Source organism: Osmerus mordax, chromosome 2 (assembly GCF_038355195.1).
Source record: "Osmerus mordax isolate fOsmMor3 chromosome 2, fOsmMor3.pri, whole genome shotgun sequence".
In the NCBI taxonomy this organism is placed as follows: domain Eukaryota; kingdom Metazoa; phylum Chordata; class Actinopteri; order Osmeriformes; family Osmeridae; genus Osmerus; species Osmerus mordax.
Window position 1 is genome coordinate 18,527,473 of NC_090051.1, and position 122,677 is coordinate 18,650,149.

The 122,677-nt window shown below is 51.8% G+C and overlaps 2 protein-coding genes across 5 annotated transcripts; both read right to left on the reverse strand.

Annotated features, from left to right (window-relative positions):
- Positions 1 to 20,595: 20,595 nt before the first annotated feature.
- On the reverse strand, positions 20,596 to 94,673 carry pard3bb (par-3 family cell polarity regulator beta b). Of its 4 annotated transcripts, none has more exons than XM_067257623.1 (11): positions 94,535 to 94,673; positions 89,301 to 89,424; positions 86,734 to 86,892; positions 82,310 to 82,354; positions 74,951 to 75,163; positions 70,863 to 71,076; positions 58,007 to 58,120; positions 57,603 to 57,890; positions 50,009 to 50,126; positions 27,744 to 27,823; positions 20,596 to 21,253 (listed from the first exon to the last, which is right to left on the reverse strand). In XM_067257623.1, the coding sequence occupies exons 2-11, from the start codon at positions 89,332 to 89,334 to the stop codon at positions 20,905 to 20,907; spliced, it is 1,614 nt and encodes a 537-aa protein (XP_067113724.1). In that variant the 5' UTR covers positions 89,335 to 89,424; positions 94,535 to 94,673; the 3' UTR covers positions 20,596 to 20,904. The 4 variants fall into 4 exon arrangements, with proteins under 4 accessions (XP_067113724.1, XP_067113732.1, XP_067113715.1 ...); XM_067257631.1 differs by having other exon boundaries at positions 27,744 to 27,820; positions 50,009 to 50,129; XM_067257614.1 differs by having other exon boundaries at positions 50,009 to 50,129.
- Positions 91,590 to 121,637, reverse strand: LOC136967400 (partitioning defective 3 homolog B-like). Its single transcript, XM_067261165.1, is given in 11 exon segments — positions 91,590 to 91,618; positions 94,535 to 94,625; positions 94,627 to 94,698; positions 98,081 to 98,266; positions 106,367 to 106,495; positions 106,808 to 106,947; positions 109,214 to 109,599; positions 110,502 to 110,627; positions 113,326 to 113,412; positions 119,131 to 119,210; positions 121,593 to 121,637. Coding segments are annotated over 11 exon segments (1,371 nt in total).
- Positions 121,638 to 122,677: the final 1,040 nt, after the last annotated feature.

Sequence of the window (122,677 nt, forward strand, 5' to 3'; positions counted from 1 at the left end):
TGACACCGCCTTGGAGTCGTTTACTCTGCTCTCTCCATTCTTCTCCTCTGTAATCTCTGCAGGATCGACTGTCTCCCCCCCCTCCCCTAATGACAGGACGAGGTCCAGGCAGACCCTATGGACGAAGGCACGACTGTTTACTGTAAACCTCACTGTCCAGGAGGTACTGTCCTGCACCCACACAAGGAGTGATTGTCTCAAAAGTCACGAACGATGGTAACTAAAGTCAATATTTCTAACCACCAGCGACCACCAGTAAACACAACCCTGTACATCACTATTGTGAATTAGAACTGGTACACTCTTCTGACCTGGAGTCTTCAAGATTTTACTGGCTTTCATTATACATTTTTCTAGAACATTCTACTGGAACACTCAACGGGCTTAACTGGTTGGACTGACTGGCAGATTCTTCTGGCTTCACTGGTTAGATTCTTCTGGCAGTTGCAACAGGCTTAAATGTTTCTATTGTACTAGATTAGCTGTGGTGGTTGTGTTCCACTGGCAGATTCTACTGGCTTTCCTGGCAGGGCAGAGAAGATTCTAGTCCAGGGCGGAAATGATGAGCGGAAAGAAAGGCCGACTGAACTGGATGAATTATGGCCCAATCAGGATCCACCATACGGGAACTGTACGCCCCTACTCCAATCAGAGCGGGACATGATTTATCTGATCCTGAGGTGATGTGATTGAAGAGAGCTACTGTAAGACTTGTCCAGGTGGGCTGGAGATGTGCTGAGACTGAGATGGACCTGATGTGCTTCTCCACCTGCGTAGTCACTGTCACACAGTGTTGAGTTATATTGGGGAAGCCAATCGAGGTTTCTATAGGGTAAGGCCTGTGTGTCACCTGGCTGATAGTGGCTCAGGTCTTATCTGCTAAAGTCATCTCTATTGAGATACAGACCCCCAGCACAGGACACACACACACGCACATACAGATACACACGCCCTCCCCCACACACACACTAATTGACAGAAACATACACACACACATAGGAGGCAGGTTAATGAGCTACAGTGGTTTCTAGTGAATGAATCACTACACCACAGTATGGTCTTAATGGAGCAGGGTAATCGGTACTTGCTCTCTCTCTATTAAGAGTAAGAGAGAGAGATAGAGAGAGAGAAAGAGAGAGAATTAAGAGTAAGAGAGAGAGAATTAAGAGTAAGAGAGAGAGAGAGAATTAAGAGTAAGAGTAAGAGAGAGAGAGAGAGAGGGGGAGAGAGAGAGAGGACACGTGTGAGAACGTGCGACACACAAACCACAAACTACACAACAGTAATAGAACGGCAGCAGGTATGAATGAGTCCACGTCTAGACTGTCGATGGAGACTGCCCATGTGCGATGTGTGCAGCGCTGCCTAAAAATGAATGACCTATAGATGTGGAGATCAGTCCTGGCCCATGGCCCCAGTCCTCCAGGCCATGTCTGAGCCAGGCTAACCAAGGGTGGGGGGTCAGGAGAACTGGAGTCGCCCCCCAGGAAAATCCCATTTCCTCTGGCAGAAGGAGTTAGCACCTGGAGCCTGGAACACCCGCTCCCAGACAGATTACCATAATAATCTCACATGAGGAAATGACTACACGCTCATGCAGAGTGTGTAGGTGTGGCTGTGTGTGTGTGTGTGTGTGCCCGTTTAAGTGAATGTGCATGCATCCAACTATGTATATAGGTGTCTGAAGGTGTGTGTCTGTATGCATGTATATGTGTATGTGTGTGTGCATGGGTGTGTCTGTGTGTGTCTGGGATGAGGAAACGAGAGATGGAGAAGGGAAATGAGGAGGGCTGCAGGTCTCAAATTTGATTTCGCGGTGGCATGTCAGTCACAGGGGTGTGGTGGGGGATGGGGGGGGGGCACGTCTCCTCGGCCGCTGGGCGATGTGCTCGGCCGATTATCGCAGCCTAATTGATTGAGAAGCGTTGGCCTGACGGACGGCGTCTGAACGCACGGGTGGTGGGGGGGCAACAGCTGTTCATTTCCCAGGCCCCCCCCCCCCATCCCCCTCGCCTCCCCCCCCCGATCCCTCGTGAGACGCGCAGCCTGGACCCCCTGCCAATCATCCTGGCCTAGATACCCTCTCACTGTACAACACAGGACAACACCCACCACCCAGGGTGAAATATGGTCCAAGGACAAATGTGAGCCTGGGGGGGGGTGTCTCTCAGTGTTTGGGTGGGGGGTCGGGGGGAGAGGGGGTCGGACGGGGCGGGTCACCATAGACAGAGGACTTTGTTAAGAATGCATTTTTAGAGGAGTTACTCACTCTGATTTAATGTGTTTGGTCAAGTGGATGTTTGCGCATCAGCGATAATGAAGTCCAGATGATCATAAGATACTTTGACATGAGGGATAATGTTCATTTGTAATCTGTGTGCCACTTCCACGGGAATGGACACACTCACGATAATAATGATGATAACTTATATCATGATTAGATCATCTGTATAGAAGGAGGACTTGCTCCGCTTCGTCAACACAATAATGTATGTCAACAAACAAACAACAAACAAACACAAAAATAGCCCCGACACACAGGAATGATAGACATTGATCTGTGGTTCAGAGAACTGCCGTTATCCCAGGCAATATCAGGCGCGTGCTGGAGACCATGACACACTCACCAATATCCCGACTGCACAGGTGACCAGCAGACTTTGGAGGTGATCGTGTGTGTGTTGAGAGGGTGGGAGGTCGTCCGGATGCTAGAATGATTGATACAAAGAGAGGCCCATACCTAACCCCTGCACACACAGCCCCCAGGCAGAATACCTTGACCTTTAGACTTACACCCCCCCCACACACACACACACACCTGGCCTCTGTAGAAGGACTCGGGGCAAACCGTTATACCTGGCCGATCCCATACACAAACTGTCACACACACATTCACACACAGACACACACATTCACACACAGACACACACTGTCCATTCAGGCCCTTGCCACACCACCTTGACATTTCGGTAAACCAAACACAAAAACCAACACCTGACCTCTATAAACACAAACACTGTTTGCACACACACACACACACACACACACACACACACACACACGTCCGTCCCTTCACCCCCATCCCCACGGAGCCCCAGCTCTCCTGCCCTGGGCCCCCCCAGCGCCCTCCACCTCACCTTGCTCTGGCTGTTTGCTCACCTCTCTGCAAACACTCCACTCTGGGTCCCTGCAAAACACACTCCGCATCACTGATTCTCACTAAACGCTGAAACACACACACACACACACACAGACAGGTGACACACACACACGCACAAACTTACTCCTGCACGTAAGCCCACATACACATGGATGCACACATACACACACAGACTTTTCTCTATTCCCTTCCTTCTCCAACTGCCAGCGGACCCTTCTCTCTCTCTCTTCCGCCATCCTGCCCACCCCCCCACCCCTCCCTCCCAGATTCCATTTAAACCTTCATTTCTTTTCTCCTGTGTGAGAGCGGAGTATAATAGGTCAATTAAAGACATAAAGGATCTTTGATGTTCTAGAGGCAGGTTGTGAATGGACAACCGAACAATCACCCAGGGGATGAACCAACCAGAGGAGAGCGTTGAATAGAACCCTCCCTTTCATCTCCCTGCATTACTGAGGGATCATTGATTGAAGTTTCCATGGTAATGATCATGTTGAAGTGTGTGTAGGCTACACACAGGGATGCATGCACAGAGAGCTTAGGCAAAGTGAGAAGTGTGTTATTCTTTTGGTGAATAAATAACCCAGTCATCTTAGCCTGGACCCTTCCCTACTGCAGCTTGGAGATCTCTCTCCTTCTCCGCTTCTATTGTTCAAACACTCAAACGGCAGTTTGAAGTAAATGACGTCTGCTTTAGCTTTTGAAAAAGTGAAAGCACGAAAACAGCCGTTTCCGTAAAAACATCACTCTTTATCCCTTAGCCTTTCACTCGCAAAACCATTCACTGTCTATCTCTCTCACACACAAACAAACACACACAGACACACACCCTGACAGGTAGTTGATACATCTTTTTTTTTTTAAAGAGGCAGATTTACGGTGTGAAGGGGGGTGCGGTGAGTTGATGAGCAGAGGGAAGCAGCAGCCCGGTGTTACTCCATCTCCTTCTCTCGCTGCTTTATGGCAGCAGATAGCAGGAGCACAAGGCTCTCAGCGCGGCACAATGGATTTAATGAAGCGCCTCCACACACACACAACTCAATTCTTTACTGCTGCAGTAACACCACACACTTTTACTACAGCGCCATAAAAAAACACAGACAATAGACAAATGGCCGGTAGTAAATGATGACGGCCTGTTACGTTGGAGAACCATCCTGCCCTGCCTCCCCCCTCTTCCTCCAGAACACACCAGCCCCAGCCTATAGTCCCTGTCCCAGCCCGTGTCCTAGCTCCATCCCTAGCCCCTCAGCCCCGACTGCAGCCCCAGCCAAACCCCCCCCCTCTCCTGGGGTCTCTCCTCGGAGCTGCCCCCCTGTGGCTGGTCCACTCCGTCAGGCTTAATGGCTTGTGACTGGTTGGCATACCAGGGTTGTGAGCTCCTCCAGTTAAACATGGGCTTATCTGCCTCTCCCATCTCCTCTGGCCTGGCCTGGCCTGACCGACCCCTATTAGTTTCATCAAGATAGGCGGCTCCAGTCAAAGCAAAGGCAAGGAGTTGGTTACGTACCATTAAAGCCCATTTACAGTACGGGTGGAAAGTGTAACTTGCTTTAGTTTGGATCAGCTTGCTACAAAGAGAGCCTGCCGTGGCGGACTCGGAGCCAAGCTCAATAGATGCAGCTCTGCCAGGTATTTCAAAACTTTCTCTCTCTCTCCTTCCTCTCCTTCTTTTTCCTCTTTCTCTTTGTGAGGGGTCACACTCAAACAAGCATGGTGGGGGAAAGGAGGAGGGCTGTTGAAATGAGAAACATTTAAAAGGACTTCTCCCCAATGACTCCCCGCCCCTTGAAACCACCTCCACCCCTCGCACCCTCAACATAGAGAATAGAAACTTGACTAGAACCTTTCAACGATCCCATTCCTCCCCTCTCCTCCCCTCTCCCCTCCTATCTTTGTCAGGCAGATTCCATCATGTCCTCTTTATAGGAGGTGCTGCTGGATTTCAATGTCAAACTAATTTGCGAAATGCTTCTTTAATTTGACTAATTCATCAAATGCCTTTCTTTGTCTATTCTAATGACTAACAGTAACAAACAAACATCCACATTCGCACTCTCAAACATGTACCCACACACACACACACACACACACACACACACACAAACCAATCTCTCTGCCCCCCAATCCTCCCAACCCCCATCCCCCAGACATTTTATTTATGCACAAATCTTCCATATCGGATGGCGGCTGTGTGTCGACTGTATTTAAACGGCTGTTAATTGATGCCCATGTTCTTTGTCTCCTAATGGAAACCCCATCTCATTATTCTACCAATCAGGAAAGAGACCAGAGCCCTGCTGCCGGGTAAACTAATGAACGAGGAGGAGATGCCCTCTCTCTCTCTCTCTCTCTCTCTCTCTCTCTCTCTCTCTCTCTCTCTCTCTCTCTCTCTCCATCACTCGGCCTACACTGCTCTGACAGTGTTATGGCCTCTGCATGCATACACAGAATGGATGGCTGTCCAGTCTGTCACATCCTCTACTGTTGCCTGGCAATGCATGGATTATTTTACTGCCACAAACCAGAAATAGATGTCATGATGCACCATGGGAGCATGTTTTCTAGCATCTTCTACCTGCCTGAGAAAGGAGGAAGTGGTGTAGAACGGAATTGAATGTCCCATTAAATTTTCCAAATCTAAGATGGATCTCTCTCTCTCTCTCTCTCTCTCTCTCTCTCTCTCTCTCTCTCTCTCTCTCTCTCTCTCTCTCTCTCTCTCTCTCTCTCTCTCTCTCTCTCTCTCTCTCTCTCTCTCTCTCTCTCTCTCTCTCTCTCTCTCTCTCTCTCTCTCTCTCTCTCTCTCTCTCTCTCTCTCTCTCTCTCTCTCTCTCTCTCTCTCTCTCGTCTCTCGCTCTCTCTCTGTGTGTAGAAGGCTGCTCTAGGATGTGGAGATGAGGTTGCTTGCGGAGCCCAACGAGTCAATTACAGCAGTCTCGGAAAATGTCAAGTCTGCCCATTCTGCTTCCTTTCTAGGCCTTAACCAGCTACAGGTATTGACCTACTAGACATAGAAATAGAGAGAGACAGACAGAGAGAGAGATGAAAAAAGAGATAAAAGAAACAGCGTTGTGAGGTTTTTGCGAGAGGACACAGAAAAACGTAGAGCTCAAGCAGCAGACAATTGATCTGCTCTGAAAGAATCCCATCTGGGTAAACAAACACAAACAAACAAATTAGGAGAGAAGGACTTTGCTCCCGAGCTGCACATCTTATCTCCCTCTTCTCGGGAAAGAGGGGGTAACGAAGGAGTGCGAAATATAGATAGAGACAGAGAGAGTGTGAGTGAGAAAGGAAGAGAGAGAGTGTGTGAGCGAGAAAGAAAGAGATAGAGAGAAAAAATGCAGGGGACCCGGTGAATAGATTCCTTCATCTTTCCACTAAGAGGATTGTGGGAGCATCACAACATGAGAAATGAGAGGGTAAATGTTTCTGGTATTACCTGTGAATATGAACGGGCACTGTGGCTGCTGCTTGCATGGAAGGAATCAACAACAGCAGCTTCACCTGTAATCAGCTTAAAGACTCTTGGATTCTACAGCAGCCCCCCCCCACACACACACACACCATTTTCACTAACATTCGGGTGTCTGGGATAATGTGCCAAAGATAAAAGTGCGTTGCATGAGTGAGTTTAGGTATGACAAGTACAGTACGGAAGATGTGTGTGAGGTATGTGTTACATGTGTGAGGTGAGTGTGGGGTGTACCTTATGTTTGGTAGGTGTATGTTGTTTGGGAGGTGTGTGTTAAGTGCAGGGCTCGAAATTAACGTTGTCTCGTCGTCCCAAGGACGATGTAAAAGATGTCAGGGACAGTACAACACAGACTAGATGTCAGGGACAGTTCAACACAGACTAGATGTCAGGGACAGTACAACACAGACTAGATGTCAGGGACAGTACAACACAGACTAGATGTCAGGGACAGTACAACACAGACTAGATGTCAGGGACAGTACAACACAGACTAGATGTCAGGGACAGTACAACACAGACTAGATGTCAGGGACAGTTCAACACAGACTAGATGTCAGGGACAGTACAACACAGACTAGATGTCAGGGACAGTACAACACAGACTAGATGTCAGGGACAGTTCAACACAGACTAGATGTCAGGGACAGTACAACACAGACTTTAGGATGACAGCGGGACAATAGACCATAACAATATCAAATGCATACACCAGTGGTTCAACACGTGGCGGGTGAAACACATCCTCACATTTAGCTCTAAAAGGTTTTTTTCTAAAGTACCTACATATTTTTTTCAAAACTTGTTCAAAAATATTTTCATTTTTACAAAATAATGTACATTTTGGGACAGGTCAAGTTCAGTTTGGGACATTTCATTTTGCACTTTGGGACGGTACTGGACAGTTAGATTTTTTTTTTGTGAGCCCTGGTTAGGTATGTGATAGGTTTGTGTGAAGTGTGTATTAGGGTTGTGTAAGATGTGTGTGAGCTATGTGTGAACTGTCTTTGCCATGTTTGTGATGTGTGTGTTATGTTTTGTGAGGCTTGTGTTAGGTGTATGTAAAGTGTGTTCGTTTTGTGAGGTGGCCCGTCTCAAGGCGGAGCGAGGAAGCCTCCCCTGCTGTCAACAGACCTGGTATAACTCCACTCCAGCGGCCCCACATGAAACAATAAACAACCCTTGCACTCCACACAGTCACACCTCAGGAATGCCAAACACCCAACTCTGTCTCAGAAAGACTCCATTGTCCCGGATGGGGAACCCAACACCTCAACCTCTAACACTTATCTTCACCCAACACTGGCATAGGGAGGGACCCCACCTCACTGGGCCAAAACCCACTGAGAACCCTTTCACTGAGGCACTCTAAAGGCTGCTGGGAGCACACTGGCCTGAACTGAGCCTCCAATTGTGCATCTGTGGAGAAGTCTGTCTCTGAGTGCATCCGTGTGTGTCGATTTTTTTTGTGTGTGTGTGTGTGTGTGTGGAGAAGTCAGGTCCTCAATGGCCACATTCAGGACGTCTATGAAGGCTTGTCGTATCCTAGAGAGTTGGCATGTGGAGAAAGTGTGTGTGTGTGTGTGTGTGGATGAGGATGTAGATAAGAGGTGCCATTGAAGAGACTTTTTCCCTCAGCCTTGTTGGCTGTTTGTCAGCAGGGTCAGAGATCCTGTTTGTTTGAATGTGTTGAGGCTGTTCTCTACTCAGTCTTTACACACAACACTTAGCGAAACAAAGGCTCACACTATGACAGACAGGCAACGAGATAGAGGAAGCAAAGAGCTAGATAAACACAGAGATCTCAAGTAGAATAAAGAAGGGCTTTGGAAGTCTTTTTTTCCTTCTAATCTTACTGGATTTAGCAACCCCTCGTGCAAACACCCAATGAGATGAAAGCATAGACACTAGAGAGACCTTTCAGGCCTTCCCTCTGCCAGAACGAGGACCCAGAGGTCAACTCCAAATAGACCAGAAGGCCTTAGTATCAAAGTCAGCCAAGTCACGTTCTCCGCCCCTCGCGCAGGAGAAAGGGTTTGAACCTTACAGCTCCGTGGTGCCTTGATCCCGCGACCCCCCCGGTCTCTTCACAGCCAGGGCACACATGTGCTGACTCACACTAAAAAAGAGGTCATTCCTAAGTCCTTGGAGGACTTTAGTTCTTTAGGTCCAGGTCAATCTGAATGACCTTTAACACACATCAATCAAGAAGTTGACCGGCCTGTTGGACTGGTCTATAGAGAGAGCTGTCCAGGGTCTTTATCTGTGTATGTCCTCTGGAAAGGTGAGAGACTGTTTTTAACTGGAGGAGAAATAAATACCTATTGTCACCCATTACCACCTTGGTGCTGTGGGAACCAGCACCAGAACAGTTATTTCCTGTACTTACAGGTCAGATTTAGATATAATGTGAAAGAGAGAGAGGGAGAGAGAGAGAAAGAGGGAGCACATGAGAGTCATGGAGAGAGAGAGAAAGATCCATGTTGCCCAAAAATAACATTCACATTCCTTACTTAAAGCTATATTCTCCTTCCATAAAACACACATGGATACATTCTGTTTGTTGTTGCAATGTTCGTTGTTATGTTTGTCTCCTACAGTGGTATGAGCTGTATCAGGGACAGACATCGCCCTCTCTCCCACTAACTATCTGATACAAGCTTCTATATCAGGATCCAGGTAATATTCTCTCCCACTCCCTCCCTCTCGCTGAGGTGAACACACTGGTATGTACATGGACCAAAATAGACCTGGGTCTGTAGAACCTGAGATATCAAACTCCATGCACCAAGTGGCTGTTACAGATAGCTTGCATTACAGAGGTAGATGGTTCCATTCCCACAGACAGCACTTCTAACAACGTTGTATAGAATGTCTGGGCTGAAGGATGAATGCATAAAAAGCAACGTCACAGTTCACCATCCTATAAGTGTCTCCACTTCTCCATGATTCATTATATGACTGGTTACAGTTGGTTACAATGAGACATTTCCTACTGTCGAATCAAGCTGGGAGAGGACTGGTCGAGCGCCTAATTAGCATTAAGATGGTTGTGAGGCTGACGTTCTTCGGGCTCATTATTATTCATGAGCTGTTGCCATGATACAGCCAGGCCAACCAGGGAGCAGCAAGCTGCCTTCAACCTCATCTGCCCTTCCTGGTTAACAGTAACATACACACATACACACACACACGCTAGACCCACACACATGCACACACATGCACACAAGCCGCAGGTTTTGGCAACAACATTCACCTCTCCTCCTCAAATCAGATTAGCAGTGATTAGTTTATGCAGATTAGTGTGTCCCAGCATACAGATGTTGGGATAAGGTGCAAGTGTGTGTGTGGGTGTGGAGCAGATGGGTAGAAATGCAGTCTCTTTATGAAATAATGGAAATCTATGTGTGTGTCAGCTGTAGACTGTAACGAGGTTAGAGTCTTCAATCAGGTGATGAGCCCAATAACCTGGAGATGGAACGATCGATCGGAGAGAACACACACACACACACTCACACACACACTCAAAGGGAGACAGGAAGTGGGTCAGGATGGAGAATCACTCTCCAGTCACGTCCGTTTAAAGATCAAACTCCTCATTCGTGGTGTAAGTAGGCTGTTTATCATAAGCGAGGGAGAGGGAGCACACACACACACACACACACACCAACACACACTCTACCCTGTGTAGGTACAGATGTGGTTCAGCTGCTGTTAAGCAAACCTTGTCCTCTAACCGTACCTAGTGGAGGACCAGGTGTGTGTACGCATGCATCCACAGGCTCTGTGTGTGTGTGTGTTATTTCAGGCTGCCCAGTGAAGCAACTCTGACACAGGTGATAATGAGTCCTGCTGGACCAATCCATGGCTCACCAGAGGTAAGGGAGGAAGGGGCAACCTGCCCAGACAGGTTACGGGCCGCTGCACACACCCCTACCCTGCAGCACAGCCAATCATCACCTGTGAAAGACCTGCGTGTGTGCGTGTATGCGTGTGTGTGATTTCTCCAGCATGGCCACCAGCCTGTCAGTGAGCCCCAGCAGAGCTCACCGGCTGGTGGTCCTGAATCAGGCCTGTCTATGCTGGCACTAGACTGGCTCAGGAAACAGGAAATGAGAGGATTTGGGCCGTGTCGCCACCGTGTGTGTTAATGTGTGTGTGACCAACGGCAGATTTCAGCTCACTCCACAGATGGGCTTGCGTAGCTCATAGTTCCCTTTCAGACCTTTGGGTGGCTTGGGTCAGTTTGTATGTGTGGAGAGGGGGGGGGTAATAGTGCTGGTGGTGGTGGGGGGTGGGGTCAGGGAGAAAGGGCTGAGTGTGTCAGAGAAAGGCTCCCGTCTACTGCCCAGCAGGGAGTAACTCTAGCAAGCGAGAGACACTCAGGTAGTGGGGAGGGAGGAAGGGGGGGGGGGGGGGTGGAGGGGGGTGCAAGCAGTTGAGTGAGGTGGAGAAAGAGGGGGGTGGATGAAGGTGGGAGGGGGAGGTTGAAATTGAAGGAGTGGGAGGAAGAGTGCTGAGAAAATGAGAAAAGCAGAGGCAGAGAGGGAGGGAGGAAAAGGGGGGAGAGGGTTAAATGGAGGGTGAGGAAAAGGGTAAAGAGGAGAGGGAGAACGAGGGAGCAGGGAGAGGCAATGAGGGAGAGAAAGAGAGCTAGTGAGACAGAAAGAGAGAGAGAGAGAGAGAGAGAGAGAGAGAGAGAGAGAGAGAGAGAGAGAGAGAGAGAGAGGGAGGGAGCGCGAGAGGGAGCGCGAGAGGGAGCGCGAGAGAGAATGTGGGTGGTATGACCAGAGTGTCTGCTACAGTCATTATCTGCTGGTTGGGGAGAGGGAGAGAACGAGAGACCAGGAGCTAAACAGAGCTCGGGCATCATTGACAGCCTCACACATGGAAAAAGTCGGATAAACTGAGAAGGAGAAAGAAGCAGAGCCCAGTTAGATAAATCCATTGAACCCTGAGATCATTACCACAGACAAACTCAGTGTCTCTCCTTGAAAAAAGGGAGTCAGGTGGCTGAGCGGTTAGGGAGTCGGGCTAGTAATCTGAAGGTTACCGGTTCGATTCCTGGCTGTGCCAAATAACGTTGTGTCCTTGGGCAAGGCACTTCACCCTGCTTGCCTCAGAGGGAATGTCCCTGTACTTACTGTAAGTCGCTCTGGATAAGAGCGACTGCTAAATGACTAAATGTAAAACACTGTCTCTTCCACACAATGTAGGCAGCTGTGAGCAGTAGAGGAAGCAGGCTGGGAGGGCCGTGTAGAGGATTGGTGAAGACTGAGGGGTGTCTAGAGAAACTAGAGAAAAACAAACACCACCCCAGAGTTTATTTGGACTTTGCTTCTCAATTAGGTGTAATTGGCCGTTTTAACGAGGGTGACATTTCTCAGGCTTAACGACCCTCTGAAAGGTGAGGGTGTTCCTACACGATCTAGGGGAGAGTGTGTGCAGGAGTGAGAGAAAAACAAGTGTGTTTGTGCATGCTTCTGAGAGTGTATGCGCGTGTGGACATGTATGTATGTGTGTGTGTGTGTGTGTGTGTGTGTGTGTGTGTATCTTTCAGCCATTTCCTCCGGTGTGCACCTCTCTCTGGCTTCCTTCGCCACGGTTTGTTTAAAAAATTCTCTGTCTGGAACGTTTCAAGGGTTTGTGGGTAATGGGTCCTCTAGTAAATGGTGCACCCTGGACTGGGGGTGTTGAGGAATGTTCCGGGCTTCAGGGAAGGGGGAGGCCTCCATCAGAAACTTATAAGCAGAAAGAGCTAGTCTGGGATGATGAAACCCTAGCCTGGGCCAGGTGAGAACCATTCCTCTCCTGCTCCGCCTGGATGCAGACTGGGTCCTGAGGGACGCGTGAACAGGGAGGCTGCAGAGCCTAGCTTAGCACAGGCGAGCCGTTCGGGGGCTGTAAAACAGGAGTGCTCACCACATCGTAACTACCTGGGCAAGGCTTGTTAAAACAGACTCAAACTGGATAGGACGAAATGTTTCCACATGTCGTCCCGCAGACAGGCATTCCACAGTGTGAAGGGACATTGTCCTGGGCCTGCCTTGGGTCTTCAGACCCGATGCTTTCCAACGTCTCTCCCCCTGCATTCACCAGCGTCTGCCGAGGGAGATGACTTGCCGACGCAACAAATCAATACACCGACATCCGCCAAGGTGAATCCTGATGTCATTTTCCACAACAACTCGAATGGTTTATCCCTTCAATCACTAGCAGCTGACTCTGGAACTGACCAGAGCTCCAACCCTGCGAGGTCCTAATCCCTGCTACAGTAAGCTCCAGCTCCGCTCGACCGCGACTGAGACATTCACCTCGCACTCTTCACCATAATCACTCACACGCCCAGGCCCTAGGGACCATGTCGGTCTAATGTGCAGCGTGGGCTTAGCGTGTGGTAAGCATGACAGTCGGTGTGCAGCGGCCCTGCGCTGGGCCATACGTGTGGTGTGTATGTAAGGAAGAGTGATCGCAGGTCCTGTTTTTAGGCTACACGTCAGCTTTGTTTAGGTTGCCTGTGACATTCAAGGGGGTTAGATTCCTGCCTCTGCTTTCTCTCTCTGTTCCTTTTTCCCCCGTTCTCCGTACCACTCAGTACCTTTCTTCTTTCCCTTTCTCTGTGCTTCCTCTCTCTCTCTCTCCTTCCCTTTCTTCATCGTTCACCCTCTGTACCACTTTGTATCTGTCTTCTTTCCCTCTCCTCTTCCTGTTTCTCCCTCCCCCTCTCTCTGTCTCTGACTCGGAGCTAAGCAGTGAGGAAAAGGAAGATGAATGGCTTCCACACAATTGAGATCTTGGGGGAGGAGGTCTTTCAAGTGTCCCTCTGTCGGGATGTCCCCTTGGTCCTCCTAGGAGCTGGTCTACTGGGACACCCCTCATTATGCTGGGAAAGCATAATCTATCCTAGTCAACAGTCCACTACATAGTACGTCCTAAAGGGTGGAAAAGTTGAACGTTTCCACTCTCCCAAACACAAGGAGGCTAACCCAGGAGGCACCACACTAGCGTAAGCAGAGAGATAAAGAAACTCGTCATCACCATGCAGCAGGATGTGAAGTGGACAATATCCTGTCCTCTCATTCAACAGTGTAAAATGAGCGTCGCTGAGGAGGTGAGAACAGCTTTTAGGTGTCCACTCAATTCATAATGTGTTTGCTCTGTGACGCTACATCCATTTAGCTGTTGTCGGCGAAGCAAAATGTGTGTGTTTTCTGGAGTGGAATGTTCCTGATCCATTGCGTATCTGGCAGTGGGTCGTCTCATCTTGGATTACTGGGGCCTGAGGTTTGTACACACTGGATACATGGCAATACCGTGGACCCTGCTGGGTGAGGCAGACACTGGGTAGGGCTGGGCACCAGATCCCATGGAGTGGTCCTTAGTGGACTTAACAACTAGGCAGGGAGAGATACAGCTAATCCTGATCCTCTCTCCAACTCTGCAGTCCTGCCAGTCCTTCCAGGGACAGACCCTGAGTCCATGTGCGGGGGATGAGAGAGGCTTTGAGGCTGGCCTGTCCACCAGCTCTCTCTGCCAGGACGGGCCACGGATCCTCATCTAGCTAGCCAGTAGGCTCCACCACCATCCCATGTTCACCCCTCGACAGCATGCCTGTCTCACGTCCACCCACGGGGGTCGCTGGGTGATGTGTCGCCGCTGTGTTAGCTCGGTGAGTTTAAGGCAAAAGTAGTGGAGGTCACCCCGAGCAAAAGCCTGGTTTATCGAACCCCCTCTGTTACACTGACACTGCTACCTCCCCCCCTTTCTTCCACACACACACACACACACACACACACACACACACACACACACACACACACACACACACACACACACACACACACACACACACACACACACACACACACACAACGGGATGAGAGGGCCGTGTGGTTTCTATGACAACCGTTGGTTTGAAAGATGGTGGCTGCCCCTCCCCCCCCCCACCCCCCTCCTACCCCGCCTTCTCTGAGTAGCAGGAATTAGGAGGGGGTGTCGGGGGTGACTATCCTCACGCGTTTAAGCTGAAGAGGATTTGAATTTATACACTCTGTTAACAAGCCGGATAACTCTCTACAACACAGAGGATTATAGAGCAGAGAGCTGGAGAGTGATGAGTGCTGGAGGAGAGAGTCACACACACACAATGTACAGGGACACCGTGCCTACACACACACGCACACGCACACACACACACACAGACACACAAAAATGCATGCGCTCTCACAGACATACACACAGAAAGTCACCAAGCGTACGGTCACAAATGCAGGTATGATTCCACTCGAGTACGACGGAGGTCAGGTCTCTCTCCATCTCTCTCTCCCTCCCTCCCCCTCTCCGTCTCATCTCTCCTTCTCTCATCCCTCGCTCGCTGCGTCTCTCTCATTTCACACAGATTGCGCCAGCATTCCGTATATCTCGTTATGAACGCGACTGGATTTCGGTCGCAATCATCCGCCTTATTTATTTCTTTATTTATTTCCATTATCACGTTTCGCCACAAAACAACACATGGCAGTAATCTGGGTAGTACATTACTGCCGGCGGAAAATCCCCTTTCTCCACGTCCCCGGCCCACCACCCATCCCTGGAATGCCCTGGATGTGCCAGGGCTGCAAGCTGCCAGCTCACACAGAGGTATTCATGCCGCCTCTATCAGCCAGGAGCAGGGCCACAGTCTCGCTCTCACATCACCCCACTCCTCTCCACTTCAGACAGACACTTCAGTGGGTTAGGATTACACTTTCAACTTTCTCCCCTAATCCAGGCCCATTTGAACATGAGCAGTCAGCACATACAGTACTGTGGGAGGGAGAAACCCCTCTTCAGAGGGAGGTTTCTCCTGACTCCCCGTCTCTCTCCGTGTGAATGAGCAATAAGGTGGTTTGGGGTCCTGAGACACCAGTCTGTCCTTAGCTAGAAGGAGTCAGGTGGCTGAGCGGTGAGGGAGTCGGGCTAGTAATCCGAAGGTTGCCAGTTCAATTCCCGGTCATGCCAACTGACGTTGTGTGAAGGAGTCGGGCTAATAATCCGAAGGTTGCCAGTTCAATTCCCGGTCATGCCAACTGACGTTGTGTGAGGGAGTCGGGCTAATAATCCGAAGGTTGCCAGTTCAATTCCCGGTCATGCCAACTGACGTTGTGTCCTTGGGCAAGGCACTTCACCCTACTTGCCTTGGGGGGGAATGTCCCTGTACTTGCTGTAAGTCGCTCTGGATAAGAGCGTCTGCTAAATGACTAAATGTAAATGTAAGTTAGCAGCAAGAAGTGCTAACAGCATGGCAGGGTACCAGTAGGGCTGGGGCCGGGGCTAGGGCTGGGGCAGTACATGTCAAGACATGTACAGTCTCCTCTCTAACTGAGCCTCTGCAAGCCTCCTGTACAGCAGAGGTTCTGAACATAATGACAAACCAAAAATCCAACTAGGGCCAGAACAATCAGTAAACACGCAAGGTCTCCACCTGGCTTTGGGTTCAGACAATTCTAAAGTTCTTATTACCCTAAAAGGGTAATAGCGTTCTACGGTTCTGAGGTTCTAGGTCTGTGGTGTTATCATGTCATCAGGTTCACTATGTTTATGTGGCTCAGTCAGAAGCCATAGAAAACCACTGTTGATTCCTGGAGGTTTACGTCTATGTCAGCTGGGTTAAGAGGACTTGGCAAGATTGAGTTTGTGTGCGTGTGTGTGTGTGTGTGTGCGTGGTGTCTGCGCGTGTGTGTTGGGGACCCTTCGTGTGAACCTGCATCATGAGACTCCTGGCAAGCCGCCTGGTCAGCGGAAGTCGGAGCCAGAGCAGGCCAGAGGAATGTAGGCCGAGTCAGGGAGACAAAGCCAGGCTGTGTCCTCCTCTCTCCCTGCAGCTCCCTGGGTCTGCCCGGGAGGAGAGAAGACCCAAGAAGCTCTGGGTGACTCCTGGGCTGTGGAGCTTCTTGGGTCTGTGTGTGTGTGTGTGTGTGTGTGTGTGTGTGTGTGTGTGTGTGTGTGTGTGTGTGTGTGTGTGTGTGTGGGGGGGGGGGGGGGGGCAAGAGAGAGTGAGTGCATGTACATGTCTGTATGCATATGTGTGCTGTGTGTGTGTGTGTGTGTGTAAGCAGGGGTCAGTAGTGGGTATGGAAGGACTGAGGCTGGAGGGGAAACAGCTGCCTCTATGTTCCCAGGCATCATTACTGTGGTACAAGGAGATAGGAAATGGAATTTACTCACACACACACACACACACACACCAGGGTTTAATAGCAGCCCTTTTGCTGTCCTAATACACTGTCTATGACCTTCTCAGGATGCGAAACTATACCCCCCGACCACCCCCCCGACCGTACACTCTAGAATGTTGTGGTCAGCACTAGTTCCCACCTCTGAGAGTCTCTCGCTCTGGTCTCCCTGTGTGGCTATGGCTCCTTCCCAAGACCCTCATTCCACTCCTTTTCCAGAACATCTTCTCTCAGTGAAACACACACTTTTATTAACAGTAGTAAATGAAATGAGGGGTATGAAGATGTCTTATTGCACAGTTCTGTTGCGCTTATACAAAGTAATATACAGAATAATTTAATACAGAAGCATTAGGATTCCTCTCCGGGGTTGAAAGCAACAGTATTATGGGGTGTGTACGACTGTAGCCATGACTACTGCAACATGGTTAGAAATAAGTTGTTTTTGCTCCGGCTGCAACTCATAATCCTGTTCACTGACACACCAGTCCTAACTCAGGTCATCTCTCCAGAGCTGACATCAGCACCCCGTGTGTGTGCCTGGGTTCATTGTCATGTGTGTGTATGTTGTGTATGTTGTGTGTGTGTGTGTGTGTGTGTGTGTGTGTGTGTGTGTGTGTGTGTGTGTGTGTGTGTGTGTGTGAATGGGGTCAGAGAGGTCTCATGAGCTCTGAATTACACCCTGTCACATAAATCTGTCCCAGAATCCTCCACTCTGCACTTCCTGTCCCAACTAAGATCTAATGAAGGATCTAACAGCTCACTTAACAGCCTCCCTGTAGATGCTAAAGGCAGTAACAGCACAAGAGGCAGTAACAACTCACTAAATAGACTCTCTGTAGATGCTAAAGGCAGTAACAGCTCACTAAACAGTCTCTCTGGTAGAGTAGACATTATGTTTCCTTTGTGTAGATGGTACAAGGGCACCGAGAGGTACGTGGAGCTTTCCAGCTTCACATTCACACGCTATAAACTTAAATTAAGAGTCTTTGCACTATAAACACCATAAATTATAACACTGTGAAACTGGTACCCACTAACCCCAGTCACTAAAAAGGAATTTCCTGACAACGCTGGCACGTTAGCATTAGACATGCTACAGAGAAGCCTAATGGAAAATCTACAGTATTGTTTCACTTCAACAAGATAATTTCAATAAAAAGGCAAAAGGCTAAAGTTAACTTTCCACAAAGTTACACAAACAATGACTAATCCATATGAGGGAGATGGTTGGCTAACATCTCCGAACGTGTCTCCCCGTGACAAGATGGCGGTTAGCGAGCAGAAACCTTCAGCTTCTGATGGAGAAGCATAATTACAATGACTTCCAATACTAATTAAAAATCTCTCTAATAATAACTCCCAATAATTACATATCCCAAACGAGGCTGCAGGACTAATTACACAGCCAGTCAGTCTCCTGCCTCAACAGCTCTGAGAGGAAGAACCACAACAACACGGACAAAAACACTAGAGGTGGAGAAACCAAACGACAAATAATAGTCTCTTGCTCAACACGAGGCAGTGACTCATTTGACCTCAACATCCTGTCTAAAGAAAATACTATATTTCCCTTGCTATTTAAGAGAACAATTTCCACTGTTGTATTATTATCCTCAACATTTCTTTAGTATCTATTAATCGTAATCCTTTTTACATGTGTAAATAGATAAATTCTTATATTTAATTCAGGCTATGGCTTCGGCAACAATAATACTAGTTAATTCCAATCATTAATTCCAATCAAGCATTATTGTATTGAAAGATCTTTGAGTATCACACAGCTCGTGTTTACCTTTCAAGCAGTAGAAGCACCGGTCCACTCAGCAGCGTGCATGTGCCTCCATGAGGAGGCCTCCTCCAGGGACTCGAGACGCAGGACGAATGACTCAGCCGACCTTCAGAAGCTCAGCAACCAACCAAGGGTTGTTCTGACGCACTTCTCTCCTTCCTCTTCTTTGTGTCTTCATGTTCTTGGTCTTCAGTACTGTATCCACGGCGGCAAGGTGCGGCCAATGTCAGAGGAGCATCATACCAACCACAGCAACGCCGTAACCACCTTTTATTTCGAGCAGAAAGTAGATATTAGTATCAATATGATAAACTATGCATCATAAAAACTATTCAATGTATCCTAAATATACTTTCAATTTTGTGCTTAAAATGTGTTTTCTGAACATACAGTGTAGAGGTGGTAGTCTTCTCTTTAAGACAGGCTTCTTCAGCATGACTCAGGAGAATCACTTAATTTCTCTCTTCTTCCTACTTCCTCCCCAGGCCGGCTCCCTATTGGCTCAAAGGGTTGCGTTATGCTAATTAAGCGCTAAGTGATAACGCAGCCCCTGCCCTGTCTCATTAAGAACAGTCCAAGTCCAACGCTCAGCTGCAAAACTCCATCACTGAGTCAGTCTCTGGGACACCAACCCACAGTCATATCTCAGCCTGCTAATTGATAATTACTTAAACATAATTTGGACCTCTATCTGTTATCGTGAAAGTACAATTTATCTTGGGCTCGATAGATTAAATTGAGTTGAGAATGTTAATTTATCACCTTGGAGGGGACGTTCCAAAAACCAAGTCTGGGTCTTATATGTAATTAACCCTGAGAGACAGACAGTAACAGCCCACCTTTAATAACATGACGACACCATCACAGTATGTTTTACCAGGAGTATTTAATGCAAAATATGTTATAAAAACATTAATACAAATTGAAAATACAAGCGTATTATTAATGTTACATACATGAGATCAATCTAAATTCATTGTTGATTTTTTGGAATACATAGTTCTAAAGTGGAGGAGTGGTGTGTTGCTATGGGGACAGAGAGGCTACAGAGAGATGACGTCCTTCACGTCCTGGTCTCTGAGCAGATGGAGAACCAGGAGTACCGTCAGATAAGAACGTCTGTGCAACTAACGTAGTCTACAGACACTAGCATCGCCAGCCTAGAATACATAGGACAAAGCTGTAAAATACACTGCATATAAGGCGTAAAAACACAATCTCATGGAATGTTCACATCTTCATCAATCTCAACCAAGCTCCCTCTTGTGTCTTCTCTTTTTCATCCCCTCTTCAACCACCTTCTTCTCCTTCCCTCTCCTCCTCATCTTCCCTCTCCTTCCCTCAACCATGCCCTTGCCTCTTCTCATCAACCTCGTCACTCTACGCCAATCATCTCTTCCCTTGGCCCTCCTGTCTAAGCGTCTATTCAGGGTCCTGGTCGGGTCTGAGCTGGACTGGGTGGTCCTGGCCAGCCTTCAGACTTTAGTACCTGTTACGGCTCTGATAAAAAGAGAGGTCATCAGCTGGGCCAGCGCACACTGGGTCAGCGTGGGTCTGTGGTCTAAAAAGAAACCGACAGAATCTAGAATAAAGGGAGAAACGCGTCGAGCAAAGCCAGGCAGCAAGCCAGTGAGCAAGTGAGCAAGTCATTTAGCCAAGTCAGTCAGTCAGTCAGTCAATCAATCAGTCAGCCATTTGTAAAGTCAGTTGGCCAGTCAGTCAGTCAGCCATTATGGATCATTCTGTTCGAGCTCTTGTGTTCTCTCTATTAATAACAGTAATAACAGACATGCAGTTAATATACTGAATATACAGTATATATTCATCATATGGGATTTTATCTTCTTCTATGATCAACCTAATAACAAGCAGTGGTGAATCATTAAAAGCCTTCATGACACCAGGGAGAGGAGGCAGCCAGACCAGAGGCTGCAGCCTCTGCCTCAGCCTCCAGGCTGCTCTACTCTACACTGCTCTGATCTGGAGGGACAATCATCCTTGCTTTACTTCTTCCTTCATTCATAAGACAATGTGGAATGCCATTATATAATATATATATATGTATTTATATAAAAAAACATGTGGTTCTTCATTCATAGTGTGGTTCAGCCAGTCGTAGTGGACATAACCCTGTTTGGCAAACGTAGGGGGATGTGCAGATAGCGTGAGACCCTGCAGGTGAGGGTGTTCTGCAGACGCCTTGGCTGCAGGAGATGGACTGCGGGGTGGTCTGGACGCCTGCAGCTCTTGCGGTTCTGCAGCGCTACACGGCTGCAGTCATGGGGTTCTTCTGGCGCGGGTCGGGGTGTCGCCCGTCCGGAGCGTAGGCGTAGTGCTCCGAGCTGGGGGGGCCGTAGGGGGCCCTCACCCCCCGGGTCATGGTGTCGTAGCGGGGGGCCCGGTGGGGCATGGTCGGGGAGGGTGGGACATCCTGGCGCAGAGGCCCCCTCTGCTGAGGGGGTGGGGGGTGGTAGTAGCCCTGCTCGGCCTGGCGGGGGTAGCTGGGGTAGGCTGGGGAGGGCTGGGGGCCCGGGTGGGGGCCGGGGTAGGGGCCAGGGTCACGGTGGCCAGCCCAGGGCTGCATGGGGTAGTCAGGCTCCATGGGACCACGCCTGTGGAGGGAGGGGACACAACCACATGCAGAGTTAGCCTCCCCCTGATCGCCATCATCTCATTTTCATACATGTGAAGACATGCTATTCCCAAGTTAAGTGAGGCGAATTGGATCCTTGTTCCCCATTCCATATCTTCCTAAACACGCGCGTGCGTAGAGCACGCGCACGCACCCACCCACACCCTACGTACATGATCCTTGTGACCACATAGCAACACCCTATAAGTGACATGTGACAGTCTGAAAGAGGCAGCAGGAGCTGGCCTATCGTTTGCAGGGCCCATAACTCCTTCTCCCTCTGTGTGTGACACATTGTGTACAAGGTTTCCACTGGGCCGTGACATGGATATATCTGTTAACGGGACAGGGGCTGTGTTACTGTGTGCTGGGGCGAGGGTTGTCTCCGGTTTCCCCTGCTGAGCGTCGGAAACACACACTGATACCTCCAGCAGGCACTCCGGGCCGGGGGCGGGGCCTGCGGTCGGCTCCTGTCGCCCAACGCCGGGGCCCCCGTGGACGTTGGGCCAGGGGCGGAGCCAGGGCCGGGAGGGGCAGAGGTCGGTATTCTAAACTTCACCAGCATGTAGCTTGTCTGTTTCTAGAGGTGGCCTCCCAAACGGATGAGCAGGCGTCTGATTGGCGGGACACTTAGTCTGCCTGTCTGCCTGTCTGTCTGCCTGTCTTTCTGTCACTCCTTCTGTCGGTCTGCCAGCCTGTATGTCTGCCTACCTGTGCGTCTGAAAGTTTGCCAATATGTCTTTCTGTCTGTCTGCCTGTCTGTCTGTCTGTCTGCCTCTCTGTCTGTTTGTCTGAATTAGGAATGAGTCATATGAGGGCACAGATAAAGCGAGTGGCAGGGGAGAGAGGGAGGGAGGGAAGATGAGGAGGTCAGATGAGGCGGAGGTGTGGGAGGTGGAGGGAACAGAGAGAGATGAGGGAGAAGGGGGGTGTGAAGGGCAGAGACATCATTACAGCAGCAGATAATGGGTCCAGGTGGACCTCCAGTCTCTGGAGCTGCCTCTCCCCACCTGGGCTATTAACCAGCAGCAAGGACACTACCATACCCACACCCTGCCTTCCCTCTCCCTACACCTCACCATATGTCTCCCCACTGTACACCCTACCATCCATACATCCCACCATATCTCTCCCTACACCCTACCACCCCTACAGCCGTGTTAGGCAACACCATCAGCCCTACTGGGATGTCAGGAATGTCCCCTCCAGGAACTCAATCAGCTCAGAGCAGCAGCTGGGGATTATGGGGAATGAGCCTGGAAGCCATTATTGCCCCCCCCCCCCCCCCCCCCACACACACACACACACACCCGGTGGGGCTAAATGGACCAGCTGTAGAGTGCAGGGTGCAGAGGGAGAGGGCACACACTGCAGGGTGAATGAGAGGGGTCAGCTGGAACCGACTCTGGTCCTGTATTTACATTCACCAGTGATGGGGCACACAGGGCCTCCTGCTTCTGCACCTGCCTCTGAGAGAGAGGAAATACCAAGGAGTTCCTTGTTTAGGGCCTCTCCACCCCTCTCCCACCCACCCCCCCCCTTCTCTCTATCTTCACGCCTAACAGCTGTATACAGCTGTCTGATCAGCTCACTAAAGGCCCAGAGAGGACACACACACACACACTCACGAACAAATCGGACCAATCCCCAATCCGAGGCAGTGGTTGTCAACAAACGCATCGTCATCATTGCGCTGCAGAAGTGCAGGTGGTGGCTGGGAGTGATGCGCATGTGGAGCTCGGCGGGTCTCTGCATCCCTCCATCACTCTGGAGCCCGGAGGTAATCAATCTTCCCGCAGTTTGAGAACGAATCACCGCGCCGGGGCTACAGAGCAGCCCCTACGTGACACGGAGCATTAGAGCCTCGTGAAAAGCAATGACAGCCATTTCCTGGTTATATTGTTTCAATAAACAAGACACGCAGACGTGAAAAGCTTTCCAAAAGACAACCCCCAAACTTTTGGGCGGCAGAGAGGGAGAGAGAGGGAGAGAGGGGGGAGAGAGGAGAGATGAGGAAAGTGAAGTATTTGAGGAGAGTGACAGAGAATGGTGACAGGAAGGAGACGGCGAGAGAAATAAGAGATTGAGTAGAAATAGAAAGAGAGAGGGGGAGAGAGAGAGAGTGGGGAAGAGAGAGGGATAGAGAGAGAGAGGGGGGAAGAGAGAGAGAGAGAGAGAGGGGGGAAGAGAGAAAGGGGGGAAGAGAGAAAAAGAGAGGGGGGAAGAGAGAGAGGGGAAGAGAGAGAGAGAGAGAGGGGGAGGAGAGAAAAAGAGAGGGGGGAAGAGAGAGAGGGGAAGAGAGATTTAGGTGAGGGTGAAAAGGGAGGGCAGAGCTTGAGAAGAGAGGTACCCCACTTTCATCTCAAGCTCTTAACTCGTTTACTAGTTTATGAGTCTGGTGCTAAGTGAGTTTCAGCTCTATATGAGATGTCATCAGAGCTGTGTAATCACAGCCCACACCAAACCACAATCGGTCCAGAGAGACACATAACGATGGGAGGAGAGAAGAAACGATTTCATCCTCTGTTAGGAGGATGGAGGGATGAGGAAGACGTGTAGATAGACAGAGAGAGCGTGAGAGAGAGACCACGCCAGAGAGAGAGAGAGACAGCGAGAGACCCAGAAAAAGAGAGAACAAGAGAAAAAGAGGCTAGGTTAAACACACACAGAGAGAGAGAGAGACAGAGATAGAGAGAGAGAGAGAGAGAGAGAGAGAGAAAGAGGGAGTGAGACCAAGACAGGGAGAGATGCCTACAAAAGAGCGAGTGCAGGAGAAAGAGATGCTAGGTGAGAGACAGAGCCAGGGAGGAGGAGAAGGGGGAGAGGGTTGCAGGACTGTTGCTTCAGCTGTCCAGGGACACAGAGCGGTGGGTCACAAACACACACTGGTGAACTTCGACCCCTGATCGCTGACAGTCACGTGACACCCCTCAGTTCCCACACAGCACTACAGGAAGGTTGCCCCCTAGCCCCTAACCAGGCCACCCCACCCAACCTGGCTGATGTGACAACCTAGCATTCATAACACAGTGCTGCTGATTGCGCTCTCAACCTACCTAGACCTGAATTGTGTGCCATGCAGGAGTGCTGTCTAATGACTACTCTGTATGTTCAGTGGGCAGCTCTGATTGGCTGAGAGACTGTCAGTGGGCTGGTCTTTATCTCACAGCTGATCATCTCATGACTCCGCACACACACACACACGCGAGTACACGCACACAAGGAAAAACGGCTTAGCGTCGAGTGTTTCTCAGTTGGAGCCTGTCAAACGTGATATATCTACTTAGTTATCATGAGACAGAATCCAGTAATCCAATAAGATAACGCAGTTATATTTATTTATGTGGGTGGTAGAGGAAGGGAAACGTAGGGATGGAGAAGAGGGAGAAGAGAGAGGGGGATCAAGGAGAGAGTGAAAGAGAGTGAGAAAAGGAGAGAGAAGTGAGAGGTGCTGGAGAGAGGGAGTGGGTGAGAAGGGCCACACCAGCACAGATGGTGGGTGACGGTTGCCAGGGTAACATGGAGCCGACAGAACAATGGCGATATGGCATGAGACTTCCTGTGTGCTCACACAGAAAACCATTTCACCAGGAAGCACCGCGCCAGCCTGGGAAACGTTGATTCGGGGGGTAATGTGGCCCGTCTTCAACAGACAGGGCCCAGTCGATTGGCTTATGCAACAGTACTGTTTGGATCATTTGAAGAGAGGAAAGGGAGAGCTTTAGACAAAAGAGACAACAGAGACGACAGTCTGAGGATGGTGGAAGACCTCTTAGATAATCTAAACCAGACATGATCCAATATCACACCTGGCAGTGATATGTCCAGACAGGAGGTGTCTACATGAGAATACTTGGGGGAGAGCCTCTCCAGTAAAGAGAAGGGAGGGTGAGGGCTTGTGTTCCCAGGGTGACTGGAGGGTTGGTGACAGGCTGTGAACAACCTAGTGGTTCTCCCTCCATCCCAGCTCAGTTTGTTGGTCAACAAGTCCTTCAACAGACCCCCCCACACACACACACACACAGCCCCTTGATGCCCCCTGAAAACCCTCAGTCTGGACTGTGGACAATGAAGAGATTGTTGTGGATGTGGAGAGGTCTGGGAAAGACCTGAGAGGATGGGGGGTCTCTGGAAGAGGGAGGGAAGAGGGAGGGAGAGCATATACCTCCAGCAGAGATAAGAGACAGAGAGATTATACGGGGGGGGGTTAGAAAACAAGAGAGAGAGAGAAGAGTGAGAGAAGAAGAATGAGAGAGTGAGGAGAGAAAAAGGAGAGAGAGAGAGAGAGAGGGGAGACAGAAAGAAGGAAAGAAAGAGAGGCTATCTGGGCATTAATCACTCCATTATCACTAAGGAGGAAGTGAAAGGCCTGCCAGGTCCAGACACAGGCTCTGACTCGCTCTGATAATCCAATCATGTAGAGGATGAGGTGACTGGACGTTCTGATTGGCTAAACCCGGGTTGGGCCTGTGCTTGAGGTGACCTCCTGATTTATTCTGCTAATGGCTGTAATGAGCTACATATGGAGAGGCGGGGCCAGCGGCTCTACACACACTCTGCACTCCAACCTGCACTGCTGGTGACCGCAGAACACACACACTCCACTTGTATGCACACACACACTCAAGCACATGTGTTTATGCGCACACACACACGCACACACACACACACAGGGTGACCGTGGGGTACAGGGTAAAGGAGGGGACAGGGGTTGGCCAGAGAGCTGGCCCGGCTACAGCCGAGCCTGTTTGTGTGAGCGTAATAATAACACACAGGCCTGTAATGGCTCTGGGATGGAGCGCAGAGGTAATCTGGAAGGAAATGGGAGTGAGAGAGGACCCTGGAGGCTTTTAGGGCTGCGCTCGCCTCCGCAAACACCGGGCTGGGGGAGGAGGGGCCGAGGAGGAACGCAGGGCTGTGGTAATACAGTATTGACGCTGTGGGGAGATCATCATGATCATCATCATCGAGGCTTGCACGGTCATGTTTTAATTTGAGAGACGTCAAGACGTGCTCTCTCTCTCTCTCTCTCTCTGGGAGCCCTTAGCCAGTCAGCTCTGACCAAGCAGAGCCGTATTTATAGGCTGGTCAGGAGGTAGGTGGTGTGGGTTTCACAACGTCAGGTGGTGCTTGTGTTTTTATAAGGTCAGGAGATAGCTGTCCGATGTGGACGTGTTCCTGAGGTGCTATCTCTAAACTGTGCTCTCACTCTCCTCTGGTTCCACAGATGCCAGAGACAGACCTGGAAGACATCACTGCCGCAGCATCTGCCAAAGACATCCTGAGAGAGAGAGACAGAGAGAGAGACATAGACAGAAACACAGAGAAAGAGAGAGAGAGAAGGAAAGAGACAAGAGAAGATAGAGAGAGAGGGAGTGAGAGAGATGAGATAAAATATAGGAGAGGAGAGGGAGAGAGCAAGAGAGCAAGAGAGGGAGAGAGGGAGAGAGAGAGAGAGAGAGAGAGAGAGAGAGGGAGAGAGAGAGAGGGAGAGAGAGCAAGAGAAGGAGGAGGGAGGGAGGGGAGATTGAGCGAGGCGAGCGTGAACTCCCTGTTAGCTCAGGCCGGGCTGGGAAGCTGGCTGTAAAGTTGTCTAATGTCCTAAACTGCTGTTGATGTTCACACCCCAGCTAGCAGATTTAACACACAGTTGCTGTTTGTTTGTTTGTTTGTTTGGCTGGTTGGGGTGAGCAGCCTGCGTGCTGATTGGCTGGATCCAGAAAACACACAGAGGACAGAGACAGAGGTCCGGGGCTGATAGGGGGACGGGGGGGGACGGGGGTGGAGAGGGAGACTTGAGGAGAGATCGAGAAAGGGGGAGAGAGGTAGAGAGGTCGAGATGAGGGAGAGAGAAGATACAAAAACATTTTAAAAAGCAGAGAGGGAGATGGAGTGCTCAGGAGGGTCTGCTTCAGCAGAGTCTGGAGGCCCGGGCTGGAGGGATGACAGGAGAGGGGCCAGAGATCAGGTTACACCTCCCCGCCTCGGTCCCCTGTCTCTGGGGAGAGGATCAGGTGAATTCTCAGGCGCTGGGGCCCTCTGACTGCAGCCCCTCCAGATTTAATTATAAGCTTTAAAGAGGATTACTCAGCACTGAGAGACCTGCAGCCTCCACCGTCTCCCTCTCTGTGGCTGCTGCTGCTGCCGCTTAGTCACACTGCATGTACCGGAGGAGAGGGGGAGGGAGGGAGGGATCGGGATGGAAAGATGACAGGGTGGAAGAGGGAGAGGAGTCGAGGGCAAAGGAGGTGAAAGGGAGGAAAGGAGAAAGGAGGTGATGGGAGGAGGTGAAAGGAGAGGAGCGGGGGGAGAGGAGGTGAAAGGGAGGAGAGGAGAAAGGAGGTGATGGGAGGAGGTGAAAGGAGAGGAGCGGGGGGAGAGGAGGTGAAACTGGGAAAAGAGGGGAGGGGAGTTGAGGGGAGGAGGGGAAAGGCGAGAAGAGGGGAGGAGAGAGGGGAGGGTCATGATACCTGGGCAGGGAGGCGTACTGGCGTTCCACCTCTTCATAGCGAGGAGTCAGGCGGTGGTCTGGAGCTCTCACTGGGACCTGCTACAGAGCAGAGAGAGGGAGAGAGAGAGAGAGGGAGAGAGAGGGAGAGAGAGGGAGGGAGAGAGAGGGTCAGTAAGGGGATACAGGGGGGGGGGGGGGGGGGGGGAGGGAGCCAGATATACAGACATGATGTCAGTGCTGATGAGGCAGTGCTCCAGTAGATGGTACGGTGCATCACGGTGTACCCTACACATGACTGTCAGTCAGCACACTGGCCCCAGTTCAGCGTCAGCTAGCCAGGAATAACTACCAGGCCCAAAAAAGTGTGTGTGTGAGAGAGAGAGAGAGAGAGAGAGGGAGAGAGATACAGGAGATAGACAGAGACGCAGAGAGAGCGAGAAGAGAGAAAGAGACAGAACAAGAGAGGGAAAGACTGAGAAAGATGGAAAGAGAGAGTGTTTGTGTGTAGGGCTGTGTGGGTGAATGGGGTTGTTAAGGACTTACAGAGACTATTTATTAGGGGTTTAGAATCGAGGCGTCGTGAGGTGAGCATTACGGAGGTCTCCATCCTAGATTATGTTACAGCAAACAGGATGGCGCCCCTTAACACCCCCTCTAACACACACACACAGCTTGTCTCACATCCCGCCCCCCCCCCCCCCCCCCACACACACAACACACACACACATCTAACCCCTGTCTCCAGCCAGAGGAAGGCACTGATTAAGAAGGCCCTTCCATGAGCAGACAGAGCTATATCTATCTAGACTAGAGCTTATCACACCCTGGTCACCACATCTTTGACTCTGCCCATTCTGTTTACACCAGTGCTCCCCATGCCATTACACACACACAAACACACACATGCTCACACTCACACATGCTCACACACACACAGCCACTCAGCATCCTAAAGACTCCTTTTCACTGTAAAGGGGATAGAGGATGAGAGAAGTTTAAGAAAGAGGGAGAGAGATCAGCAACTTCCCCACACACAGGCTGAAGAAACTCAATAAATTATAAATACTGACATCTAATCCATGAAGAAATTATTCCAGTAGATTTAGCGGTTCTTGACAGATGAAGGTTTGAACCATTATGGAAAACTAGCTCCAATTTTCCGAGGGCGATAGGAGGGAGAGAGGGTGCCATCACTTTCAATGAGCTGGCTTTAAATCTACTCTTCTTCTCTCTCTCTCTCTCTCTCTCTCTCTCTCTCTCTCTCTCTCTCTCTCTCTCTCTCTCTCTCTCTCTCTCTGTCTCTCTCTCTGTCTCTCTCTCTGTCTCTCTCGTTCCTGCTGTACCTCTCCCCAGCTCTCTCAGCAAGGCGAAACGCCTGCAGGAATATAGGGAACATTTTTCCTCTGATTCATCTTAATGGCCTCAATTCCTCAAAGAAGCAGAGAGACTCAAATCAGAGCAAGGAGAGAGAGAGAGAGAGCGAGAGAGAGAGAGAGAGCAGAGAGACTTACATCACATCAGATGGAGAGAGCTGAGAGACTCGGAGAGACTGAGAGAGAGAGCAGAGAGACTTGCATCAGAGCAGAAAGCGGAGAAGACTTAGATGAGAGAGATCAGTCTGTCTGTCTGTACCTTGCTGATTAGTGTTAAGCCTACAGTTATCTGTGTGTTGTGATTGATATAGGTGAGAAGAGAGAGATAGTGAGTATTGATGTCCTCAACTAAAGAGATACAGGTATGTGTGTTTGTGAGTGTGTGTAGGTGTAAGAGTGTGTGTGTGTGTGAGTGTGTGTGAGCAGAGCTGCAGAGTGTGGGCCTGGTGCCTCATACATATGGATCAACAGCAGATTACATCAATGGAGGTTACTGTGTGCAGGAGGCTGAGTGAACACAAACAGATGTGTGTGTGTGTTTGAGAGAGAGAGAGAGAGAGAGAGAGAGAGAGAAAGAGAGAGAGAATGAATGATAATACGTGTGCGTGTGTGTGTGTGTGTGTGTAAGGGAGAGATAATAAGTGAGTGAGTGAGAATGTTTGTTTGAGGGAGTGGGGGGCAGGTTGGGTGAGGGGTATGGGGGTGTTGGCCTGCAGGTTTTACCCCCCACCCCCTGACCCCCCCTCCAGTGTTGACATTAGCCCAGTGTTCATTAGCCATGCTTGATGAGGAAACGAAGGGAAAACAAATATATCTATCTGACCGTCATCCCTCTACCCCCCCCCCCCCCCACCGGCCTCACCCCCAGCCTCCCCCCGGCCTCCCCACCTTTCCCGGTTCAGAAATTATCGAGTGTATGCTGAAGGTGTGTGGACGCGCGGGCTTGGAAATGCTACTTGTTAAATGTTAATAACGTATAAATGAGTTTATTCATGGGGAACCTTTACAGCCTGCTACCCCCCCCCCCCACTTCCACAACCCCCCCACCCCGACTAATCTCTGCTTCCTCCCACAGGGGCATGCTGGGAAATGAGAACCATGAACAGCCAATCACACAATTCACAAATGACCTACAGTTCATCCCTGGTGAGGGGAAATGGTGTGTGTGTTTATGTGCTACATTAGAGGAGCAGTGACTGGTGGCTAGGTAGGCCAGGGCACCGTAGGCTGCTGTTGGAGCCGTCTATTAATCACACACTGGAAGACTGGGGGAACTACACATCATTCATTCAGACACCAGTGGAAGGGCTAGCTGGAGCTAGGTCTCCCTGCCTCTTACCCTGCCTGCTATCCTGCCTCTTACCCTGCCTGCTATCCTGCCTCTTACCCTGCCTGCTATCCTGCCTCTTACCCTGGCTCCAACCCTGGTTCCCCCCCTGCCTCTTACCCTGCCTGCTATACTGCCTCTTACCCTGGCTCCAACCCTGGTTCCTCCCCTGCCTGCTATCCTGCCTCTTACCCTGGCTCCAACCCTCTTCTAACCTAACTCCTCCACCTGGCTGGGGGGTCTGAAACGGAGGAGAGTGGAGAAGAGCAGGGCCCTGTGGTGTTGTCAGTGTCCAGGCAGGGGTTGATAGCAGGGGGAGGAAGGGAGAGCGAGGGAGCGAGGGAGGGAGGAAGGTACACGGTGGGGGAGGACAGAGGGACAAGGCAGGCCTCTCACCCTGCTAGCCTGACAACAGGACCGGGTGCTCAGTATGACAGGAAACCCTCTCTGTCTCTCCCTCTCTGTCTCTCCCTCTCTGTCTCTCTCTCTCCCTCTCTCTCTCTGTCTGTCTCTGTCTCTCTCTCTCTCTCTCTCTCTCTCTTTCACACACACACACACACACAGGAGCAGCGTAGGGCGCTAGGCTCCTACCGGGGTAATGGCCTACAGAAAACCATTTCACGGCGTGCCGAGCAAAAGAGAGGGGGCAATGAGGAGCAAGTCAGCCAGAAGAGAGGGATACAGAGACGGGCGCGCACACGCACACACACACACACTCCTCTACCTCTTCACAGTATACCCTTGAATTTACCCATAAAGCCCTACACACCACCACTATATACACACACACATACATACACACCAATAGATATAAGGCCCACAGCCTTCCCAGATATAAAGACACCAGTGTGTCAGGTGTCTCGTGTGTGGTACGAGCCCGTAGCATGGAGGGGTCCATCAGAAGAGAGGTGTCCTGGGATGTGTCCTGGGATGTGTCCTGGGATGTGTCCTAGGATGTGTCCTGGGATGTGTCCTAGGATGTGTCCTGGGATGTGTCCTGGGATGTGTCCTAGGATGTGACCTGGGATGTGTCCTGGGATGTGTCCTGGGATGTGTCCTAGGATGTGTCCGGGGATGTGTCCGGGGATGTGCCCTGGGATGTGTCCTGGGATGTGTCCTGGGATGTGTCCTGGGATGTGCCCTGGGATGTGTCCTGGGAGGTGTCCTGGGAGGTGTCCTGGGAGGTGTCCTGGGATGTGTCCTGGGAGGTGTCCTGGGAGGTGTCCTGGGATGTGTCCTGGGATGTGTCCTGGGAGGTGTCCTGGGATGTGCCCTGGGAGGTGTCCTGGGATGTGCCCTGGGAGGTGTCCTGGGAGGTGTCCTGGGAGGTGTCCTGGGATGTGTCCTGGGAGGTGTCCTGGGATGTGTCCTGGGAGGTGTCCTGGGATGTGTCCTGGGATGTGTCTGAGTGTTCCAGGCAGCCCATACTTCACAGCAGCCATCGCAGCAACAATGACAGGAGAGAGACCTGCCGTATTATTAATATCAGCTCTGATGAATGGGTCTCATTAATCTATCTGGCCACAGCCTGGTAGAACATTGCTGGCCCGCCGGGGACATGCACATAAAGTACAGTCAGGAATATGCAGCAGTGACAAAATACAGCTACCCACCCCCCACCCCCCACCCAGACCAGGGCTTTTCCAATTTATTTAAAACCTTCTGCTTCTCCCCCCCCCCCCCTCCCCCCCCTAAAAAACGATGACTGCCATGACAAATTAAGAGCTGAGTTTGGGGCATTTCAGCTGACTTCAGTGTTTGGTCAGGGAGGGTGGAGGTGGAGCTGGGGGCCCTTAGTCCTGGAGGTCCGGGGGCCTTACCGACTCTCTCTCCCCTGGGACCCTGCCACCTCTCTCCCCTGGGCCCTGCCACCTCTCTCCCCTGGGCCCTGCCACCTCTCTCCCCTGGGCCCTGCCACCTCTCTCCCCTGGGCCCTGGCACCTCTCTCCCCTGGGCCCTGGCACCTCTCTCCCCTGGGCCCTGCCACCTCTCTCCCCTGGGCCCTGCCACCTCTCTCCCCTGGGCCCTGCCTCCTCTCTCCCCTGGGCCCTGCCACCTCTCTCCCCTGGGCCCTGCCACCTCTCTCCCCTGGGCCCTGCCACCTCTCTCCCCTTGGCCCTGCCACCTCTCTCCCCTGGGCCCTGCCACCTCTCTCCCCTGGGCCCTGCCACCTCTCTCCCCTGGGCCCTGCCTCCTCTCTCCCCTGGGCCCTGCCACCTCTCTCCCCTGGGCCCTGCCACCTCTCTCCCCAGGGCCCTGGCACCTCTCTATCCTGATGGCTCTCACTGGGTCCGGGAGAAGGAGGTAGCTGCAGTCAGTTTCAGTCATCACCCGGTGGTGACAAGGAACCTGGTCAGGGAATAGAAGACTCCGTACACAGCACTAGGTCTGTCGTGTAATACTTACGCACTTCCTCCTACCACTGTTTACCACATCTCTACTAAACGATAAAAATGTGAGCACACACATTTGTATGTAAAAACAGTTCCCTGTCAACTGTGCAACAAGACCTTTACCTTGACAGCAGATTTTTTGCCAAGGCCACACACACACACACACACACACACACAAACACACACACACACACGCACACACAAGACCCCGCCCGGCAGAAACCGCAACCTCTTCAGACTTTTAATTGAGTGAAACAATAGTGCTGGCGATGCAGAAGTGATATGACTTATAGATTATAAGAACCTTTCCCTCCAACATCGATTCCTGAGGGAAGAAGGAAGGAGGGAGGGAGAGAGAGGGAGGGAGGGAGAATTGAACGGTCCTCTGAAGAATCCTCCAATTTAATTAAGAAGAGGACAAGGCAGCAGTAATGCAAGACTGAGTGGTTGTTAGAGCATAGCTGGACTGGACCATAAAATGTAAACAGTGTGTGTATGTGTGGTTGTATGTGTGTGTGTGTGCAGTGTGTGTTCTAGCAACTGTAACATGGGAATGTAACACTCCATAGCCCTGGATATAACATTTCCTTATTTAGAAGATTGCAAGCATGAGCACAGACACACACACACACACACACACACAGACACACACACTCAACCTGTACCATGTCTGGGTCTCTAACGACCAGATGGAGTTAAACAGGTGTGGTAACTCTTACTGACCTTTGTGTGACCAGTCCCTCTGCCTGATCTGCAGGTAGCATTCCTCATGCCTGGTCACACACACACACACACACACACACACAATGCTGATCTCTGGTCCCAGGGTTAGGGACGGGGCCAGTCCACTGTGGTCCAACCATCACATGTCAACTGACCTTTAAAAAGGAGATGGGATACATTCACCTCGCTCTCTCTTTCATAATGGAAGATGCACCTTTAGGTGCATCTAAGAGGCATCCTCTTAACCTCTTATCACACACACATGCAAAAATGCACATACACACTGGTTGCACACACACATAGGATATGCGCGCGCGCGCACACACACACACATTCTTTGTTAACGTCCAACAGCCAGTGATGTCATAGACCACTCAGCTCAACATGAGAGAGAAAACAAGCTCATTCATTATTGTCCTTCTCCATCCCTCCATCCTTCTCTCTCTCTCTCTCTGAGTCTGACTGCAGTAATTGGTGCTGTTGGTGAAAAGCCATCCGTTTCCTCTGCTAATTAGCGCAGGCTCTTAACGAAGTGCCACGGCCTGGCTGTGTTCACTGCTCCCTACTGGCTGCTGGCTGGGAGCCACGGTGACCGCCCATAGACTCCCCGCACGCCACACAATCATCCATCTGATAGAGTTAATTTTTCATAATTTCCTTTAATGAGGCTGCATTGATTTGAGCTGGGCCATAGGCGCTGATAGTTGGATAGGCAGCAGGGAGGACGGCTGACTCCTTAGTCCTACTAAGTCCCTGAGCGATAGGAGCTATACTGACTCCTTAGTCCTACTAAGTCCCTGAGTGATGGGAGCTATACTGACTCCTTAGTCCTACTAAGTCCCTGAGTGATGGGAGCTATACTGACTCCTTAGTCCTACTAAGTCCCTGAGTGATGGGAGCTATACTGACTCCTTAGTCCTACTAAGTCCCTGAGTGATGGGAGCTATACTGACTCCTTAGTCCTACTAAGTCCCTGAGTGATGGGAGCTATACTGACTCCTTAGTCCTACTAAGTCCCTGTAATATAGGAGATACATACTGACTGTCATGTTTATACTAACTCCCACACTATTTATATTAAAGTCAAGTCCATTTTGTCATATTCAAATACAAAATGAGGACCACAGAACTGTTGCAAATCCCCAGGAGGGACTGTACATGATGTTGGTGATAACATACTCCTGTGGGAGCACAGCATCATATAGCTGGAAGAACAGAAATGTGTAAGAGTCACTTGCTAAGACTTAAATGTCATGGGTTGCCTACACATCTTTACTGGCCAGTCAGTCTGTCTACTATCTGCTTACCCACCAGTCTGCCAGCTTCCTACCTGTCTGAATGCCTGCCTGTCTGTCTGCTTCCTACCTGTCTGACTGCCTGCCTGTCTGTGTGCTTCCTGCCTGCCTGTCTGCCTACCTTTTGTGTTTTCCATCTGAGAGTCATCACTTTGAAAGTCTAGGAACAACTGACAGTTTTTCTTGTCATACGGATGGTTTACTCCTCTGGTTCCCTACCTCGTTCTATTTCACCCTCTCTCCATCTCCTCTCCTCCTCATCTCTCAGTACTCTCTGCTGTGCCAGTCAGCATGACTTTTGTCAGCATGACTTTTGTCATTGCTGACACCATCCTAATTACCCTGAACATAACAGCTTTATAAATTATCCTCCGTTAGGACCCCCCCCGCCCCCCCCACAGAACTGCACGATACTGCAGAGGCGCAAATCCAAGCTTCACAATTCAAAGTCGCTCTTAATGCTTAATTCCAAATGTCAAATAACATCAGCGTCCTTGCAGAGGAATAATAAAAAGCTCAGAAATGTCACATGCTCCAAACCTCCAACATCTCAGCGCAATTAACCACAGAGAAGGTCAATCTGTGAGCGTACGCACGCCGCTCTTAATGACTCGGGCCATCTTCACATATTAAACCCCCGAACGGCATCTCAATATCTGTTTTATTTATCCCCACGCATTGAAATGGCAGCGTTTGTACATGGTGGGGGATTGTAAATGTTATCTGGGAGCCGGGCGTGCGACCATGCCCTGACTGGCAAGACACAGAGAGAGAGGCTGGCTGACCTAGTCTCATTGTGACTGTTCATACGTGCTTATGTTCTTACGTTAAGACTCTCCTGGAATATATAAATAATAAAAAAGACACAAATAAAAAGGATGAGGCTTTCTCCGGGGCGCTGACATTCTCAAAAAGTTGGGCGATTGTCCCTCCCCCCTCCCTCTCCCCCGCTCTTCCTTGGAATTCACCTTCCTTTGTTCTCCTAATCCCCGCCAGGAACTTTTAAGTCGGGAAGTTTGGGAAGGGAGGAACGCAGGGAGTGAGGGCTGGAGACGGGAGAGAATAGAGTCTAGCTGGGTGGCAGACGGGGGCTTAGAGCGAGGAACCATTCCCAGTTCCGTTACCCCCCCCCCCACACACACACACACCCCTGCCCTCTCTCTCTCTGTAGCCCACCCCCCTCCCCCCAGCTCTTATCAGGCCTACCTTGAGGACGTTCAAGGGCAGGCTGAGCCAGGGAGCGGAGGAGGAACAGAGAGCTGCAAGAGTTTAATGCTGACATGCGGGGAGTGTCTAATCCCATTCAGCTCTGCTGCCTATCTCTCTCTCTCTCTCCCTACCTACCTGCCTGCCTGCCTGCCGCCTTCTCCCTCAACGCTTATGTCCTCCGGAGTGTGCTCTGGTTCAAAACAAGTGCACATTTCACCGAGCCCCCGTATCTCCCTGGCTATCGGTGGGTATCTCACGCTTTGACTCCTCTGGGTGAGGGAGGAGGGATGCCTGGGCTGATCTCTCCGTCGCTGCTGATAGGGCATTGGCACGTTGAGAGATGGGAGTGTCTTGCCCTGGTCCTGATAAATCTCAGCTGTGGTGAGCCCTGCAGGGCGCTGATGGTTATATGATCTATATGTGTGTGTCGCAGTTGGGCGTGTGTGTGTGTGAGAGAGGCAGAGTTATATTTGTATATGTGTGTGTGTGGGTGGTTGTGTCAAATCATACTTGTTTGTGTGTGTGTGTGTGTGTGTGCATATCTGTATGAGGACGAGTCATACTTGTTTGTGTGTGTGCGTGAGAACGTGTCATACCTGTGTGTGTGTGTGTGAGAGAACGTGTCATACCTGTGTGTGTGTGTGTGTGTGTGAGAGAACGTGTCATACCTGTGTGTGTGTGTGTGTGTGTGTGTGTGAGAGGCAGCAGGGAGCAGCTGGCCTCTCTGGCAGGTTAGATGGATGTGTAATGTGATGGAAGCGACACTGCTCTCTCTCCCTCCAGGAGATGATTGCTAGAGAACGCCGCCTGCTTTCAGTCCAGCCTCCACAACTCCTCCCTCTACCTCGCTTAACCTCTTATCTCCTCTCATCATCTCCCTCTGCCTCTCGTCTTTCTTCTCCCACCCCCCTCACCCCTCCTTTCCTTTCCTCCCTTCCCCTTCCCCCCCCCCTACTCTCCTGACATTTAGGTAAAGGGCGTGGCCAGCATATTAGATTACAGAAGGTCAATGTGAACCAAAAGGTCTGAGAGCACCACAAACCTAACCTGTTATTCTACAGTGTAAAGGCAGATGGGCCTAATCTCGTTAAAGGACAAAGAATACAGTCTTCCTTTAGATGCACCTCTATAGCAACCGATATAAATATAGAGATATAACACTGCCTTGATATGTCATCTGTGGGCTGTCATATGACAGCATGGCAACAGAGAGGTATTGAGGTGCTGAGGTAAACTGGGGTAAGTGATACTAAGAACACTCATTACACAAGATTATAATCAAGAGCACCAAGCCCGGGTACATTACTGTCCATCACTCTGACTGCTCGGATAGAATGCGAGTGTGTGCGTGTGTTTGTGTGTGAGATCAAAAGAGAGAGAGAAATACGCTTAAAAAGTGGATGAAAACGATGAAAAAAACAAAACAGTTGGTTATTGTGTTCAATTACATGCTTTAAAGGGAGCCGGAATCCAGTTGCTACGGTGAGTGTTACTCCTTCTCTGGCTCCAGATCTATAAACAACAGCAGTGTGCAGTCCAATCTCACACTCCTTAACTGATACAAACACTCTGACCCACATTCTGGAGCCTACACGACTGTTCAGAGGCCCGTTGGTAAAACGCAGGAACTCTACGGGGTCTCCAGCAGAGTGGGGCAGGGGCACCACTGGTCAGGCGAAAGTTCGCTGACCCCTGACCTACCGAGTCCCATTCTGAAGCAATAGCCCGCCTAGTCTAGATTCTGCCCACCCCAGAAGGCCAATTAGCAAGGCTTTTACTGGGGAGAGCGTCCAATCAGAACCCCTAGAGAGAGCAGCGTGTGTGAACACACAGATGGCAGTCACACAGAGAGGTATCAGATACAGGGAATGAGAGTCTAATGTCTCTTCCAAAATGTTCACAACACAGGCAGTGTTACAGACAGGAAGTTTTCAGGTTCAGTCCCAGAGGGGTGAGTCAGTGCTCACTAACACAGAGACAGGGCTGAGAGGAACATCCAGGGAGGGGGTCTGGGTCTCTGGAGGCTCCTGCCTCACTTCCTCCCTCCTGCCTCACCTCCACTCCTCCCTCCTGCCTCACCTCCCCTCCTGCTTCACCTCCCTTCCTGCCTCACCTCCACTCCTCCCTCACCTCCCCTTCTGCCTCAGCTCCCCTCCTCCCTCCTGCCTCACCTCCCCTCCTGCCTCAGCTCCCCTCCTCCCTCCTGCCTCACCTCCCCTCCTCCCTCACCTCCCCTCCTCCCTCCTGCCTCAACTCCCCTCCTGCTTCACCTCGCCTCCTCCCTCCTGCCTCAACTCTCCTCCTACCTCCTGCCTGACCTCCCCTCCTCCCTCCTGCCTCAGCTCCCCTCTTCCCTCCTGCCTCACCTCCCCTCCTCCCTCTCCTGGACTGATACGGACCATGATGATCATTTCAGTTGGAGAAATGACATTTCATCCATGAAATTTAGATGGGTAAAGTACACTCAGCCGAAGCCAAGCAACTGCTACTGCACACACACACACACACGAACACACAGACTGACACATACACACAGCACCCGAGATGACTGGTCACACCAGTACTCAGTGTTTAGCCGCAGCACACAGGGAATGTGTCAGCAGTTTCAATACGTTCATCAAAATGACACACTGTTGCGTAAGCCTAATATCTGTCTTCTCTCATAGCTGCTCTTCATATCTGTTTGAGGTGGGAGATTTGCTCAGAAGCAGGAGGCCCTGGCTTCTGGAAGATCCTCTGGACGAGCTCATCTGATTGGCTGTTATCTATTCTGGCCATGCCAGGGTGCTGAGGGGTGATAACACTGCTCTGCCCTCCACTCCTCTCTCACCTCCCCTCTTCTCCTCTCCTCTCACCTCCCCTTCTCTCCCCTCCATTCCTCTCCCCTCCACTCCTATCCTCCACCCTTCCCTCCCCCTTTCTCCTCTCCTCTCCCAGTCAAGGCTGTGTGTGAGAAGGTGATGAATGTGAGTACACACATTCTGTGTTTTAACAGTGTCCATTTACCATGCCGAAAGAGAAAGAACCTGTCCCAACCTTGACTTTCTGTCTGCAAGCATGTGTGTGATTGTGTACATGCGCGTGTGTGTGTGTGTTTGTGTATGAGAGATACATTACAAAAACCATCATGGGAGAGAACAGAGGATTGAGTTGTGATAAAAAAGACAACCGAGCGCAAGGCAGACAGACAGGTAGATTGACAGACAGACAGGTAGATTGACAGACAGACAGGCAGGTAGATTGACAGGCAGGTATATTGACAGACAGACAGACAGAAAGGCAGGTAGATAGACAGACAGGCAGCCAGATTGACAGACAGACAGGCAGGTAGATTGACAGACAGACAGGCAGGTAGATTGACAGACAGACAGGCAGGTAGATTGACAGACAGACAGGCAGGTAGATTGACAGACAGACAGGCAGGTAGATTGACAGAAAGACAGGCAGGCAGACAGGCAGAAGCAGACAGACAGGCAGTAGGACACACAGATCGTCAGAGAGCATACAGCAGCAGCCTTACAAAGCCTGTACCAATGATGACCATCCACTCTGCTGGAGATAAGCTCTCACAATGACCCAGACAGGGTGGTCAACATTCACTGCCAACACACCCGTTCACACGACAGAGACACGGAAGTAGAGAAATAGATTAATGTTAGAGCCTTTTCAACGGAACATGTAAGTCCAATAGTTCTCTCTTACTTATGTGTGTGTGTGTGGTGTGTGCGTGTGTGGGTGGGTGTGACCTTCCAGAGTGGAGCTGAGCAGTTTTATATTAGAAAGAACAAGGGCAGAAGATCTCCCGTGGACGGAATTCTCATTCCAAAGTGTCAGACTGATGTGTGTGTGTGTGTGACTGAGAGTAAGTAACCAAGCAAGGGGCTCAAGGCCTGACGGTATTTGACCAGTTTAAGATTGGTGGAGACATATAAGGAGGAGAACAGGAGTGGTGGAGAGAACAGGAGTGGAGGAGAGAACAGGAGTGGAGGAGAGAACAGGAGTGAAGGAGAGAACAGGAGTGGAGGAGAGAACAGGAGTGGAGGAGAGAACAGGAGTGGAGGAGAGAACAGGAGTGGAGGAGAGAACAGGAGTGGAGGAGAGAACAGGAGTGGTGGAGAGGACAGGAGTGGTGGAGAGGACAGGAGTGGAGGAGAGAACAGGAGTGGAGGAGAGAACAGGAGTGGAGGAGAGAACAGGAGTGGAGGAGAGAACAGGAGTGGTGGAGAGGACAGGAGTGGTGGAGAGGACAGGAGTGGTGGAGAGAACAGGAGTGGAGGAGAGAACAGGAGTGGTGGAGAGGACAGGAGTGGAGGAGAGAACAGGAGTGGAGGAGAGAACAGGAGTGGAGGAGAGAACAGGAGTGGTGGAGAGAACAGGAGTGGAGGAGAGAACAGGAGTGGAGGAGAGAACAGGAGTGGAGGAGAGAACAGGAGTGGAGGAGAGAACAGGAGTGGTGGAGAGGACAGGAGTGGTGGAGAGGACAGGAGTGGTGGAGAGGACAGGAGTGGTGGAGAGGACAGGAGTGGTGGAGAGGAGAACAGGAAGGGAGTGGAGGAGAGAGGAGAGCCAGGTGAGCTATCTGTAGATCTCATTATCCCTCAGTACTGGCTGACATTCTCCTTTACCACATGACCAGGCAGTTGGATGCCCATTATACCCTGGTGTCATATAAGACATGAGAGAGAGAGAGCAGGAGAGGGAGACAGATAGAAGATAGTTGTGTGTCTATATATAATATATATATATAGAGAGAGATAGAAAATAGACGCAGAAAGAGATATAAAAGATAAAAGGAAGCGTTGAGAGGGAAAGAAATGGATAGAGAGAAGGCGCAGACATTCAGAAACAGAAGAGAGAGGGAGGGGCAGGTGACGAGCAGCCACAGCGCGGCCATCAGGCCAACCAGGCACCAGCTAGACAAGCAAGGTCAAAGCCAGACACTAATCACATTAAAATTCCTCAATTACGACAGAACACATGTCTCACTCGCTCTCTCAACCCCCCTTCTCCCCATCCCTCTCTCCCCGTCTCTCTCTCCCTCTCCGAGGTCAGACAGTCATGTGATGTCGTTCTTTCCCTCCTGACCTGTCTGCAAGCATGACCTACAGGCCCCTCCTCTCTCACTCTCCATCTCTTTTTCCATTTCTTTCTCTCTCTCCCTCCCTCTCTTACCTCATGTCGGCTCTCTCCTCTCTCTGACTCATCTAATCTCCCTCTCCTTTCCCGGTTCCCAGGAGCCTCTGCAAGACTCCTCATCCACATATGACACTTCAGACATTACCCAGAATTCTTCATGGACATCCCCATTGCCCTGGTCTCACTCTCTCTCTCTCTCTCTCCCAGGTCTCTATTTTCCTAACAACCCTAGTTACTGTCACACAAAACATAGCCGGCACCGACACATTCTCAACTATAGCACTATATTTGGAAAGACCAAAATGGAAAGGCCGAGTGCAAAATGCAATCAGACTGTAGAGTACACATCTTTGTGTGGGTCTGTCACCACTGCCTCAGGGCTTGGCCAGGTCCGTGTGACCAAGGGCATTCATTCTGACATCTACAACCCCCCCCCCCCCTCCCCTCCTCCCCCGGGGCAGCAGGCCTCCAGCCCCGGTCCAAGCGCATCGTCTCCCAGCACGGGCGGTGAGGGAGCCGCCGCGGTCGGCGGTGTGGTCAGGGGGGGGGGGGGGGGGGGGGGGCGGCGGGGGCTCAGCCGTCACCCGCTCACGTCGTGTCATCGCCCCCGCCGCTCCCTCAGGAGACCCCCGGGTGACCGTGACGAGCAGTGTGTCCGCGGGAGACGGAGCCCGTTCTTCTGTAGCCAACGACAACACTGGAACGCTGTGCGGATTGGCTGCCTGTCTGTCCGTCCATCTGTTTAACTTCTCAGGGGTACCGAAGCAAGCCGACCGTTCAGCCATGGTGCGGAAAGGTGGGAAACTGGAGGAACGGAAGGGGAGGGCAGGAGGGGGTTGGAGGTGGTGAGCGCGAGTGAGGGCAGGGGTGTTGGGTGAGGGGCGTGGGAGCGGGAGGGAGGGGCTCGGACTAGGAGTGAAGCGTGTCCGTCGGCATGACTGCTGTTTTTGTTCTGATCTCGGAGGTGATCGCATCATGACTTCAGAACCACGGAACGTTAAGTGGGAATTACGGCAGTTGGTCGGGATCAGTGCCGGCTCAGTGGACTGCTGGAGCGGGCCACATTCCTGTCCTGTGAGGCGCGGTAACAGAACCACCTCGTTAAGACCCAGAACCGGGCCTCACACACACCCTGGAGGTCAGCACCTCTGTATCAACCATCACCATGGTGACATCATCCTCCTCCTACTGTTACACTCCCATTATCATTATTACACCGTTCTTTCTTAGAGTGCAGTTCCCACTTATACTACCAATCATACAGTACCAGTATCATTTTACAGTACCATTGAAGTGTTCTGAAAACATCCTCCCTCTGCAGATGAAAGTGTAACTCATGTGTTGGTGTGCGAGGCTGGCCCCAGCAGTCTCGTTGAGGACACTTTATTTATGCCTCCCTCTGCCCCTGTGGAGCTGCCAGATTAGAGAATCATTAATATGATGCATGTTTAATGCCTGCTCAGAGCACAGGGGCCGCCTGGCAGCAACCAGCAGTCGAATGGAGCCGTCCTTCTCTTTTAACACCCACCGGCTTTTACGACTGGGACACGCGCACCGTACGCCTGCTGGTCCTGTCCTGACACAAGCTGGGCTCGCTGGCCTTCCGCAGTGCTGTCTGTGTGTTAACCAGTCAGCGTGGAGGAGAAGAGATGAGCTCGATTATCCCCTGTCCTCTCCCTAAGAATAACAGACATAACGCCCCACCCAGCACAGGCAGCTGAGGAACAGCATAGCGGTTGTTTTGGTGGTGTAAGGAACCCTCTCCCTTCCTCCTCTGCTTCTCAGGATCAGCAGTTGCTGCTGCCGTTCAGGATGAGTCACAGGTGGCACCTCATGATCACGAGGTGTTCTCCGGCAGAACCCTGCTCTACTGCATCAGCGCTCGGGGCGGTGGTGTGTTTTTGTTGTTGTATGTGTGTGTGTGTGTGTGTGGTTATGTGTTTGAGAGCATGAATGTGCGTGTGGGAGGGTTGCGTGTATGGCCGTGTGTGCTTGGCTGTGTGTGTGTGTGTGTGTGCGTGTATAATGTTGTAACACATGGTGGTCAGGAGGATCATTCCCGTTTCGCTTCCTCATCGGCTGAGTCAAAACACAGGAACCAAAACCACGACACAGGTGCCATGGAAACGTCCAGAGTATCTGCATTTCCCCATAATGACACAGTTCATTAAGGCTCACAACAGGCTACTAGTTAAAAACTTTCTTAAATTACACATTTTCAACACTGAAAGTTTTTCCAAGACTCGACCTCTGACCTTCCATGACTCAGCAGACTACACAAGCAGGCTGATCTTCTGAAACAACAGCAGCATCTCATGGCAGCGTTCCATGTGAGGTGATGAAGGGCAGAACTGATGGAGTGGAGGCCTGGGGCACCACAGAGAGCTGCTAATACACACACACACACACACACACACACACACACACACACACACACGCACACACACACACACACACACACACCCTCTCCCAGCCCAGAGAGGTGATCTTAGCCTGGCTTAACTGCCCCAGCAGCAGCAGTGGAGGCTGGTTTTCCATGAGCGAGTCCCTGGTCAGGAAGGGTTAGCGTTTACACTCGCCTGGCGGCCATGTTCTAATATGTTTATAATCATCTGGAGCTGGCATGAGGAAAACACGGCTGGGTACGCCATGGAGATGTCGTTAGTGCACATGCTGAGGAGACCACAAAGACCTCGCTTCATTTTCTCTTTCTTTTCTTTCTTTCTTTCTTTTAGTTTCTCTGTTGGTCTTGACTGTTAATATTCTGTCTTGGTTTGTTCTTTCCCCCCCCCCCATTTCTTTCAGTTTCTCTTCCTCTCCAGCCCAGATGTTTATTCACCTTTCTCTTGCTCTCTCTCCCTCTCTCCCACACTCCCTCTCTCTATCCCTCCGGTCATCTCTCTGTCCCACAGACCCTGGTGCTAGATCTTCATCAGGTCATAGGTTCCTCCCAGCTCAATAAGGAAGCCTCGTTGAGTCCATCAACGTGAGAATCAGTGGGAGAACAAATTCTCCAGCCCTGTAATCTGATCAGGATGGAGAGGTGATGAAGAGGGCTGATTATCACCTCAGAGATCAGCCCTACAAAAAGCCCTTAGCTCCCATTGGCCACGGCAGCCAAGGGGACAAGGGTACCACCTTCCTATTGGCTACTGCAGCCTCTACCACCTTTCTTTTGGCTACTGTTGTTACCAGTACATTCCCAAAACGTGGCTTTCCTAATTACTGTTCTTTCTCCATAGGTCATCTACTCTTCAGAAGAGAATAATTTAGGTTGTTTTATTTATTAGGTTGTTTTTCAACAGCAATCTGCCCAGTAGTGAATAACCTACATGTTAAGTAGAGCATCATTCATATGTACCTTGTGTCAAAACTCTGTGCTACGGGCTGTGGTGTTCATTTGGATAAGGCTTTGCACAAAGCTGTAACTCAGTAAAGCATATTTCTTTGTTTGCAATATACCTATACAGTAGGCTAGTGATCCTTCAAGATAGCCACAGGGCCAAGGTGAACTCCACAGAGCTTAGAGAAAGGTTTCAGTGAATCGATACACACAATGTCTAAAGCGTGTTCATTCTACAAATACTGTAACCTTCAATACTACCCTGAGTACGGTAACCTTCCATGTTGTCCCTCAAGTGTTGTTCACCATTCACACAACAACATCCTTCCTGGAACCTATAACAAGATAGACCTCAGATAAAGACTACATAGTGACAAGCACACACGCGCGCAAACACACACTTGCATGCACACACACATCTCAGTAGGAACAGGACATAGCTGTTATTTTTTATATCCTCTCTGCATTTCCTAGCAACAAAGAGTCCATTGACTTACAACAAGGCTGCTCTTTTATTTCCACTGCTCTGGTTTGGGAGCACAGTTTCAATCGCCTCGCAGGTATTTGGTGTTTAAAAAAAACATTTTCCTAACGTTATTGTATTAGCCAATACTCAGCGCAGGGCTAGCTGTGGCACTGTGCTAACTGTTCTCAGACTGGGGCCAGGTAACCAGGCCCAGATGTTCAGAACGCCAGCCCAGGATCTGCCCAGTCCTGGCTCAACCCTGTCCCACGCCAGTTATAGGTACTGGGTCTCTCCCAGTGGGAAACCAAAATTGGATTTCAGCCTCCTTTGTTTTCTGTCTTCAAAGCATGGTCTCAATAGAAACCCAAAGCAGTCAATTGTGTCAGTTGGTTTCTACTGTGTTTAAATGGAGACCTTCAACTGCGTGTTTGGTGGAAAAGCAGAGTGTGTGTTACTCATGGGACAGTGTCCGTATTTAGACAGAGGGACCGGGAACGTCTCGTGCGTGTCAATGTTCCAGTCCTCCCTCCCTCCCTCTCTCTCCTTCCCACCCACCCTCCCTCCCTCCCTCTCTCTCCTTCCCACCCACCCTCCCTCCCTCCCTCCCTCCCTCTCCTTCCCACCCTCCCTCCCTCCCTCTCTCTCCTTCCCACCCACCCTCCCTCCCTCCCTCTCTCTCCTTCCCACCCTCCCTCCCTCTCTCTCTCTCCTTCCCACCCTCCCTCCCTCCCTCTCTCTCTCTCCTTCCCACCCTCCCTCCCTCCCTCCCTCTAGCCTTTGTACCGCAGGCTGAGTCAGAGCTGGTGCATTAAGACTGGCGTTCCTGTGAGACGCTCCAAACAGAGCTCTCTGACCCCCCCCCCTGTGTGCCCCCATTCAGATCCATTTCCCCTACTCACCTTCCCTCCTGACTCCCCATACTACCCTTGAGAACACCCCCCCCCCCCTCTACTCTACATAGGACCCTGGGGTCAGGCTCATGCAGATAACGTGTTGAATCAAAATGAAATTGTTAAATTTATGATTAAGATGGTGTGCTTCTGTGGAAGCTCTGCATCAGACTTTAGCTCAGCAGGTTGTTGCTGTGATGAGGATGATCCAGGGTGGAATCCCTTCCCAGAATGCTCCAAGAAGCAGTGGCTTCAGCTGCAGCATTCCTGAGGTAACAACGTTACGGGATCCTAAACACTGTCACAGGACCGATGGATCTGGGGACGGACTGGGACGCCACCATCTGCAGACCCAGAGTCCCACAGAGAGTAGGGGCGAGGAGAGAGGAGGAGAGAGTAAAGGGGCGAGGAGAGAGGAGGAGAGAGTAGGGGCGAGGAGAGAGGAGGAGAGAGTAAAGGGGCGAGGAGAGAGGAGGAGAGAGTAGGGGCGAGGAGAGAGGAGGAGAGAGTAAAGGGGCGAGGAGAGAGGAGGAGAGAGTAAAGGGGCGAGGAGAGAGGAGGAGAGAGTAGGGGCGAGGAGAGAGAACGAGAGAGTAAAGGGGCGAGGAGAGAGGAGGAGAGCAACAGTAAGAGCCATCTCTTGGTTTTCACAGACTATTTAGTCGGAATTCATTAGGGGTGAAAATAGACTGTTCTAATTGGTGAGTCTGCACCGCAGCAGCTGTGAGACGGAGGGCCTGTTGGACACAGATAACTACAGACAGACTGACAGACGGGCGGAGCACTGACACAGAAGCAGGTAAAAAGGCAGCCAGACATCGAGTCTGGGAGGAACACAGGCAGGCTCAGTCAGTCAGTATGCGTCAGCAGAGCTCTCAGTTCCACATCGGGCATCCACCACTCTCCAATCTCATCCCTGACATCATCCCCTCTGACACAGGGCCTGTCCAAACACACATCCTCCATAACCTGGTTAGACACTCTGCTTCATCCGGCCCCCCCTCAACATGCCTACAGCCAGTATGAAGTCATGTTGACTCCCCTGCAAGCATGGATCATCAACCCACCCCCCCCGCACACCCACCTACAACCCTAACTCCCTTAACGAGTCATCCACGTCATGAGAGTTCCATGATTGCAGCTGCTGTGTTCCGATGCTCACTGACGGAGACGACCTCCGGGATACTCCCTGCCCTGTGGTTCTCTCTGCACTTCTGAGTAACAGCTCCAGATGACTCAACTGAAGCCAACAGGAGCTGAGCGGGTTCTGGCCAGCTTAGGGACATCAAATCATGCAGCTGCTGCATCTCCACCTTTAAACACCATCATGTCTTCTGTCCACTGAAGATTCTCAGTGCCAGAGAGGAAGGGGTCTGTGAATGCTGGTGAAGCAGACCAGAAGAGACCTGAGGGAGATTCCTCTCTTCTCCCCTCCCCTCCCCTCCCCTCCCCTCCCCTCCCCTCCTCTCCTCTCCTCTCCTCTCCTCTCCTCTCCTCTCCTCTCCTCTCCTCTCCCCTCCCCTCCCCTCCCCTCCCCTCCCCTCCTCTCCTCTCCTCTCCTCTCCTCTCCTCTCCTCTCCCCTCCCCTCCCCTCCCCTCCCCTCCTCTCCTCTCCTCTCCTCTCCTCTCCTCTCCTCTCCTCTCCTCTCCTCTCCTCTCCTCTCCCCTCCCCTCCCCTCCCCTCCCCTCCCCTCCCCTCCCCTCCCCTCCCCTCCTCTATCCTCCCCTCCTCTCCCCTCCCAGCTGTCTCATATCACTGTGATGTGTTGTTACAAGGCCAGCATAATGAAACTACTGTCAGAGGATCTGTGCACTGGGGGAGGAAGAGGGGGGGGGGGGGGGGGGGGGGGGTGGTGAGGGTCGACCAGGCCAAGAGAGGAACCTTGGAGCTGATAAGAAGAAGAACATGGCCTGGCCTTGGCTTCCAGCAGAACAGCCCCTCCCTGACTCTTGTCCCCGCCCTGACCCAGGACAGACTGCCTGCTGTGACATCATCAGCAGAAGCCATCTTGTCTGGGAATCTCAGTTCTTCCACTCGTGGCATTCCATCCTTACTTAGGCAAGCAGAAACAACTAGAGCTCTGGAGACAGAGCTTCCATGTTGAGACAGAACTTCTCAGTGACTGCTCTGCTCTTCCAAAACGTCATCTTTATCAGTGACTGCTCTGCTCCTCCAAAACGTCATCTTTATCAGTGACTGCTCTGCTCTTCCAAAACGTCATCTTTATCAGTGACTGCTCTGCTCTTCCAAAACGTCATCTTTATCAGTGACTGCTCTGCTCTTCCAAAACGTCATCTTTATCAGTGACTGCTCTGCTCTTCCAAAACGTCACCTCTCTCAGTGACTGCTCTGCTCTTCCAAAACGTCATCTTTATCAGTGACTGCTCTGCTCTTCCAAAACGTCACCTCTCTCAGTGACTGCTCTGCTCTTCCAAAACGTCACCTCTCTCAGTGACTGCTCTGCTCTTCCAAAACGTCACCTCTCTCAGTGACTGCTCTGCTCCTCCAAAACGTCACCTCTCTCAGTGACTGCTCTGCTCCTCCAAGACGTCACCTCTCTCAGTGACTGCTCTGCTCCTCCAAGACGTCACCTCTCTCAGTGACTGCTCTGCTCCTCCAAGACGTCACCTCTCTCAGTGACTGCTCTGCTCCTCCAAGACGTCACCTCTCTCAGTGACTGCTCTGCTCCTCCAAGACGTCACCTCTCTCAGTGACTGCTCTGCTCCTCCAAGACGTCACCTCTCTCAGTGACTGCTCTGCTCCTCCAAGACAACAGGGAATCATCTCAACACTCCAGAAAACACACAGGTTTTGTGTGTGTGTGTGTCTGTCGGCAGAGAAGCTATTATAGTAGCCTGTTGATTTAGCTTTCCTTGCCTATGGGGAGCGCTTGCTGCTGACACTGACACACACACTCGCATGCATGCTCACACACACGCCAGCATTGCCTTTTGTCTTCATAGCCTCGTTGCTAAATTGTCTCAACACTAGATTACACTGGAGTCAGAATGACTAGCATGAAAAACAGTCATCCTATCCATCACAATGAGTAACCCCCCCCCCCCCCTCTCCCCCAAACAGGAAACAGATACCCCTCGGACTTCCTCTTGTCCTCCCTGATAACCACTGCCCTCTGTTCTCTGCCTCTCTGCCTCTAAAACAAACAGATAAATAATCACCCCTGCTCTAATTATTAAATGCGTCTTCCCTAATGAGCCTGCTCGTTAGCTGCAGTGATTGCTGTTTGCCAATGGTTTTAATTTGATCTTTATGTCCTCCCGTTACCCCCGCTGACTACTAATCGGCCTCTCTGTAGTAAACAAAGAAACTTTTTCTCATTTGGATGAGAGAGATGGGCCCTTCACTATTGATCTTCCACCACCACAGATGGGCCTGGTCGTGAAAAACACCTGGTATTGTCTAGAACCGCGCAGAGGTTAGATCTGAGAACAGCTAATCCTACAGCTGGACATGGCTCCCGGTAGTGAAACCTGAGTGGAGTGTTTTGATTAATGCGACGCCCTGTGCTTAACCAAACACAACACCCTCAGAACAAGCCCGGAAGAGGGTTAGCTCTCAAAAACCACGCGCACACACACGCGCAGATCCTTCTGGTCATCTGCGACAGAACCCACGGACGTGCGGGCTGGCGGGGAATGTTGTCATTCGCCCCAGCTAGCAGGGAGAGTTTGTTAAGAGTCTGAGACAGCAGGATATTCATCAGATTAAACATCCAGACAGAACACCGCCACAGACACCACTGGGCCGCTGGAAACACAAGCTGCTTTGAAGAGATATGTCGGAGCATAAACAGTTCCTTGGGCTACTGTGCAGATCCTACAGTCACAGAGAGAGTGATTCAGCTCTGCTACCTTGGAGAGGCCTTGGTGCCTTTGTGGCAGCGCGGCACAGATGGCGAGGGTTGGAAGAGAGGGTGATGGGGGGGGCAGGAGGGGGGCACAGTGGAGCTGATCAGGTTGATGTGCCATTCACCCAGTAAGGGTGATGGTTGTGAGACAGCGTGTGTGTGTGTGTGTCAGTAACTTTCCAGGAGTGTGTGTGGTAGTCACCCAGGGTTGGCTGTACAGTATTTGAGCGTGTGTGTGTGTGTGTGTGTGAGGGACTCACCCGGTGGGGGTCGTACTCCGGGCCTCGGCGCCGGGCCTCCAGCTCCTCATAGGCCGGTGCTGCTCCCTCCCTCCGAGCCTGCTGGTACTCCCTCCTCAACAGCTGGATACGGTCCACACTGCTGCCGACACACACACACACACACACACACACACACAGAGAGTGTGTTAGAGACAGATATTAAGGACATCATGAAACGTTTTTTTCATCCAGGGGTGTGATGACCAGCCCCCCTCCAGTCTCCTCCAGGCCCGTGTAGCTCTGCAGTACAGCACGGCAGACCCTCGCCTGGTCTCAAAACCCACCAATCACACGCTATATCTGAGACTCAACCAGCCAATGGGAGCACTCACCCTACATGTCTCAAACAGTGTGTTCTGGCACGTAGGCGTGGAAGTCTGACTGAGGAGATAAAACTGGGCCAGTCATCCGTCGCTGCCTCTCTCCCCGTTATAAACACACACGCACATAATCAATCTCCCTCTCTGTTTGCCATTGTCTCAAGACAAACATCAGCAGTCAGCGTGTCTGTCTGCCACAGGCACCAAGCGCACCAATCCCGGCAGGGTAGGCGCTGCAGTAGCACACAAACAACGCACAAGCATACACACACAGCCACACCCACGGTCACACACACAGACACACACACAGCCACACCCACGGCCACACACACATACACAGACACACACACAGCCACACACACACAGCCACACCCACGGTCACACACACTCACAGACACACACACACACAAAGAGAAAGAGACAGACAGAAAAACACACAGGAAACCGTGAAAGTCAATTAGATCTATGTGTCTCCCCCTGTGAGCATCCTGATAGCGTGGACGGTTGGTGAGAGCGTTGAGAAGCGACTACTGTGAGCTGTGTGTCTAGCAGCAGCTAGCTGGACGGCCGGTCAATGCAGCTGGCTCTGGCTCCAAGCTTCACACAGAGAGAGGATTAGATTAAGACAAAAACATTAGCCCGTCTTTTTTAAACCTCGTTAGAGGAGGACCCGAGTGCCAGACATTCCTGAGGGATGAGGCGGTGGGAACGGACTCGGCCCACACCGGCGACGCGCCAGCGACACGCCAAGGACATGCTAGGGAGTGAACGCAGGGCTCAGGGCCAGCGGAGCGTTACGGAGACGAGCTAGCGGAACGGAGACGAGCTAGCTAGCTCGCAGCCTGTCAGGAATCTGGACAGACTCTGACTCCTAGTGTTCCACACCAGGACCAGGGGCACAGCACTATGTCACGCAGACATGCCGGATTACCTCCATGCCTCCAGGGTCTAATGTCTATATTGGAGCCATCTATACTAGTCCCCTCACCAGGGCATGGGGGGGGAGGCATGGACGCTAGCATACGACATGTGAGGATGGAGAGAGAGACGGATGTGTACAGTAGCAGACAGGACAGATCTTCCCCCCCAATGGTATTCAATTCTACTGTATTCTCTGGTATTCTTTTTTCTAATTCAATTGTGTTGTGTTTTGATTCTATTCCGTTCTGTTATGTCATGTGTGCGTGCGCCAGACATGCTCTCATAGAGAGACAGAGTTGTGGCCGCTGCCGCCCTCTCTCTCTCTCTCTCTCCCTCATGCCTCCATTCCAGTGATGGAGGGCCAAAGACGAGCGGGTGTAAATGTGTGCCGGCATAGATCTTCCGCCCCTTTCCTCTCCCGCCCCCCCTCCCCCGACATCCCTCATGGCTAGTTTATGCAATTTATGAGCCCCCGTAAAAAAAAAAAAAGAAAGAGAGAAAGAGAAAAGGGCAACACACACACGTACTGTACATGCACACACAATCACACACACATACGTATCCACATACACACACAGAGGTATTGATTGGATCTGGGAAACAAGTGCTCCATCATAAAACTAAACTTCCATGACTTCACTGTTTAACAGCCAAGTGGCAATTAACAACAATAGAAGTGGGTTAGCGTAGCGCGTTAGCTTTGTTGTGTCAGCTGTATATCATCCCGTAGAACACTGATGGAAACAGCAGAAATGGGCAATGCTAATGCTAACTCCTGCGCTGCTGTTTCCACTCTCAAAGCTTCAGAAGATCCCTTTCCTGTTGTGAACTATTACAGCTGCAAAACAACACCCGTAAGAATGTCCAGCTATTTAAAATATGCAATCGAAATAGCGTCCCTAGATGTCGATACAAACACGCCCACACAATCCACCCACAGCAAGTCTGGAATCAATAACCTGCTGCGGGGAACCATCATTAAAGTAAAATATGTCTCAACAAGCCCTGCTTTTCATACAGTGGCCCCAGGCGGGTCACAGGTCTCTTAAAACCTGGTTAAGACTGCTGGGCTTGGACACTGTTGGACACATATGGAGAGTGGATGAGGACAGAGAGACGATGAGGAAAGAGGAAGCGTCCATGGTGGAGCGCTGAAGGCTTGGCTATGAGAGAGCAGCGGAGGATCGCGCTGGATCGCTGAGGAACCAGGAGGGGCATGTAGAACATGGCATGTAGAACAGGCTCTGCGTGGTGATCCCGACGGCTCCAGCATCCAGAACAGACTGGAGCTCCGGTGAGATCTCCATCTTCCGCCGGCATCTCCTGCAGCCTTTCTCTGGAACACACAGACGTGGGCTTGCAGTCGATCTTTGAGGGAGTCCAATAGGGAGTTGTAGTCTTTCTCTCCAGCGGGGTAGGAGTGTGTGCGTTCCCTGGTGTGTGCTTGAGAGAATGAGCGGGTCGTTATCAGCTGTGTAGTACATGTACTGGTGGTAGGCCTGACCACAAACAGCAGTCAATACGCAGCCGTCAAACACTGATACAATCTGTCTCTGCCGGCTGTCAGCGCACAGTTTGCCGCCTATGCGAAGCAACTGACTTAAAAGTGGAAGGTTTTTCTCTTTCGTGACGGTTTCCTCTCTCATTATCTCCCTTTCTGTATTCTCCCCATCTCTCTCTGGCTGGGAGTTTTGCTATGGTTGCTGGTTTCATCCCCTCTCTCCATTCTTTTCATATCTCTCCATCTGATTACTCCTCCGCTACTGTCTGCGGCGTGTTCCATCCCTTCATCCCTCCCTGCAAGACCCTCTCCAGCCCGCTGCGCTCTAATTGGTCGACGTTTTCTCTAATGAAATTTGACAACAAAAGATAGCTCCGTCTGACAGGTGGGCCGCCGCGCCGCTAACAGGAAGTGACACCGCTTTCTAAACGCCGTTTGCAATCGCGGCCGTAATTAGGGATGTTGCAGCCGCCATAACATCGTTTAGACAGGGTCGGCCGGGGGACGGTACCTCCGCGCAGGCGACGCCGTGGCCCCGATGACATGGCTGCTCTACTGATGAAACGCCAGCGACCACGTCGCCATCACGCACTCTCTCTCTGTCACATCTCTGTAACTACCTCGCCCATCTCGCCACGTTTCTCGTTTTCCCCTGAAAGCCTTAATTGTGCTTCTTAAATGAGAGAAGCCAGCCTCTTCAAGCGGTTCAGCTGGAGGAGCTAAAATTAGGGTGATGTGTTGAATACCAATCAGAGCTATTTAAGATGTTCCTCTGGAAGGGTTTGGTCGCTCCTGCTCTCAACCTCTCCCGACTCACAAAACCACAGTGCCACTCAGACCTGTTGCTAAGCTACCGGATGCAACAGTAGGGAACCATTAAAAGGATGGTTCCCCGTGTGTGTGTGTTTGTGCGCGTCTCGGTTGATGTGTGTGTCTCCCCGTGTGTGTGTGTGACGCGCGCGTACAAGCACGCACATACGTCCTTTGTGTGGAATATATTTTCAAGTTCTTGAGCAAATATGAGAGGCGGAAATCACAGAGGGAGAGGAGGTGGGGGGGAGAGAGACAGAGGGGAGGATGGAGGATGATGAAAGCGAGGGAACAGGAAGGGCCGAGGGAGACGAGTGCCACTTGTACTCTGCGCTCGAAATTAGCCCCAGTGAATCAGACCGACCGGGGGTCTCCGGAAGCCCTCCCCCTCCCCCTCCCGCTTTCCCTCATCCCCTGCTCTGGTCTGTGCCTCTCTCTCACCCTCCCGCTCATCCCCTGCTCTGGGGTCTGTGCCTCTCTCTCCCCCTCTCCCCCTGGTCCCTTCCACGCTCGCTCCTTATGATTATCCGTCCCTACATCAACCATCAAACTTTTTCTCTCTCTCTCCACCTCTGTGCTCTCACATTTAGACTTCCATTTGAACCCAGGTCCCCAGTCTGGCCACCTGCAGGAAGAGGAGGAAGAGGAGGAGGAAGACTAGAGGAACAGGTCTCAAGGAAAGCGCAGCACTTAGGCAGAACAGCTTGGCACACTTTAAAAGCAAGAGTGTGTATGTGTATGTGTGTACATGTGTAAATATGTATTTGTGTGTGTTCATGTGTGTGCGTGAATGTGTGTATGTGAGAGACAGAGAGAGAGAGAGAGAGAGAGAGAGAGAGAGAGAGAGAGAGAGAGGGAGGGAGGGAGACAGAGAGAGAGAGACAGAGAGAGAGACAGAGGGAGAGAGAGAGGGAGATAGAGATAGAGGGAGAGAGAGAGAGAGATAAAATGGGAGGGAGAGACAGAGAGGGAGGGAAAGAAAGCGAACGTACGCCGGGCGTCGTAGCACTCATTCAGCTCACAGAATGGCTGATTAATTAAGAGGGAGAAAAGCACTCCAGCGCTCACCCAACCAACACTAAAAGCTTTTCTTCCCCATCTATTGATTTCTATAATTATTTGGATGGCAGGCCCACTGGATTGCGAGAGAGCAGGAGAGAAGTCCAAACTACAGCTCCTCTCGATGGGAGAGAAGCTCTATTATCTATCTGAGGAGGTGCTCTGTGTGCTGCGAAAGAAAGGAACACAAGGAGAGAGAGGAGAGACGATAGGAGAAGAGGAGGGGAGGAGGAGAGGGACGGGGAACAGGTGACGAGAAGCTAGGAAAACAGGGGAGAGGAGCGGAGGGGAGAAGAGAGGCTAGCAGAGGGGAAAAGAAGAGAGAAAGGGAGAGCGGGGGAGCAGGCAGGCACACAGGGGAGAGGAGAGGAGGACTCGTGTTTTGTCCGCGTGATGTGGAGTGCCCTGGGTAGAGTGTGTTGTTCAGTCTTGTAGTTTGTGTAGGGCAGTGTTCATGGAGGGGAGCAGCTCTGTTGAATGGGCACCTCGTCATCCTGGCTCTACCTTTCCCTCTCTGAATGTTTCTTGTCTCTCTCTCCCCCCATCCCTCTCCTCTCTCTCCCCCTCCCTCTCTCCTCCTTCTCCCCCAATCCTCCCTATCCTCCCACCACCTCTCTCTCACCATCCCTCTCCTCTCTCCCCCCGCCCCTCTCTCCCAGGCCTCTCAGGGGACTCAATGATTACTTTCTAATTGGACGAGAGCGCCCTGGAGGTCGTGGTTGTTATAGTAACTTGTGGAAGCGCGCAGGGTCGGCCTCTTCAGTCATGGAGGGGCTGCACTTGGCCGTAGACGAAGGGCAGGGGGGGGGGGGCTCTTCAGAGAGCAGACCTGGGAGTGGGGGGGGCAACACAAGTACCCACTCTCCTCCACAAGGACCCCTCAAGAGCTGCCGCTCCTTTCATCCCTCCATCCCATCCGGCCGCCCCCAGCCTCCACCCTTCAGTCAGATGAAAGAGAGGAGCGGAGGAGAAGAGGTGCGTTTTGGGAGGGGGAGGGAGGGGGCTGGAGGGTCTAGCGTCCGGGCGATAAGAGGATGGAGGGAGGACGAGGAAGAATGGAGCTTTGTGGGGACTGTGGGACTGTGTGAGGGAGGGAGACACGGCAACAATGACAGGCTAGTCTTCCCCGTCGTCCTCTTCCTCATCCTCCTCTTCCTCATCCTCTCTGTCCAATGTCACAAGGGTGGTTTGGAAACCGTGCCACTCTGGAACCTTTGGACTCTCTCCTCAAAACATTTCCCTCGGCAGGGTTCTGTCAGAAAGTTGAACGTGAAAGTGTGTACTGTACAGGCAAATCCATTATGAATGCATATGATATGTAATAAATATCAAGTGTAGCTAGCGTGGCTATCTCCCCTCCAGATAGAGGGGCGACATTCATCACCACTTCCTGGAAACACAGCTCACAGAGCCTGGTGATGGAACGCTGCTCTCTGATTGGCTGGCGTTAATCGATAGCTGGTGGGACTGTGTCGAGTGTGTGTGCATTTGTATGCACGTGCGCGCGTGTGCACCTGTGTGTGTGTGTGTGTGTGTGCGCATGTGTCTTTGTGTGTGTGTGTGTTTGCAGGGGAGATAACCACCTTGGGGTGGTCTTGTCTCCCTCAGAGCAGCAGCAGAGAAATGAGGCCAGATTGGTGGATAGACAGACAGGAATATAGAGAGAGAATAAACACAGGAAACAGTAATATAGGAGAGGACAGTGTACACACAGGAAACAGTAATATAGGAGAGGACAGTGTACACACAGGAAACAGTAATATAGGAGAGGACAGTGTACACACAGGAAACAGTAATATAGGAGAGGACAGTGTACACACAGGAAACAGTAATATAGGAGAGGACAGTGTACACACAGGAAACAGTAATATAGGAGAGGACAGTGTACACACAGGAAACAGTAATATAGGAGAGGACAGTGTACACACAGGAAACAGTAACATAGGAGAGGACAGTGTACACACAGGAAACAGTAATATAGGAGAGGACAGTGTACACACAGGAAACAGTAATATAGGAGAGGACAGTGTACACACAGGAAACAGTAATATAGGAGAGGACAGTGTACACACAGGAAACAGTAATATAGGAGAGGACAGTGTACACACAGGAAACAGTAATATAGGAGAGGACAGTGTACACACAGGAAACAGTAATATAGGAGAGGACAGTGTACACACAGGAAACAGTAATATAGGAGAGGACAGTGTACACACAGGAAACAGTAATATAGGAGAGGACAGTGTACACACAGGAAACAGTAATATAGGAGAGGACAGTGTACACACAGGAAACAGTAATATAGGAGAGGACAGTGTACACACAGGAAACAGTAATATAGGAGAGGACAGTGTACACACAGGAAACAGTAATATAGGAGAGGACAGTGTACACACTGGAAACAGTAATATAGGAGAGGACAGTGTACACACAGGAAACAGTAATATAGGAGAGGACAGTGTACACACAGGAAACAGTAATATAGGAGAGGACAGTGTACACACAGGAAACAGTAATATAGGAGAGGACAGTGTACACACAGGAAACAGTAATATAGGAGAGGACAGTGTACACACAGGAAACAGTAATATAGGAGAGGACAGTGTACACACAGGAAACAGTAATATAGGAGAGGACAGTGTACACACAGGAAACAGTAATATAGGAGAGGACAGTGTACACACAGGAAACAGTAATATAGGAGAGGACAGTGTACACACAGGAAACAGTAATATAGGAGAGGACAGTGTACACACAGGAAACAGTAATATAGGAGGGGCCCCTGTCCACACAGGAGATGGTAATATAGATGTACAAAATACGAAGTACATACCAAAACACACACACACACACAGAGAACACATGCAGCCACACACGCTTCTGGATCATTTTGCTGCCAGTCCATTCGTTCAGATTCAAACTGCCCCATCTGATTGGCTCTGGAGGGAATGGCCAGACTCACCTGTCAGGGGAGACCGGGGCAGGGTGGGGCGGAGCCCTCTGCTTGTTGACCTTGGCGTACAGTCCGTCCAGGGCCTCCTCGGGGGCGGGGTGCAGGGCGTGGGCGCTGGCGGGGGGGCGCTGAGGGGAGGGAGTGCGGGCGGGGTAGGGCGAGCGGGGAGGAGACTGGTGGTCCCGGAAGTTGTTGATGCGTGCGTAGTTAGGGTCGCCGTCATCGTCCTCCACGTCAGGAGGAGGGCCGCGGCCCCGGGCCTGACGGTCTCGCAGCTCCGAGTGCTTGGCCTCGATCCTGACACACACACACACAGACACACACACAGACACACACACACACACAGTGTTGGTGTTCTGACAGAGAGAGCCGGGGTCAGGGCAAGGGGAGAGGCCAGCTGGCTGATCACCCACCTCTCTCTCTCCTCCTTCATCCTCTCCAGCTCCTCCTCGCTCAGCACCTCAGAACGCTGTCTCTGCAGCCCAGCCTTCACCTCCGCCTTCACCTCCGCCTTCTTCTTACCAAACCTGGAGGGACACACAGAGATATGAGAGGGAAGGAGAGCGAGAAGTCGAGAGAAAGAGAGAAAAGAGAGATGACTAGCTGACTAGGGCTGAAGATTCAGGAACATCATCATCAAAATGACACTAAATGTCAATGTAATTATCACCAGTCCACACTGTCATTCAGTGGCAGGGGAGTGTGTGTGAGTGTGTGTGTGTGTGTGGCAGTGATAGTGTGTATGATGAGTGTCGAGACCAATGTTGTGTTAACATGAATCATCTCCGCTTCGCAGGCCGAGTCATACACTCCATTCTGTTCTCACATCTCAAGTGTGTGTGTGTGTGTGTGTGCACAGATGGAGTCCGGCAGAGCAGAAGTTGTTGAACTCACTGTAACAATGTCAGATGAAACACAAGTTATGTCCCTCAGCCAAACACACCAGTGATAAGTCATAATATCACCACACACACACACATGAGCTAATCAGAACGATCAGAAAATAGATCTTACATTCACACAGTCTTCATCTACCAGTCCCCCATCTCCGAGCACAGCAGACAGTGTGAAGTCAGTCTGGCTGAGCAGACTACAGACACTAAGCAGTAGCAGTTCACTTCCCAGTTCACTTCCCAGTCCACTTCCCAGTCCACTTCCCAGCACTCTGCTGCTCAGCCCTCACGGGGGAACATCACATCTGATGGACTTGTTGTTGTACCAAGATAAACCCATCACTTGTAGTGCCGATGCTTGTCACCACAATTATTGCCGTTTTCTTCCTGTCAATCAAGACACTGACTTTTACATTGTGTGGGATGAACACATTCAAACCATTTTGGGGCATGCACCTGTGTGTGTGCGTGTGCACGCGCTAAGTGATCTCATGCTGCCGCGCTGCTGCGCGTGTTTGTCTTCTAGTGTTTTCCTCACAGCATGTTTCACTCATACTGTATCGGAGAACTGCACACACACTCACAGAGTTGTACATGGGTGTGTGTGTGTGTGTGCCTGCGTCACAGGAACAGATCCTTGGTTTCCCACTGTGACTGTCAGTGGGAGCTTCTCCATAGTTCCTCTCTTCATCTGCTCTCCCCCCCCCCCCCCCAGATCTCTCCAGACGGCAGCCTGACATCATGAGTCTGATGTCTGGTCCATCCTCACAGGTGGGGCCCCTCAATCACACAGTTCTACACCTGACAAAGGCCTGTGTGTGTGTGTGTGCGAGAGAGCATGGAAGTGTGTGTCTGTATGTATGTGACGTGCGCAAGCAGATCTGAGTCGTGTCTCTATCGACCCCTCTCTGCCATCAACGCCTCATCATCTCACACTGCAGTCACCGGGACACTGTTCATCACCCTGACGGACGTGGGCCTCAAGCCGGAACACGCAGTATGCCGCTGTGTCACACGCGGTCCAGTCACACGCGGTCCGGTCACACGCGGTCTGGTCACACAGTGCAGGCCTCCACACGTCACCTCTGACGGAGAGCCGGGTTCGAGAACCCCCTCTAGACGCCCGCTGAAGAAGACTCACTGTCAATAAACTGAAGAGAGTACCGAATACTGAATATTCCCCTGAATATCTCTCTCTCTCTCTCTCTCTCTCTCTCTCTCTCTCTCTCTCCCTCTCTCCCTCCCTCTCCCTCTCTATGTAACTTAATTACTATATTTATGTGGTTAGCGGGCTGCTATTTAATCCTGGCCTGGCTGCATTCTCGCCCAGCAGAGCTTGTCAGCCCTGTCATTAGTCCGGCTCCACCGCGGACAGGAGGGTCAGGTCCCACCGAGACTACCTGCACACTGCTAATGACGTTGTGTCCTTGGGCAAGGCACTTCACCCTACCTGCCTCGGGGGAATGTCCCTGTACCACTGTAAGTCGCTCTGGATAAGAGCGTCTGCTAAATGACTAAATGTAAATAACATAGGCTACTATACACCCCCTGGCCCCCTCTTAATTGATGAGGATCTGACCATTAGAGGCGTTTAAACCTACTAAACATATAATGACCCAACATCTGAACCTTGACCTTTACATGATTCATATTTATTTCATGTTTCACAGCCACTCCTGCATCAGCATGGGGCTCATAAAAGGCTGCATTATTAAAAGCAACATTCTGTGGTTGTTGTGAGAGGCAAAGAGCAACAACAATCTTCTATCTTCTGTGGTGCTGTCTGGGGACGGAGGCCTGTTTGAAATGCTTAATAGGGTTGGGGAGGCCTTCTTTCTTGCCAACACAGGGAGTGTATGAGTGCATGTGTGTGTGTGTGTATGTGTGTGTGTGTGTGCGTGTCAGGGGCAGAACTCCTCTCTTATTTCCTAATTAGAGCTACCTGCAGTGTACCAGCGATGCTGCTGTGTTTCCCTCTCTCATCCTCTCTCTCTTCCCTTCCCTTCTGTTCCCCTCTCCCTCACCCTTTTCTTTTCTCAGCCCCTCCCTCTTTTTTTTGTTTTACATCTCTTCCCCTCATTCCTCAACCCCGCCCCCCCCTCCCCCTCCCCCCAGTGGACTAGCCCGAGGGCCAATCCACACTGTGAGGTGAGAGAGGGGTTTCTACTAATTTAATCAGTTTTCCAACCTCCTGCTGTTAGTGTGTGTATTTCCGTGAGCGTGTCTCTCCTCGGTGTGACAAATCAGGACATCTCTCCGTCTAATACTGGCCTGTAGATCCCCCTGCAAACAGCTGTAGTAGCAGGCTTATGCCTTGAACCACTGTGTGTGTCTGTGTGTGTGTGTGTGTCTGTGTGTGTGTGTAAACAGCTGAAGTGAAAGGGTTAAGTCTCCAGCCTCCAGTGCACACACAGCCCAGAGTAGATCCCTAGTCTGAGATATAAGAGGGTCAACAGGCTGGCTGAGGCTACACAGATCCCTGCTGATGCAGGGGATGCCGTACAGTACACACACACGCGTGCGCGCACACACACACACACACACACAGAAGCAGTTCTTAACTCGACAGAAAGGGGGTGTAGAGAGAGTGAGCAAGGAAGACAGAGAGAAATAAAGACAGAGATAGGCAGAGAGAGAGCGAGAGAGAGCGAGACAGAGACAAAGTGTGAGAGAAAGACAGGCAGAAAGAAAGACAGGGAGAGAAACAGTGAGAGAGACAGAGATAGAGTGACAGAGGGAAAGGGTGAGATAGAGAGAAAGAGAGAGAGAGATAGTTAGATAAAGAGAGGGAGACAGAGAGGAAAGTAGTTGCGGAGGACACCTGCAGACCAGAGAGAAGCCTGGCTGGTTTCATTATCTCTCCCAGCAGACCCTCTATATTCATTACTGTCTGTCCTGGGAGTCTGGACACACACAGACACCACACACACACACACACACACATCACACAGCCATAGGCATGGACAGAAGGAGAGAGGAGGAGAATTGCAAAGAAAGAGAGAAAAGAAAGAATTTGCACACCAGGGAGACACGGACAAACTCGCCCTCACAGAGAGAAGAGAGGGAGGAGCCAAGAGGAAGGAGGAAGAACGTTCCAGGCTCGGGCGACGCAGGGCACGAGGAGGAGGAAGAGGAGGAGGAGAGATGTAGGGATACAAGAAGCCATGTGAAAGGAAGGAAGCGAGCGTCCGTTCTAATCAGGCAGGGAGATGGCAGCGGGGCGATGATGTCACAACGCCACCTTTGACCTCTCCCGCTGGCCGGAGAAATAATGAGACGGCATTGTCATGGCAACCGAATGGGTGCCAGTTCTGGAAAGCGAATGGACCAATCAGAGGACATGGGTGCGGAGTCTCGGGGGTGAAGATCCATCACCTGTGTCTTCACTAACCACCCCAGTTTAACCTTCACACATCCAGGGCCACGAGCCGAGCACCGTTAGCGAGCGGATGCACAACCTGATTAGCGTTCGGCCACGGGAAAACCCGCTTGGGGGAATAATCAACCAATTAGCATGTGACGTGCGTGCAAAAGAACGAGTGATTACTTGAAGGCCCTTCAGTCATAGGAGGAGCAGGTGGACAAGAGGAACGCATGAACGCCCCGAGAAACCAGTGCAGACGTCACTCGCGCTGTCGTTCTTTTCGCTTCTGTCCTCCTCCCTCCGCCTTCCCTGGCCACGCCTCCGCGGGATCTGATTGGGGCGACGGTGGCTGTGTGATTGACATGTGTGACATCAGTGGGTGACACCACAAAGACGTCCTTTCTCTGCACTTGACTGGCATCTGGCAGATCCCGCCCCCTCCAGCAGACTCTCTAATTATTACACAATGAGATGCGGCTCTGTCATAGTCGAGGTAGAACAGATGTTAACACCACAGATGTTAACCCTCTCTCCATCTTTCTCTGTTCCTATCTCTTTCTCTCTCTCACACTCTGTCTGTCTGTCTCTCTCTCTGTGTCTCTCTCTCTCTGTGTCTCTCTCTCTCTCTCTGTGTCTCTCTCTGTCTCTGTCTCTACCAGAAACATTCCCATCCAGCGAAGATCTCATCCAGTAAAGATCTCCCTCCTGAGCTATGAGGTAGCGAGGTCCAGAACTGACTGAGTCAACCTATTCTCGCCCTCACTTTGTCTCTGGCAGATGAAACAACGTTATTGATCTCCATTTCCTGGTCTTGTCAGCCATGACAGGTCAGAACCCTTCCTGGAAGAGGCCTGAGTCCTGTCCTCCAGCCAGAACACACACCGGTCCCTCCCTCTGGCCTCAAAGGAGAACACACTGATCACTCACACGGAGAGCTTCTGGCCAGGGCTGCTTCCGGACTCCCGTTGACCAATCAATGGCTTACCAGCCTTCATGTTGAACCCCAGCTCAGCTAGACCCAGAAGGACCAGGAGAGACCCACCAGAGACAGGGGGAGATCATTCAAGACTGGGGACGGCCAGGAGAGAGACCAACAAAGACCAGGGAAGACCACCAAAAGACCAGGAGAGATCACTTAAGACCAGGAAAGATTACTAAAGACCCGGAGAGACATCAAAGGGCCAGGAGAAACCAGCAGGACTGGGAGGAAGCAAGGCGAGCAACAGATTGATCCCAGGATGCTGGCTGTGGAGCAGGGCATTAGAGCAGTATAGATCTGAAGGTTAACACTCTGCCACTCCACACACAGTCTCCTCCTCTGTTCTCTAAGAGGTGCTTAACCTTTCTCTCTCGCCGTCTCTCCCTCACATATAGATACACAGACAGACACAAACACAAAGATGCACACACATGTGAAACGCACACACACACACACTCTCCCTTTCAGCGGCCTCAGAAATAATGGCAGGGGAAGCCAATCAATAGCTCTCTAGTAGATGACGGTCATTCAGGCCATAATTGCGTCCGAGGTGCATTTTCTACAGCAGGAGACATAACTGACCCTTTCATCTAGCAGCCCCCAGCCCGACAACAACTCCAACAGAACCGGAGGGGCTCCTAATAGCCCCCAGCATGAGGGGGCCCTCCCAGACCACACAATGGAGCACTTCACAAACAGATGTACTGCATTTGGCCAGTGGGAGGGAACTGAAAGGGGAATATGAAGGACAGGGGGCCTACAGTACACACACACAGGTGTAGATCCACACACACACACACAAACAAACATACACACAGGTGTAGATCCACACACACACATACAAACACACACACACATACACACAGGTGTAGATCCACACACACACATACAAACACACACACATACACACAGGTGTAGATCCACACACACACATACAAACACACACACAAGTGTACACCCACACACACACACCCACACACACACACACACAGGTGTAGACCCACACACGCACACAAACTCGCACACAGGTGTACACCCGCCCACCCACCCACACACAGACAGACAGGTGAGAGGAAAACAGGCTGTTTGCCCCATAGTTCAAGGCCTACGTTGTGTTCCTCTCTGCTCAGTCAGACAAGGTGGTGACAGCAGCAAGGCTGTTAGCTAACACTGTTACATCTGCGCCCGGCCGGCCGGCGCCGTCACAGGCCGCCCCCGCGCCACGCCACACCTCGGCGGCGGCGACGAGAACAGGGCGGGCGTCAGGAATACATTAGCGAGTCCTCGCACACCGTCACCAGCAAGGGGGTAATGGCAGATCGATCGCATCTCGCCGCCGCCGACAAACCTGCTAATTATGTACCGAGACTCGGTCCTGTCTGTCTGTCAGGCCGGAGGAATGGAGAACATCAGCGGGGGACGGGGACGACATGTTAAAGTTGAGAGGCTGGCAGAGTCAGGGATGTCTGTTCTGGCATGTGAATGTGTGCGCGTGTTTGCGTGCGTGTGCCTGGAAAAAAAAGGACACGAGTGAGAGAGAGAGAAGGAAAAAAAGAGATAGAGAGAACGACTAGAGAATGGCAGAGAGCGAAAGAGAGAGAGAGAATGTCCTTCTGTTCTGGCTGTGCGTGCGAGGTGCGTGTACCTCGGTGTGTGTGTTCTAGCGCGCGCGTGTGTGTGTGTGGGAGAGAAGAGGAACAGAACAGAGGGGGTGACGGCTTGAGAACAGCCAAACGGATGGCGGTGGTCTCTTGAGCTGAGCATTTGGTTCGGGACGGGGACCCAGGCCTTCTGGGCGGGCTTGTTCTGCGTCTGGAGGGCGGGGGATGGACATTCTGGTTAGGGCCTGGAGGGAGGGGCTGGCGGGGCAGACGGACATGGGTCTGGACAGACAGATATCCCAGAAGGCCTTGCCACCACTCTGGTGATGTCTGCCACAGACATACTGTGCTGCCCAGCCTCTCACATTCAGAGCTCGGCGACCATGTGGCTCCAGCTAAAGGCCAGCTCTCTGAGTCCTCACTCGTCTAGTGCTGTCTGGGTGGAGCGAGCAGGAGGCACGACAGGAGCCGGCCCGACTTGGAGCCCTGACGCACAGATGGAGAGACAGAGAGGGAGGGAGAGGGTAAGGGAGAGAGAGAGCCGTGACCAATCCGGTTTGATCGGCTCATCAATATGCATGAGGCTCCCGCCAACTGGAACGCGTCGACACACTGACAGATGATTGACGGGTCACGTTAACTTGCATCAAGCTCACAGTCACTTTAACAAGGACCCCCATTAAGGAGATATGATTGCATTGTTTCTTAAGATGCATACTATATGTGGCCTAATGCACAAGGATGTCGTTTTAGGAAGATCAAACAAACATCTATAAACAAACTCTGAGTGTCTGATCATACTGTAGTGGACTTCCTGACTAGCTGATTGAATGGTTGTCTGTCTCTGGAGGGAACAGACAAGACAGTCAGAAGGGCTAATAGCATCAATACTATCAATAGCCCTTTAGTCTAGACACCGTCTCTTATTGTTAAACATTGGCCATGTTGCCAATTAGACCAGGCCAGGCCAGACCAGACGGACACGGGGAGAGGACAGTCTCACACCTCAGGATGTCAGACAGACAGCATCATTAGTGCAGGGCCGGGGAGGTCACCGCGGCGACCATCACCATCCTCATTATCTGTGCTCCCTCGCCTGCTGGTTCTGGATCATCGCTCTGCTGCTCTACGAAGGCCAAGTCTCTGGCCCGGCGTGCACATTCCTGGAAGTGCAGGGTCAGACACTGTGTGTCAACGTGTGTGTATGTGTGCACGTGTATGTGAGCATTGCGTGTGTGTGTGTGTGATGTTCATCCCATAGCGTTAGAACGCCCAACTGTCATGGGGTTTTTGATTCTGTGTGGACCGGGTCGGGACCCCCTCACCCTGCAGTGGAACCTCACCCTCAGAACATGCGGGTCAGCCGACCCAGAACCAGAGAGCTTTCATCCCCACGTGGCTGCAGAGAAATGACTCTGAACTAATACTGGGCGATGGAGCTTCCCAGGGCCCCAGCCAAGCAGAGCGGAGATCAAAGCTACTCAAGAGTCCCCATCGTTTTGAATTTCTTCCTTTTTTAACAGTTGGCCGCAGATCTGTGAGCGAGGGACGCAAAGAGACTCTGGAAGACTCCGGAACTTCTCACTCAAGAGAGGAAGAAGTTCAACTTCAGGAGTTGGTGGGTTGTAAGCTAGCTAGACCTAGGAGGCTGGGGAGCGGTGAGGTCCCCAGCCTCAGGAGGTCCCCAGCCACGTCACGTGGCTGAGCGTCAGGTTGCTGAGCGGTTAGGGTATCGGGCTGGTAATCTGAAGGTTGCCGGTTCGATTCGAGGCCGTGTCAAATGACGTTGTGTCCTTGGGCAAGGCACTTCACCCTACTTGCTTCGGGGGGAATGTCTCTGTACTTACTGTAAGTCGCTCTGGATAAGAGCGTCTGCTAAATGACTAAAATGTAAATGTCTAATTTGAGCTGTTATCTAATCAGGGAGTGTGTGTGTTTGTATGAGTGGATGAGAGATGTGTGTGTGTGTGATGGTGATGAGGTACTGTAGTGATGAGAAAAAGGCAGACTGATCATTCGGTAGGGCTGAAGATATGATGCATTCTCTCGCACTCGCACTCTCTCTCATGGTCTCACTCTCAGCCTCGCCAGCACAATCAAGTGTTCACCTCCAGGTTCTGATGTTCAGAACATTATCTTAATCAGGATGGTTCTGTCTGGATCAGAGCAGGGTGATTGAAGTGCTATCAGAGCACAGCTCAGGTGATTCAGATGAAAAGAAAGAGAGGGCGAGAGACGGAGAGAGGGAGAGAAAAAGAGCAAGGGGTGTAATGAACGTCATTTAATCTTTCACCGCATATGGACTCCCAGAATGCACCCTGCACTACACTACCCCATCTCTACCAACACACTGCAGCCCCGACCGTTTCAAACAACACCGACAGCCCAGTGAGGTGTGTGTGTGTGTTGCCACAGTGCTGCTGTTGACTGAGTCAGTAGGGCAGTGATGGGTTCAGCAGGGTCCTGTCAATCAGCAAGCAACAGCAGTAGGAAGGACGAGAAGGAGGAGGAGAGGAAAGAGAGAGAGATGAAAGGAGACAGAAGGAGGGATCGCTAACAGACAGTCTAGCTCCCCAGAGTCGAAGCGATTGTTTCTGACTCTCTCTGTCTCTTTCTTTCTCCTTCCCTCTCTCTCTCCCCCTGTCTCTCTCTCTCTCTCTCTCTCTCTCTCTCTCTCTCTCTCTCTCTCTCTCTCTCTCTCTCTCTCTCTCTCTCTCCCTCCCTCCCTCCCTCTCTCTCTCTCTGGGCTCTGAAAGGGAATATTTAAAGAGGACCATCTGCAGTGTGTCCTCCTAGCTCCATTTAGAGTCTATTAGCAGACACACTGTGGACAAGACTCTTAGAACCTCCTCCACAGCCTGTCACACACACACACACACACAAACACAACACACACACACACTCCCACACAAACAGATATTGTGGAGGTGGTTTGGAAGCTTATGATAGTCCTGTCTGAGCCTTGTGAAGTCATGCCACTGTGGGACCAGAGATGTCCTCTTGGTCTGGAGGAAGACTCGGTCCTAACGAGTGTGTCACTTCACTGCAGCCTCCCCGGGCTTCTGAGACAACAGGGTTTAATTGGCAGAGAGAAGAGAATTACCCATCTGTCATCTGTTAAACAGCCTCACGCTGTTCCTTCTGAAACACACACACACACACACACACACAGTGACACGAGCACACACACTCCGCTCCCTCCGATGGCACAGAAGGAAAGAAAGGCCGCAGTGAGAGAAGAGCGCCAGTTAACTAGCATGATCCTTAGCTAACGATCCATCGCTGCTGTACAGTGCGCCTGGGCTGTCCTGAGAGCCTCCACTGATCCTGGACTAACTGGGAAGTTAGGTGCCATCACAGCAGCCCTGAGGTCCAGGGTCTGGGCTCGTTGAAACCCCATTCCTCAGTGTTGGACGGGGAGTGGTGTTTTGGGTTCCCTTGGCTGAAGGTTACAGATCCCCAGAGGGCTGGGAACTGTTGCAGCAGGAGACCTGAGAGTCCAGGAACCCTAATGGGGATCCATCCATCCACCATTTTATCCATCTATCCATCATTTCATTATCCACTCAGCCTACTCAGCTGGGCTCTGCAGCCGACACAGAATGGGAAAGAAACCTGTGTTGGATTTCGACATGAGAGTCCTTCTGAAAAGCCACGCTCCGCTGCGCCAACAAGCCCGCCCTCGGAGGTTACGGGGGCGGAGCTTGTCGTCAGGGGACATAAGCCCCTCCCCCAATGGAGTGACCGGAGCCATACGTTCACACCGGCTCTTGTGGCAGAGGAAGAAAGAGGGGACTCGTTGAAGTGCCCCAATTAAATAGAATTATCTTAAATGAAGGTCATTATGTAATATTTCACTTTTAAGTCACATGTAATGCTGACAGATAATAGTCCAGATAAAAGCAGCGAGTTGCTGGAAGTCTGGAAGTGTTTTGCGTCCTCTTGGGTTCACAGAGTTTTCTCTGTTTTGGAGATTTGGGCCTCGCTGTTTCACAGATGAAATTGCATCTGAGCGTTCCCATAGATAGCTATCACAGTAATAACCTCAGAGTATTTCATTAAGGTAACGACTCTGCAGCCAAGGGAACGACTCAGGGACTAGTTTTGACTTTTACCCAGAAACAACTTCCCATTCGTACTTTCTACAGGGACATTTTCAGAATAACACCTTTGATTAACATCTTGTTCTACATCAAGATCACACCTTTTCATTTTATATTAGGTATGCGTCTGTGTGTGTGTGTGTAGGATTGCCAGGGACTAACTAGGTTCCATCTGTTAGGTAGGCATAGAACATTCTAATTGTTCTGTTCAACCACCTGGGGCTCTGACATGCCTCCCTGGAGATCCTTCACCAATCACAGCACAGGGACACTACAGTTGCTGCACATCAACAGAACAGACCCTGAAGTAACAAAACACTGGTGTCCAGTACTGGGTAGGTTGTGTGTGTGTGTGTGTGTGTGTGTGTGTGTGTGTGTGTGTGTAAGGAGAATGTTGATATATCTCTTGATCTATTAAGAGAAACTGAACGCACTAGCTGGTTGCTGATTGTCTTTTGTTATATAGTGTCACGTCTCTTTCACCAAGTCTATCAACTTCTAACAAACACGCACGCACACACACACACTCACACACACAAACACACACACACTCACACACACAAACACTCACACTCACACAAACACACACACGGGCCGTGCCTGGGACTTGAATAAGACAGATTAATGTATTCTTCTCCGTGAACAGCAAGTGCTCTCGCCACATCTGGAACAGGAACACCACAGTAATTTAAGGCCCATTACACACACACACACACACACAGACAAACAGACACACAGGGAGGAAGAACCGAGGGAAAGGTTGAGGGAGGAGGAAAATGGAGGAGGATGGGAGAGGACGCTGAAGGGGAGGTTGAGGGAGGAGGCTGGGAGAGAGGTTGAGGGAGAGGCTGGGAGAAAGGCTGAGGGAGAGGCTGGGAGAGAGGTTGAGGGAAGAGGCTGGGAGAGAGGTTGAGGGAGAGGCTGGGAGAGAGGTTGAGGGAAGAGGCTGGGAGAGAGGTTGAGGGAGAGGCTGGGAGAGAGGTTGAGGGAGAGGCTGGGAGAGCGGTTGAGGGAGAGGCTGGGAGAGAGGTTGAGGGAAGAGGCTGGGAGAGAGGTTGAGGGAGAGGCTGGGAGAGAGGTTGAGGGAGAGGCTGGAAGAGAGGTTGAGGGAAGAGGCTGGGAGAGAGGTTGAGGGAGAGGCTGGGAGAGAGGTTGAGGGAGAGGCTGGAAGAGAGGTTGAGGGAAGAGGCTGGGAGAGAGGTTGAGGGAGAGGCTGGGAGAGAGGCTGGGAGAGAGGTTGAGGGAGAGGCTGGAAGAGAGGTTGAGGGAAGAGGCTGGGAGAGAGGCTGAGGGAGAGGCTGGGAGAGAGGTTGAGGGAGGAGGCTGGGAGAGAGGTTGAGGGAGGAGGCTGGGAGAGAGGTTGAGGGAGAGGCTGGAAGAGAGGTTGAGGGAAGAGGTTAAGGGAGAGGCTGAGTGAGAGGTTAAGAGAGGAGGCAGTCCATCAGTAGAGTGGAGCAGGATTAGCCCGGCCCAGCCGGGACAGGAGACAGTCAGACTAAACACCGTGACCTTGAGTCCAGACTGAGCTCAGGCAGAAGACAGGCCCAACACCTCAAACGCTCTGGTTTCCCTTCTCCTCTCTCTTCCCTCTCTCCTCTCTCTTCCCTCCCTATCTCTCTCCATCTCTGCTCTCCTGCTGCTCTAGTGCCCGGTGTCCGTTCTGACCAGTGCCCAGCCCAGCGCCAGCCACATTAGCACCATTAAAACTGTAATTGGCTCACAGGTTTTCACATCCAGGGGACCCCACGCTCATATTAACGCACACACACACCAACTCACACTCACACACTCAGTCAATCAACCCCCCTCCAGTATCGCCGTGGGGCAGGCTGGCACAGCAGTGACATGGAGAGGGGGCGCCATATGGATGCCCACTGTAGCCCACACTGTTTAACACCTCCCTCTCTCCTCCTCCCGTTCTCTCTCTCCTCTACCCATTCTCTCTCTCTCTCTCTCTCTCTCTCTCTCTCTCTCTCTCTCTCTCTCTCTCTCTCTCTCTCTCTCTCTTCTACCCGATGTCTCTCTCCTCCAGCCTCTCTCTCTCTCTTTCCTCCACCGGTTCTTAATCTGAACCTGTCTCTCTTTGCCTGTCTCTCTCTCTCTCTTTCTCTCTTTCTCCTCCACACTGGCGTCCGCCACGCCACGCTCGGCTGGGCAGGCGAGCCCTGGACGGATGCCCGTACCCGTAGCGACGCCTCTGGCATTGGCATGCCCTCAGTTCAGCCCCCAATCACACATCTCATTAGCAGGCCACAGGCCTGTCCACACACACCCTCACACTGCAGAGGGCAACTGTAGACACACACTCACACACACCAGTAGGCCTTACCTCAGTAGTCCGAAGCCTTTCTTCTTGGTCTTCTTGTCCGGCTCCTCCCCCTCCTCGGCCCTCTTCTTCCCCCTCTCCTTCTCCTTTCCTTTGGTCTTGTCTTTCTTCTTTCCCTTGTCCTTCTTCTTCTTGTCTTTCTTGCCCTCCTCGGTCTCCTGGCGCGACGAGCCGCTGGCGGGCGTGTCACGGCCGGAACTCTGCTCCGACAGGTCATCTGAGAGGACACACACACACACCTGTTACACGACATAAGACACACGAGTTACACAGCAATAGATACACACACACACACGCCAGTTACACTACACTAGACACACGCACACATCGTTCCCCCCGGCATGCACATAGAGACACAACCACACACAAACACACACTGTTTACCTTGCACAAACACATTCCAAATCAAATCAGTTGTGCTCAATGGAGATCATCTAATAACTTTATGGTTGATTAATTAACCATTAATTAATCAACCATAATCCACGCATCTCTCTGTTCTACTCTCTGAGTGTCTCTGTGTCTCTCTCTAGTTTCCTCCCATCACTCTCTGACTGTGCCCAGGGCTGCTGGGCTGTGACAAAGAGAGAGAGAGAGAGAGAGAGAGAGAGAGAGAGAGAGAGAGAGAGAGAGAGAGAGAGAGAGAGAGAGAGAGAGAGAGAGAGAGAGAGAGAGAGAGAGAGAGAGAGAGAGAGAGAGGAAGAGAAAGAGAGACACAGAGTGAGGAAAAGAGAGAGAGGGGGAGGGGGGGAGCCGTACAGGCTGAGAGAGCGATAAATCCTGAACAATCCTAAACTCACTCCCTGTAGATACACAACATGGATAGGTTCTCCGTCTCAGATTCTTACACACACTCACTCTCACTCTCTCACACACCACACACACACACACACCACAGACTGAATGGATGTGGGCTAGTCTGTTATGTGTTTAAATCCAGGCATTATTCATGGGATCCTGGCATCCTCCGAGCCCTGCTTCAGAAAGCCCAGCGCTCTAATATGCATCCCAACATCCTATTGTTACCACAGCAGAGATGCTGCTGCACACTGTCAATATTAATCCTAGAACAAAGACACTGAGAGAGAGAGAGAGAGAGAGAGAGAGAGAGAGAGGAGAGAGAGAAAGTGTATGTGAGAGAGTGAGAAGGAGAAAGAGAAGGAGAGAGAGAGGGGGGGGGGAGGGAGGGAGCGGGAAAAAGAGAGAAGGAGAATGAGAAGGAGAGTGGAGGAGAGAGAGGGAGAGATATGTTTGGTACTGTTTACTGTTTTAGTATCTCTGACAGCTGGGGTAAGAGCACAGTGGGAGACCAGAGGAGAGGAGAGAGGTAAAGAGGGGAGAGGGGAGGGAGGACTAGAAGAGAGGAGCGGAGAAAGGGAGGGAAGAGTGAGGGAGGAGAAATAAAAAGACAGAGAGGAGAGGGGAAGAGAGAACAGGAGAGGAGAAGAGAGAGACGAGGAGATATATTAGAAGAGAGGAGAAGAAAAGAGAAGAGAGGTGAAGAGAGGCGAGAAGGAAACACAGGACTGTCTGCCTGGACCTGCCACACCGGACCTTCCACACTGGACCTGCCACACTGGACCTTCCACACTGGACCTGCCTCACTGGACCTGCCACACTGGACCTGCCTCACTGGACCTGCCACACTGGACCTTCCACACTGGACCTGCCACACTGGACCTGCCACACTGGACCTGCCTCACTGGACCTTCCACACTGGACCTGCCACACTGGACCTGCCACACTGGACCTTCCACACTGGACCTGCCACACTGGACCTGCCACACTGGACCTGCCTCACTGGACCTTCCACACTGGACCTGCCACACTGGACCTGCCACACTGGACCTGCTACACTGGACCTGCCACACTGGACCTGCCACACTGGACCTTCCACACTGGACCTTCCACACTGGACCTGCCACACTGGACCTGCTACACTGGACCTTCCACACTGGACCTTCCACACTGGACCTGCTACACTGGACCTTCCACACTGGACCTGCCACACTGGACCTGCCTCACTGGACCTGCTACACTGGACCTGCCACACTGGACCTGCCACACTGGACCTGCCACACTGGACCTGCCACACTGGACCTGCTACACTGGACCTGCTACACTGGACCTTCCACACTGGACCTGCCACACTGGACCTGCTACACTGGACCTTCCACACTGGACCTGCTACACTGGACCTGCCACACTGGACCTGCCACACTGGACCTGCTACACTGGACCTTCCACACTGGATCTGCTACACTGGACCTTCCACACTGGACCTGCCACACTGGACCTGCTACACTGGACCTTCCACACTGGACCTGCTACACTGGACCTTCCACACTGGACCTGCTACACTGGACCTGCCACACTGGACCTGCTACACTGGACCTTCCACACTGGACCTGCTACACTGGACCTGCCACACTGGACCTGCTACACTGGACCTTCCACACTGGACCTGCCACACTGGACCTTCCACACTGGACCTTCCACACTGGACCTGCTACACTGGACCTTCCACACTGGACCTGCCACACTGGACCTGCTACACTGGACCTTCCACACTGGACCTGCTACACTGGACCTTCCACACTGGACCTTCCACACTGGACCTGCCACACTGGACCTGCCACACTGGACCTGCTACACTGGACCTGCCACACTGGACCTGCCACACTGGACCTTCCACACTGGACCTTCCACACTGGACCTGCCACACTGGACCTGCTACACTGGACCTTCCACACTGGACCTTCCACACTGGACCTGCTACACTGGACCTTCCACACTGGACCTGCCACACTGGACCTGCCTCACTGGACCTGCCACACTGGACCTGCCACACTGGACCTGCCACACTGGACCTGCTACACTGGACCTGCTACACTGGACCTGCTACACTGGACCTTCCACACTGGACCTGCCACACTGGACCTGCTACACTGGACCTTCCACACTGGACCTGCTACACTGGACCTGCCACACTGGACCTGCCACACTGGACCTGCTACACTGGACCTTCCACACTGGACCTGCTACACTGGACCTTCCACACTGGACCTGCCACACTGGACCTGCTACACTGGACCTTCCACACTGGACCTGCTACACTGGACCTTCCACACTGGACCTGCTACACTGGACCTGCCACACTGGACCTGCTACACTGGACCTTCCACACTGGACCTGCTACACTGGACCTGCCACACTGGACCTGCTACACTGGACCTTCCACACTGGACCTGCCACACTGGACCTTCCACACTGGACCTTCCACACTGGACCTGCTACACCACATCAGGGGTTTCATTAGTTTGTTTACTGCAGATGTCCTAATCCACCGCTCATGTTTTTGGCAGAGGGCAGAGGGGCCCCCTCCAGAGGGAACAGCCAGCCCCCCCTCCCCTTCCTCCTGCAGTCAGACCTGATACCCATGTCCCCTCTGGCACTGGACAGCGTGGCGAGCACACACTGCCACACTGGCTGGAGCAAGCTGCTGACGCACTGACGTGCACGCACACACGCGCGCGTGCAAACACTAGCACATCACGGTATTGATATGGCAAGAGATGACAATGTGTGTGTGTGTGTGTGCAGACCTGACAGACAAGCCAACAGGAGCTTGTCTCCCCAGACACAGAGGGATTAGATGTAGAACACAGGGTAATGAGAGGAGAGCCCCCCCCCCCCCCCCACATACACACCCCCTCTCACAGAGCTGTGGGTCTGCAGATACAAGACTAGGCATGTTTACAGGACATCAGTCCACCACAAGCAGGGGTGTGTGAGACTGCGGTGTGTGTGTGTGTGTGTTTGTGGACAGGCTGTAGCTTATCAGTCATGACGGACTCTTAAGTGCCTGTGAAGGTCAAGGGATGGTGAGTGATGTGGTCAGTGTGTGCGTGTGTGTCTGTGTCTGTGTGAAAGAGAAGCGTTGATGGGGTCTAATTGGGCTTCCTGTGAGAGTGGAAGGATCACACACAGCCCTGGAGGGGATGAGTGATAGGAGCCCTCTGCATGGTGGCAGTCACACACACACACACACACACACTCACAGACACACACAAACACACTCGCACCCTCACCATCGTCATCCTCGGCCGGGCCGTCGTAGGACTTGTCGATGGCGGCCCGGAAGCTCTCGTTGCAGCCCCGCCCCCGGACCATGTGTGGGCGTGGCCTGTGGAAGGGGAGGAGCTCGTTCTTGCGGACCTCAGATATGGCGGTCTGGAGACTCTCCAGGGAGCTGGACTTCTTCAGGCCCAGGGTGGGACCCAGTGGCAGGGCAGGGGAGAGGTCTGGAGGGGGGAGGGGAGAGAAGACAGGAGAGGGGAGGAGGGGAGAGGACAAGAGTTAGACTAATATTTAAATAACTTTAACATTTTGTCCTAATTAAGGTGTTTTAAATGACTATGGTAGAGCTGAGGTTTGGATTGTCCCTGGCTCAGATGCTGCTGTTGCTGATGGATGGAGGGCGGGGCCAGAGGCCTTCCTCTCCCTCAATCCGATCAGAACAGAGCAACAAGGGCAGGACATCCTGGGACGCTGCCAACAAGCAGCTATTACACACAAACACACTCCCATCCCTAATCCCCCCTGTCTATACACACACACACACACACACACACACAAGTGCCATACCTCTCACTTCCCTCTACACACACACACACACACACACACACACAGGCACACACGGGCACGCAGCCAGGTAGCCTTGGCCCTGGCCGTCCATAGCAGCGCCATTAGGTAAAGTGATGCAGCTCCAACAAGGCATTCATGAATCAAGAAATCATCCAATCGACAGGCAGGAGCGGTGCTGGAATCCCAATCAGCCCCACCCCGCCGGCGCCAGCCCCCTCCCCCTCCTCCTGTCTCCGCCTGGCTAATGGCTCTCTAAATGGAGGTGGAAGTCCCATCAGTCCTCTCACCTGCTCCAGCCGGGACAGCCCAGGGAGCCGTACGCCACAGCACGGCACTCTGGGTAATAAAGGCACGCCGGGGATCATGCACATGTATAATCTGAGAGGGTACCGGAGCAGAGAGGGTGTGTGTGTGTGGGTGTGTGTGGGTGGTATACATGGTTAGTTCTGTTCTGCCTCTAAACGTATCACTGATTATGAGAGCGAACACACTAATTTCTTGATGTTCTACACCAGCTGAGAACCAGCTCTGGGATCTGATGAGTCACTGTTCCCATGACTATTACACAAGCAGGAAGAGGCTGGATATAAATATCATGCCTGGGTTCCTCAACCCAACAGAGTCAGAGTCCCACCTCCCTTCATTTCCATCTTTATCCTTCCATCTCTTCCTATACCTCCCTCCATCTCTCTCTACCTCCCTCCATCTCTCTCTACCTCCCTCCATCTCTCTCTACACCCCTCCATCTCTCTCTACATCCCTCCATCTCCACTACCCTCCATCTCTCTCTACATCCCTCCATCTCTCTCTACATCCCTCCATCTCCACTTCCCTCCTTCTCTCTCCACCTCCCTCCATCTCTCTCCACCTCCCTCCATCTCTCTCCACCTCCCTCCACCTCCCTCCATCTCTCTCCACCTCCCTCCACCTCCCTCCATCTCTCTCCACCTCTCTCCACCTCCCATCATCTCTCTCCATCTCCCTCCATCTCTCTGGGCCACAGCTCCCCACCAAACTGCGTCTGCTCTATGTGAGCGTTGCTGCGTCGCAGTGTGAGCCACTCTGCCAACTCTGCCTGTTTAGAAAGAGCAGGGACACAGCTCGGCCCACCCTCATATCCCACCTCATGCTAGCCGTTTCATCCAGGCCAGAGACCAGACGCCCATAGTGAGGGTGTGTGAGGGTGCGTGTTTGCTGTTGTCCTGTAAGAAGCAGCGGAGCAGAGGACGGGCGTGTCAGGCGAGCGGTATAAATAGCTCCGTGGTGCCCGGCCAGGCGCCGAGTCCGACATGTCGACCACGAAAGCAGGATTTGTGTCACAAACCTAATTACCGCTGTCCAACACCGCCCTGATGGAATTAAGCTGCTTTTAGGATGGAGCTCAGGGGTTTCTGTCTTATTGCTGCCCAAGAGTGTGTGAGTGTGCGTGTGGTGTGGTGTGTTTCTGTGTGCGTGGGTTTTTGTTTCTCTGTGTGTGTGTGAGATTCTGAGTTTGTGTATTTTGATTTGACAAAGTAATGCATGTCCACATATTAAATCTCCAGCCTCCCCAGTAACGGAGCGCGTAAACCAGCGGTATAGATGCATGGCTTTTATGAAAGCTATGAACGTGCGTCACCTGAGCCCTAGCCTGCATGCAGTGTAAATACCACACACAGACCTGAGCCCTAGCCTGCATGCAGTGTAAATACCACACACAGACCGCCTCACAAAGACTGACCCACAGGTCCCATAACTCTGCTGCAGTAATGAAAGGTCTCCTGTATGATACCAGGAGTCTAGTGAAATATCCTGCACTCAAATGACATCATACACACACACACACACACACACACAATTTTCGGCATTGATCTCAAGCATACAACCAGCACCACAGGATGAGAGATTGAAAAAAGTGCATGTCTCTCTCTCTCTGACGGAGGGACAGGGTGGTTGGATGAGTGAGAGTGCTCTGAAGAGCAGAGGGAAAGAGGGAGCAGAGATGAGTCACAAAGAGAGGTGTCTTGTTCTATGGGAGTGGTGCGACTGAGCTCTCTATTACTCAGGTGACGGGCATCCCCTCCCTCCCTCCATCCATATCTCACTCTCCACGTCCATCTCTCGCCCTCCCCCGGCCCCCTCCCCTGTTTCCTCCCCAGAGCCCTAGAATCTCCAGCCTCCGTAGTGTGGCCTGTGTGTGTGTGTGTTCCTGTGTGTGGGTGTGTGCCTGTGTGTGCCTGTGTGTGTGTGCCTGTGTGCGTGTGTGTGCCTGTGTGTGTGTGTGTGTGCCTGTGTGTGCCTGTGTGTGTGTGTGCCTGTGTGTGTGTGTGCCTGTGTGTGTGTGCCTGTGTGTGTGTGTGGGTGTGTGTGCCTGTGTGTGTGTGTGCCTGTGTGTGTGTGACGCATGGCTTGGATAAGGAGCAGAGACAGACGTTTAAAAGCCATCTCATAATTACACTGCACCTTTATGGGCTCGGAGGAAGCGGTTTAGGGGTCAGGGGTCGGATGGGGAGGGGGCAGGGCAGCACGAGGGTGCAAACACACAGATGCATAAATACTTGCACAAGACAAATGACAGCAAATGAACTGTGATAGATAGAGGATAGAGTGTCTTTGAGAGTTTCGACTTGGTGAATGGAGTGACGCTGAGCTGTGCAGAGAAGAAAAAACAACACACACACACAAACAGATGGCCCTCTCCCTCTCCACGACAAATTAATCCATCAATCCCCATCAGCCAACATGGTGGCTTTCAAGTTGAATCAACAACAAAACTCTTTCTCAATTCTTGTGAGAGAGAGAGAGTGAGAGAGATAAAGAAGGAGAAAGCGATAGAAGAGACTAGACTAGGAAGAGAGAGGGCGAGGAGGGAGTGGAATCGAGGGGCACACTGTTCTCTGCAGGCTCCAGCTTGGCAGAGAGCTGTCCGTTTTCAAAGTCAAAATTACACGGGGGAACGAATCAAACAATGGACAGCAGCACCAGCAGAGCGACCCCCCCCCCCCCCACCACCGCTGCCTCCTCCTCTTCAGAAGGATGCAAGTCAGTTCCAAGTGGCTCAGAGTTGTGCCCTGTCAGTCAGTAGCCAGTAAACCTGCTCATGGCTACAGAAGCACAGCTAAAAGAGAGGGAGAGATGAGAGCGAGAGAGGAAGAGGAAGAGAGCGAGAGACATGAGAAAGAGAGGGAGAAAGAGAGGAGAGAGAGAGAGAGAGAGAGAGAGTGAGAGAGAGAGAGAGAGGAAAGGGCAGCGAGCAGCAGAAGAGATCGTACATTCAGCCACTAACAGAGTCGGAGGTGAGTCCTGGTCCTAAGGATGTGGTAAACATCAATGTTTGGAGGAGGCTGTACTGTGTGTCACAGATAGGGAGAGAGGGAGATAGAGAGAAAGTTGGAGAGAGACAGCGACAGAAAGAGAAAGTAATGGATGTGGGGGGGGGGGGGGGGATAGAGAAGGGGAAGGGAGTGAGAGTTACAGATGGGGAGGGAAAAGGAAGAGCTACTGCAAAATGGCCTGGCTGGTAGAGATGAGTGGCTGGCACCGAGCATCCTATTTAATCTGTTCCTCAATCAGCACACTGTAGGCCTGTGTGTGTGTGTGTGTGTCCGTGTGAGAGTTTTCAGCCCTCCTTGGCTGAAAAAACCATGAGTCAGGAGAGAGGTAATCTGGCAGTCAGGTGTTTGTGAGGATAGACAGAGAGAGAGAGTGATAAAGAGAGAGAGGGAGAGAGAGAGATTAGGAGACGAGGGGGGAGGGAGAGAGAGACAGAGAGAGAGACAGAGAGAGGGAAGGGGAGAGAGAGAGAGAGAGAGAGAGAGAGAGGCACTTGAGACTTGCTGAATCAGTTGTGAGCTGGGTCTGCACATTCTTCTATTTACTGTCTTGGCAAAACACACCAACATACCACTCACTTACCCCACCCCCCCCCCCCCCCCCCCCCCCGCTCCCCCCCCCCTCCTCCGCCCCACAACCCCCCCATCTCTCCCTCATTCTTTTTCTCAAAGAGAGCTTCCTCAGCAGAAATGTCACAAACAACACCTCCTTTACCCCTCTCTCTCTCACATTCACAAACACACACACACACACACACACACAAGCACATTATCATTTCTCCCCACAACAGTCTCATGTTTCCTGAGTACGGGAGCTCATTCCTGTGTGTTTGCGTCCAGAGCTATTCCCCCTCGTCCATCAGAGCAGCGTTCTGGCATGTTCTCAGCCCTGTCGCCCCTCCTCACCAGCCCCTCCTCCTCTCCAGCCCTTCTCCTCTCCAGCCCTTCTCCTCTCCAGCCCTCCTCCTCACCAGCCCTCCTCCTCTCCAGCCCTCCTCCTCTCCAGCCCTCCTCCTCTCCAGCCCTTCTCCTCTCCAGCCCTTTCTCCTCTCCAGCCCTCCTCTCCAGTCCTCCTCACCAGCCCTCCTCCTCTCCAGCCCTCCTCCTCTCCAGCCCTTCTCCTCTCCAGCCCTCCTCACCAGCCCTTCTCCTCTCCAGCCCTCCTCCTCTCCAGCCCTCCTCTCCAGCCCTCCTCTCCAGCCCTCCCAGAAGGCTCCAGAAAGACCACGGAAGGGAGGAAGTGCGAGAGAGAGAGGGAACGGGCGTCGATGTCATGGCCTGTCAGCAGTTGTGCGTGAGATGCAGTCACACGTATGATTTAATAACAGCATAAGAGAGATAAAGAAAGAGAGAGAGACAGTCAGAGAGAGGGAGTGAGAAGGAGGGAGGGATAGGGAGAAAGAGAGAAAGAGAAGGAGGAAAAGAAAGCGGGAGGGAGGGATAGAGAGACTGACCTGCAGCTGCAGAAGCTGCTGGAAAAAGATAAGGAGAGATAGAGACCAGGGGAAACTCTCCCAGCCTCCCTCTGTCTTCCTCCCTACCTCCCTCCCTCTCTTTCCCTCTCTCCCTCCTTCTCTCTTCCTCTCCTCTCCTCACTCCCTTCCCTTCTCTTCCTCTCTCTCTCCCTCCTCCTCTCTTCCTCTATCTCTCGCTCGCTCTTCACCCTCTTCTTTCACTGACATCCCAAAGTGGAAAGTAGAGTGTGTGTGTGGGTGTGTGTGTGTGTGTTGGTGAAAGAGAGGCCACGGCCAGACTAGCCCAGCCCCGGCCTGGCTGAAGCCCTCCGTGAGTATGTTCTAAGATCAAGAGTCTGGGTCTCCAGCCACTCTGCTGGCAGGGCACTTCAACATCTGCTCCCCCCCAACACCCACACAGACGGCTGGCCATATGCTAGGAGACAAACTTTCCCAACTTTGCAAATGCATGTTTTGCAAACCGCATACATATGAATAACGGCTAGGCGATGAATGAAAGGTGGATGTCAGCTGAATAAGACGTCTTGGAATATCTTCTCTTTGTGGGAGAACATTCCTGTTGACCTTGGGAGTGCTCAAGTCAGTATGTTTGATATCAAATTGCAGGGATTTACAATTGTAATAGTTTCCCTGCTCAATACGTTTTACCACAGAAGTTTGGTATGTCTATACTCACACGCACACACACACTGCGGCAGTAGGCATGCACACACACACACACACACACACACACACACACACACACACACACACAAACACACACACACACACACACGTACCCCTGTCAAGCCCTGATCTCTCTAAATGAGGGCACATAGTTGGCTCATGTTGGAGTTTGGTGAAGGTAGTTGTGGTTGAGTTGTGGTTTTGGAGGGTGTGAGTGTGCGTATGCTTGACTTTTTGAGTGTGTATGTGTTGGAGGGTCTAACTGCCAGTTTATTCTTGTCAGCAAAATATATTCCCATGATGCAGTGTTCCAGGGATCTATGCCTCCCGGTCCAACAGAGGAGTGGAGAGGAGAGGAGAGGAAAGATTGGAGAGAAGAGAATCAGAAAGGGGAAGAGAGGAGAGGGGAAGAGAGGAGAGAAGGGGAGAAGGGGAGAAGAGGAGAGGAGAAAGGGGAAGAGAGGATTTAGTGAGGGTTAGAGAAGTGGACTAAGTGGTACACACACATACACAGATGCAGACACACACACACACACTCACACAGACAGACTCATTAATCCTTCGTAATGAGAACAGCAGTCGTAACAACAGCAGTAACAATGGCCAAGGAGAACACATGCCAATCTATCTGCTAATCCTTCTCTCTTCCTGTTTATCTCCCAAATAGATCTGCAAGGACAAACCAAAGGGTAACACAACTCACTCACACACACAGACAGACAGACAGACAAACACACACTCCCTCACATACACTCAGACAGATCAGGGTGAGGAGTGGATAAACTCCTGGAGTTGTCTCGAGCAGAGGCTTGTATACTGGAGGGTAGAGGTAGGAAGGGACAGGACTACACAACATGGAGGTGTAACACACCCACACATGCAGGCAGAGACAGGCTGGACCAGAAACCCCCTTGTCAGCAGCACCCACCCCCCCCCCCCACCCAGCACCCCCCTTCCTGTCAATAACCATTAGAGTGTACATCAGTAAAACGCAAGGCAGTATGGATTGCTGTATTAACTGTATTAGCCTCCCATCCTTTAACCTGCATTCGGGGATACACTAACTCAAACCACACACACACACACACACACGGCAGAGCCCCATGAGTCCCAGGGCAGGTTTCAGGTTCCTGTGACAGAGAGCGTTGTAGCTGCTGTGTGTGACAGAGGCCTGAGGCCTTACGGAGAGTTCTCTCATATTGGAAACCCCCACTGCTACAGTCGACACTCTTATGATGACTGGATGGCATATGAAAGGGTACAGTGGTGTCTGTGTGTGTGTGTGTGTGTGTGTGTGTGTGTGTGTGTGAGAGAGAGAGAGACGGAGGTTGGAAAAGAGAGCATTGCTTACCTGACTTGTGCTCTGCCAGAGATGCCACATTGCTTTCATCTGCCACTGGAAGACAAACAGAGAGAAACGCATTCAGAGAGAAGCTTTTGGGAAAGACAGGCAGTCAGAGAGACAGGCAGACAGAGAGATGCTTCCAGAAAGGCAGGCAGTCAAGTCAGAGAGACAGGCATTCAGAAGGACAGGCAGTCAGAGATACAAGCAGTTAAAGAGAACAGGCATTCAGAGAGACCAACACTCAAGAAAGGCACCATGCAGCAGAAACAGGGTTAGCTTTAAACCGACCCTAATCACAAACACATGTCTGTCGAGGAGCCTGAAGATTGTCTGTGTGTGTGTGTGTGTGTGTGTGTGTTTATTTGTGTCAGTGTGTGTTAAAGAGTGGATGTTGCCACCTGTACAGAGATGTGCTGTAGAGAGTGGGAGAGAAAAACAATGAGGTGCTGAGTCGCACGCACACACAGACACACAATCTATTCCATCTTAGTTCTCTGGGTTGGGAAAGAACACTATTAGAGGAGAAAATAAACTCTTCCCTCCAAGTTCCTATGCGTAAGAATATAGAGAATCTGAGCAGTCTAAGTGGCTCCCCCTAAAAAGTCCCCAACATGTTAGGCAGTTAAGCCTTAATATGAGAGATGGGGGATGAAGTCTTCAGTTTGGCAGCTGGCATGTGCACTGCAGAGTAACACATTTATTTTCCCAGCACACACTTCGGTTCCAAATGCTTCTTTTTTCCCCTCCCGGAGTGGCGTTAAGTCAATTTTCGTGCCACCGAATTCCCCTTCTCTCCATGTTGACCACAGCTCAGGCTGCTAACGCGGAACATATTTAATTCCAGTTGAAATCTGCGCACACACATGCACACATGTATGCACACACGCACAGTACACACACACACACACGTGCACACACTTGTTAGGCTTGGTTCTCATTACAGGGGTATTTAGATGCTGTAGTCAGGTCTGTGTATGTTTAGCAGCATACGTCTGCGGCTAGCCAGACAGACAGCCAGCCAGCCAGCCCAGACAGCCAGCCAGACAGTCAGACAGCCAGCCAGACAGCCAGAGTGCCTACATCAGCACCACAGCATGCAGTGCCACGTTGATAGAGCATGAGGCAGAGGGGACCTGGGACTGTACAGTAGAACAGGCTCTCTTAAAACATGGGGATCATTTCACACGAGTAGAAAAACCAGACAGACAGACAATCATGAAGTCAGCCCGCTAGTCAGCCAGCCAGCCAGTCAGCAACCCAGACAGCCAATCACAGGCCTGTTTACAGAAAAAAAAAAACTGCAGCACCAAGGATGTGTAGCCTTTGTTATGGGGGCCTTCTGATACTGGTGTGAAATTGCAGAATCATAACAGCATTCCCTCTGTATGAACAGGGTGTACACTCCCCTCTGTGAGAAGCCATATGAGGCTAGGCTGGCCTATAGGAAGCCATAGGCTCTGGAGCTAATGGGACAAATCCATACACTGCTGGTCTGTGGCAACAGGAGAAAGGAGAGAAGCTGAGAAAGGGAGGGGGCAGTCAGAGAGGGAGAGAGAGAAAGAGAGAGGGAGGGAGAGAGAGAAAATGAGAGAGAGAAGGAGGGAGAGAAGGAGAGAGCGAGAAGGAGGGAGAGAAGGAGAGAGCGAGAAGGAGAGAAAGAGTTTAATCCAGAGAAACAGGATTTACAGGGAGGCTGCCAGCCTGAGGAATAGCACCACAAGCTACAATAATAGGTTTTCATTACATCCCAGTCCTTTTAAATAATCCCTTACATTTTTTATGGGGTAAATTTCTCCAGAACAGAAGAGAAAAAAGCAAGCAAAATAAAATTGAAAAAGCAGTCGTACAAAATGGATTTTGCACAACAAACTAAGCGCGAGGACAAAGACAAACAAAGAACCGTTCAGTGCATGGATACACACACACACACACACACACACACACACACACACACACACACACACCATCTTTCTGACTAGGAAGGACATTGTATCAATCAGCTCCACTCAGCAATGCGTAGACTATTACTGGAGAGGATTCAGGAGGGGCTGGACGGAGGAGAGGGAGGTTAAGAAGGAGGAAGCAGAGGAGGCTGGAAGCAGATGACGATGAAGGCATCAGGGCCTTAACTGACAGGATGATCTCTCCACCACTGTCCTGCGTGAGACAGGTGTGTTGGTATGAATAGAAATGTCTACATGGATAACAGAGAATACACTAGGGTAACAGGTGGGCTCTGGGCTATGTGTGTATGTATGTGTGTTGCATTCTGCAGCTACTGTAGGCTGGCTTTGGGGGGGGGGGGGGGGGGGGGGGGGGGGGGCTCCCTGAGGAAAAAAGAGGAAGTGAGAACTAGGAAGTGACCTCAGAGCAGAGCAGACAGTGGGGTGCCATGGTCTCATTCTATAGGATGTGAGAGGAGGGAGAATGACACAGAAGAAGAAAGGAGAGGGAGGGGGGATGAAGGGGTGGAGTATTGGAGAAGTGAAGAGGAAACCTGGGTAATAAGAAAACATCAGCCGTGTGCACGCGTGCGGCGTGCGTGCGTGTGTGTATGCTCGCTGGTGTTTTGACATGCGCGAGCGAGCACATGCAGTAGAAAGAAATCAAATATGGAAACCTAATGAAGTGCAATTGAAATTCTGCTGCATGTAGTGTTTTAACAGAGTGAAACATCCATTCCACACCCCTCCCTCCCTCCGCCCCCACCCCTTTCTGTCTTTCTTTTTCTCTCTTTCTCTCTCTCTCCCTCTCTCTCTCCTCTCTCTCTCTCTCTCTCTCTCTCCCTCTCTTTCTGTCTCTCCCTCTTTATTTCTGTCTTTCCATCTTTATCCCTCCCTCTCTCTCTCTGTCTGAGGGAGGATCATTTTTTTTAAATAAAAAAAAGCGGATAATAGGGGTCATACTTGGTTAATATGTGGAAATGTACCGCACTCTTCCTTTTTATATGGTGTGCATTCTCAATTTGGGGGCGATCGGAGCCATGGCAGCTATAAAGGAAAATGACTTCTCAGAGCCGAGAGCGTCTCATCTCTATTTCACTCAGGTCTCCTCCCCCTCCTAGCCTGCCCACGGCCCAGCGGGCACACACACACTCATCAACTCTCTCCCCCTCCTCACACATATCCCTGCTCTCTCTCGTCCCTCTCTCGCCCCTTCCATACCTAGAGCTCCATATCTCACCTCGTGTGTCACTCCTCTAGCCCTGGTCTCCATGTCTCCCTCTGCCAGGACATGCTCACGTTGGCAGTGCTACAGGAACTCACGCGCTAGGGGTTCATCTCTAACGACTGCTCTCCCTCCCACCTCCCACCAGTCTCACTCTCCTCTCTCGTTCCCTCCTCAAACCCTCCCCCCCCGCTCTCTCTCCCTCTCCCCTCCGTTCTTGGGCGACATTTGCATATATCATCTCTTAGTCTCAGAAGGAATCACACCTGAGTATAAGTCACTCTCTCTATAATTCTCCGCCTTCTTTTCCTTCCTTCCCTTCCCTCTCTCTCTCTCTCTCTCTTCTCTCCCTCTCTCCCTCTCTTCTCTCTCTCTCTCTCTCTCTCTCTCTCTCTATCGCTCTCTTCTCCATGCTAAGGTGAACAGCAGCCGTCTCCCACTTTCAATTAAAATACAATCCAAAGTCTCTATTATTCATGAACTAAAAGGGGGATTTTTTTAGCTAGATATGTATTATTAATCTGCCAGCCCTCCTCCTCATCTCCAACACACTGCCAGCCCACCAGGACAAGCCACCAAATGACTTCTGGGTCTTAGGTGGGATCAAACCGTGTCTGGAACTGACTGCTGGTTGGCCGGCTGACCGACTGGCCAACTGGCTGAGTGTCTGTCTGCCTGCCGCCTGTCCATCCGCCCCCCCCTGCCCCCCCACTCGTCCCCCGTTCCCCCTGCCCCCCCCACTCGTCCCCCCGTCCCCCCTGCCCTCCCCACTCGTCCCCCCCGCTCCCCCCCTCCCTCATACAGGGAAAAGTCATCCAATCGGCCTGACTATAAAAATCCACAAAAACATTCCCATTATGTGTTCAGATGAGGTCCCGTGAGCTGTGCTCGTTATGCTGTCTGAGAGCCCAGGGCTGCATCTGATAGGCTGGCGTTATTAGATTGGAGGGATGATATTTGGAGGTAAAACACAGATTAATCGTGTTTGGCCTAAGAGGGCCATTGATCTGCCTCCTAACGTGCACTCAGGCCCGTCGCTAGCCGTTTAATAGCAGCAGGAGATGGCAGGCTGGCACAGGCAGACGGCTGGATCACACTCTCCTGGGACAACACCAGGGCTGCTTTCACCAGCATGGATGAATGACCGCGTTTGTGTTTGTGTGTATGTGTGTGTGTGAGTTTGTGCATGTGTGCACGCCCGCGGCATGTACGCATCTACGTGTGTGTGCTTATGTACGCGTGTGTGTGTGTGTGTGTCTTACCCAGATCCATGCTCTTGGAGGACTTGACGTGGTGGTACTGAGGCTGGGCCTGCTGGTGCTGGTCTGGTCCTGGGGGGGCTGTGGCCAGGACCAGGCCCCGGGGGGAAGCTCCTCCTCCTCCTCCTCTTCCCCCCATGTGGCCGTAGCTTCCATTGGACACTGGGTGGCGACAAGACAGCGCGATTACTGGGAGGATCTTGTGTATGCTAATGTATGGACGCTAATGTGAAGTTTGCTTGGGCGTGTGTGTGTTTTGCGCACACACGCTTGGAGTGTGTGTGCTGAAGAGTTTGTGCGGCGCATGTGTAGGTCGCTTGCGTTGATCAGTGGTGTGTGTGCTGAGTTTGGAGTAGATTAGTGTGTTGGCTAACAACGCCGCCCGGAAACAAACAGTGTGTTTAGAGAGAGCAGCCGTGGAGACAAATGGAGAGGAGCAGGCGGTTGAGGGGAGAGATGGATGGTGTGTGTGTTTAGCATTACACTGCATTAGCATCAGCCTGCTTAGCTGTGCAGCACTGAGTCTCATTGGCTCTCACTGGCTCCGGACTTTTCCGGTTAGCCAATCGAATGTCTCCCCTGAGGGTGCTACTGGGCTGTGGTTGGCTGAGGCTCACGGCAACTTGTGGCAGATGCGTGTAGGTGTAATGTTTTGGAGTGTGTGTGTGTGATGTTTGTGTGTGTGTGTGTGTGTGATAGAAGGAAGGGATATGGCTTTCTGTCTGTTTGATGGAGGGTTTGTGTTGAGCCACAGTAGGGAGAAGAAATCCCTGCTGACAAACTGATACATCACAGAGTTCAGCGTCCACGCACACACACACACACAGACACACACACAGACACACACACACAGACACACACACACACAGACACACACACACTCATCATTCCTCATAACCCCAGCCTAGCCTGCCTAGCTGCCTCCTATTATTACTGCATAGCTCATAGGATGTGTGCGCGCGTGTGGGGGTGCATGTGTGATGCATTACAAACAGAGCGCCTCTCTCCATCATCTCCTGAAGACAACTTTCCACTGAAGATAAACTGATGGCGGGAAGAGCAAAACAAAGTGCCTACTCTCCTCTGCCTCTCCTCCGCTGATGTCTGCTGATCTCTCTCTCCTCCTCTCTCTCCGTCTCTCTCACGGAGCAAACACACAAACACACACGCTAGTATCTCCTGGAACCAGTAGAAATAAGACATCTCCAGTTTAGATGATGGATCAATACACTGTACTGTGGAGGAGACATATTTATCCTCACCACCTGTGCCAGCCAATCCCTGGACACCCCCACCCGCCAGCCAATCGCAAAGCTCTCCCATCCGAGGTTAAGTGTCCTCTTATCTCCGGTATTAGGACACATCAGGATGATTTTGTTTAGGCAGAGTTCTGGTTATGAGGGTCTTTCTGAGTCTAGGGGGTTCTTCCCAAGATAGATGTGTGGCTGTGTTTACATATACTACATAGGACTATGTTTCCATATACTACATAGGACTCACCCAAACACTCAGACTGGAGCTCTAGGGCTAGCTAGCAGCTATGCCTCACCCACACACACACCCCCACACACACACGCACACACCCACACACATTGTGTTTGACCTGACCTTCAGCAAGCCCCACAGAAGCTCTGAAGAACATGTTATCGTGTTAAATAGATCTTGGTTACCAAGGACACAGCACTTAGTGAACAAAGATATGGTGGTTCAGAGGAGTGAGTTTATGTTAGAAACCACTCTTTTTGGTTGCCAGGTTTGGCAATTAAAGCTCTCAGGGGAGGCAGAGAAAGCCGTAGAAGGCAGACAAACACACACATCAGCATACATACATATGGAAAGATTCATTAACTGGAATTTATTCTTCTGCAAACACACACACACACATACACACAAACATCCGTGTTAAAATATTCTTTATAGTTTTAATGTGAACTTCCCAGTACCGCTCTCTGGGAGAGCTTCTTCGGCAAATGAAAGACTTGATTATACTCTGTGTTAACGAGTCCTAAGTTAATGCAGCCCAGAGAGTATCTTTCTTTCCTTCCCTCTCTCCCTCCGATCGTATAACCCCTTTGACGGGAGGGTTTCAAGGTCATAGCTGTTTATCCACAAACGAATAATAGCAAACATTTCCAAAATAGCTGTTTAAAAGCAGAGCGGCCTTGCTACAGACGCTGCCACAATGGTAACGTGAATATTATGCGCGCGCACACACACACACACACAAATCTGCACTGCGAGCAAAAGCGTGAGTGAACAGGTAGGAGGAAAAGAGGATTTGCGGTTTTGAGTGTGAGATGGATGTGAGGTGAGGTGATGTAGAGTGTACGAGTCTGAATCTCCAGGAATAGATCACTGCTGACTCTGGGGAAACAGAGAAGGGGATGGGGGGGGGGGGGGGGAGAGAGAGAGAGAGAGAGAGAGAGAGAGAGAGAGTGAGAGAGAGAGAGAGAGAGAGAGAGAGAGTGAGAGAGAGAGAGGAGAGAGAGAGAGAAAGAGAAGGAAGAAATAGATGAGAGAAGGTGCAGATAATACTGGCAGCAACATTTCTCTACGGCACTCCAACTCACAAGTAGATCTCTCGTAGAAGCTATTGGTCACCATGGGGAGTTGGGCGGAACTATTGACTGGGCTGACCAATCCTTGGTGGACGAAAGAGCCGTCAAACGACCGATTGGGTGACACATGGTATTCCTGTTTAAGAGAAAGAGAAACAAATTAATAAATTAGAAATTGGCCCAGAACATTTTGTAACCATAATGGAGTGATAAGCCAATATAAAAACATATCAAATCACACAATATCATATCAAAACTAAACAATTATAACTTTAATGCCAATTTGCTTGCACAAATGTGACTGTGATTGTGTTGCATGGTCACGGGGTTTACTGTAGTGTTCAGAGAGAGAGAGAAAGAGGGAACACAGAGGAGGGTAAAGTGGAGAGGTGGAGAGAGAGAGGGGGAAGTAGAGAGAGAAGGAGAAAGGGAGGAAGAGAAGAGGGATGAGGAGAGAGAGGGGGGGAAGGAGAGAGGAAACAGAGGAGGGAAAAGAGGAGAGGCAGTGGAAAACAGAGGAGAACGAGTGAGTTATTGGAGGGTGAACGAACAAGAGAGAGAAAGGAAGAAAAAAAGAGAAAGATGGACAGATCGAGAGAAACAGAAAGAGGGCTAGTGGTCATAAAGAGTCTTCTTCATTATGCAGATCAGTCCGGCTGTCGGGACTGTGTGAGGGGTTGGAGCCAATCAGGGAGATTTAGTGATTTCATGTGAGCAGCTCAAGGGGAGAGTGAGGTAATTCATGGCTGATGCGGCCTCAGGACCAGATGACACTGAGAGATATGGGCATGGCCACCAGTGGTGGACTAGCAGCCAGCAAGACAAGGAGCTCAACAACTGTGTTCTAATGAGCTGCTCACACAGCACACAAACACACACGCAGGGGCACGGACACACACACAGAGAGAGAGAGAGAGAGGTATGAATGTGCATTAAGGAATCCTGTTTTCTTGGAAACATGGTATTTTATGTGTCGACAGTAAAAGCCAGCACGCAGACTGAAGCAGGAAACATCTAATTCACAGTGACAGCGATGCAGTGGGGCTCAATGAAAACAACATCATGATTAAATGTTCACTCAGATCAGGGCCAATAGAGCTGTAAAGACATTAAAACACTTTCCAACAGCTCACTTCACAGACAGCCTCTCTCTTTCCCAGCTCAATGTTGGCGAGGTGGGGCCATGGTTGGCAATGGGGCGGGGGGGGGGGGGAGGTGGGGCATGCTGGCGAGGGGGGGCTGGGGATATAGGGAGCTCCAGCAGGGGAGGGGGAGGTTTACTGAACTGGCACTGGAGTCTGAGGGGAGGGGGTTGTGTGGAACGGCCAGGAAGTAGCACCAGCAGAGGGAGAGAGTGAGGGTGCACACGAGTGTGCATGTGTGGGATGGGTGAGGGGGCGACTAGGGAGAGGGGACATAGTGGAACAGCCTTAGATACTAACAGAAAGAAGGGGGGGGATACCGGAACAGCCATAGATCGACTTACAGAGAGGAAGGGGGCCAGTGGAACAGCTAGGATGCTCCCGGCTGCCAGGAGAAGAGAGGAGGGATGGAAGAGAGAGAAAGAAGAGGAGAGCTGAGAAGAGAGCGGAGAGAGAGAGAGAGAGACAGTGACGGGGCCTAAATGAGATTACAGGAGGATCAATGAGGATTCCCCAGCCAGCCAACTCCTCCATTTGTCTGTTTCCCTTCAAACAGCACAACTCCACTGCCACAATCACACTAAGGGGCCTACGAGCCAGAGGAGGAGGGGGGCATCAGTGGAAATTAACAGGAACTCACCAGAAGTGGGGGGGTGGAGAATGTTTTTAAAGGAGGTGCACATCAAAGGAGGTGTGTGTGTGTGTGTGTGAGCGTGTGTGTGCGCCAACATCGAGATTTCTGCAGCGGCAGCAACATATCTGTTGTAGTATGTACCAGGAATGATGAAGGCCAGAACAGTGAGAATTGCTACAGTATGGGAGCTGGGGATGAAACCCTGGCAGAAAGAGAACGCCAAACACACCACAGGCACGCACGCGCACGCACGCACGCACACACACACACACACACACACACCAGGGCCGTCCATACCCTCTACAACAACAGCTGGCTACACAACCTTTCCTGGCAGTGCTTCAGTACCGAACCACACACCATCAACACAACAACAGCCCTGATATCCTTGTAGTTATACATCCTTCCTGATTCCCAGACATAACTCTTCCTCCTCAACAGGCCTGGACTGACTCCACTAGACTCTCTCTCTCCTTCCCCCTCGTTCCCATCTCTAGACACTTCGTTAGCGGGAACACAGGTGTGTCACATGTCGACGGCCTCCTCCTCGCTTCCTGGGACAGCCGATGCGGGTGGGGAGCGGGACCGTGTCACGACACCATCTATCAGGTGCTGACGGACGGTGGAAGAGGGTCAGGAAACGACATTGTCTGTCCCCTCATCTCTCCTGTTTACCAGACACAACTGTCACAATGGAGACTCGAAGCTGGACAGCTAAGAGGGTGTTGGGAGATGGCTAGATGATTACATCATATTGTCTTACTTCCTTCCTGGTTCGCTCTCATGCCCAAAGCATTCTCCTCCCCTGTCCCCCAGAAAAGCTGTGCTCCCTTCCCAAACTCTTATCCTCCTGCCCCATTTCTCCTCCTCTCCACCCCTCACTCCCTCCGCCCCAAAAACTGGTGACAGGACAGAGCCTCAGGAGACCCGGCGAGACGCTGGAATTGAAGATTCCGATACGCTGAAGCATTTGAACTCCCTTCACAGCTAGCCGAAGAGACAGGGCGGGAACAAATGCGGTGGATGGATGGAGAGAGAGAAACAGACAGTGAGAGAGAGAGACAGAGAGAGACAGAGAGAGACAGTGAGAGAGAGGAGACAGAGAGAGAGACAGAGAGAGAGACAGTGAGAGAAAGAGAGACAGAGAGAGAGAGAGAGAGAGAGAGAGAGAGAGAGAGACAGAGAGAGAGACAGTGAGAGAGAGAGAGAGAGAGAGAGAGAGAGAGAGAGAGAGACAGAGAGAGAGACAGTGAGAGAGAGACAGAGAGAGAGACAGTGAGGAGAGAGACAGAGAGAGAGAGACAGAGACAGAGAGAGAGATAGTGAGAGAGAGAGAGAGTAGTGAGAGAGAGAGAGAGAGACAGACAGTGAAAAGGAGGAAGACAAGAGCTGTGCGCGGGAGAGCAGAGGAGATGAGAGAGGCCGTTGTGGTTTCCCACGGCCCGCGGGGCTCCGTCCCAGAGTCCTCTCCGTTTGTCAGTGTGACGGTGACAGTCAGCGTGTCTCACCGCCAGGCTGCAGGGCCACATCACACCATCTTAATCACATGACAATAGGGGGATTTATAACCCGCTGCATAAAACAAAGCACCCTGGTAGGTCCCCTCTCGCAGTCCACCCACCCACCCACACACACCCCCCAGGCTTGAGGAGCTGTCTCTGGGCTGGGGGGGCTGCAGACAGACCCTGGCTATGGTGGGTGAGCTAGCCAGATTTCATTAGCAGGGTCTGGGGGAGTAATGGGATTAGGAGTGGGGTATTTAGCTGGCTGGTAGCTGGGGAAGACTGCTGACAGCACTCTGATTAGATCTGCAAAGGGTGGGGGATGAGAGCATTTCACTACAGGATAGACAGATTGAGAGGAGAGGAGAGGAGAGGAAAAGAGAGGCAAGGCGAAGAGAGGAGAGGAGAAGAGAGGCGCTCTGATCTGCTAAAAGCCTCCATATCTGTGCCAACCGGGGCTTTTAGGGAACCGCCAATCTCTTTGTTCATCTCTCTCGATCTCTCTCTTTCTCGCTCCCTCTCTCTGTCTCCTTTCAGCCATTTTCCAACCCGTTTTAGAGAATCAGTGGAAACGCGTACGCGGCTCTTTGATGTCGCTAACAGCGTTCATCAGGCTATTGATTGTCAGACCAGCCCACCTTCTCCTCACGCAGCTCCCAGGCAGCTCTGGGAAGCTGGGGAGACGGGGTGCGCCGGGCTCAGCACGGAGGGGCATGTGGGGCTCTCATAAGAACAAACATGTTTTATTATTCTCCGAGGCAGGGGGAGAGAAAGGGAGAAGGAGAGCGAGGAAAAGAGAAAGCGGGAAAAAATAGAGGTAAGAGGGGGAGAGAGAGAGAGAGAGAGAGAGGGGAACATGAGAGAGACAGAATGAGGAGATGAAAGCAGAGGAGAGAGGAGAGGAAGACAGGCGGGAGGAGAGGTGGTGATGGGCGCTCACGGGAGGCTGGACAGGCGGCCATAAACCCCCCCCCCCCCCCACCCCCCCCCTGGACACAGACCATTAAAACATCATCTACATGGATGGCCTGTTTATGAGGACAATCGCACAGCCCGGCCCCTCCACACACACGCACCCACCCCCCACACACACACACACTCAGCACTATGGGTAGCCATAACCATAAATATAACCAGCACAGTGTGTGTGCTAGTGACTGTGTGTGTGTGAATGACTGGTTCTCTAGGTCTGTGACGGTCCATTGTCCAGCATCATTAAAAGATAGTTTTGAGCAATGGAGGCTTGCTTTGGGATTGAAAATGTGAGAGATAGAAATAGAGAGAGGGGGGAGAGAGAGCAAGATAATGTGTGTGGTGGTCCTGAGGGGGGTTGGGGGGGGCAGGGAAGGGGGGGGGGGAGAAGCAGCATGGCCTGAGGACTGGAGTCTGCAGGACTGTCCCCGCTATCACCCCAGTGATAGAGCTCTGCCTGAACAATGCAGTTATATCATTGTGTGTACGCGTGCTGTGTGTGTGTTTGTTGGTGTGAGGGCAGACTGAACACATGTAGTTAATATTCCTGTGTGGGCGATACAGCTGCACCAAGCACCAGCCTGGAGAGTGATATAACCTCCCAGCTTATTCATATCTTTCAACACTCTTATTCCAGTGCACACACACACACACAATCCTTTTGGCCTTGACTGCCCTGTAGGAAAAATAGAAATACATATTTCTCTGGTGTTCAGTGCACGGTGAGAAAAGAAATATCATTTATAGCTGAACAGGCCAGAATCTCACATTGTGGCAGTGAGCACACATTACACTCTCTCTGGCTCCCCTGTGTGCGTGCGTGCGTGTGTAAGTATGTGTGTGTGTGACCCAGTCAGAGAAGATCCTCTCAGCAGCTCCGTCAGGTGTGAATGGCCTTTCAGGTGGAACCCTCTGAAAACACTGAGCCCACCAGCCCTGGTGGGAGTATATGTGTGTGACTTTGTGTGTACTGTGTGTGTGTGCGTGCGTGTGCACCTGTGGCAGGGACCCGCAGCAGCACCAGCTGGATCATGCCCCTGGCGTTGCCCTCGTGGGACATGGACCTCCTCAGGGTCTCCATGGCCTCTGTGGTTGGACCGGCCCAACAAGGACTCCCCGTTCACCGCGATCAGCTGGTCGTTGACGCGCAGACGCCCGTCCTGTCACACAGACACACACACACAGACAGATAGACAGACACACACACAGACAGACACACACACAGACAGACACACGTTTGCCTGGTTAAATTCACACCACTGTTGACAGAGAGAGAGACCTGTTGGAGATGTACCTTCCAGGGTGTGTGTGTGTCTGTGGTCCACTAGTGGCACATTAACAGACGTGCATATTACACAGCCAGAAAGAAGCTCTGGGGTTGATAAGCATGAATATTAATTACATCCTTCAGATCTCACACTCTCTTATCTCTGGCTCTATATGAGAGAGATAGAGAGAGAGAGAGAGAGAGAGAGAGAGAGAGAGAGAGAGAGAGAGAGAGAGAGAGAGAGAGAGAGAGAGGAGAGAGAGAGAGAGAGAGAGAGAGAGAGTAAGCGTGTGATTACGTGCATGTCACTGTGTGTTCGATCCATGCATGTTTCCATTTGTGTGTGTGTGTGTGTGTGTGTGCGTGTGTGTCTCCAGGCTTTGCGTAGCTAGGTGCATTAGAGGGTTCAAGTGGGAGATGAGAGCGACGTGTCATGTGTGGAGCGGTGGAGCTGCAGTGAGCTGATGTGGAGCTCTCTGACAGTCGACAGACACATGCAGCCTGTCGTCAACACTGACGACGATAGAATCACATTCTGGAACTTCTTTTCAACGTCTGTGAGAGCCGTGAAACTTTTGTGAAAATGTGTCTTGTTAGTATCAAAACACAGCCTGGTCTATTTTTTTTATATCAAAGCATTGAATCCAGAGTACACTCACCGTGTATGAACAGATATGGGCGTGCGAGTAAATACAAAAGGACAGTATCAGAGCTTGGTATGATGCCGGTGTGTCTCATAGACATGACACAGTGAGCATGTCAACATGGTAGTGTATACTCCTGGAGTAAACAATGTGCCTACCCTGCTACTGGAGACAGGGCATTGTGGTCTCATGCTAGCATTAGCCTGCCCTGCTACTGGAGACAGGGCATTGTGGTCTCATGCTAGCATTAGCCTGCCCTGCTACTGGAGACAGGGCATTGTGGTCTCATGCTAACATTAGCCTGCCCTGCTACTGGAGACAGGGCATTGTGGTCTCATGCTAACATTAGCCTGCCCTGCTACTGGAGACAGGGCATTGTGGTCTCATGCTAACATTAGCCTGCCCTGCTACTGGAGACAGACACCTGTTGGAGTCCCAGCAGAGCAGACGTCTCCGTCCAGACACCCAGGAATAACCTTGTACCCTAACCTGGCCCTGGCCAGCCACACACCACCAGACTGGCCCAGCACACACCACCTGTCTCCTAGACTGACCCTTGACCCTGCTAATGGACAGCGTTGATTGGTAGGACCCTGTCTGACCTAGAGAGCCCTGATTGGTAGAGCTCTGTCTGACCTTCTGGGACTCTGGTTAGGCAAGCAGTAGACATTTCTGGACAGGGGCTTGAACCTACATACGTGTGTGTGTAGTCTGAGAGATAACAACCCTTATGACAAATTCACCAGTGACTCACTGGAGCTCATTTAACCCTGGATATTAATTGTCCTATTACAGAGAGTAGACTTGCACTCTCCCCCCCCCCCCCCCCCCCCCCCCACACACACACACACAGACATCATTAGACAGAGACAGGGACAAAGGTCAGGGTCACTGCCACCAAAAAATATTGTAAGTAAATAGCATGCAGATGGATGATTATCTGTGAATGTGTGCATGTGCAAGAGAGAGTGTATGTGTGTGTGTGTGAGAGTGTGTGGGTGTGTGTGCGTGAGTGAGACCACCACACTGCATTTCAAACCTGCATCTTCTCAAAAGGGGACAGACGGCTCCATACACTGCCGTGAGCTGTAGCTACATTTAGCCCAGACTGCTGGAGGGAGATGCCGGGGGGATGAGGAGGAGGGGATGAGGCGGGGGGGATGAGGCGGGGGAGGGGGGGGGGAGAAGTGACTGAACGTGGAGATGAAAGAGAGAGGTGAAATAGCACGAGGAGACGCAGCAAGGACACCAGTTATCCCGGAAACGCTCTCTCCCTCGGCATCAGAGAGGCTCCACACACTGATCAATGTGTCCACTTAGCGGGGAGAGAGGAGCTGTTATTAAACAGGGGCGTCCGGCGGGTCCGATCCGGTCTGCTCAGGCTTCCTCTCCGTGTTCCATGCTCCTCCAGGTTAGCTGGTTACCCAGAGATGGAGGGAGGCATCTTGTGTGGTCTTCACAACATCTTCAGATTCTTTTGCGGTGTCTGAACTGCGAATTAATGTGCGGTGTGTAGGCGTGTGTGTGTGTGTGCGCGTGTTTGTGGGAGTGTGTATGTGTGGGAATGTGTGTGTGTGTGTGAAGAGTGCTGGGACTGAGCTGAGAGACACGTCCCACCCACAGACTGGGGACAGCTCCAGCTAATTAGCAGGGGTCTTTACAGTTTTTAATTAGTCTGAACGCAGCAGAGAACAGGGACAAGAGGGGTGGGGGGGGGGTGGGGAGGCGGTGGGGGCGGGGTGGGGGGGGGATATTAATTAATAGAGTTTTAAGAAGGACTCTCGTCTTTGGGAAGGAAGCAAGTAGGTCAGATAAGAGGCTGGCGTGTGACAGGAGGGAGGCCTCGTGCTCCACCTCATCCTCCTCCTCATCCTCCTCCTCATCACCATCAGGAAGCGTGTGAACGAGCAGCCGGGACTGAGCCAGTGAGCAGCCACACCAACATGCTCTGCCTGACCGTGCAGTGGGGTCCGGCCCACCTCTTCCCTCTACCACGCACGGCGGACACATCGAGTAGTCCACGCACTCGGGAGTGTGTCAGGAAGAGGTCAGGCACGGAGTTGAGAGATGAGGGCAGTGTGTGTGTGTGTGTGTGTCAGACAGCCTCAGGGCCGGGGAGCCACCAGGCCATACGGCCTCACTCCCGTCGACCCAGAATGCACCCTGCTGATGGAACTTTGGTGTGTCAGTGACAAGGTCAGGGCTGGCCTAGGGGGTCAAGGGAACTAAAGCACCAGAGGTCGAGGGTCAAGGGAACTAAGACACATGTCTGGGACAGCTGAGAGCGCTGCTATTGGTCAGCAGCACCTGTGTCCATCCTATACAACTGACACATAAATATAGATGGACATTGTGAACAGACATGCCCCCATCTCCTAAGCAAATAAGGAGCCAGACTCATAATGGGTTTATGAATGAACCCTCTGCTTTGTATTTTAACAGCATGGGCTGGGATATTTCTGGGATATATATTCACTGATCATGTTCATGATATTTTACAGACTGGACAATATTATAAGTGTATACTCCGGAGGTAGTGTTTGATTGGGGGTTTGTGCAGACTTGTATAAACACGCATGCACACACACACAAACAGATACGCACACCCAGAAACACACACACACACACTACCTTGTAGGCGGCCCCTCCGTGGATGATGGACTTGATGAAGATGCCCAGGTCCTCGCCCGTCTCCCTGGACTTGTTGCCCTTCAGGCTGATGCCCAGCCCAGCCGAGCCCGTGTCGTTGAGGGGAACCTCGAACATCAGCTGCTCCTTCCCGTCCTCGGAGAACACTCCCCCGCGAGGCTGCTCCTCCTGCTGACCCGAGGGGGGGGGGGGGGCAGGGGAGACCAGAGGAGAGATGGGGGGGGGGGGGGGGGGGGTTAGCTCAAAAATAAAATAAAAGGTAACAATCTACAGTGGGCTGGTTTCTCGTTCTCTCTCAGAGCTGTTTCTGTGTAAATACAGAGGGAGATGGGGACTCTTTACAGAGGCTGAAACCATTACCCATTCCCTTTTTCTTCATCTTACCATTTTTGTTTCTATAATGCCAGTGAAATCATTTCTTCTGAAAATTTCAGTTTCAGAATGAGAGAGTAGGAGACAGAAGAGAAATGCCCGTTATTATCTGTAGAGTAGATGAAAAACACTGTCTTTTGTCGCCAGGGAAACAGAGCAGTAATGAGTGAGGGTGCCTCTGTTCTGCTCCCAGACTTATTTTCCCCAGAGAGAAGAGAAAAGAAAAGGAGAGGAGAGCTAGAGAAAAAGAGCCAAAAATTGAAGAAAAAAGGTAGATGAAAGCCTGTATTTGATCTTGTCTAATGGTCCTGCGAAACAGGTACTGTAGCGTGGGTGTTCCAAACACACGGCTAACGAAGAGCCGTCAAACCCTGGCAACCTTGTCAAACCTGCAACACAACTCAGAGTTTCGGTCTATACAGTAGGTTTGAAGCACTCAAAGTTATTATCTTAATCTCCGACCACTCCCAGGGCTGAGGCTTGCGTCGTAAAAAACCCCCTCTCCGTCCTCCTGGAGAGAGAGAAGCCCTGACACACGTAAACGCCGGGGTAGGTGGAATATGAGAGAGACGGACTAAGTCTGTGTGTGTGTGGGTCAGCAAGGCTCGCCTTAGAGCTGTTTACTGTAAGATCTGGGCTTTATACGCATTAATGGACACATAACCTCCGCCGCTGGCCTGATCCCCCACCCCCCCCAGTCTGGAAGACCCCCAACAGGGAAAACCTCACCGGGGAGACAGAGGAGAGTACGACCTTGGGAGGAGCAGAGGCTGTTTGGAACTACAAAAAATATAAAACCAAGAAGATGGCTGGCTCGAAAAGCAAGAGGATGTGTCCTTGGTCTAACGGTGAGTTGAAGAGGATGTGGGTCCAGCGTATTGACCCCCAGGGTCTATAGCGTGGTGCTACGCTGCTATACATAGCTGCTGTAACAGCTGGGCTGAACAGAGCCTGTTCTGGGGAGGGGCTTCCTGTGGAGGCTGGGATGAAAGGCCTGTAGCGGGGGGGGGGATGTCCCTCTGACTGTCTCCTATTGTGTGTGCGTGCATGTGTGCTTATCAAGCCCGGACACAGCAGGGGGCCCAGGGCCTTGTTTATACTAAACACACAGCACCTCGGTGTGTCAACAAACATGTGGCTCCAGGCGCGAGGTGTCCCCAGGGGGGGGGGGGGGGGGGCATGGGCAGCAGAGCATCTCTTGTCCTGAATGGGACAGCAGCTAGAGGAGGGAGGAGGAGTGTGACGGAGCAGAGCGCAGGACAGATGTTCTCACGGAGAGACAGGAAGGAGGACGGGTCGCGGGCACCGAGCTCCGGGCTTCACTCACGCACACACACAGTGGCCCCGCAGGGCGCAGAGCAGGGCCCCGAGCAGGGGCTGCTGGGACGACAGGCCGCGGAGCTCTGTGAAGTGGAGGGGGGGGTGGGGAGTACAGGGAAGAGCTGTTTACAATGCTAAAAACAAACGGCGCTCTCGCTGCTAGAACGGCTGCCGCTCCATTGAAACGCTTCGATTGTGTTTTCTATAAATGCTGCCCTGGGTTTTACCGCCTAGGGAGACGGAACACATCCCTTTGTCAGGAAAGTCTATCAGACAGAGGTCTTTTTAAACAGATGAAAAGCATTATTTTGGTCATTTAGCATTAAAATGGTATTTTCCAGAGGGCTGGCTGCATTAGTGAAAAAGAGGCTGACATTCAATTACGCAGATGTGTGTGGGACTGAACTATGGGGTGGTATCTACATAGCCAATCACAGACAGCCAGGGAACTTGGCCTATTAATCCTGTTAATGGTCATCAGAGTGCAGGGGCTTCACACTCATGCACACACAGCACAGAACCATCCTTTATACTAAGACACATACACACACACATGCACACACACAGAACCATCCTTTATACTAAGACACACACAGCACAGCACAAAACTATCATTTTATATTAACACACACACACACAGACACCAGAAGGAAATAGGGATATCAGACTCCAACCTAGGAGGCACAGTGGGGACAAAGGAAAGAGAGAGAGAGAATGACACATAGTGAGACAGAAAGAGAGAGAGGAAATACACAGAGAGAGAGAGAGAAAGAGAGAGAGAGAGAGAGAGAGAGAGAGAGAGAGAGAGAGAGAGAGAGAGAGAGAGAGAGAGAGAGAGAAGGAAAGAGAATCCTATACTCATTAAAAGTGTGAGATTCCCAGGCCTTGTCCTTGTCCAGGCTGCCAGTGAGGAGCGACGGGCCTCTGACTGCACAGCTCTCCAGCCCAGCACTTCCCACAGGCTGCGTTTGATACGTGTCATGTCTTTTACTGAGGTTTAACTGAGCTGTCATGTTTCTCTCACGACGGCTAAGCCCTCTGGTCTATCATTTGATGAACCGGCCTGTGGGAGGGGTACTCCAGTGTGGGTGTGTGTGTGTGTGTGTGTGTGTGGAGAGGGTGGCGGGGTACTGCAGCACTGTGTTGGTGTGTGGTGTGTGTGTGTGTGTGTGTGGAGGGGAAGCCCACACACTGACACTGGAAGGGAGAGTTCCGTGCCCCAGACTCTCACCAGGCCAGAGAGACGAGGCCTGGTGTGTGTTACATGCGGTCGCACACACACCAGAGGTCCATTTTAACAGGCCCAATGGGACAGTACAGACCAGAACTAGTCTGTCTGAGAGTGATTAACAGCCCACCAGAGGACCCTATACAGCAGAGGAGGGGTAGAGAGAGAGTGAGAGAGAGAGAAGAAGAGAGAGAGAGAGAGAGAGAGAGAGAGAGAGAGAGAGAGAGAGAGAGAGAGAGAGAGAGAGAGGAGAGAGAGAAAGAGAGAGATTTCCATCATGTGGGGACCATGCACCGTTGACCTGTCTCCTGTCAAGTTAGACTACACACACAGACGCATAGTGCATAGACAGGACACACACACTTCCACAGGTCTACTGTATGTTGTTCTGTTGGGGGCATGGCAGGCATGGCAGGCAGGGGAGGCAGGGGAGGGCAGGGGAGGGGGGGGGCGTGATGGTGTATGTAAGATGAGTCATGAGTACTATCACACTTTCTAATGGCTGAATAATATACAATAGTTAATAGTCGATGTTGCTGTATGTGGTATTGGCGGGAATGCTGTGCTGTGTGTGTGTGCGTGTGTGTGTGGGACTTTACCAACCACAGGGCCAAGGAGTTGTTAAACCCTGAATCAACACTGTGTGTGACAGAGAGAGAGAGAGAGAGAGAGAGAGAGAGAGAGAGAGAGAGAGAGAGAGAGAGAGAGAGAGAGAGAGAGAGAGAGAGAGAGAGAGAGAGAGAGAGAGAGAGAGAGAGAGAGAGAGAGAGAGAGAGAGAGGAGAGAAATGGGGGGATTGCATTGAAGAGAAATATTGTATACTCCACTGGGCACATGACAAATCCTATGGAGAGAATTCCAGACTGTGAGAGCCTGTGTGTGTGAGTGTGTGTAGGTGTGTGTGTGTGTGTGTGTTCTGGCAGGTTCCGGGGGGATGCCAGATGGAGGGATATACAGGGAGGTCAGAGTGATGGCGATATCATGATAGGGATGAAGGGATGAAGGGATGACAAGGAAGAGAAAGAGAAATGGAAGATTGATACTGTTGAGGATTTCAAGGAAACTGTTCAATGAAGTCGTTTTGTCCGTCTGCGTGCGGCCAGCTGCTGTGTGTGTGTGTGTGTGTGCAAATGTGTGTGTGTGTGTTTGTATCAGAGAAGAGAGAGTGGGCTCACGGTAGCAGATCTTGCTTTGTGCATCCACAGCATCCTGCTCTGCTTCATGTATTCTGTCTGTCTGTATACAGTCTGGACACTGATCAAGGCTCTGCTCTGGGATGGGAAAGGAGATTAGAAAGTGAAGTGAGACGGTGAGAAATGAGAAAAAAAGAGAGAGTGTGTGTGTGCCCGCCTGTGTGTGTGTGTGTGTTTGTCTGTGGGGGGAGTGCAGGAACAATGAAACCATGTGTTTTTTATTTCAACATAGATGTTCCTTTTGTTATTCCAACACGCTTGATTTCAGCAGTGAGCAGGTGGTGGTGACACTAGCTGGAGGTGCACACAATAATCCAATGTTTATGTGTGTGTTTGAGAGTGAGGGGTGAGTGTGTGTCTGTGTATGGGCATGTATGTGTGGGGTGTGTGTAGTGTGTGTGTGTGTGCATGTGCGTGGGAGGTGCTGTAAAGTCTTTGTTCTACACAGACTTGATGCATTAACACAGCCTGGCAGATGGAGGGGAGGAGCGAAGATGCTAGTCAGTCCATCACGCCAGTAACCACAGCAGGTCCACTTCTCCTACAGCACCGTCTCTGAGGGCATCTTAGAGGGCATCCAGGCCTTCGACTTCACCCAAACCCTTTGGTCCTGATGCTGAAGTGGACCTCAGTTCTCATGAGGCTTTACTCCATCTTTTAGGATGGCCAGCTGTCGTTATTGGGCCAATGCTTGATTGGATTATAGGTCCGTCATGACAGACCTATTAGTGCAGACGTGCCAGGGTAAACAGAGCGATAGCTGAGGGGGGTGTAGAAGAAGTGGACATCAGAGTGGGGGGGTAGGGGGCGGCCCCTCTGCTCAGGAAGCCCGCTGGGAGTTCTTAGTTTTGGACCAACTGTCCCCTTTAGAAGAACCTTCCTGTCCTCTCCCTCTCTCCCTCTCTGTCTCCCCCTCTGTCTCCCCCTCTGTCTCCCCCTCTGAGCCCCCTCTGAGCCCCCTCTGTCTCCCCCTCTGTCTCCCTCTCTGTCTCCCTCTCTCCCTCTCTGCACTCCTCTCTTATCTAAACCCACATGCATACAGCTGGATGTTTCTTCAAAAGAAGAAAGGAGGACACTGTCCCCGTCCCTGCTCCTGTGCCGGGCCCGAGGCGGGTTTCATCTGAAGGGGGTTTTCCAGCTCCGGAGTGGTCCGGGCAGTCCATAAGACAGGCCAGGGCTCTGAGTGGCTGCAGCAGACATCAAAGGGCTTTATTGAGGAAGTAATGCAGGTGGCAGGAGGAAGTCTGGAGGAGAGATCAGCAGAGCTGCCAAGGTCTGACGCAGGGGATGTGCTCCGCTACTCTCCTCCAGAGACTCTGGAGAGGAGAGGCGGCGCGGAGCCCACCAACACTCCATTAGAGCTACCCAGAGTGCACTGCTCCGAAGAGGGAGGGCCAGGGGGAGATAAGGCTACACTGACACACACATACGCACGCACACGTACACACACACACACACACAGACATCCACACGCACGCACAGAGCACTCCTCCAGTGTGAAGCTGTATCAGAGAGAGATTATGTGCAGCATGTTGGTTTGAGGAGCTGGCAGTGTGTGGCATTTAAAAAAAGGAGAGCAGCTTAAAGTCTGGCTGCTCTACTGGCAGCTATAAATACTAAGGCCTTTGTTCCACTGACAGACAGATGCTGCATATCAACCATCACCCCACCTGCCTGCACACACACACACACACGCACACACACACACACGCACGCACACACACACACACGCACACACACACACACACACACGCACGCACGCACGCACACACGCACAAACAAACAGAGGCTGATGAGCTGACAGGACCCCTCCCACCCAATCCCATAGGGTAGAGAAACACACACACACACACACGTAGATTTGAACACAGACACACACACTTCTATGCACTTACACGCAAACAGTGTCTACTACGCATCTTCCCTTCACGGGATTACCACGGGCAGATTCACACGCCAATGGCAGCAAAAACATGTTATTGCGTCTGCGGTGATTAATAAACGGGTGGCGTGTTAGACGGGCAGAACCGCTGGTTGTTAATTAGCTTGAGGTGAAGTCCCACAGGGTCTGCCGTACCCTCCCTCATCCTGTCACGCGTCTGCCCGCGCTACACCACAGGCTCGGGAGACAGCCATGATGGCAGAGAACCACTGGACCACCATGTGTGACCAGGCAGGTATCAAGCCCACACTGGCGTCTGTCTGCACGTGCTGAAGATGACAGGGAGGAGAGAGAGAGACAGAGAGAGAGACAGAGAGAGAGAGAGACAGAGAGAGAGACAGAGAGAGAGACAGAGAGAGAGACAGAAAGTGAGAGACAAACAGAAAGACAGAGAGAGATAGAGAGAACGATAGAAAGACAGTGTGCAGGAATCTCTGTAGAGTAGGCCTATGAACCTGGTGAGACTGAGATGCTATCAGTCACTGCTCATCATTTATAATGAGAGAGAGGTTCAGCTTGGTTTCTATCTCTCTCTCTCTCTCTCTCTCTCTCTCTCTCTCTCTCTCTCTCTCTCTCTCTCTCTCTCTCTCTCTGTCTTTCTCTGTCTCTCTGCGTCTCTCTCTGTCTATCTATCTATCTATCTATCTATCTATCTATCTATGTCTGTCTCTCTCTCATGGTCTCTATCTCTCCCTGTCTTTCTCTAACTGTCTCTTTCTCACAGGCCTCTGTTTAGTCTGGTGTCATCTCCAGGAGACATATTCTAAACAGTATTAGCCACAGTAGACAGTGCATTATATTTCCCACAGGCGTATATCGGACGACTCATCAAGCTTGTGTTATTCTGTTCTTTTTCAACCTAGTGAAAAGCACCTCAGTGTATGCGCAGACTCAAGTGTCTGTGAGTCTTTTCTCCGCACAGAGCAGAAAACAAATCTCTCTAACTAACCAGCGACCTTGATTACGCTCCATCCTTGAGAATAACTCTAAATAAACTCGAGATGAGAACAATTGGGGCCAGGGAGAGTACGTTTCCTGACAGGGTGTATTTGGGCTCCGTCGCCATGGATACGGGGCAGACACCCGTCCCTCAAGGTTCTGTTGTTTTGTAGAAAAGTGCCGACTGGGCCAGAAACACAGGCCGGTGGTGGAGGGGCGTGGCTTGAGGGGAGGGCTCAGGGGAGGTTCTGGACACAGCTGCTCAGAGACGAGCCAGGGCTTCACACGGCCTCGCAACGCCGCAACGCTTCCTGTAAGAGGCTCACTACACTTCCTGTAGGGCTCAGGGCCATGTGCAGCCTGGCGGCCGACCTCTCGCCTCGCTTCCTGTCGCCCGCTGAGTCAACAATGGCCAATGGGAGCAGGAAGGGGAGAGGCGGGCGGAGAAGAGGGCAGGAAAGACATCTAACTGACATACGGAGGGACAGAGGGGCAGAGAAAGAGAGAGATAGAGAGACAGAGACAGAGAGAGAGAGAGAGAGGGAGAGAGAGGGAGAGAGACAGAGAGGGAGAGAGGGAGAGAGAGGGAGAGGGAGAGGGGGAGAGAGAGGGAGAGGGAGAGAGAGAGAGAGAGAGAGAGAGAGAGAGAGAGAGAGAGAGAGAGAGAGAGAGAGAGAGAGAGAGAGAGAGAGAGGGGATAGGAGGAAGATTGAGAGTCATGATCACACACATGACACGTCTCTTGACAACCACACAAAGACAGGAAGTGTGTAAAGGACTTCCTCCTCCTCAAGGTTGACTTGAGGAGCCACATGGCATTTCCTCCCCATACTGGAGCGGCACTCTCACTGGTACACACACACACACACACACTCCACGACTCCTCCCAGACACGCCGCCTCAGCCGCACACTCTCACTCTGTGTGTGTGTCCACGGTAACATCCGTGATACACGTGTACTGTGGGTGTACTCTCTGACTTGTGGAGAGAGGGGGGACGCAAAGATAGACCCACGCATCAGATTCAGGAAAAGAGGAGAGGCTTTATTAAGAGATGGAATGCTAGATGGGTGGTCCAATGCAGGGTCGTGATTGGCTCTCATTATTACCAGATAAGCAGCTGCAGTTTGACAGTCACGACTCCTGATAGGGTGGATGAATTCATCAACTAGACAGAGGAGAATCCTGATTGGGTCTACCGATCGGACAGACGCTCCCGATTGGCAGACGAGTCTAGAGTGGGCCTGTGACTGGTCAGAGGGGGAGGGCTCTTACCATCTGTCGGGGCAGGAACATGTCGTCCTGCCGGGTCACCAGGAGGGTCACACTGTCGCCCTGGCGGGTGCTCCTGAGCATGGCCACCAGCTCCTCCTGGCTGCGGCCAGTGATGTCAACCCCGTTCACCTACACACACACACACACACACACTTCAACAACACTGTTCCTGGTCAGGGCAGCGTCAGCACTCCCATGTACAGAGCAGCCTTTCAGGGCACATCGGAAGCTATGGAATCTCCTGTCAGCTTAACATCAGACATGTTCTGAGGTGTTAAATAAGATCCCACCAACCTGACAACCTTTGACCTGGGGGGGTGCTCGTATCTGTCTAACCCCCCCCCCCCCCACACACACACACACACACACACACCACAAGCCCTTCCCTCCTTCCCTATCTCTCCTTATCTCCTGGCCGCAGTGCCTGCTGGGATACCTCACCTCCAGGATGCGGTCACCAGACTGCAGGCGTCCATCTTTGACGGCCGCTCCTCGAGGCAGGATGTTCTTGACCAGGATGGGCCCCGGGCCGTGGACCGACGAGTCCCTGGTCACCACGGTGAAGCCCAGCCCCTCAGGACCTGGCCCCAAACACACACACACCCCCACACAAAAGAGATTGTAAGCTATTTAGCATTGAACGTGTGACCTTTTTCCAGGTGTATGGTTTGCAAATGGGATTGCAGATATGGTTTAGGTGTTAGTAGCACTACTGGAATCCCTGTCTGGGAGAGGGTCTGGAGGGCGAGTATAACCAGCTGCATCTCTACAGCACTCTACACCAGCAGTAATACACATTCACTTCCAGTTATTCTGTCGGCGGGTGTTCAGCCGCCCCATGCCTGTAACCTCCTAGCTAGCCCAAGCTGCCCAGCCAGCTTTAAATCCCCCTCCCAGACCCCCTCCCGATACTCCCCCCCCCCCCCCAGACCCCCCTAGGCCCCCCAGCTCTAACCTGACAATACCAGTCTGATAAGTGCTCCCAAACCAGGCTAGGAGATTAGACAGGGCTAGCTTTGGACGCATCAGTTTAATTTCACAAGTGAACAGATCTGCTCCTGGCTGAGTTAGAGAGGAAAGAAGGGATATAGAGTGTGTGAGGAAGGGGGGGGGGGGGGGGGTAGAGAGAAAGATGTAGGGAGAGGTGAATAGAGAGAGAAAGAGGGAAGAAGAGACAGAGAGAGGAGGGATGAAAAGATAGTTAGCAAGAAGAAGGGATGGAGAGATGGATAGAGAGAAGGAAGGAGGAAGAGATGGATACAGAGAGGAGGGATGGAGAGATGGATAGAGAGAAGGAAGGAGGGAGAGAGAAGGAGGGATGGAGAGATGGATACAGAGAGGAGGGATGGAGAGATGGATAGAGAGAAGGAAGGAGGGAGAGAGAAGGAGGGATGGAGAGATGGATATAGAGCCAGCAGCTCTGTAACTGCTCCCTGAGCTCATCTCCACGCCTCTGGGGACGGAGTGAAGCGGTGGACCAGCTAAGCCCTACACTACACACACACACACACGCACACACACACACACACACACCTCAGGAGCCCTCTGTCCTGTCATATTCAGGACTTCAAATCTCTACAGGCTGAGACTAAACGACAGTCCTACAGAGAAGAGCTAAACAGAGTCGGTGTGTGTGTGTGTGTATTTAAGCGTGTTTGTGTGTGCATGCATGCGTATGTGTGTGTGTGTTTTTAAGCGGTCGGCACTTCATTGCCCCACCACTAAGTGGTCTCTGAGTGTGGTACTTAGGAATGCTCTGTGGACACAGACAGTAATGTGATCCAGCCTCCACAGTTCTGATTACTGTAGTGGTGCTATGAGACGAGGCCCCATGCAAGGCTGCTGGAGAGTGGCTGGAGGAGGGTGGGGGGGTTGGGGGGGTGGGGAGTGGGGGGTGACCAGCGTGTAGTCCAGATCTGGGGTTATCTGGAGTATTAATGGAGTGTTGGAGATGCAGGTTCTGTCATTAGGGGCTCTATCGCCAAGGTCATTCCATCTAGAGCATGGTGACTCAGACGTTAGGACGGACTCAGTTCTCTCTGTGTACAACAGGCAGGCCTATGTGTGTGTGTGTGTGTGTGTGTGTGGGGGGGGGGGGGGGTGTTTAGGCTCTGTCTCCAGGTGTGGCAGATGGAAACTGGGTTCAGGTGAGGGGCAGAAAGGGGGATGAGGAGGAGGGGTGACATGAAAGGGGGATGATGAGGAGAAGAGAAGCCAGGCTACTGCAGGGAGTCTCAATAAAGATAAAGACACTCACACACAATTTGCGCGCGGCCAAACACACACTCACACACACCGCCCCACACACGTGTGCTAGTGCAGTGCTCGCTTGATCTTGTTTTATGTTAGTCATTTAGAAGCAGGCCTTTACTGTCAGCACTTTCCTCTCCATGCAGCTATGAATTCATATCACCAGAAATGACTGGATCAATAAAGACTTAATAGACTTGGAGGGCTGGAATCATGGCCCCATCCATGGGCCTGTCAGACTGTTAGGGGGCATGTGGGGGGGGGGGGGGGGGGTAACTGAGGCAGGCTATAACTGTGGTAGAAAGGCTGGGTGAAATAGAACTGAGAAAGACAGTCAGGGACTGTGGTAGAGAGAGGCTGGAGATGAGGTAGAGAGAGGCTGGAGATGAGGTAGAGAGAGAGGCTGGAGATGAGGTAGAGAGAGGCTGGAGATGAGGTAGAGATAGGCTGGAGATGAGGTAGAGAGAGGCTGGAGATGAGGTAGAGAGAGACTGGAGATGAGGTAGAGAGAGAGGCTGGAGATGAGGTAGAGAGAGGCTGGAGATGAGGTAGAGAGAGGCTGGGGATGAGGTAGAGAGAGGTCGGAGTCTTAAGTACCTTTTTTTAAGTCGATCCTCAGTCTCCGCCCCCCCTTCTTGTTGGCCAATCCCACCAGGCCAGGGAGGGCAGGGGTGGGGCTCTTCTTCAGGAGGGGGCTGTCACTCTGGCCTCTCGGAGTGGGCGACAGGCTGACGGGGGAACCTATTGGCCGGCCCTCCAGACTGCTGCTGTCGTCAGCCAATCGGAGAGCGGGGGACTCGGAAGGCTTGAAGTTGGGCTTGGCTTTGATTGGAGGAGGCTCTTTGGTCTTGGGGGCTCTGGGGCTGTCAGGCTGGAAGAGCTGGCCAATCAGACTCCTCTCGTAGCGCTCCCTGTTGGGGACAGGAACCACCTCCAGACGCATGGTGGGGGAACGCATGGCCTGTCGGAACACTTCCTGTGCCCTGGCAGGAATAGGAGGAGTCAAACTTCCTGCCGACCACAGCAATCCCTAGAACCTGAGTCCCTGAAAAAGCTGACACTCACTAACACTCAGTCCTCGAAGATAACCGGGACTCCAGCCCTGTTCATACAGAGCAATAAGGAGCTTCAATAAGAGGAGGTACACCACAGGTGGAGAGCTCTATTAGTGGTAACCTTGTTTCTCCATATGGTTAGTCCTATGAATAATGGTGAGTTATGATGACACCTGGCACAGCCATGCCTCTCAGTCACTTTACCAGGGCGGTAATGACATCACCGGGTCTACCAGCCTGCCTTAACACAGCTCAGGAGCAGGTGGATGGATCATATCACTGACAAATGTCTTGGTTTTAATAAGCATCTTACTTTTTTATAAACTGTGGAACTAGAACACACAGAAATACACAAACGTGTCCGGGCGCACACACACACACACACACACACAGTCATGTACACACACACACACCCTTGGCCTTGCCCCACACTAAACATCTGTTTAAATAGCAGTTGCGCTAGCCCTGCTCTCTCTTTCTCTCTCTCTCTCTCTCTCTCTCTGAAGTCTGTCCAACATAGAGCCATAAACAACACAGCCGTTCTCCACAACACAATGGACAGAAACACAGAGAGACAGAGAGAGAGAGAGAGAGACAGAGAGAGAAAGAGAGAGAGAGAGGCTCTATTTTACAAGATTTAGGACACGACGTGTTTGGGGGGGAAAGAGAAAAGCATTAAGACAGACAGACAAACAGGCTGTAAAATGTTTAATAAACAGATGAAAGGACAGAAAAGACAGATTAGCCGACAGGAATGCGCACACACAACCAGAAAGAGAGAAGGGCAGGTGAAGTAGGCCAGTGTGGTGCTATATCAGAGAGCTACTCACTGGCTGAAGGTTTTGTCCATTAGGTCAGTATCATTGATTTTAACAATGCACTCCTCGTCCTGGAAGATACCCTCTCTCTTGGAGCGGCTGTTCTCCTCCACGCCTCGAATATGCAGGCCCAGCGCCCTGGAGAAAGACATGATAAGGGAGAGAAATATTAGAGACAGAGAGAACACAAGCGGGAGGGTGAAAGGGGGGGAGGGATGGGAGACTCGGCGAGAAATAGAGAGGAGAAAACGATCATATTAGAGCGTAACAACTGGCCTAATGGAGGAGTGAGAGACGTGATGTCATTGATCACATGAACACACCTGGGAGAGAACAAGAACAACGCAGCACTGCACAGCAGTGAGACAGAGAGCTGTGTGAGACAGACAGATGCTCAGACAGACAGATCCACACACAGAAAGGTCAACAGACAGACAGATACACAGACAGACAGATCCACAGGCAGACAGATCCACAGACACAGATCCACAGACAGACAGCTCCACAGACAGACAGATCCACAGACAGACAGGTTAACAGACAGACAGATCCACAGACAGACAGGTCAACAGACAGACAGATCCACAGACAGACAAGTCAACATACAGACGGGTCAACACAGACAGATGCTCAGACAGACAGGTCAACAGACAGACAGACAGGTCAACAGACAGACAGATCCACAGACAGACAGGTCAACAGACAGACAGATCCAAAGACAGACAGGTCAACAGACAGACAGTCAGATCCTCAGACAGACAGATCCACACACAGACAGGTCGACAGACAGACAGATCCACAGACAGACAAGTCAACATACAGACAGGTCAACACAGACAGATGCTCAGACAGACAGGTCAACAGACAGACAGGTCAACAGACAGACAGATCCACAGACAGACAGGTCAACAGACAGACAGATCCAAAGACAGACAGGTCAACAGACAGACAGTCAGATCCTCAGACAGACAGATCCACACACAGACAGGTCGACAGACAGACAGGACAGCAGACCTCAGACAGATCCTCAGTACTCAGACAGAAGGCTGTGTGAGCCCTGTATTAGAAGGACAGAACAATGTCTGTCTTTCAAACCGATAAGAGACAGACAGAGAACTCTGATGACGTCTATATTGATAGATAACAATGTTCTCTTTCTTTGTGTTAAACACACACACACATACACACACACACACACTGGCATTGAATGAGGAGGCTGCAGCACACACAGCTGAACAAAGACAACGGCCTCTCTCTCCCTGCCTCCCCCCTTCCCACCTCCCCACCCCTCTCCCAGTGTCTCCCTGCCCTGACACAGCAGCACAGCTCCAGCAGAGCCCAGCCAGCTCCATGTCGCCTCTGGCAGCTCCAGATAAAGACAGCACCACACACACACACACATAAACATGCACACATACACACACCCCACCCGCACAAACACACACATTAACATACACAAGCACAGACACTCACCGACACACACAAACACACAAACTTGCTAAATATGAATCAGAACTCCACACAATGGCAGGGGTTAGAACTATTTAGAGACTCTATATGGGCATGTGAACAATCTAAACAGCATACAAGTTCATTGGGAGTCTATGTTACCATAGTATCATAGAAACACAACAACAAGCACAGACAGACAGGCAGACAGACAGACAGGCAGACAGAGGTCACATGGAAAGAAACTGAAGTCTGTGTTCTGAACCCTGTGTCCTCAAGATGAGAGGCAACAATATTTCTCCAAACCAGTGACAGTGCAGATAAATGTGCCTCGGGCACGGTCTAAATACTGCAGCGTGTGACCCGGGCCCGGTCTGAACAGAGCGGCAGGACAGTTTATCAGGCTGTTAGCAGCTGTCTCTGATAGCAGAAGAGCTCCTCAAGGTCTCCCACTCTGGAGGACGCCATCACATGCTACTGTTCAACGGTGTCATTACTCGGCATGTGTGTGTCCGTGTGTGTGTCCGTGTGTGTGTGTGTGTCTGTGAGCATGTGTGCGTGTGTGTGACAGGCATGTCTAAAGGAACCATATGGAGGGTCTCAGTGGGCCGTCCCATTGGACAAAGATGACCCTCTTACAGCCCTCCCCTTCCCCCCTCTCTCTAGGCCTCTCAAACACCCTGCCGCGGACCTCTACACTGCCTCACATCTTACACATCTCATCTCTCTCTATCTTTCTCTCTCTCTCTCTCTTTCTATTTTCTTTTCTCTCTCTCCCGTTCTTCCAGAAGTCTATCAGAGTGCGAGTCATCAACAGCCCCTCGATGTCCCAGTGCCCTGAGGACCCCCACCTCCCTCTCCCTCCTCCTCCACCTCCATCCCTCGCTCCCCCAGTCACGCAGCAGACCTGCCCTGGCCTGACCTCTCTACTTAACCTCTGACCCTGCCCATTTCCTCACCAAAACGTCTTAATGACTCTCCCTGAGCCAAGACGACCCCCGCACCCCTCAACCCCTGACAGGGAGGGTGGGGGGGGGGGGGGGGGGAGGGTCTTCAAAGACAGGCGGCGTTTAATGGGGTCGGGCTGCACACACACAAAGAGGGGTTAAGAGAGGGCTGGTTAGGGAGGGAGAGGGTCGGTGAGTGTGTGTGTGTGTGTGTGTGTGTGTGTGTGGGGGGGGGGGGGGGCAGGAATAGAAACAGCCGTGAACCCTCACTACAGCCTCACCACGACCAACAATAACTGTGTACTGCTGCTTCCACTTTCACACACGCACCATTTGGTTCCAACTGAAGGTACATCAGGGGGGGCATTATGTGTGTGTATGTGTGTGTGTGTGTGTGTATGTGTGTGTGTGTGTGTGTGTGTGTGTTGGTGTCTACTCACCGTCCACTGAGAGAGGAGCAGTAGGGCACCACGTGGATCCCCAGAGGCCCGTGCTCTCCTGAGATCTCCACGGTCCTGGTGATATTACTGCTCTCACACACACACACGCAAAGGAAAAAACACACAAAGTTAGAATTTCAAACATGAAGAGTAAAGGCCCACCGTTAGCTCCTGGTCAAACTACTGCTCTCACACACACACAAACAAACACATAAACGGAAAAACACCAAGTGAGAACTTAACAACATGAAGAGTAAATGAGGTTCCCCACAGCAACGTGAGCTCCTGGCGTCCTGTCAGTGTGTCAGAGTGTCAGAGCTGGTCTGGTCTGATGCTACTGCAGGACTGGACTGGCTTTGTTAAACTGCTCCCATCATCCCAGCCACAGACACTGACTAATGCTCTGTTTCCCCACAGTTTCCATTCCGGGTGTGGGTTGTGGAGGTGGTGCAAGAGAGAAGTAGCTGACACACACACACACACGCACACATAAATATAGATACACATCACATGTCGAACAGCAGTATTTATATAACCTCTCATGATGTTAATGACTTCAGCCAAACAGTGTATAAAGGGCTGACCTCATCTCCCTACTCAGCCCTGCTGTAGTTCCTGTCCTCCCAGCCTCTAAACCACAAAACGAGCCTCTGGACCTCAGAACCAGCCTCTAAACCTCCCTTAGAATCAGCTTGTAGGTGTCAGAACTAGCCTCTAAATAACACAACCAGATCCTCCCAGCCTCTAAACCTCCCCGGGGAACGCGCCTCTAAACCTCAGAATTAGCCTCTAAACCTCCCTCCTCCTAGCCTCTAAACCTCAGTCAGCCTCAGCTAATCAGGTGGTGTGGTCAGCTGTAAGCTGATGTGCAGCCTACAGTACACCAATTTTCTGCCTGTTCAGGACGTAATAGGTTTATCTGTCTGACCACACACCATCAACGATACACAAACACACTTTCAACTACACACGGTACACACAACCTTAATAATTCTAGTCTGACCTTCCTCTCCTGTAATCAGTTTACTACTGTGTGTGTGTCAGAAGGCAGGCAGGCAGACAGACAGACAGACACAGTGTACAGCATGTGTCCGTATGTGTAGAACGGAGAAAAAGAGAGAAAGAAAGACGGAGGAGAGGGAGAGAGAGAAAGAGAGAGCGACAGAAGAAAGGTACAGTTGATCAGAAATGAAAGCTGTAAAAAGGCTGAAACCCGAAGTTCAGGTGAGGCCGGCACACACATCCACTTCTGAAGTGCTGCTTCATCAACTCTCTGCAAGTTTCTACTAATCCAAGCCAGACTAAACAGCTGATATCAAACACAGTCCTCTCCTCTAGGACGAGGAGGGGGAAGGAGGGAGGGGGAAAGGGAGGGAGAGAGAGAGAGGGAGGGGGAGAATTAATTAGCAGGGCCTAATGAATAGCACATGTATTAATATGAAGGAAGAAAATAACCCGTCCACCCCTCCTCCTCGTGGCCTCATCTAGAAAACACACTCCACATCCATTTGTGTTGTTGTGTGTGTGTGTGTGTGTGTGTGTGAGTGTGTGAGTGTGAGCGTGCATAGGGTGGGGGTTTGAACAGGCTGCATTAATGAACAAACAAATCAAAGAGGAGGAAAGGGGAGGGGTGAGGAGAGAGACAGAAGAGAGGAGAACACGGGAGTGGAGGAGAGGAGATGAGGGGACAGAAGAGGGGAGGGCAGAAGAGAGGAAGAGAAGAGGGGAGGGCAGAAGAGAGGAGGGGACAGAAGAGGGGAGGGGAGGAGAAGAGGAGAAGAGAGGAGGGCAGAAGAGAGGAGGGGACAGAAGAGGGGAGGGGAGGAGAAGAGGAGAAGAGAGGAGGGCAGAAGAGAGGAGAGAATGGTGGTAAGAAGAGGGTAGGGCAGAGGAGGAGAGAAGTGGAGGAGAAGAGAGGAGAGGAGAGAAGGGCAGAAGAGGGGAGCGAGCGCAGCGAGCGCGGAGGAGAGGCGCAGAGGGGAGGGGGCCTAGGCTGATCTAAGAACGCAGGTGTCCTCTTTATCTACCTGCCACTCCACCCAGCCCGAGAGAGAATGAAAGAAGAGGGGGCGCATAAAAGAGAGTGCATTACCACAGCACTCCCCCCCGCCGTCCCTTTCTCCCCCATCTCCCTTTTCAAAGCTTCCAAATCTTCAAAGTGCTGATCCACGACGCTTTGCTCGATGAACAACACACACAAAGGCGGCGAGGCCCGTGGCTGCAGATGAACACTTCCTGTTTGCGGGAGGGCCAGGTCTGAATGCAGACGCTCTGACTGGAGAGATCGACAGGGTGGGGACAGCCAGCACTCCTGCTGAATGGTCGCACGCCTTAGTCTGAATGCAGGTGATGGGGCTATTCATCTCGAGCTGTTGTTCCGAAAAAAGGAGAGTTAGGGGAAGGGGGGGGGCTAATGGGAACCTACTGGGGAGATGGGGGTGGGTACTGCAACTGCTCATGTTGGAACTGAAGACAGCCCCCCCCACCTCACCCCTTCAGAGAAGCTATTAGAGCTGTTAGCCTAGCAGTGGTTAGGCTGCCTCCGTCTAACCTCTCTGCCTGCCACCTGCACACACTCTCAATTACCCATCTCCGAATACAGCTCTTCTTCTCTCTGGAGCCTGTCTGTCAACGCTCAGATCTGCAACCGGGCTACGCATGCCAGCATCAACGGGCTGGATGGTGCCAGCCGTACACTGAGGTCGGGGTTAGAGGGCTTAACCCCCATTTCCCAGCTTCTGTGGACCGGACCAGAGCAGTCTTCATGACTGAACTGTATCATGGTTATGTGTTGACTCCACCCAGGAGAAAGAAGTCTAGTGTGTGTGAAGGAGCCTCTGCGGAGGGAGGAGAACTTCTGGCCCGTGGCGAGGGAGTGACTGACAGGCTGTGGGACGTACAGTGGCCGAGCGACAGGTCGGACTGAGTACTGACGGGCGGATCTGATTGGCCGAGGCAGTGATGGAAGCTGAGCTGATAAACCTCCTATCGGATGGTGGGACCCTGAAGGAAGAGAAGAGAGAGGGAGAGAGGGGAAGAGAGAGAGAGAGAAAGAGAGAGGGGAAGAGAGAGAGGGGGGGAGAGAGAAGAAGAGAGAGAAATAGAGAGAGGAAGAAAAAGAGGGGGAGAGAGAGAGGAAGAGAGAGGGAGGAAGAGAGAGAGAGGGGAAGAGAGAGAGAGGGGGGGGAGAGAGGGGGGGAGACAGAAGAAGAGAGAGAGAGGAAGAGAGAGGGAGGAAGAGAGAGAAAGATGAAAAATAGAGAGACAAAGAGTTGAGAAAGAGAAGAGAAAGGATAACAAAGAGCGAAGGAGAGGTAATCATCTAGCAATAAGAAAGAGAGAGAGGGAGGGGGGCGATCGGTGAGGGAGGGAGAGACAGAAGAAAGGGCCGAAGAAAAAGAGAGAGAGGGGGAGAGCGAGGAGAGGCAGCAGGGAGTGCTGGTGACCAGGGGACCTGAGGGGTGTCAGGTGTCAGACAGGCTTCCCGCAGACACAGCTGAGAGGATAGAACCTGGAGTAGCAGGGCTGCCCATCGCCTGGGGCCACGACCAGGGACCACAGACATGCTGGAGATAGACGCAGCAGATAACCAAGGCGAAGGGGTGGGCAGGGTGGGGGGGTGTCTGGGTGTGCTTACATTTGTGCATGTATGTGCGTGTGTGTGTGTGTGTAAGTGTGTGCGTACGTGTGTGTGTGTGTGTGTGTGCGCACGTGTGTGTGTGTGTGTGCCCCCTGCTTGGGTTCAGAGGAGCATGATGGGGCTCCAGACAGACTGACGGCCTGAGGAGACACACACACTGACACACACACACACACTGACACACACACACACACACACACACACTGACACACACATACACTGACACACACATACACACACACTGACACACATGTTTAGATCAGCAGACGGAACATGCAGAGTGAGCACGCCACACCCTGAGGGCTGCCCGTCTGTCTCTCTGTCTGCCTTTGTGGCCCTATGTCTCTTTATCTGTCTGCCTGGGTCTCTCTGTCTCTCTGTGACTATGTTTGTCTTTCCCTCTGTCTGTCTTTCCCTCTGTCTGTCTGTTTGTCTTTCTGTCTGCATGCCTTTGTGGCCCTCTGTCTCTCTATCAGTCTGCATGGGTCTCTCTGCCTCTCTGTGACTCTCTATGTTTGTCTTTCCCTCTGTCTGTCTGTCTGTCTGTCTGTTTGTCTGTGTGTCTGTCTGTCTGTCTGTCTGTGTGTCTGTCTGTCTGCCTTTGTGGCCCTCTGTCTCTCTATCTGTCTGCATGTGTCTCTCTGTCTGTGTGTCTGTCGGCTGGCTTTCATGAACCTGCAAATGCAGCTCTTTCTGTCACTGAGACATTTATTTACCTTTCATCATCTAAACAGCTCTGGAAACACAAATACCTTTCTATTTCTATAGACGGTATATACAACCAATTTGGATTCTTTGGGTTATGACTCTACAGCAGAAAGCTGCATGGTTAACTTATGACTTACTATTACAATATTTATAGCTATGGGCTCAGACTCATTTCAGATTTTTTTGCAATTTCAAGGATCGTTTACCCACCGCAGAAACCATTACATCACTCATATTTTTTCAGAGTTGGAATATGAGGGTGTGTGTGTGTATGTGTGTGTGCGGGTGTTTATGAGTGTGAGGGCGTGTGTGGGCCACCATCTCAGTGCAGCGCGCTCCATGGTTACGGCGGGTTGCTAGGGAGAGGGGTGAGGGTGTGTAATACGGAGGTCAGACAGGATCCTCTCCTCTCAGGGGGAATGTGATGATCACCTCCGCTCCACACACACCTGACACACCCATCTTCAGCACCGGATCTATATATGCAGCCAGACACACACTCTCACCAAACCCATCTTTTTACATGCACCCTCTAAATGCCATAGAACATCAGAATGTGCTATTAATTATTAACTGACAGTTCCCTGGTCTCCGCTGGTCTCCCCTGGTCTCCGCTGGTCTCCCCTGGTCTCCTCTGGTCTCCCTTGGTCTCCCCTGGTCTCCTCTGGTCTCCTCTGGTCTTTCTCTAGTCTTTCCCTAGCCCAGTATTCTTCCTTAGTCATCTCCTAGCCCACTAGTTTATCCTAGTTCTCAACTGGTCCTCAGTCCTCCCCTGTCCCCATGTCCTCTCCTGTCCCCATGTCCTCTCCTGTCCCCATGTCCTCCCCTGTCCCCATGCCCTCTCCTGTCCCCATGTCCTCTCCTGTCCCCATGTACTCCCCTGTCCCCATGTCCTCCCCTGTCCCCATGTCCTCTCCTGTCCTCAGTCCTCCCCTGTCCCCATGTCCTCCCCTGTCCCCATGTCCTCTCCTGTCCCCATGTCCTCCCCTGTCCCCATGCCCTCCCCTGTCCCCATGTCCTCTCCTGTCCCCATGTCCTCCCCTGTCCCCATGCCCTCTCCTGTCCCCATGTCCTCTCCTGTCCCCATGTCCTCCCCTGTCCCCATGCCCTCTCCGGCGCCCCAGACCCTGTCAGAGTCCATGCCTCCACCCGGTCCCACTCTACCTCATTAGCCTCTCATAGCCTGCCCATGTTTGTTTCAAGGGTTAACCCCGTTTTCCTCAGCTTTCGTAGCTGCTTAATGATTCATCATTTCATATGCAAGATCAACATGGCCTTGATGTTCTCCACACACCACCACAGTACATTCACATCCTCGTTAGTGCTGGGGAGAGAGAGAGGAAGTGGGACAGGAGTACACGCAGACAAAACAAAATAACACAACAAAACACTTAATATGCACACGCACAAAGACAGGCAGACAGGCCGACAGATGCAAACACACACACGGTTCTTACTTGAGGGGGAAGTGGCTGAGTTGGCTGGTGGGGTCCTCGGGTCTGGCCCCTCCTGCTCTGTCCAGTCCAGGGCTGCCGCCCTGCAGAGAAACAACACCAGCGTCAGCCTGCACACCACAGAGGCCGGACAACACCAGCGTCTAGACCAGAGTCAAGTTGTTATTGTATTCCCTTGAACACTATCCTGAAAGCAGTCAGGGCTGTGTGTGGAAGTGTATGAGTATGTGTGGAAGTGTGTGTGTTTGTTGAAAGGAGGGGGGGTGGGGTATATGTTGGTAGATGTGAGTACTGGGGAGCAGTGATTAATAACCCAGGCTCATATAGCATGTCAGGGGCCACTGGGCCTACCCTGCCCTATGCAGGCAGCGGGGGGGGGGGGGGGGGTGGGGGGGGTAGTACATTTGTGGACTGGGAGCACTAATAATTAGCATGTAGTCTGTTAGGGGTGACTGGGTGTGTGTCAGTGTTGTCAGGGGGATGACGGGGGCTAGTGAAAGACGGGGAAGGGGGGCTGGGGGGGGGGGGGGGGGTCTGGGTTGATGTCTACAGGGACAGGGTTTCCCGTCTGCCGGAGCAGGGGTGATGGATCGTGTTGCGGCCGCTGTGTGACAGGGTGTGTGTACCAGGGGTCAGGGCCACTGATGTGCTCTAATGTACTTCTGCGTGACCTCTGACCCCTCCGCAGGACCAACACCACCTGTCAGCCCACTGCCGACTCCTCGCGGCTACGCCGCGCTGCATCTGCTACGACAGCATCGACAGCATGACCCTGATGATGATGGGGGGCTGGGGGGGGGGGGGGGGGGGGGGGGGGGGCGGGAGCACATGCTGCAGTGGTGTAATCTGATGTACTCTGTTAAACACAAGGATCCTGAGCTATATAAAAAACATGATTAGCGGGAGGTATGATGCATGAGTGCGTGGTTGTGTGCATACAGCATGAGTATGCATGTGTATTTGTATGCATGTGTGTGTGTGTGTGGGGGGGCACCCCACCTGGAGGGAACCTGGGCCTACAGAGGCCTCATGAACAGGTCCATTCAGCCCCAGGTGCTGAATCTGCAACACCACAACATCAGTGGAGGCCTCCCCCACCCCCACAACACACAGCCTCCCCCCCCCCCCCGCCCCACACTGCCCCACCCTGGCCCACGCTGCCCCACCCTGCCCCATGCTGCCCCACGGTGCCCCACGCTGCCCCACCCTACCCCATGCTGCCCCACCCTGCCCCATGCTGCCCCACCCTGCCCCACGCTGCCCCACGCTGCCCCACCCTACCCCATGCTGCCCCACCCTGCCCCACGCTGTTCCACCCTACCCCATGCTGCCCCACCCTGCCCCACCCTGCCCCACCCTGCCCCATGCTGCCCCACCCTGCCCCATGCTGCCCCACCCTGCCCCATGCTGCCCCACCCTGCCCCATGCTGCCCCACCCTGTGTGTGCGTCAGTGTGAAAAGGGGGGAACCAGGATTACAAGAGGGTCACACAGGAGAGAGCAGCAGAAGGATAATCAAGTGCCTCGAGGAGGTGAAGGGAGAGGAGCGATTGGTTTCACCTGAGTGGGCTTGTCTAAACGAACTCCAGGAGGAGCAGGCATGTCTAAACGAACCCAGATAGCTAATGCATGTAGTCCTGAAGAGCAGCCCGAAAATCAATTAGTCCGGCCTGGCTTCTGATGCCTCGCGCGTGACCAACGCCAGGCTCACGGGCGAACGACCTCCATCTGTCATGCAGCACTTGCACGTCTCTCTCTAGCTTCCCTCGGCCAACCAATATCTAACACACCTACCAACTCACTGGATACAGTGATATATAGGCAGGTCTACATGCCTCAATAAAACCTGATTAAACCTACAGCCTTTTCAGAGAAAAGACCTTGCATCAACAAATAACCGACACATCAGCATGAAAGCCTTGTTTTGATCTCATATCTTTAATCTAAAGACTCCGAACAGGTAATTGATAACTGTGCTTTGAATCATGACGGCAATAAATGGACTCGGAGAGGTGATTCATTTTTGGTCTCAATGAAAATATGTTGCGCACCATCTAAAAAGAGGCACTATTAGCAGTATTGCTAATTACAGAATAACTAATCTAGCTAAGTGTGTCCTGGAACGCCTGTGGTAGTCCGCTGATGAATGACTTGCTCTCTTCTGAATGTGACTAATGGTTCTGTAGCGGTGTGCGCTGATGAAGGCCTGATGAATGGCATGTGGGGATGAGGGGAGCTCTCGGCCAGGACAAACCAGCCGCCGCGTCCAAACAGTATCAAGATGAAACACACAACCGACGACTTGGATGAAAAGCTGCATGTGTTATACGCGTGTAGTCGCGCGTGTGTGTTTTGTACGGCATGTTAAAAGGTGTGGCCGTGTGGTATGAGCGTGTGCGCACACACCTGGTTTACAGAGTCGCGCCCTTCAATATGTCCGTCGTCGCGTGTGGAAACTGGGCTTACCTGCCAAACCAACGCGATGACATTGGATTTGCTCTGTAAACGCATCGTTCGGCCGCGATGAGATGCCGCTACTGTGCCTTCGGTTGGCTGAACACAGGCGCTTTCACTGGGGTATCCTTTAGCCTGTGATTCTATTCATCCAGCATCACTCAACTCGTCTCTTCATGAGCGAAACCTGCCTTAGACCCGTGGACTTCAAAAGGACCATTCAGCTCCCGCTTTAATGAAAACATTCCTTACAGGTTATATCGACGCCTAGTAGCACACAAACACACACGCACACGCACGCACACAAACGCACACGACCGCATTCGCACACAAACAGACCAAACCACACGCTTGTGCGTGCGCACACACACGGCCACACACACATCAACACAAAGGTAAAGCCATCAGTAGCTGTAAGCAGCACCTGTAAAGTCTAGAGAAAGCAGCGATCTGGGTGCGAGCAGACAGCCTCCCCCAGGACCGCCAACGGTCCCAGCCCACGCTATCAAAGCCTTGGTGCTAAGCTACATCATAAATAACTGTTATGTTCTTGTATTAGCCCCGGAGGGGCTGACAAGGGGAAAATACTCCCAGTCCAATTAGCCTGCTGCTGGGGCGCAGCTAGCCGGGTGTGCTACCTGGGGACAGGTGGGCTAATGACCTGGGTTTTCTGGCAGGACAGGTAGAGTGTCACACACAACCACCCCCTACCCGCCCACCCCCAAAGGCCCAGGTCCCCCTCTAGGGAGGCTGCAGCCTGACCCCCACCCCCATCACCACAACGTTCATACTGTAGGACCTACTCCTGGTGTCGGTGGGTGATCACAAGTGCTGTTAAAACCTGTGGTGTGTAACCATGGCGACGTGGAGCAGTGCTAAAGCACTGCGCCTGGCTCTTTAAACAGGCGGCAGAGACAAACAGTCATCGAGCCAGGGGTGCAGCTGTGGGTGAACCAGCAGATGCTCAGCCCTGCTTCAGTTCAGGGAGAGGGAGGGGGAAGGAAACGAGAGGGAGGGAGGGAGAGAGGGGGGAGGGAAAGATGAAGAAATTGAGAGAAGAGTGGTAAATGGCGAGTGAGAGGGGTGAGAGGGAGAGG

Coding starts and splice junctions, on each gene's coding strand:
- pard3bb (XM_067257614.1), bottom strand. CDS start 89,334: ATGGTGACCAATAGCTTCTACGAGAGATCTACTT. Junction 71,077..74,950: donor CCCGGCCGAGGATGACGATG/GTGAGGGTGCGA, acceptor GTGTCCTCTCAG/ATGACCTGTCGGAGCAGAGT. Junction 21,254..27,743: donor CAGTACGCCTCCCTGCCCAG/GTATCATGACCC, acceptor CTCCCTCCACAG/GCGTGGTCCCATGGAGCCTG.